The sequence below is a fragment of the Pleurodeles waltl genome, chromosome 11, assembly GCF_031143425.1.
Source record: "Pleurodeles waltl isolate 20211129_DDA chromosome 11, aPleWal1.hap1.20221129, whole genome shotgun sequence".
Classification (NCBI taxonomy): domain Eukaryota; kingdom Metazoa; phylum Chordata; class Amphibia; order Caudata; family Salamandridae; genus Pleurodeles; species Pleurodeles waltl.
This window is the reverse complement of record NC_090450.1, coordinates 707,766,616-707,910,794: the sequence shown is the minus strand read 5'-3', so window position 1 is coordinate 707,910,794 and position 144,179 is coordinate 707,766,616. Positions and strand designations below refer to the sequence as shown.

The following is a 144,179-nucleotide window of genomic DNA, read 5'->3' as shown; positions in this document are numbered from 1 at the left end:
GAGCGGCAAGCTTCGGCACTTATGCAGGGAGTGGGACCCTGTGCACTTCTTCCTCCCAGCTGTGCAATATCAGCCAGGAGGAGAAATGCATAGTGCGCATGTCTGTTTGGCTCACCCGACACGGTCGGTGTTCTAGCTGTCAGATTATTCCCATCTGTCTGAGCACCCCCTGACGTCAAAGGGAGGCACAGACATACCGCTGCTGCCCGTATATTTGCGCCTCGGCATCTGTCTGTGCCTCCCCGAACGCAATGTTACACAATGCGTGTTGAGGCACAGCAATACTGTTTCAAGAAATATGTTTAACCCCTTCGCTGCCAGGCCTTTTCCCCCTTCTGTGCCAAGACTTTTTGTGGGCTATTTGGGGTAGTTCACGCTTAGACCCCCATAACTTTTTGTTCACGTAAGGTATCCACACCAAACTTGCATCCTTTTTTTCCAACATCCAGGGGATTCTAAAGGTAACCAGCATTTGTCGATTACCCTGGTGAAGCCAAAGAAATTAGCCAAAATACAGCTAAAATTTGTTTTTGGGGGGGAAAAATGGGAAAAAAGTGCTGCAGAAGAAAGCGTCTGTTTTTTTCAATGCGAACGGTATTAGCAAAGGGTTTGCAGTGCTTAAATCACCATTTTCCCAGCTTTTAGGAACAGGCAGACTAGAATCATAAAACCAAACTTTTCAGCACAGTTTTGGCATTTTACTGGGACATACCCATTTTTAATAGTTTTGTTTTTTCAGCCTCCTTCCAGGTAGTGACAGAAATGGGTGTGAAAGCAATGGTGGATCCTGGACAGCTAAACATTTCTGAAAAGTAGGCAAAGTTCTGAATTCAGCAAAGAGTAATTTGTGTAGATCTTTCAAGGTTTTGCTACAGAAAGTAACACTTGAATATTGAAATTGATTTGAAAAAAACAGCCAGTTCTGCCTCCGTTTTCTTCTGTGACTTTTTCCAGCTGTGGCGGATTTCTGAAAATCATTACGTCTGCTGGACTCCTCTGGTTGTGGGGATATATAAGGCTTGTAGTTTCATCAAGAACCCAAGGTACCTAGAGTCAATAAATGAACTCCACCTTCAAATGGGTTTTCATTGGTTACCGGGTATATAGTAATTCATTTGGTAAAATATAAAGAGTGAAAAATGAGTATCAAGGAAACCTATGTATTTCCGAAATAAGCGCCAAGACATGGAGTTTAGAAGCAGTGGTTATTTGCACATCTCGAATTGGGGGGTACCCATACCAGTATGTGAATTTCTTCTTACATTTGGAAGGTTCAAATGTAGAGAAGGACAATTGGCAATAACACATGTTCTGCTATTCTGTGTTCCCTCAACTCCAATACAAATGGTACCTCACTTGTGTGGGTATGCCTAGTGGCCGCGACAGGAAATGCTCCAAAATGCAACATGGACACATCACATTTTTAGACTGAAAACTGGTGCGTTTTTTGCTGTCTAGCTGGGGATCTGGGGCTTTTGCTCAGCCAGCACTTAGAGAAACCTAGCAAACCTGTACATTTTTGATGACTAGCTACCCAGGGGAATCCAGGATGGGGTCACTTTTGGGGGTTTCACCAGGTTCTGTCACCCACAATCCTTTGCAAATCTCAAAGATTGACTAAAAACACATTTTCCTCACATTTCAGCAATACAAAGTTATGGAATCTTAGGAGAGCCACAAACTTCCTTCCATCCAACATTCTTCCAAGTCGCCTGCTAAAAATGGTGCCTCACTTGTGTCTGTAGGCCTCGTGCCTGCAACAGGAAGCACCACAAAACACAATGTGGACACATCAAAATGATCTATTGCAAAACGACCTGTTTTTTGCAAGGGTGACATCTCGTTTTTGGTCCCAGGCTCTGCGGTCATCTAGGGAAACCTACCAAGCCCAAACATTTTTAAAAAGTAGACTCCTGGGGCAGTTCAGTGAGGTATGTCTTGGGGGCTCCCTAAACTTTTTCTTATCCATAATCCCCTGCAAACCTCAAATTTAGTTTAAAAAAATCATTGTCCTCACATTTTTCGACCAGCATTCCTTTTGGTATCCTGATAATAATGATACCTCTCTTGTACAGGTTCCCAAAGCAGAGTGAGCCTAAAAACATATGAAAAAAGCCACTGGAAATCGCTTTGGCAGCATCTCAATAGATAATTTTTTGTCCATCATGCTGCATTGGCACCCCAGTTTTGAACCTGCCATATACAAAGCCCTGCTCCTCATGGTAACAGCTGAGCCTGAACTGCCAGGCCAAATCCTCCCTGGACCGGAAACAAGCATTTTGGGACCATGTTTCAGGGTATCACAACTTATCAGCCAGACTAGCTTGAATTTAGTGGCACGGTGAGCATGGATCCCACGTCTGGGCATAAACTTCCTTCGTAGGGTGATACTGCACCACTCCACTTTATACTATCTTTCTCTACAACACTCTACATCACTTCACGCTACAACACTCTACCCCACTCTAAGCCCTTCCACTCTATGCCATCCTCTCTCCATGACATGCTACTCCCCTCCAAGGCACTCCACTGTAAGACTTTCCCCGATATGGCTCGCCACTCCACTCCACACCCCTCAACTCTATTCCACCCCACTTCAATCTGCCCCATTCTACTCCAATTTAACCCAACCCAATCTGCCCCACTTCACTTCACTACAGTATATTCCACTCGACTCCAACTTTCCATTTCAATCTACCATACTCTAAATCACACAATCTACTCTACTTCAGTGTACCCCGACTCTACGTTAATCAACCCCATCTCTAATACAGTCCAATCTACCCCAATGTACTCCACTCTAATTTAGCCAACTCCATTCTAATCCCCTTTACCCTCACATTCAAACCCAATCTACCTCACTCCAATCCATCCCACTAAAATTCTACTGCACTCCACTGCAATCTAACCCATTCCCCCCAAATCTACCACACTCCAGTCTAGTGCAGTATACTCCACTACAATCTAATTCACTTTGATTGACTCCACTCCACTATACCCCACTCTCCTCCGCTGCAGCCTATACCATTCCACTCCAATCTAACCCACTTCAAACTACTCCACTCTAATCCACACAATCTACCACACTCCAAGTACCCCACTCCCGTTCAATGTGCATCCCACTGTAATATACCGCAATCCACCCCGCTACACTCTTCCCCAGTTCACCCCATTCCAGTCTACCTCAGGCCACTCTATTCCAATCTACCCTGATCTACCTCACCCATATATACTGTAAAGAACCCAAATTTACTTCTTTGAGATCTGCAATGGCTGGGTGCTGCTTCACTTGCATCTATCATTAGTCATACAGCTGAGCTGTTGTCTGTACCTATCAATGCTCCTGCTGTACGAGATTTAATTCACATTGCTTGCTAGTATATTTCGTTATTGTGTTGTTAACCCTTTCGGCTATGTTTTTCTTGCAGTTACTGTAGGAGGCTGGCATGGTGTGTGATGGACACCAATGGTGTTGGCACCTTATATAAGGTCCAGGCAATAGTTATTGGTAAGTGTTTGAGTGAGTAGGAATCCAGGGCTCTATAGCGGTAGCTGTAGTTAGCAGCCAGGACTTATCTAGGACGAGTGTGAAGCACTTGCAATACCACAATAGTCACACAGTAACTTATCACACCTGAAAGGAACCACACAGTGTTGCAAAAATTAAGGTACTTTATTATAGGAACACTGAACTAGCTTACTATAGTCAACCCCCCCCCCTCAGAAAATAAGTACACACAAAATATACACAGGTAAGTGCTAGGAATTAGCATAAAAACATTAGAAATAGCAAGAAATAGTCAAGGCCCTACGGGGGGGCCTAACCTTATACTAAACTAGTTGAATGCGAGTATGGGCCTCCCATCAGAGGATATGGAGTAGTTAGCCAAGGGCTGGGAGAGTATGGAACCCCAAGAGATGAGTATCTAGAAGACCCTCAGCGACCAGGAGAGCAGAGGTAAGTTACCTGGTCACTCCATAGGCTAACATGGGGACTTGGAACAGGAGCAATGCAGAACAGGACCAGGTCAGTAGAACCCAACAGTGGATTCTGGATGAAGAGGACCTGTAAAAGAAGCAGACAGAGTCCAGTCAATGCAGGTGTGTCCAGGTGGGGCAGGAGGCAAAGCCCACCCTTCTGTGGGTCAAGATCCGGGTCGGCAGTGGTGGATAAAGTCCAGCTGCGGAGTCCAGGAGTTGCAGAGGAGTCCCTGAAGTCATCTAGAAGCTGTCTCTCGACAGTCACTGGATTGCAGATGGGTCAGTGGTCAGGAGGACCACAAGCAAGCACAAGCAAATGCAAATTGGAACTGAAGAAGATTTTCAGAGCTGAAGACTCGACCCTTGGAGGGGAGTCTGCGCTGACCCTAAGAAGACAGAAGGGCAAGCAGAAGTAGTTAGAGTCCCTACCAGCAACCTACTGGCAGTAGGTACAGTAAGTCATAGTGAGGCCCAGGCAGCACACCCGAAGAGGAATCCCACATCGCTGGAGCAGCGGGAGAGGAGAATGTCCCTGCAGAGATAGAGTGCCAGGGGCTAGGGCTACTAGGAGCCTGAAGATCCCTTGGAGCAGGAGTCAACAGGCATTGGGTGTTGCAAAAGTCGTGGTGCACAGGAAGTCTGTTATACACATAGAGAGAGATAGGGAAGGATCAAGACCCCATAATACCTCCGTGAGACAAGGGGGACTGAGCGGACAGACCGGTCAGGCCTGTTTAGCTGGTCATCAGATCACAACTGTAGTGATCTAATTTAGGCATGAGGTATGGTAGTGGTAGCTGTGTTCTGGTGGGGGTTCTCCTTATGGAATTGGTGGTCTCACACACATTATGGTGTCATGCTTTATCATTTGACTACCCATCCCCACCTGGGTAGGATAGCACCAGCTGAACAGGCCTGACCGGTCTTTCCACTCAGTTCACCATACTCTGTGTTGTTGACACAGGTATTCTGTCCTGGAGGAAGAGGCAAGTGCTCACCGCCTCCCAAGTTGGATAGAGAGCAGAGAGGACCCAGAGGACCCCTCTAAACCACCATCTTTGTTGGAGAATCTTCGCAGGTCCAGAGGACAGCAGATCTCAGCAGCCAGACGTCATTGCTTGAGTTGCCTGCAGTTACCGGGGAGTGACTCCTTCACTCCAAGAGAGATTCCGTCTTGCTTCTTAGGTGGAGCTGAAGTCTTGCTGACCCCAGAGGATGCACAGCCATGGAAATGTTTCAACGTTTTGACCAGAGCCACGTAAACAATGTTTCAAGCAGAGGTTGTCTCAGTTCCTGTGGAGTCAAGCAGTGGTTCCGGTGGCCAGGAGCAGAAGAGGGCATTGCACAGGAGTCCTGCTGGAGCCTTGCATGCCAAATCTGGGGACCCACCTGCAAGGGAGTCCCAAAATAGCTCACAGAGGGGCTTGGTCACTTTGCAAGGTGCCAACCTATCAGAGGTGGGTCACTGATGCCATCTGCCTAACTTGACCACTCACATGCTCCCAGGGGCCTCTGCCTATCTCAGTTTCAAGATGGCAGAATCAAGAGGCCACCTGGAGGAGCTCTGGGCACCACCCCTGGGCTGGTGATGGAGAGGGGAGTGGTCACTCCCCTTTCCTTTGTGCAGTTTTGTGCCAGAGCATGGACTTGGGGTCCCTGGACTGGTGCAAACTGGATTATTCAAGGAGGCCACCAAATGTTTCCTTCAAAGAAAGCCGGGGCGTGGGGAGGGTACCCCTCCCCAGCCTTGTAACAACTATTTCCAAGGTACCCCTCTACCACAGGAAATCATTTGGTCTACCCTCCTCTGCTTGAGCTGGTCAAGCAGCATGAGGGAAGAATCCTGAGTGAGGGTCTGCAGCAGCATAGGCTGCTCGCACACCCTGGAAGACTGGTAGGAGCAATGCTGGGGGTCCTCTAAGGAGACCCCAGAGTGCATGGAATCATGCCACTAATTCTGGTATCAGTATTAGGGTGTGATTCTGGCATGTTTGATAACAAACATGCCTAGGTACAGAGTTACCATTATGTAGCTGAACCATAGCCAGTACAAGCTAAAATGGCTTCCCCGCACTTACGAAGTCCAGGGAATGGGAACTGGTGTTTATGGGGCACCTCTGTTCTTGCAGGGGTTTCCAACCACACAGGGACCTGCACCCTGCCCTGAGGGCTGGGAGGGCATCCCATAGGGGTGACTTACAAAGACCTAGTGTAGTGACAAACAGTGAAAAGGTGCATGTACCTTTTCATGCAGGCTGCAAATTTGTTCTGCGGCCACTACTGCATTAACTCAATAGTGTCCTATTACAATTCCAACATGTAGTCCTTGTTCTTACATGGTGTACTCCTCAATGTCTATGGCCAGAATATTGCTATTCCTGATTTTCTCATAATTGCATTCTTATGTATATCTGCATGTTCCAGTATGGCTACACTTCACTACAAGCCACACAATGCCACTCCACTACACATAATATGACACTACTCAACACCTCACTTTCCATCACATAATATGTGGCGATCTGAGTCCCGTTCTACACCTTATGATAACTGTCATCCTAACTCGCAATTTGCGATTCTCTAAATGGGGTCGTAATTTCAAGGAATTGCAATTTTAGCGATTCCTTAAAATTGCACTGCGAATGCCTTTCATACATTGAGAAAGGGAATTTTGCATTCGCAAATGGCAGAATTTTGCGATTCGCACCATTTGCAAATGCAAAATCCTTTGATACATCTGGCCCATAATCTTGATATTTGCTGGGCAGCACCTTGTTCCTAGGCGATGCTCTTCGTTTTATCTCTTTTGTTTTATGCTTCACCATTGTAGTATCATCCCTTCCCGTATCCAACAGTTCCACTTCACGCGCAATGGACAACTTGTCCTCATTCCACCAATTACCATCACTTAACTTGACTGCATTTTTGCAAATTTTTACAACCCTTCTGGGGATTGAAAACGTAGACTTGCCTTTCTGAACAATACATGCACTCTTTACCTTCACATAATCCCCCACCTTAACACAAATTGTTTTCCTCGGTTCCCCCTTATACTTATTCTGAGATGACTCTCTTCTTTCATTTACCTTCTCAATCAAGCTTTCATTAATTGCAAACTCACCCATCCATTGTCTTGTTAACTTGGTTGCAGGAACCCTACCCCTCAATAACACAAAAGGGGACACCCCTGTATCAGCATTTGGGGTGGTACGCACTGCCTCTAACAATTTTCTCAGCTCTACCTTGCAATTCAGACTACTGGCCTTAGCTAACTGCACATTCTCCTTAATCACCCTATTAAATCGTTTGACAAGGCCATTACTTCTAGGATGATACAGCGATGTTTTAACATGCTTAATACCCTTGTATGCCAGAAAACTGGTAAACTGAGCTGATGTGAACTGACATCCATTATCCATGAGTATCTCAGCAGGGATACATTCTCTGTCAAAAACAGATTGTAAGAACTCAATGACCTTTTGAGAATTAAGCACCTTAACAAACTTAAGCTCGGGCCAACGGCTGTAAAAATAAATCAATACTACTCCATATTCAACCACACTGCTAGACAGGACAATGGAACCAATTATGTCAAGAGCAATTTTACTCCATGGTTTACTGGGCACCTCTATTTCCTCAACAGGAGTAGGTAAAGTGGTAAAGTGACCTGAGACTTGTCACTTATTGCACACATTAAACAATTCCTCACCAAGTGTTCTACACCTTTAACCAAACCGGCCACCAAAAATTCACACAAATTCTTCTCTCCATAGCTGGCATTCCTATGTGACCTTCATGACTCAATGTTAGGATCCTGTTCCTCATGCCTTCCGGCACAACCAGAACATCAGCTCACATTAGAATATGGTTCACGGCTGACAATTCCTCAAAGACTTGTTTGTAAGCCTCACAATGACTAGATCTATGTGCAGACCACCCTTGAAAAATGCCCTCCATAACTTTTTTTATTTGTTCATCCTTTTCACATGCTTCCATCCACTGAACTTCTGTTACAGCACCATCCAGATGGCAGTCTATGAAGCACACCAACACATCATCCTCTTCCATTCCTTCACCATCATACTTATTTCTATTTGGAAGACGAGGAAGAATATCAGCAAGCACGTTTCTAGCTCCAGGCACATTTTCCACATGGTAATCATACATCAGTAATCTGTACTGCCATTTTGCAATTCTGGGATTAGCACGGTGCGCAACGGTGGTGGAAAACAACTGCACTAAAGGTTTATAATCCATTCTGATCGTAAAATGCACTCCCTACAGATAAAATTTGAAATGCATAATTCCCCACCAACATGCAAGAGCTTCTCTCTCTCTATAGTTGAATAAGTAGCTTCAGCACCCCAATTACTTCATACTTTCCAAGCTTCCGTTGCAACAATACAGCCCCCAGACCTAGTTGGCTGGCATCAGTCATAATTATAATTTCATCCTTAGTATCAAACGCTTTTAAAGGAATGGCATGTGCAATGTCTTTTTTTATAACTGTAAACTCTTGCTCACATTTTGAGCACCATTCAAATTTGACATTTTTTCTCAAAAGAATTCTTATGTTATGCGTTTTTCCTGCACAATTGGGAATAAATCTGGCGTAAAACTCAATCAATCCCATAAAAGATCTAACTTGATCCTGATTGCATGGGAATTGGAAATCCTCAATAGCTTTAATCAAACTCGCTTTTGGTTCTACCCCTCGTTCCGATATCTTATAGCCTAAGTAATCAATGCATGTTGTGTTGAATTTACACTTGTTTGCCTTGAGAGTGATTCCTTTGTCACTTAAAGTAGACAACACTTGGTTCAACCTTTCATCATGCTGCTTTTGATCCTTCCCAAAAATCAAAATACCATCCTGGAATGCAGTGACCCCCTCCATATCCTTGAATAATTATCCACAACCCTTTGGAACATGGCAGAAGCTGACGCCAAACCCAATGGCATGCGGTTAAATTGGAACAACCCTTCAGACGTAATAATAGCCGGCAAGTGTCTTAACTCAGGATGTAAATTGATTTGATGATACGCAGAAGCCATGTCCAACAAACTAAACCTACTAGCATTGCCAAGAGAGGACAACATCTCGGCAATATTGGGTAAGGGGTGGCGATCTACCCAAATTTGTGCGTTAAGATCTCGCAGGTCCACACACATACGTATCAATCCATTGGCCTTGCGAGCAATCACAATTGGAGCAACCCACTCAGAGGCTTCTATTTTTTCAATGACATCCTGTTCACACAACCTGTCAAGCTCCTTTCTCAACTCCGCCCTTAACGCCAAAAGTACTCTTCGAACTTTATGCACCTTAGGAACAGCATTATATGCCACCTTAATCCTGTGAGAGAAACCTTTGAACATTCCAATCTCCTCCTTGAAAACTCCAAGGAAAACATCTAGTCATGCATGTTTCTTGACAGATAATACCTGTTTATAGTTCTTGCTTAATATTACTTGATCAGGATTATTGAGATCCAGTAAAATTCCTAAACTCATTTGATCATCCCATCCCAATAAACATGCATCATCCCTCGCAACATACACCATTCCCTTTGATGTGCTTCCTTGAAAACTGAATTCAACTTCACATTCACCCAACAACTCTACAGGTTTCCCTCCATAACCCACTGGTTTGATGTGAGATTCCCTAAGTTCAATGTAGCCAAAACATTCTTTCCATTTCCTTTCGCTCAAGAGAGTATAAGGTCAACCTGAATCAGCCACCACAATTACTTCACAGCCGTTAATTAACATTTTGCAGAAAGACCTTTTAGACCTATTGGAAAACACCCCACAATTATTTTCTTCATTTATTTGAGATACATTGGTGATGGTTAGTATTTCATCCTCCTCACTGGTAGTAGACTCCACCCCACTAACATTATCATTAAGCACCTTGATAACTTTGCCCCTTGTACTAGATGCCAATTTACCCTTGGCTCTGCACACCGTAGCAAAATGACCCTTTTTGAGACACTTGGAACATTTTTTTTCTATTGCCAGACAAACACTTGCATTCCGAAATGGAAAGGGCTACTGCATCTATAACGCTTAGACTTCTTAAAATTCTCCTTTTTACCAGATGACTCAGGTCTAACTTTTATGTGATTTTTGTTAGGCTTCTGTTTAACTAACGATACACTCTGATGTGAGTCTTTGTCACCAGATGTGTTGATTTGTTCCATGTACGTTGTTGTATTTTCTATTCTAGTAGCAATTTCCACAGCCTTCTCTAAAGTTAAGTTCGGTGTTGACAAAGGAGTCTCTTGTACCTTCTTACTATTTGTTTTTTCGACAAGTTGACCCCGTATCATTTCATCATAGCATGCTTTATAATCGCATGAAACAGCTAACATTCTTAAGGCACCCACAAAACTTGCAACAGGTTCACTAGAAATTTGCACTCTTTTGTAAAACTTGTGTCTTTCCATAATGACATTCTTACATGTTTTAAATCTAACATCAAGAGACTTAATAGCAGAAGCATATTCATCAATTCCTCCATCTCCCTCTCCTTCTGCCAATGGTACCAATACTTGAGGAATGTGTTTTAAAATTTTACGACCTTCAGGTCCTAGACAGTGTCGTAGAATGGCTATTTATTTCTTATCAGTAAAGGAATCACCATCCAGTGCATTCATATAAGCTTTGAATCATTCTTTCTACAGTTCCCAGTCTGATTCTGAGGAAGCAGGATCCGGAGTAAAAATAGGAGGTGGTAAAGTGGAGTTGTGCATGACAAAATTAATGCTATAAAATTAGCTACACAAAAATTGTAAGGTGTGCATGTCATCGTAGACTGAAGACAAAATTGTCCCACAAAATAATACACTAGAAAATACTTAAAAGCTAGTGACACACTTGTATGTTAAGGTGTGCGTGTCACCGCTTACTGTTAGAAGAAAGACGTTCATAGAAGTTATTAAGGGCTGAAAAACACTGTAACACGCTGAAAAACACTGAATACGAGATGGCAGCGTGCTGTGTAATGAATAATAAACACTTGCTCAATTTGTTAACATAACGTAGTCTCCAAGACAAAGTTTCAGTCCTTCGTATAAGTCAATAAGGGCTGAAAAACGCTGTAACACATTGTAATACGCCGGATACGTGCAGACAGTGTGCAAGCAGTAGTGTATTCCCCAATTTATAAACACTACGTAGTCTCCAAGACAACAGACGTGTTAGAAGCGTATCACGTAATGAGGAACGCCCACCGCTGCTACATGTTGTGAAGCGCGCTTCTCCCCAATTGGTTGCTCGCAACTGCACGCGCTTCAGAAATTGGCTCCCCTGCGCGCTTCAGGACTTGGCTCCTCGCAGCAAAGAAAACCAAATTAGCCACTCTCTGCAAAATACCGACTGCTGCCAAACGGGTGAGGACCTCCACTCCACCAGGCAGGAATCGCCGGAAGCAGAAGATAGTATGCCGAGGAATGAAGACAGTTGCGAAACTACTCCCAGACAACCGGAGATCTCACCACAGTGCACGCATGGGTGATGGTATTTTCCTGAAGAGTCCTTTGTCGCCAATACAAGGTATTGGTGTGAAAGCGGTAAGTTTATTAGATTGTAACAGGACAATACATATCTCTGCTTCTTCCTCTTCCGGCTTCCTCCAACCGTCTCCGCACAGCCCCCGCATTCTGTTGAGTCTCATTCCCAAGGTTCTGGGATAAGCACGAGACTCAAGAGACTGACGATCTCACATAAGAAACAGAACCCAACACAGTACCCTTGCGAGCCATCGGGCGGCGTCGGTTGACTCTGTGTCTTACGTTGGCATCATGGTCACTGTGATGACATTGCGGTCATATATAGGCACCACCCTGGAGCACTGATATCAGTTTCTTTTCACAGTTTTCTACGCCACTGGGAAATCTTTGGTACATTTGAGGTAGAACACCAATGTTCTTTTTGGATCTAGATAGCGGAGTTTCTCCTCTTCCTGAGAAGGATGTTGGGGTGCGAAAAAGTAGACAAAGTGATGGATTGGCCTACATAAAAAGGCGAAACAACCACAGGAAGGAAGAAGGCCCTGGTAAAAAGGGACAGTGATCTGCCGTTGACCTAATCCCGATTCGTAAGCCACCACTGCAGATCTTGCGTAGTTCCCTCCGAGATCTGGACTATGTCGAAGAGGTTCCCCTGATGCTGCGACCACTGGAACGTCTGGTCCCACTGCAGAGCCCGCTTATACAATCTGGCATGTGCCACCTAGCAGGAGGCCATGAGGCCCAGCAGCCTCACAGTAATTCTCACCAAATTCCAGGATAGAGGCTGAACCATCAGTATCATAGCCTGAATATCCTGGACTCACTTTTAAGGAGTTCAAGCCCGAAACAGTACTGTGTCCAGAACAGCTCTGATGAAGGGGAGCATCTCAGAGAGGGTCAGGTGTGACTTAGTCACGTTTATAGTGAACCCCAGCAAATTGAGAAGGTTCGTCATGGTCTGAGAGTGGTAGAGGAGAGTCTGGGTTGTGCGCTGACCTTCAAGAGCCATTCGTCGAGGTAGGGGAAGACTGAAACCCTTAACCTGTGCAGATGAGGTGCGACCACCGCCAACACTTTCATGAACACTGGAGGGTTGCTGGTAAGGCCAAAGGGGAGCATGGTAAATTGAAAGGGTTTGTGACCTACAACAAATCGTAAGTAACATTTGTGGGCAGGCAGGATGGGTATGTGGAAGTAGCTGTCCTGCAAGTCCAATGCTACCATCCAGTCTCTTGGGTCCTGGGCAGACAGGACGTGAGCCAGGTAGAGCATTTTGAACTTCTACTTCCTGAGGAAGAGATTGAGGGCCTGTAGGTCTAGGATAGGGCCACGGCCCTTGCCCTTCTTGGTCACCAGAAAGTAGCGGGAACAACAACTACAACCCACTTCTAGTGCATGGCCCCTCTCTTTGGCTCCCTTGGCTAAGAGAGCAGAGACTTCCTCGCACAGAAGTGCTAAACGATCCTCCATTAAGTGGTCATAAGACTGTGGCAGGGGTGGAGGGGGAGCCTCAAAGGGGAGGGAGTAGCCTCTTCGGGCTATTGCAAAACTCACCTGTCTGTCCTGATGGATACCCTGTGGGGCAAGTGATGGTGGATCCTGCCTCCAACTGGTCTGGGATGTTGTTACTGACTAGGAGGGTTTGGAGGCTGCAGCGGGGGTGGTGGTGGATGGGCAGACCTTTGGCTCCCTGACCCACGAGCCCGTGGGATTCCACATCCGCGTAGAGGCTCTGCAGCACGCATGGCCCGATGGCTGGCAAGGAAACGATGCGGGAGAGAGCCCCTTCCGTGAGCACGAAAGGGGTTAAAAGTGGACTGTGGTGGGTGAGGGGCTCCTGTGAGGCCAAGGGACTGAGCCGCATCCCGGGACTCCTTCAAACTCTCGAGCTCCGAGTCCACTTTGTCCCCAAAGAGACAGGTGCCATCAAAGGACATGTCCATGAGAGACTGTCGGACATCCCCCAAAAAGCCAGACATCCTCAACCAGGCATGGCGTGGTAAGGCCACCTTTGATGCACCCGATCTGCCCAGAGAGCTAGTAGTGTCCAGCCCACAATGGATCGTGAACTTGTCCACATTCCTCCCATCAGCAACAGCTTCGGAGATGATGACCCGGGCCTCCTCCGAAACCTGCGCCAGCATTTGTGTGACCGTATCCCATAAGGAATAGGTGTAGCGCCCAAGAGGCAAGAGTGTTCACAGACCGCAATGCCAGACTGGAGGAAGAAAACATCTTCTTCCCAAGCTGATCCAGTCTTTGATTCCTGATCCAGAGGGGCAAAAGGGAATGCTCCAGATGAAGAGGAAGCCTGGATGACAAGGCTCTCAGGTGTAGGATGTTGAGACAGGAATTTAGGGTCACTCGACGCAGGCCAGTGGTGGCTGGCAATTGTCCCATTTACAGGAGCCCCTGTACAGGGTCTGAACCAAGTACCAAGCAGGACATCTGGCAGGGCTTCATTGAAAGGTAAAAGGGGTTCTGAGGTGGAAGCCCCAGGCTGAAGCACCTCAGACAGGAGGTTAGTTCTGACCACCACAGAAGGAAGCTCGAGGCCGATGACCTCAGCCTTCCTACTAACCACCATGGAATATGACCCTCCCTCCTCCATACCCACAGTAAGGGAAGAAAGCATGCCAGTGTCTGGAGAAGTATCCAGACAACTAGCCTCGCCCAATTCCTATGGCCATTCCAAATCAGGATTGTCTAGCTAGTATTCTAGAGGGTCCAGGGACCCCTGTAAACCTTCCCCATACCTGTATCCATAGTAAAGAGGGTCAGGATCCAACCTGGGGTGAGTATCCCATCGAAGAAGGATCCAGTATTGAGCGCTGCCGTTCCGGCTCTGGGTCATCGGGGATAAGGATTGGGTCAATGTCGATTGCGAGCCCATCTGATGTTGAGAACGTCAATGTCTTTACTGGCACCGGGGACGGTCGTGTTGGCATGGCCGGGGTCGGCACAGATCCGATAATGGATGCAGAGAGGCCCTCAGTGGCTGGGGCTGAACCCGCCAGCACAGAACCGGAGGGACCCTCTTCTGACCCCACAGGGGGCTTGGTTTGCCCACAAATTAGGCGCATGGCCTCATAAAACTTACTCAGCTGGGCAGGGGTGGTTCCGGCTCCAAGAAATCTGGGACTGCGCAGAGTGAACCCAGAAGTAGGCTCCACGGTCGGAGGCCTAGAGCGTCGACACTCTTCATGTGTCACATAGGCAGAGCGACGGGGCAAAGTCAAAGAACGTTTGGCCTTCTTTGACTTCTTCTTGTGACCCTAGTGTCCTGAGGCTTTAGAGTGGGATGACGAAGAGTGGTGGTGACTCCGTGAGCGGTCTTGTGAGATTCTTCTCAAACGAGACCGGGAGCGATGTGGAGCCGAGCTCCGGGCTGCCATGAGCTTCAGGGACCACTCCCTCAAAATCCTTTGGGTTCATGGCCCGGCACTCAGAGCACAACTTCAGGTCGTGGTCTCACTCCAGGTACCACAAGCACACAAGGTGCAGATCTATCACCGGCATCATCTGGTGACAAGAGTCACATGGTTTAAACCCAGTCTTCCCTGACATCCTTGACGCACCAAAAGAGTCAAAAATATCAAAATGGTCCAAGTTTGTCAAAAAATGACTAAGAGTAGCTCTCTCCGGATTTGCGCGTAGGCTGGCGTGGAAAGGAAAGAACTGATGTCAGCGTGCTGGGGTGGCGACTATAAGCAACTGCGACATCATCATTGCGACCACGACGCCAATGATGGACGTGGAGTCGGCTGACACCATCTGACGGCACGCAAGAGTACTGCTCAAAGACAAATCTCCAGATTCAGTCTGACGCCTGTGGGAAATTCTAAGGTAAGGAATCTGCAACTAGAAGTCTCTATCAAATGTGTATATATATATATATATATATATATATATATAAAATATATATATATAAAATACATTTATACTTAGTGTAAGATACATAGCAATTAAAACTTTTATTGTAAGCATTTTCATTCTTTTTAAAAAATAGACGGACAGTTATTCTACATAAGAAAGGTAAAGAAGACACAAGTTGTCATTGGTGCAGATTCGGCTAGACAAATTGTTGAAGAATTCCACTCTTCACTAATTGGAGGTCACTCTGGGATGAATAAAACCAGAAAGAGCATAAGCATAAGTTTCTGCTGGTCGAAAAAGGGGGGGGGGGGCAGAAAGCACTAGGCACCAGGGATTATTATGTGCATGTTTTTTGCTGGGCAGCGCCCCTTTGGGGGGCACATTATTTTTGTTCTTTTCTGCCCCCTCTTGGGGCGGCAGATCGGCCTATTTTCATTAGGCCCATCTGACTCTATGCCAGTAAGAATACTTGAGTGAGGAAATGACAGTAGTATGCTTCTCCACATCAGTGCCTACTAAACTCTCAATCAAAAGGTTAGAGATTTCAGAAAGTGAGCATTCTGTTTTAGATTCATAAGAGGGTGAATAAGATAAACAATCATAAAGGAAGTGAATGTTTGAATTAGCAGAACTGTGGAGCAGAAGAGGACCAGTCCAAAGCAAGAGCAAACTTGAGGCAGAATGGCAATATTGACAGAGAGGTAGTTTGTACAATTTTGGAAGATGATCCTGAGAGAGCAGCAAATCTAATTAAAAATAAGGAGTATTCCACAGAATCAATCAAACTCTGACTTCATAACATAGTCTATTGTCCACGTTTATGCCCCCTCTTTCTTCGTGAGATCAATGTTCACTCCTGTTTGGAACAGTCATTCCCTAGCAGAGAAAAAAACACCTCATAACTCGTCCATCCGGAACCAATGTGACGTTCAACTAGAGGTCAAGCAAATTAGTTAAACAGCAATGTCACATGATTTTCTCAAATACAATCTTCAAACGCCTGATAATGGCAAAATAATAATACTTACGCCACAGGGAATTCCCAATTCTATCCTCCATCACCTTTGTCGCCAGGAGGGCAGAAGCCTCTTGCTGCGGGTGGTGATAATTCTTGCCTCTGTTTCCTCAGTAGAATTGAAACTTCCCGTTACTACAGCTAGGAAATATAATATATTCTGTCAGGACCGGAGGTGAAGATTATGGTAGCCGCATATTCCTAACCTTAGCATTGATAGCAAAGCAATACCATCTCTGGTGACGTGTCTGCAGACCAATTTCAAAGGAGTAAGTCCTGCAGGACCAAATGTGCAAATTGGCCATCCCTATGGACCTCGCCTACCTGGAAGTAGTGTGTGGTAAACGTGTGCAGGGTAGTCCAGGTTCCTGCATGACAGAGATCCAGCAAGAGAATTTTGCATGCAAATGCAGGGGTCGCAACTTTAGATCTATTGGAATGAGCTCACAAATCCTCACAGGCCTACAAAAATACAAAAATTTTACTAGGTCTGCAGGTCTAGTAAATTGACTAATCAAATTGACCTACTTGTAATGTATTACCCTCACACTGGTGTTAAATTGTGTGATCCCAGGCAAATATGTTATGGACCCTCCATTTTCTTCATTAGCACATATGAGAGCACCTTCAACAATGCAAGTTCAGCATTTCTGCTATACAAAAAAGGTTTTTTGATGTTATAGACAAAACATTTGCTCCATGCATATTCAAAATCTAGACCACATAAGGCCACAAATGACCCCTGACTTGCCTTTTAGTTCACCAACAACATTGTCTTCAGGGTGGGGGCAGAAATATTTTTAAATCATTTTCGCAAATTCACTTAAAAAAAATATTACTAAAGCATAACACGGTAGTGCACTCTCATTTACAAACAGCACGTTTCCCATTGACATGGCTACAAACTTTCCCACTAACATCCATTTTTAATGATAAAATCATATAGCTCATAACCAATATTTGGAAGTTGAGTGTCAGTAAAAATATATAGCATTTGTACATCACCTAGCACAGTGTTTGGACTTCATTTTGTCCTCAAAAAATATTTAGATTTGATTTTTACATTATTACATTGAAAGAAATGGAGCCATTCATATGTGCATAGTTGTTTCATATGATTAACTTGTACATTAACAAAGTGTTTTCACAAGGAAGTAGGAGAATGTCAGTCTAAAGGAACCACCAGTGTCACATCCACCGCCAAGCATTTGTTTGGCGCCCTCTCAGAGTCATACATAACAATTTCCATTCGTCAATGCAGGTTTCTCATGTACACAATTGGCAAATGACCTGAGAGGAGCACTCTACGAATACGTGTCCATTTTATATAGAGAATAAATAACTTTCCTGGCCATACAGCTGATGGCCTCTTTTGTAGTGTGTCAACACCCCCCAAACCCACCATGTACTTATGCAAAGCGCATGAAACCTTCGCATATGTGAATGTATTTTTAGCAGCATCAATGATTTTGGGAAAGTTTTCAAAATGTGAATTATTGTTATTATTGCTGTACCACCAAGATACATAAACACGAAGATTATTAATTGTCTGCTTAAAGTCTAATTCTGAAATAGTAGCAAAATGTAAAACAAAGTTAATAAAACAGCACATCTTGTAAAAACAATTTTTCTAAAAAGTCTTCAGATGATTGGTGGTAAAATTTCAACATGCGAAGTATGCATTGAATGTCATGTCATTTAGGTAAGCTTTTCTATATACAATGTGTCTAATTAAGGAAATCTATATACCATAAAGTTTCCAGAGGTCATCTTTGTCGATGGCTCATTGCACACTCCGCAGAAGTCGTTGACTGATTCTTAAAGAGACTGAAATAAAATAGGAATGCCATTTCAATGGGAAAAACAAGTAATGTGAATATATTGTGCAACATCAGATACAAGTACCTAATTTAACAACACTAGATTATTCTGAAACATACCAATAAAAAAAACTTTACTGCAATGAACTAATGGATAAGATGACTAAGATGACATTAAGTGCATTGGAAGACACCCATTTGAGGCAACAGCTATTTCAGAGAATGTAGTTCTAGTTATAACTTTTAAAATGCAGGCATATAAATAGAAAAATATGTATGCTGCTAAATTTTCAAAAACAATGATGCAAGTATCTTCAACCTTTTTCTTTCAAATGATCTTCTTGTTATCATTCCCTATAGACACTGTGCTGAACCAGTGTAGTCTTGCTGCTCACCTACTAATGTTGCATGATGGTATGACAGAGTAAGAACTAGTCAAGAAGCTGTCAAGTGTCAAGCCTTCATAAATGTAATAGAAAACAATTCTCTAAAAATGTGAGAAATGTCATTGCATAATTCACTAATTATGCTGTGTACACCAACCAATCGATTTGAAAGCTTCTGTTGAGACAAAGGAATGGCATATCTAAAAAGAAACATGACATGAAAAACATCAACCAGAGAACTCTAGCAGATCTAGTGCAATCCTCATCTTACACGTCTTCATATCTTCAAATTTATTTTTCAGGTCTGTCACAGGTTTCTAACTGAGGTATGATTCTGCATACTAAATACAGGTGTGATTAACATTCACTTAAGTTGTCATAGAAAGACGTTTATGTTTTATACACTCACTAACTGTAACTGTTAAGTCTATTAAGAGAAAGTTTTCTGGGAATTTACCATGACACAACAATTAATGTCACTAGTGAATTCTGTCTCCACCCTTCTGTTCTTAGTATTTGAAAAATCTTTTATACTGTTCTAAAGAATTAAGAGGAAATATCATTTTTTAATTTTTCTAAAGTTTTCCCAGAGAAGATCAACCGCTCACAACTATGAAATATGGTACGTTTTAAAATTTCTAAAAGGCTTCATACCAGCATGCAAAAACACCATGGTTGTAGCTGTCAAGTTGATTTGGGTTAGTTTGTATCACTAATTCCCATTGCTGGTAATGTTGATGCTTGACAGCCTGTAAGAAATCCCTTTTAAAAAGATATGAATGCATATCTGAAGCATTAGATTTTGCCCATCTGAGGTTAAGAAAGAGCAACTATAATGGAATTGTTTAACAAATAATCCAATGAGAAAAAGATTAACATTAATGTGCTCTAAGTTTTACATTACTTTAAAAACTATGAGTATAAAAGAGCAAATGAAGGCCCTCATTATTAGTGTGGGGGTCTTAAAACCGCCACACTTGTGGTGGTGGTCTTGCCGCCGCGTACCCAGCGCTAAAGACTGCCACATTATGAGTCTGGCGGGTTGGCCAAAGCCAAACTGCCACATCGCCGCCAGTCCCACCAGTCTGGTCGGACCTCTGCGGCGGGCGGTGAGCTCCTCCAGGCCGGCGGCAGGGCTAAGACCGCCATCCGTACTAGGAGGCAGCAAACCACCAGTCTTTTTGCGGCAGTCGCCCTGCCATGAAAACCTTGGTGACAGGAATCCCTATTCCTATTGCTGGCGGATGCACCCCCACACATCCACACACTTGCAAACACCCCCCACCAGTCCACACACTTGCAAACACCCACCACCCGACCGCAGGCATACATTCAAACACCCCCACTGGCTCTCACACTTATATACACGCACCCCGCTCCCTCTCACACTGACATACACGCACCCCTACATACATGCAACCCCACTAGCTCTCCCACTGACATACCCACACCCCCCACTCGCTCTCACACTGACATACATGCACCCCTCTCTTTCTCACACTGACATACACGCACCCCCACTCGCTCTCACACTAACATACAAGTACCCCCACTCATCAACACACTCACTGACATACACCCCACTCACTTGCACGCACCCATACAAACAACCCTACTTGCATGCATCCCAATACACACACTTACTCACTCGCACCCCAACACACCCGCTTCCATTCAGAAGCACCCACCTTCCATGCACACAAAGATACACTCATGCACACCCATATCGCAACACATACACGCACACACCACAAACATGCACACAACACACCTGTCTGGGTGAGGTGGTCATCCGAGAGGGGATGGGTGTTGGTGTTTCCACCACCAGCACCGCACCACCATGCATGACCGACCGTGCCATATTACGTCTCGTAATATGGCAGTCAGAGTCCCTTTGGCGTGGAGGTGCTGGTAGTGGAAATGCCTCTCACCCGCCTTCGGCCAGCCTGGCAGTGTCATGTTTGAGGCTGTAATCTGGCGTTCTTCGGTCTCCGACCCATAATACGGCGCTCGCGGTTTATTGACGGCCACCAGTACGGTGGTCTTCCAAAAAGAATGCCAATGTCATAATGAGGGGCTAAATGTTAATTTAAAAAAAGTACCTCCAATTGATCATGTAGCTAGTGTAGGTTTGCAGATTTGCAGCCAGTGAATCAAAAACTAGAATTTTCTTTGAAGAAGGTTTTAGTATCTGTAAAAAATAGATAACAATGGAAAGACAAGCAAGACAGTGAACACAAGTAAATCACTTGTGTTTACATTTATGTAATTAAATTATACATATATATATAGATATATACATATATACACACCAAAATGATATAATGTAGAAAAGATAATTGGTAAATACCTGTGAGATATAAATGATATAAATGATATTTGCATGGGTATGAGATTATAGATCTCAGGACTAGCACACAGGTACAGAGCTCTGGACCAGTACAGGCACAGGGGTTTAGATCTCATGACTAAACAAGCATTTGCATTGCAATAGGTCTCGCATTTGGCGTTGTAATGCATAGACTTTTCTTGCCACATAAATTGGTCAACACTGCCTCATAATTTGGCCCTGCCACATAATTCCAGTGGCCCTGCGTATAAGTAAAGCACTTCCATTTACCTTTTTCCTCTATCTGCAGCAAAAAATGAAAATGTTGCCATTTAACATCGCAATTTAAATCTGCCATGCTAGCTCCCATAGAATACCACTTTCAATGCCCCACCATCAGAGTTGCTGGCTGACTAACAATACCCCCCCCTAAAAAAAAGACACAAGACAGCCACTGAGGATTACAGAGAGTGCAGGTGCATTGATGGACCTGGAAACTGTCAAGAGAATTAATTGGCTACAGTGGTCAGATATTGACTGGGGGAGCTTAACCCGACGAACAAGCTTCACACCACACTCCTAAGCACTGTAAATTGAAGGTGTTGTTATTATTCAATCTTAATAGTATTCAATTTGTCTACTTTCGCAAGGATGAAGTAAAACTCGAGACATGGAATTCGCAGCATGTTTCAGCAGTGAGCGTTTAACTCATAGAGCCAGCCTACAGCCTAACATATGCACCACTTTGAGAATGTTTTGTAATGCGCAACTTGGCTGTTTTGGGGTCCTCACAAAAACCTAGACTAAATGAACCACTCACTAATAGACCTAGCAAATGTATGGGCCTAGGCAAAATGTGTTCTGACTTGCAATGTCTTTGCTTTTTTAAGTGGAAGACGATCTTGCCACTCCAAACTTAAACAGGACAAAACAAAAACCACTACGGGTCAGAACACAAGGACAATTTGTTTCTAGTCTTAGGTTTTTAATTACCACAAAAATGCATTCTGGGTCTTGTAGTTGTGAGTTACTTGTTCAGTTGTATGCATTGAAAGATCACACGTGAGAACAAGGATATGTAAAAATGAAAATCTAGGACTGGAACATGTGGTTCTCATGACATGGTTCATATAGTAACTCAAGTCTCAAAGAACAAAAGAAAAAGAGTACTAAGAGTGATAATGTCATGTACGCCCGAGCTAGTCGGAATCAATATTATAGTTCACAGAAAACAAAATCATCCAGAAGTGCATAAATGGTACCCTGGACCCTAATGGCAGCAGTGAAAATGCCTCCGGCCCAACACACAAAGGCCCTCATTACAACCCTGGCGGTAAATCCTGCTTACCGCTGTGCAGAAGACCGCCAACACACTGCTGCAGCGGCAGAATTCCGCTACAGCTATTACGACCCACAGCACGGAATCCCCCATAATCCAGACACCCACACAAGTCCGCCACACCAAAGGTCAGTGATAAACTGGTGATAACAAAACCTCCAACGTCACGCCAACAGGAATACACCCACACTATCATGACCCACGAATCCACGCGGCGGTCTTTCAACCGAGGTATTCCATTGGCGGTACACACCGCCGCGCTCAAAATACACACACATTTACAAAACACAACCACATTGGACAATTCGAAATACACACGCCTGATACACATACACATACCACACCCACACACCTAATCCAATATAAAGCACACACCCACATCACCCACAAACCCTTACAACCAAAATTCTGAAAGAAGGCCAGAGAGAGAGATTACCTAACACAAAACCAGCATCCACAAACACACAACATCATCACTCACACAACATCCACGCACCTCAAACAACACACAACAACACATCCCCTCACACATCACAACACACACCACCTCACACATCATCCACACCACATCATGGCACCTCAACGACAACCCAGGTTCTCTGAGGAGGAGCTCAGGGTCATGGTGGAGGAAATCGTCCAGGTAGAGCCACAGCTATTTGGATCACAGGTGCAGCACACCTCCATTGCTAGGAAGATGGAGCTATGGCGCAGAATCATCGACAGGGTCAATGCAGTGGGACAGCATCCAAGAACTAGGGATGACATCCGGAAGAGGTGGAACGACCTACGGGGAAGGTGCGTTTCGTGGTCTCCAGACACCAGATTGCTGTACAGAGGACTGGCGGTGGACCCCCACCTCCTCTCCCACAACTAACAACATGGGAGGAGCAAGTCTTGGCAATACTGCATCCTGAGGGCCTTGCAGGAGTAGGAGGAGGACTGGAATCTGGTAAGTCAAAGCTTTACTACCTTATCCCCCCACTTCACTTGCATGCCATCACATACTCCCACCCTTACCCTCACACCCATCACCCCAACAACCCACAGATACCCCACCAACACAACCCACACATCCCAAAATCAAACCCTGTATGTCACACCAATGCATGGACACCCATCACCCAAGCATGTCCACTACAGATACCCACACAGACCCCAAACCAATTATCACACAAGGACCTAGACAAGAATGCAGGCACTGGAGTACAGGGTCACTCACCCATGGCACACTATGGCACACACAGATGCAATAATCATGTTTTTTCACCCCTGCAGGACCCCTACACAACGTCATCGGACAGGTGGTACCAGACATATCCAGTCGCCCCACAGAACAGACCCACAGTGATGACAGCAGATCTGCACAACTGGATCAAGATGACCAGCCCGGCCCATCAGGGACCTCGGAACAGTTGGTTCCCCTGACACTGGCACAAGCCACCACAGAGCCTCCCCCCTCAGGAAACACCAGCACAGCACCCACCCAGCGGGCCCATCCCTCTGTCCCCAGAACACGTCAATCAGCAGTGTGTCCACCACTACGGGGAACCCAGGCAAACCCACCAACCCAAGACAATCAGGGACCCGGGGGCAGTGGCAGTGGGCACATGGTTCAGGGGACAGAGGCACAGGATTACAGGGGAACTGGGAGGACTGCTGTGCGACTGGGGGAGGACAGGCCCAGGGAACCCACTCTCCACGAGGCCCTCTCCAACATCATGGGAGCGTACCATCATTCCCAGGAGACGATGGCAACGGTACTGGCCAAGTTTCTGGAGACCCAGCAGCTGCAGGAGGAATACTATCTGGGGATCAGGGAGGAACTGAAGTCCATTAACACCACCCTGGTCACCATTGCAGGGGTGCTGCAAGACCTTGTCAACACCAGGAGGGACACTGTGGCACAATAAGGGGCCCCTGACACTAGCCTGGATGATGAACAGCCCTCCACCTTTGCCGGTGGTAGTGGACAGGAGGCACCGCCACAGGAACACGACACCAGCACCCCAGCCCCTGCAGATGGAGAGCCACCCAGCAAACATCCCTGAGATCCAGGAACAAGACAGAGAACATTGCCAAGACCCCTGCCAAGAAATGAGACCCCCCTGAATGTCACCATTCTGTCCCACTTTGTCACTCTGTCCATCCATCAACTGCCCTTGCTCCACTTCCTATGCCCCTTTGGACAATGCACCTGTGAAACAAATAGACTGGGCTCTGCCATGGACATTCCTCCACCATCACCCCTGCCCATTTTACAACCCCCTCCACCTGTTCGCAAAGAAATAAACACACTTCAATCACAAAACAATCTGGAGTCAGTCTGTGCTTTCACAAATGTGTAATTGCAATAACTATGGAATATAGCAATGTCAATTCAATTGTTCACATACCGATGAAACACGGCTGTAGGGCTGGAGGAAATATAGCAGAGGGCACAAAGTGGGAGCCACATCTGTTAAATGGAAAGGCAAAGTGACAAGTCAGGGTCCATACACTGAGTGAAAATGACAGACTTATGCTAGCTCCAACAATAGTATGAGATGTGTGAGGCAGTTACATCTTCTTACCTGTGTCTCATTGAAAGTATTGCTGGATAATGTTGTTTCTGTTGTCGATATCCTCTTCTTCTGCCTCCTCTTCTTCACTGTTCACAAGCTCCACAGCTGCCACAAGACGACCAGCTGGACCATCCTCCTGCAGAAAAGGCACCTGCTGTCGCAAAGCCAGGTTGTGCAGCATATAGCAGGCCACGATGATCTAGCACACCTTCTTTGGTGAGTAGTAGAGAGAACCACCTGTCATATGGAGGCACCAGAACCTGGCCTTCAGGAGGCCGAAGGTCCGTTCAATCACCCTCCTATTTCGCCCATGTGCCTCATTGTAGCGTTCCTCTGCCCTTGTCCTGAGAGTTCTCACTGGGGTCAGTAGCCATGACAGGTTGGGGTAACCAGAGTCACCTGCAAATGTCGAGGGACAACTGTTAGACACACACTAACCCGTAAGGACAACCCCAGACCCAGACAACTATTCACACTGTATAAGGTCCTTGTCCTCACCTATTAGCCACACACAGTGCCTCTGGAGTTGCCCCATCACATAAGGGATGCTGCTATTCCTCAGAAGGTAAGTGTCATGCACTGAGCCAGGAAATTTGGCATTGACATGGGAGATGTACTGGTCGGCCAAACACACCATCTGCACATTCATCGAATGGTAGCTCTTCCGGTTTCTGTATACCTGTTCACTCCTGCGGGGGAGGGGGTACCAAGGCCACATGTGTTCCATCAATGGTACCTATGATGTTGGGGATATGTCCCAGGGCATAGAAGTCACCTTTCACTGTGGGCAAATCCTCCACCTGCGGGAACACGATGTAGCTGCGCATGTGTTTCAGCAGGGCAGACAACACTCTGGACAACACGTTAGAGAACATTGGCTGGGACATCCCTGATGCAATGGCCACTGTTGTTTGAAAGGAACCACTTGCCAGGAAATGGAGTACTGACAGGACCTGCACCAGAGGGGGTATCCCTGTGGTATGGTGGATAGCTGACATCAGGTCTGGCTCCAACTGGGCACACAGTTCATGGATTGTTGCACGATCAAGTCTGTAGGTGACTATTACGTGTCTCTCTTCCATTGTCGACAGGTCCACCAGCGGTCTGTATACCGGAGGATGCTGCCATCTCATCACCTGCCCCAGCGGACATGCCCTATGGATGAGAAGAGCGAGCAGAGAGTCAGCCAACACTGAGGTATCACAAAATGTAATTTGCACACATTTATTAATCCGCATTCTGCCTGTTACCGTGTGTATGCAAGGCCTACATTGGTGGGACACAGTTAAAATTAATGCCATGTGGCCCCCTGAAATGGTGGCTGCCTGACCTGTAAGGTGGGACAAGGGGATATGAGGTAACTGCGCTGGCATTGTACACTGTCGCAGTGGGCGGTCGAAGACTGTGGCGCAATCCTGCATTGGTTAACATTGGACCTATGGGTCCCTGGAGCCAACGTGACTGCCATTTTTCTCTGTTCACTCACTTGATAACTGACCTTCAACAGGAGAGGACCTACACGGCAAGTGCTGCTGTGACCTCAGTCTGGAAGCGACGATGGCTCATGTGTCTGGGGAAAGGGACCCTGCCTTCACTTCGGAGGAGTTGGAGAAACTAGTGGATGGGGTACTCCCCCAGTACACACAACTGTACGGTCCTCCAGACAAACAGGTGAGTAAACTGTGAGAATGCTGCATGGGCAATGCCTGTTTGGAGTGGCGTGAATGGAAGAAAAATGGGGGGGGACTGAGGCCTGCATGTGCAGACGGTGAGAGGATGACGGTCCGGACAGGTAAAGATTTTCCTTTTCCCCTGTACTATTCCTCTAGGTCAGCGCCCACCAGAAGAAGGATATTTGGCGTGCCATCGCCAAGGACGTCCAGACCCTGGGGGTCCACCACAGATGGAGCACCCACTGCCGGAAAAGATGGGAGGACCTTCGCCGCTGGAGCAAGAAGACGGCGGAGGCCCAGCTGTGGATGGCCTCCCAACGTGGGAGGGGTGCCCCTCGCACTATGACTCCCCTGATGTTCCGGATCCTGGCGGTGCCGTATCCGGAGTTCGATGGGAGGTTGAGGGCATCACAGCAGCCACAAGGGGGTGAGTACACTATCATTCTGCTGACTTTGCGTGCATTACAAGGTGTCTGGGAGGGGGAGGTGGGAAGTGGGTTCCCCTAGGCCAGGGCTAGTTTTGTAGGCAAGGTCCCTTCTGGAATGGCTCTGTGGCACCCCAACCCCACTAGTGGTTAGTGCCATCTACACATAGTCAGGCTCCTGTGACTACCAGGTGTGCAGCAATCGGGCTTAGGCCTTGTACCCCTAGGAACTATAAGTGCATGGCGTAGTGCAGAGGGCTGCTGTGTCTGTTGTATCCGCCAACGGTAGTGGTGTTGCATGTACTGAACATGTCTTTCTTCTGTCTCCCCCCCTTTTTGTGGTCTCCCTGTTCTTGTGTGCAATAGCATCATCAGGCGGAGGAGCAGTGGCATCGGAGCAGGAGGGAGCTGCATCCCACTTGGCCCTGGGGGGCAAAACTAAGGAGTCTGAAGCCACCAGTGGGATTGAGGGTGAGAGGAGCTCCACGGCGGGCACAGGAGCAGACAGCAGTGACAGCGAATCCTCCTCTGATGGGAGCTCCCTTGCGGTGGTGGGGCCCTCTGTACCCCGCATCAACAGGTACAGCCGCCACCACCCCAACCAGCACCGCTCTCCCAGCAGCCCATCAGCATGTGTCCCGTGCCCACTCACCCAGGAGGGTGGGCATCTCCTTCGCCCCAGGCACCACAGGCCCTGCCCCAGTCAGCCCTGCTGCCCTCAGTGAGGAGGCTATTGGCCTCCTGAGATCCCTCACTGTTGGGCAGTCTGCCATTCTGAATGCCATCCAGAGTGTTGAGAGGCATTTGCAACAAACAAATGCATACCTGGAGGGCATTCATTCTGGGCAGGCAGCCCAACAGAGAGCATTTCAGGCTCTGGCCTCAGCACTGATGGCAGCCATTGTCCCTGTGTCCAGCCTCCCCCCTCCAACTTCCTCCACCCAGACCCAGTCCCCTGTACCTCAGCCTATCCCAAGCACACCATCAGACCAGCATGCACACACCTCAACACACAAGGGTGGCTCAGGCAAACATAAGCACCACACATCCCACAGGCACTCACACAAGCATCATACCCATGCACACATACCAACATCCACTGCCTCCACTGTGTCCCCCTCCTCCACGTCTTCCTCCTCCCTCCCTGTCTCGTCTCCACTCACACCGACATGCACTACATCATCAGCCACCACCTCCTTCACCAGCATGCCCATCACCACACACCGCTCACGTGCACTCACCACCCCCACTACCATTCACACATCCCCAGTGTCCTCTCCCAGTGTGTCTGTGAGCCCTCCTCCCAAAGTACACAAACGCAGGCACACACCCACCCAACAGCCATCCACCTCACAACAGCCTCCAGCCCATGCACCTTCACCCAAATTCAGCAGACGTACACCTCCTACAACCACTACCTCTAACTCTACCTCCACTCCCAAACCCCCTCCATCTACCCATCCCAGTGTGTCTAAAAAACTTCCCCCCCCCCCGTCCTTCTCCTAGGGCCAGGCTTTCCAGGTCCCAGCCCAGCACATCAGCCACCACATCCCCAGGCACAGTGGTGCCAGCAACTGCGGGGTCATGGAGTGCGCCAACCATCAGAGCTGCCAGTGTGCCACAGAGCGAGGGCAACGACATTCCACCACCTGCCAAGGTGATAAAGGTGCCCACACCCCAGAGGGAGAAGCTGAAAACACCTGCCACCAAGGGGTCAAGGAAAACAAAAGGGGATAGTGGCAAGACAGCTGCGCCACCATCAAAGGTGGGGAAGGGCCAGAAACTGAAGGGCAGGTCAAGAGAGGCATGGTGGCACCGACAGATGGACCAGTGTCACACCTTCTGTCCACGTCGACGCCAACCTGTACGGCGGAGAAGACCGCCACCTGCACCGCCACAGAGCCTGCCGCCAGCACCACTGCCACAGAGCCCGCCGCCAGCACCACTGCCACAGAGCCCACTGCCAGCACCACCACCAGCACCGCTGGCACAGAGCCCGCCGCCAGCACTGCTGCCACAGAGCCCGCCGCCAGCACCGCCGCCACAGAGCCTGCTGCCAGCACCGCTGCCACAGAGCCCACAGCCAGCACTGCTGCCACAGAGCCCGCAGCCAACACCGCCACCACAGAGCCCGCCGCAAGCACCGCTGCCACAGAGCCCGCTGCAAGCACCACTGCGACTGTCACCTCCGCAAGCCCCGCCACGACTGACACCGCCGCAAGCACCGCCACGACTGACACCGCCGCAAGCACCGCCAGCGCCCCGCAACATCCTGAGCCAGTGGAACCACCGCAGACATGGCTACCATCCCCAGTGGTCAGTCGTCCGAGGCTGGTGGTGAGTTCCAGGACCCTGGGCAGCTTCCATGAAGCATCACTGTCATCACAGTTGTCACCTGCATATGGAATGCGAAGCCGCAGCAGTGTGGGGTATGTCTCTGCCTCCATGGCGTATCAACCTACTTGTACCTCGGCAATCTCTTGGCACACACACCCAAGCGAGTGTATTGTTGCAGCCACAATGCACGTGGAGCACTCCGGGCACAAAGCTCCCTCCAGAACCAGTGGAGAATGACATCCACTACCTCAGTTCTTGGCAGGATGAAGCACTCTGGGCACAAAGCCCCCTCCAGAACCAGTGGAGTATCACATCCACTACCTCAGTCCTTGGCAGGATGAAGCACTCTGGGCACAAAGTTCCCTCCAGAACCAGTGGAGAATGACATCCACTACCTCAGTCCTTGGCAGGATGAAGCACTCTGGGCACAAAGCCCCCTTCAGAACCAGTGGAGTATCACATCCACTACCTCAGTCCTTGGCAGGATGAAGCACTCTGGGAACAAAGCCCCCTCCAGAACCAGTGGAGAAAGGCATCCACTACCTCAGTCCTTGGCAGGATGAAGCACTCTGGGCACAAAGCCCCTTCCAGAACCAGTGGAGAAAGGCATCCACTACCTCAGTCCTTGGCAGGATGAAGCACTCTGGGCACAAAGCCCCCTCCAGAACCAGTGGAGACTGTTATCCACTTGCACTCCCCAGGATAAAGCAGTGGGCAAACCACCCACTGGAGAGACTTGAGAGACTGTGGCTTTGCACTCCTCCGGATAAAGCAGTGGGCAAACCTCCTACTGGAGAGACTTGAGAGACTGGGGCTTTGCACTCCCCAGGATACATCAATGGGCATGGAGCCCCCTCGTGGAGCAGTGGCGGTGTGCGTTCATCTGGCTGAGGTGCCACCCCTCCCCCTGAGGTGCCTGTTTATTTTCGATCTGATGCTCCAGCAGTGTTCTCTCCGTTTCCAGTCAGGTATCTAGTGAGGGCCTTGCCCATGCATTTTGGGCCCAGTGGTCCACGGACAATGATTGGTGCACTATCTGGACTTGTGTAGTTGGTGTACATAATTGTATATACTGGATTTTGACTGATGGATTTTTTTTATTACAATTGTTACAATCATTTCCTTTTGTCCTTGTGTTATTCAAGGGGGGGTGGAGGGGTGTATGTGTAATGTTGCAGCATGTGTTTGTGTGTATGGTGTTGTGGGTGGGGGTGGGGGCATTCCGTGTTGCATGTGTGTGTCACTCTCTTTTCCCTCCACCCTCCCCTGTGTTGTAGGTGCAGTACTCATCGTTGTCGTCGCCGCCGTCGTTGGAGTTCCTGATAGAGGAGCAGGAAGACCATAGCCGGCAGAATCTGCAGTTCGGGCTCCATGGCATCCTGGTTCCTCGTGGGGTGTGGAGAGGTGAGTATTTTCCCTTCTGTGTACTGTTTCCGCCGTGTTTTTATTCGCGTTGGTTCCGCCCCGGAAAAGGTGGCAGATAGCCGTGTTGTGATAGGGTGGGCGGTACATTGTGTTCCGCCTGTCTGTTGGCGGTGTCCGCCGCGCTGTTTGTTTGTACAGCCGTGACGGTCGGAGTGTTAAAGTGGCTGTCTATGTTGGCGGTTTCCGCCACGGTCGTAATCCAATTTTTTTCAGCCGGCCTGTTGGCGGTATTACCGCCGCTTTAACACCGACCGCCAGGGTTGTAATGAGGGCCAAAGTCTCATGTTGACTTTTAGGAGACAACCATAGATGAGATGGTGGGGACCCTTACACCTTTTGGGCCCTGTGCCTTGCACTTGCAGCGCTATTGATAGCTACACCCCTGCAGTGTTTCATGAAAGCATGTGTTATATCTACATTGGTTTAAATGTTGAAATGAAAGAAAATCACTATTGAAGAATAAAATAGGACACAACTCGTTTTTTGAAAAGTGTAACTATATAAAATGTAAAACAGCGTATGCGCCAGACTACATCTCCAATAAAACCAGCTTGCTTTTAAAGAGCAGACCTCTCGAGGGTTAATAGAGTGGAAGCTGCCTCGAACTGATGAAGAAATGCTTGTGTGATTTAAACATCTCGGCATGAATATGCCTCAGGGGAGGGAGCAGTGGCAGCGTCTGGGCTGTGCCGACTGAAATCCTTTGCCAGATTTTTATAAACATTTTTCATCTGAAGTCCTTTTGAAAAGATACTCAGTGTTAAAGGTGCCCTCGGAACCATGTAACACATGTTTAATTTTGTTGTTTCAATTCTTCTAATACGAGAAACTGGCAAAACGATGTTCGCAAATGCTCTGGTCTCACGTAAGCATACATTTCAGTACAGTTTTAGTTCCAAATTGCAATACCTCACAGCACATTATTTGCAGCATGTTTTGTTACATTCAAGTAGCTCTGAGGTGTATAGCACAGAATTGTAAGCAATTCTTTAGTCTCCAGTCACACTGCTGTGTAAACAGTGTAACCTTTAAAACTACAAACGGTCTCAGTCGTGGTAATCAGGTGACCACAGTAAACTGCATTATCCTTGCTGGTGGCGGCGACGTGACCAGATCAACCTGCCTGTGGCTCACGGCCAGGCCACCAGATGGGCACAGAGGAGGAATTCCTGCAATGACGTAAGATCCATCCACATTGTAAACAAGCATCTGTGGAGGGCATGGGCGGGGACTCGGCATTGGCTTTCCCCATTTATTTGTGGTACATTTTTAAAAAATCATTAAAGTTGTGTGTATTTGACCAATAATTATGCTGATAGCATCGGAATTTTAACTAAAGTGGCTATGAAGCTTGCACACATTGCAGTTTTCCAATGGCCGGCAAGGACTGGTCGGAGGCTGGGGAAACACACGAGGCTGGGGGGTGCATGGTGAGATAAAGCAGCGACAGGGCAGGTGGGGGATCGAGATAAAGCTTTTAAAAGCAGGAAGACAGAATGGTGCAAGCTAGCTTGAGCAGGGTGGGATGGAGGAGCAATAGAAAGGAAATGCACACACTTAGAAAATGTTCAAGAGCTGGGGCATCTAGACAGAGGGCGTCACTGTATGCTGTTCCCGAGCCTCATTTAAAGCACTGACAAGCCTTATCATGTGGTCTGCAGAGGGCTTGGCGAGATCTCAGAATCGGCTCCCTCCGTGTATTTATTGTAAATTAAAAAAAAAAAAAAAAACTGTGTGCATTTGATCAAGCACTATGCCGATAGCAGAGGGCATGGGTGGGGACTCAGCATCGGCTCTCCCATACATTTACTGTTAATAAAACAAGCATTTGGAATGCAATAGTCTCATGTTTGCTCGAGTTAGAGCTCTTAGCGTTGTAAATTACCGACTGGACTTTTCTTGCCACACAGACTGAAAATAACAAGAGAAAGAGAGTGAGGGCGAGCTGGCCCTGGAAAAGCCTCTCTCTGCTGTTGGTTTATGTTTACAGAGGGAGCTGGTGGGGAGGAGGGGCTGAAAACACAGTGTAAGACAAACAGGCAAATACTACAAAAAAAAGTCCCTTACAGAAGAGATAAACAGGACAGTAAGTAATCCTACAGTACTTTGTGCTGCTCCCAAAGAGAAAAAGGCAGGACAAAGAGGCAGAGCTGACCACTAGCAAGCAAGGATTTTTAAAGGGCACTGGAACCAGCAAATTAAATCACTTGAACCCACAGTATAAGTATACTTAAATGTATACAACACATTGAATGCTAACGCTGACCTAGAAAGGGGTACAGAGCTGGTACTGTGTAACAACATGTATCAGTCCATGTGCTTCATTCTTCCATTATCAACTTTTACTTGTCGGAAATGTAAGTAATGATTATGTCAATCTCTTTATAGAGGTCTAATGATGTACTACTGTTCAACACATTGGGGCATAACATACAGTCCTTATTTTACACACTTATTATGCACACAGAGGCATTCCAAATCATAATCTAAACTGCTTACCATAAGAATCCAATGAACTCCAGTGTTGAGGGAAAAAAAATTATATATATATATATAGATATATTACCACACCAGCTTGACACTTCTGTCAACGACGCGGCACTCCCAGGATTTTTCCAAAATCTTCATTTAATCCATAAATATACCAGACAAACAAACACCAACGCGTTTCGACCTTCACGGTCTTGATCACGGTATATATATATGCATTTATCTATCCATAGGTATGTACCTATAGATATCACACTTTAGTTCCAATTCTCTCCGCCATTATCTGAATCCACTAAGCTATTTATTCTTTTCTCTGACCAAGATGCTTGCTCAATTGCTCCCCTTTCAATCATAGAATGGTTTCACTCAACCACATTACTATTCTATCACTGCCCCAAGACTTCCCTGCTGACCTCTCTGACACCTACGCCAGCTGTGCAAACAAATCTCTCCAAGCCACGTTGTTAAGTTTAGTTTGGTCTCACACTTTAAGTTCAGCCCGTCATCAACCCAGCCCCCTTTTGCCTACAGTGCACCTGTTGTCTGTTCACTTGTTTCTGCCCACACTGCATTATGTATAATTTTACTCTGTGGTCTTCAAGTTTATGTATATGCAGCATTTCTATTCTGTATCTGCTTTCCCACTATTGGACTGAGTCCCCTTTTGGGGTTTTGCTGTGACAGCACTGTCAAACAAATGTAACTGCCTGACTTAAATGTCTCAGGGTAGAAGAAGCTTGCTGGTAAGACGTAACACTGGGATGTGCGTTTGCCTTCTGCCTTGGCCTGCCAATAAACCTTGGTACCTCAACAAACATTTCATCTGTTCCGGAGCCTTGCTTGGTGCTTGTGTTTTCTTTGTGTTAATCTGAGGAGGGTTAGAAAAGTAGTTTCCCTAATAGCCAGTGTTGGTCGGACAAAAAAACAGTTTCCATTTTCTCAAACAAAACCTGTACATGATGTAATGTGGGCATGAGTACCTTCACCTGTGAGCCAAAAGTCTGCAGCAACACAGTTTCAAGAATACAAAGGATTGATTGGGGTAGGTATAGTGTCAGAGGACCACTTTGTTTTCGGTACCCGAGAGAAAGGAAATTCCTGGGATTGCACGATGTGAATTTTTGCATAAACTGGGAATTTATTTTCTATTTTTTCGCTTTTTAAACTGTTAGTTTCGTCATTCAACAGCAAATGTGACTTCTACATTACCAACTAATTACAACATGAAAGTGTGCATTTTCATATTTGATAATCATGTAGGTACCCGAAAAACTGATGATCTGTAGTAGCCCAGGAAAATTGCAGAACAGACCATTGCAGAAATCGCTATGCACTAAAAGGGGTAAACCAAGGAAGAAAATTACACATTTTGAAACAAAAGCATTTTGCTTTATAAACTTTATAGTAAATATACGTACATTGGATATTGACATGCTTAACTTTCTAAGATATGCATCTATTATCTGTAAGAAAATAAATAAAAAAACAATAACATTGCACTTTGCAATCTATGTGTCAAGAATTCCCTTTTACGGGTCCATTTATCGTTAGCTAAAAAAAATAATCAGTTATCTAAAAATTGTTTTCAAATCAATTATGAATCATTACACAAAACATACACCATTCAAAGTCATAGAAAGTTATTTCAATACAACACAAGGACACTGAACTTCTGGATGTTAAAATAAAAAAAAATGGTAGACAGCATAAAACATCATTGTTTTTTAAGTTACATTGCTATTTTCTCTTCATTATTAAAGAGCCTGACTCAATGGTAGGTTGTGTGATTATTTCTACTCAGCTAGAGGAGGAGTAATTGTAAAGATTGCTATACAAAGTAACCAACCTCATTAATAATCCATTGTACTGTCTTCAGGGAATGGAAAGAGGAGTCATATAATTTTATCTTACAGCTGATTGCTTTTAAAGGCCAATAGCTGGTTTGTTCCATATCTCCAACAATGTTTGAAGTTGATTTATTGCATCATTGTTCGTATCTGTCGAGATATTTGTGATAAGCAGATTTGTCCATGATTTCAGAAGATTCTCCATAGCCATAACAATTCAGGGACACATTACAAGTTTGGTGGAGGCAATTACTCCATCACAAATGGGACATATATCGCACCTGCAGTATTACAAGTTCCACTGCATTCCATGAAAGTTGTACCATGGCAGACGGTATAGCAATCATGCTTGTGATGGAGTAACCTCCTCCGCCAAACTCGAAATGAGGCACGTAGTCACAAAGATTCATTGCTAGCACAATATACATTTAGAAAAAAAGTAAATAAATCTTCAGGCTGCACAGATAGAGAATCAGAGGCCACAGTTACATACACCCCCTGTATGGGGGCAAGCTAGATACTAAGGCATTCTCAGAAACAGACACGGTCCTTATAATTTGACAGACAGTACTCAAAGAAATTAATTAGGAATCAGTACTCATGCCCGTGGCTCCACTGTGGAAAGGCACACAGCTTCGAACAATGAATTACAAATCAGATGCTGTACAAGAGCCAAAAAAGAAAGTTGATTGGAAAATGTAAGAAATGGTCGATATAGAGTGTCAGACATGCCATGATTATGGCAGTTTTACCCCATACTTTTTGCCTTTACTGATATTTTGCTACTGTATATTTTTGTTGCCCTTAGAATCTGAGCAATATACCATTGGTAAGCATTGATAAAGTGCATGTGCTTATCCCCTTCACACTAGTAGTATTCCGGCCAATACCTGAAATATCATTCGAAGGTGTTTCTGCAGGAACATATGCATCAGAATCCTCCATGTCCATGGATTCTGTAAACATTTTACAAAACGTTACACATGTACGTCAGCCGATACCAAATACTATTTTTGAAACTTTTGTCAGCATTATAGGTCAAAAGATACATACACCATTTATTCAAAAAAGCTTTAGACAACATGGTTTTGAGCGACTCATTTTCTAACACTCTGTTCTTCAAAAGTTCTTGTGCATATAAAGCAATACAATTTTTAAATCTCAGTTTCACATCATTTTTCTCTGCTTCATACCTGTCTATCACCAAGTATGGTGCCTTTAGACTAGGTTGATGCTATGGAATACTAGACCACATCTGTATGATACTGAAACAATAAGCATGCCATTTGATGGATTTCTGCTGCTGCTACTCTTGTAAGGTCTCAACATGTCAACACTGTATTTTCTACATTAAGGCACATTGTTGGCATTCACAAGCTTAACTAGCTTTCCATGGAATTCAGAGACAAAGTATGGTCCTGAAAGTGTGTGTTTCAACACTCCGCCTTTTCTTGTCCTTCTTGTGCAGTTTTTCAGGAGCACGACCTGTCCTCCTGTAAAGGTGCAAAGCTTATATTTCCTTGCAACTCTCTTTCTGTACTTTTCTTTCTGCTTCTTCTGCGCTATCTCTATATTCCTGTTTGTCTGGCTCTGCATCTCAGCTCTTTTAGTTTTCATATCTTCAAGTATACTTACAAACTCTGTTTCAGTAGGTAGAATAAACTCACGGTGTGAAGGAAATATGTAAGGTGATCTTTAGTTCTTGTAATTACTAATACGCAAGATATTTGATATATTTTTACAACAAATATTGGTGTACGGTTAACAAAAACAACATGCAGTAAAAAACAAGTTTGCCCTCTATTTACCTCACTCTTATAGTGCTGATAACTAGATCCTTTTGAACACAGTAACAGAGTGACCTTCCTTCATATTGTTGTCCAAACAACAACTGTGCCTAAAAGTAATTCAATTGATATTCACACTAAAAAAATGCAGATTTAACGATGCATGGTGTTTGTGACTCAGAACAGTAAAAATACTTGTAGCAGAACATCCAATATAAGGTGCATGCACTTGTTCTTACCAGATCCACTGCAACCTCGCAAGGAAATCTTGCTACAAGGTGGTACAATAGTTGAAATAGCGAGACTTTGGTAGTGCTATCTGGCTTAGATTAATGCAAACAAAACATGATCCAAAAAAAGGACCCAGTTGGTCTGATGTTCATTGACGTATTTTGAAAGTATGCTGTAAATACAAAATGTGTAATTTTAGATAACAAATTAAAATACTTTTTTTAAATTAAATTCTGAAGGTTTTCAATCTAAACCTCAGAAAAAAACGTTTTTGCTTAGCTGTTATAATATTACGAAATCATGTGCTTCAAAAAATGAATACATTTAATTTGGACCAACAATAACAATAGAGTAATAGCTATTGAAAAAATGATTTATATAAGCTTTTTAGAGTATTAGCTTTAACTTCACCTCACCTCTTTATTTGGCATTTGTTTGCTCATCCAAGCTATTAGTCTGAGGATGATATGCTACTATAACAGACCGTTCAATTTGTAATCATTTTGATAACTGCGATTTCACCTGTGAAATAGAAATATTTTTCACAATTAGTAAACTTGGATAGCACATTATGAATTGTCAAAATAAGGGCGCTTAATCAAATTAAATAGTACACAGATGTTAAACATCTCTCAAGTCATCATCCTATTAACATGAGCAGAGTCATTTTCACTTTTAATTCATTGCAATTTGTTATATCCAATGTTGAAACACCAGTGGGCACCTACACAATTACATGCCGGTGCCTGTTGGCTCATCCGCTCATGTCAACTTGTTCTCATAAATGTTGACTGAGTTCCTGGTCTGTAATTAAGAAACTAGGAAACCCGAAAGAAAATGAGGTTGTGGATATACCATCCACTGTATCAAGGAGTGCAGAGCGAACTAAACACATCACTAGCAATAAATACCCCCAAAGTGGAGATTGCTCCGATTTCCAACTATAAAATGCCAGCAAAATTATGTATCTCTGCCAACTCTAAATCCTAATTTTATGTGCCTTATAAGATGATGATTTTCAAGATTTACAAACAGCTGTTTCCATACAAGGGTCTCCAATACTTTACATACTGTATAAAAGCAATATTTTGAAACAAATACAATTTTCAACTCTTTATTTATTATAATTGCCTGCACTGTTTTCTTTTAACAAACCTAAATCAGACATATCAATATCATGTATTTTGATTCCTTAACAAAGACATTCTTTAAAATGCAATTGCCTATATATAGTTTAAACTTTGCCACATTAACACAAAGGAAAACATTTATTTATCACCAAATGTTATGGCTTCAAAAAGTGCATATTCAAAATTTGAATCTTATATTGTGTACTCACTTCATTGACAAACTCACGCCCTTGATTGGAAATAACTCTTTTTGGACTTCCATGGCACAAGTACATGGTGAGAAGTTTAGAAGCAACCTCTACTGCACTCTTCGTTTTTAGGGGAAATGCCTCCACCCATTTCTAAAAATTGTAGTCGGTTGTAGTTAGAATATATTTGTTGCCTGTAGGAGTGGTGGAAGAGGTCCAATTAAATCCACTCCTATGAGCTCCCAGACATCTTGGACCTATTTTAAAAAACACAAATGTTGGTTAGGAACATTTCTGGAAAATATTGTAAAACATTTCAGATACTAATGTTTCTCTATGTTGTAAGTATATACAACTACATTTTGATTATACAGCTACCCAACTAAAATATAATTTAGGAAAACATAAGACAGAATACTTACTTTATTTGGTTGTAACTCAGAAGGAATCTGGAGTGCTGGTTGTTATTTTTGGCAACTATCATACTCCTTTATCTAAAAATAAAAATGAACGTTTCTTAAAGAAAGTGTAACTTGGTACTACACAGACACTAAATTACATCAACATGTTACTTCTCATCTAGGACTACTCCATATGTTCAGCAAATATGCGTTCCTCCATTACAGGTGTCTGGATAACTGCCTGGATAAACATTGCATTTTTTCCAAAGCCTAAAATTCCCAAACTGCACCACTTGGAACTCCATCTTTGAAAACCTGCACACAACAGGAGTATTAATAAGTGTCTTTAAAGTAATTTGAGTAGATATAAAGGGTAGGGGAATGCAGTACATTGTGTGTGCATGTACAAATTTTACGCTTGAAGGTAAAGGAAAGCTCAACAGAACCATTGTAGAGGGAATAGTCAGTGATTTCAAGTCTTACACTTTGCATATAACAAAAGTTTGTTAAACACATGTTTTATTACACAAAAAAGTGAAAGCAAAAATGTTTAATTACTAGGTATTTTAAAAGCTTTACATTGTATAACTCACCCATTGTTCAATATTAACAGTCATGATCGGCCAGTAGAAGTTTGTACTCTTTTTGTTTTTTTTAACCCAGAGTGACCTATGATAAATGAAGAATGAAATCCATTAAAGATAAGTCTAGCCAAATCAGCACCAATGACAACTTGGGTCTTCTTTCCCTTTTCCATGTAGAACAGCTTGCCGTCTAGTTTTATAATATATATATATATGAATATATATATATATATATATATATATATATGTATATATAAATATAAAATCATAGTTTTCTGAAGTGACTTTTTTCTAAGGTTGTTTTCTGGAGTGCATTTTCTCTAAGGTTGGTGATAGTCTTTAGTAAATGATTCATACTTGGTGTATCCCACTTATATGTAGAAAGGTTCCTAATCTGATACCTGGAAGCTGTATTAGTTAATTTGTATAATTTGAAAATCAATTTAATTGAATGTGATGAACGACTTGTTCTTTCCTGTAAATTGCAGAATACTGATGTTGTGACCTCAAGCTTTAGGTGAAATCCTGACTTTCACACCAGGCTGAATGGTGTGATCCTTGGCAAACACACTTAGGTCACCTTACAAAGTTACAGGTATTTAAACTATAAATGGGGAAATAAGCCATATCTGTAACGTTATTCCCCTCCATTGACAAATAGCAATGATTTCAATGGATTTCAAACTGTAATAGAGCGTGTTTGTTAGAAATTGGGTTTCTGGTTGGCAGAGGTATGCATGCACACTGGCCAAACAGGAACCATAATCCTGGTCAGTATAAATCAGAATCACACCATAAATTAACCTGTGCTCACTCTCTAGTAGGTTGGCATAGTATAGTCAAGCTTAACTTACGAGGTAATATATAAAGTATTTGTGCAATACTTCAAACTGTAAGCAATCAAAACACCACACAAAGAGACACCTCACCTGGCTAGAAAAATAGAGCTTAAATTAATGAACAAAACAAGACCAAAATGACACAAAATAATAAGTAGAAGTCGAGTTATGAATTTTTAAAGATTAAAATGCAATATAGAGCTTAAAAGCATAAAGTGCCAACTGGGGTTAACGGGTCATGCTAGACTGTGTTAAATCCAAAAGTTCAAGCTGAACACGATGGAGCATGGGTTGGATACAGTCCTATTTAAGTCCATCTGAAGTTTTACCTTCTCAAGAATTGGGCCAAGAGTCCCGTTCGCGAAGAAGAACTTCACCGAAAGCAAGGAGAGTGTCACTGGCAGTGGTCCTCGGGCAGAAACAGTCAGCCAGATGTCGCTGACAGGTCGCGAGCGGTGATGCATGCTATGTGAGGAGACGAACTTGTGGTGGCTCATTCTAATTCTTTGGGTGAGCAGCGCAGTTCCGGTGCAAGCAGGCTCGTTCCCAATTGGGAAAAGCCTAAAATGTTGATTTCTGGAGCCAAAAAAAACTTCAAGGGCCCAGCACTTGAGAGACAACTCTTGGGAGTTAGGAGCTGGTTGAAGACAGGTCCAGGAGCTGTAGTGGGTAAGTTGGAAGTCTTTTGTGTTTCTGAGACTTCAGAAAACAAGAGACAAGCCGACAAGCCCTTGGAGTCACTTTTGTTCTGGGATGCAGAGATGCAGGTCCAGTCCTTCTCACTCCCAGACAAGACAGCAGCAGGTAAGCTCAGCAAAGCAGGAGTTCAGCTGAATAGCAACTCAGCAGAGTACCAGTCCTTGTGGCAGCACGGCAGTCCTTCTTCCTGGCAGAGTATCCGCAGGTCCAGAAGTGTACTGAGTTGTTGGTGTCAGAGGTCACGTACTTACACCCAGTTATGCCTTTGAAGTGAGGGAGGCTTCAAAGAAAGGTCTTTGAAGTGGACAGAGGTCCACCCTTCCTGTCCCGGCTCCAAAATCACTACAGGGGGATATGCAGCCCTTTGTGTGGGGCAGGATACTGCTCATTCAGGTATACGTGTCAGCCCCTCCCTCCTATCCTGACCAGGATGGCCCATCAGTCACACCAAAGCTTCCCTTTGTGTGTGGTTGTCTAGAGGGAATGCACCAGCCCAGCTATCACCCCACCCCAGACATGTATTGTAGACAGGCAGAAGGTACCAAATGGCTACAGCAAAAAAAAGAAAAACTTTCTAAAAGTGGTAGTTCCAGAACTGCAATTTAAAATCTGACTTCACCATAAGTTGTGATTTTAAATTGTGAGCCCAGAGACACCAAACTTGAAAGGTCTATCTCTTCATAATTGGGAATTACACTTAAAAGATATATTAAGGTAATCCCAATGTTATCCTTTAGGAGAGAAAGGTTTTGCATGAGTGAAAAACAAATTTGGGGAGTTTTTCACTACCATGGCATGTAACCTTAAAAGTACATGTCCTGTCTTTTAAATACACTTTACCCTGCCCTGTGGGTCATACAGGGTGTACCCTAGGGGTGATGTACATGTATAAAAAGGCTAGGTTTATGTCTAGCAAGATGTTTATCTTGCCAACTTGGCAGCTTAAAACTGCGCATACAGACAATGTCATGCCTGCAACATGGTTAAGGCGATCCTTAAGTGGGTGGCACAATCAGTGATACAGGCCCACTGAAAGCATTTAATTTACAGGCCCTGGGCACATGTAGTGCACTTTGCTAGGGGCTTCCAAGTGCCATAAATATGCCTATTTGGCATGAGGCAATGCTACCATGTTAAGAGGAGAGAGTGCATGCACTTTAGCACTGGTTAGCAGTGGTAAAGTGCTCAGTTGTAAAGCCAACAGAAATAAGGTAAGAAAAAGATGAGGAGGAGGAAGGAAGCATTTTGTCTTAGGTGGCAATGCCCCAGGCCCAGTATATCGTAGATGGATGTGTTGCACAAGTTAGCTCTAAGCAAACTTGTTTGTTGAGCTCCCTATCATCAACAAGGTTTGTGAGTGTGTTTGACTAAAGAAAATATTCTGTTTTTAAGTGCCATGTTTTTTAAATCGCAAAACGTGGAGGTAAGCTTTTGGATATGGGGTGCTTCGGAGACGAGCGAGCTGTCCACATTACACCAGACCACATTGGTGCATTGCGTCAGGGTCGTAAGGAAGACCCCTGCAGTCCCCTGCAGCACAGAGCGGCCCCCAACACTTCAGCGGCCCCAGTCAGCCCAAGCAGTGGCTTAACGAAACTTGAGGGGAACTCCTTGCAGAGTACCTGGAAGGGACCCCCTCCCCCTGGGCCCAGTCAGGGGCCTGCTGCCCGTTCACTGTGTTGAGGGGGCCCCCTGGAGCTTGGGGCCCTCTCACCGTGGGGGTTTGTGAGAGCCTTTGTTACACCACTGAGCCCAAGACCAATGAATATCTGTGAGATACGGGAGACTTAGCAGCCCCTCGCCACACTCTTCAGCGGGGCTGCGGTGAGGGGGCACAATTTTGCGTCACCACTGTTGGAGTGTGACCTTTAAAATGAATACTAACATGAAAAGCTTGCAATATAATGTATAATGAAGCCGCATAGAAAATGTGTTAAAGTAGAAATAATGTACGCGTTTGAAATATGCCCACGGGGAGTGGCCACCAAGGTATACGATGACTAATGAAACTGACTAATAATGAATTAACAATGTACTAATGTATGACTTTGTATTAAGAGTTATGTATTATGTATTAGGGTTATGCTAAATTAATCACTAGGCCTTAGTTAGCAAGAGTCTGGGCCTAGATGCCTGGTCTCATATTAATTGTGTTTTTTCTAATGTGCAACGTGCTGCTTTCCTGAAGGACACGAAGCAGTACTTTTCCAGAAGCTAGAGATATGTGTGTAGCTGTAGTAAATTCTTTCTCATGGGACCCGACTTGCTCAAGAAGACATTCTTGCCGAATGCAACAGTGTAATTCGCAACAGGTGCAAGGTCACCTGGACTAGGAGAAGACAATGGAACTACTGACTGGAGCGACAAGTGTAACTTTTCTTATCTGACATTCCACCCGTTGAAGACGTCAATCACAGGAGCCTATCAACTACATGAGAACTGTCTTAGGTGACAATTCTAGTAAGGTGTGTGGAGAATTATTGGACAGAGATAACGATGCACCAAACATTGCCCAATGGGAAATTAGAGGCTTGTTCGACAGTTTTGATTTAAGAACGTGACCCAAAGAGAAATCAGCCATTCTTCCTCGCAATTATAGCCATGCTTTGCCATTCTTCATCATCCCTTGCCCTTCTGAGAGACTTTGGGGGTCATTATGACCCTGGCGGAAGGCGGAGAAGCGGCGGTAAGACCGCCAACAGGCTGGCGGTCTTTTTTTTTGTATTATGACCGTGGCAGTTACCGCCATGGTCATCCGCCGGTTCTCCGTTCCGCCCGCCAGGTGGCCGTTACTATACCGCCGGCGGTATTTTGACCCGGCTTACCGCCGTGGATTTCCTGCGGTTGGAACCGCCATGAAATCCATGGCGGTAAGCTCTATCAGTGCCAGGGAATTCCTTCCCTGGCACTGATAGGGTCCTCCCCCACCCCCACCCCGACTCCCTTCCCTACACCCCCACCACCCCCACCACCCCCCAAAGGTGGCAGGGCCCCCCTCCCCACCCCGACCCCCAACATCACAGAACTCACACACACACGATATGCACACAGGCACCACCAACAAACACACGCACACACACTGACATACATGCCTACTTCCACACACAGAGTCAGACATGCACACCCACATACAAACATACACGCACACATCCATACAGACATACCCACAGACATACACGCACTCATTCCCAAAACACGCAACACCCCTGCAAGAATACACGCACTCACACACCCCCTCTACATACACAGACGCACAACCCCATGCACCCACACAACACACAACACCCCCCACCCCCTCCCCTAACGGACGATCGACTTACCTGTTCCGTCGATCCTCCGGGAGGGGACGGGAGCCATGGGGGCTGCTCCGCCGACACCACACCGCCAACAGAACACCGCCACGGCGAATCACAGGACGTGATTCGGTGGGCGGTGTTCTGTTGGCGTGGCGGTGAAGGTGGAGCAACCTCCACTTCCCTGCCGCCCTCCAGTATGGCTGTTGGCGGCTCTCCGACGGAAAAAGGACGGAGAGCAGCCAACAGTCATAATACGCCGAGCGGCAAACCGCCACTATTGGCGGTCTTTCGCACGGCGGTCCCTCGGCGGTCTTGTAAAAAGACCACTGAGGTTGTAATGACCACCTTTGTCTTTAGCTGTCCTATACCTTAAACCATCCTCACCTTATTACTTGTGCGATATGCACCTCTCCTCCTTATGAGGGAAGAGCCTTTCCTGCTATGCCCTACAGAGACTTGCATGTCTGTCATTGCTGATGGCGAATCGACTGATGTCCTGAGGACGAAGACTGGCGCTGTTTGCTGACTCATTCGGATGGGTAACTATCTGATGAAATTGTAATTGTCTGTTTGCCTTTTCTTTCTAGGTACCAACTGCTCTTTTGATAGAGGCCATAGTTAGATGTTTTCCAAATTCATGTTGCCAGATTGTTTTGCATGAAGCCCAACATGCTGATGCTAATTGGAGGTTAGTTAAGGAAATTCACTAATATCGGATGCAAATAGACAAATGACTGAATTCTTGCCTTGTTGAATAATGTACTAATGATACTCTGATAAAGTGACTCATGTTAACGTCGTACTTTGTTCTAATGTTCATGAGCTATGCTTTGATAAAGTTTTGCTCGAGTTGCCAAATTATAGTGGTTTTGATGTGCTTGCTATTGTTGAGATGAATAAACATTATATTAGATTGTAACTAATAGGGAATAAATATCCTAACTCTTACTAGATTTGTTGTGGTTATTCATGACTGAAAGGTCATGGTGCGTCCGTTGTATTGATCTATATTAAATGATATTGATTAGCTTGATTGATTAGTATTGTGCATATTGATAGCATTATTGATTTATTGATTGTGATGCCAAAAGATATCTCGTCCTGGGAAGTCCCCAAACGTGGTCAAAAGGTTCATTGGCCTAGATGTGTCTCCTTGTAAGTTTACTTATCAAGGCTCAGACGCGTTTTCACCACTCCGATATCCTGGGATCCCAAAAATGCGGTGACTCACTGGCTCTGAACCGTCTCTGTCGAGCCATCAGCCGTGAATCACACCGAGTTTGGGACAGAGAGCACGGCCGGGTTTTACAAGCTGAAGACGGCTTTCACAACGGATATTACTCGCACATCTCTTATTTGCAGCAAGTTTCCGTAGGTACATTTCGCCCAGTTTTTACTGATGAAACGTGTCCGGAAAAAGTACTGGATGTGGAGGTTTACCTGATAAACTTGTAAATCCAGTTTGAATGCAAGCTCCTCTTTGCGACGTAATTGGGGCCACGATGTTTTGCAAAAAGTGGAACGGTAATTCTTCAGGAGGACCAGTGTAGGGAGACGAAGTAGCTCTAGATACATATGTACCTGGCAGACAAACAAACGTTTGGCTATTTCTAATGGATGGGCACAAGTGGTTTCAAAACACATAATTCACAGGATAAAAGTTCCATAGACGTACTGCCGTGATTGCTGACATTATTTTCAGGGGTACTGGACACAAAATCTTGCAGTAAAAGCCGTTAAAGTATAGTTTTACTAGTAAGCACAGCTGGGCAGGGTGTTTCCTCTCTATTTTGTACATTTAGAGCCTGCATGAAATGGTGCATTCTGGATGATGTAGTCTAAGTGTATGTTTATTAGCATCAGTGGAAAGGTTCTCTAGCCAAACCCCCAAGGCCAGCAAGTGTCAAACCACGAGCCGTCACCACACTATGGCGGTGATTCTAACCGCGGCGGGAGGCGGTCGCCGCCCGCCATGCGGTTACCGCCAAATGACCGCACCGCGGTCACAAGACCGCGGCGGCCATTCTGGCTTTCCCGCTGTGCTGGCGGGCGACCGCCAAAAGGCCGCCCGCCAGCACAGCGGGAAAGACCCAGCAACGATGAAGCCGGCTCCGAATGGAGCCGGCGGAGTTGCTGGAGTGCGACGGGTGCAGTAGCACCCGTCGCGAATTTCAGTGTCTGCTAGGCAGACACTGAAATTCTTGGTGGGGCCCTCTTATGGGGGCCCCTGCAGTGCCCATGCCATTGGCATGGGCACTGCAGGGGCCCCCAGGGGCCCCGCGACACCCCATACCGCCATCCTGTTCCTGGCAGGAGACCCGCCAGGAACAGGATGGCGGTATGGGGTGTCAGATTCTCCATGGCGGCGCAGCTTGCTGCGCTGCCATGGAGGATCCATTTGGGCAGCGGAAAACCGGCGGGAGACCGCCAGTTTTCCGCTTCTGACCGCGGCCGAACCGCCGCGGTCAGAATGCCCTGCGGGGCACCGCCAGCCTGTTGGCGGTGCTCCCGCCGACCATGACCGCCGGGGTCAGAATGACCCCCTATATACCATTCAGACTCTGTTAAATTACACATAAGCAACATACTAACACCAAGACCCCAGTCCCTGCACAGTCCTTTCTAGAAAATAATTTTCGACACTGTCGACTAGTTTTGAGCGAAATACTAACTCCTGAGGCATTTATCTTCGACAGAGAACTGGAAGATTCACAGAGAATGGACTGGAAGGCTGCGGGGGTGCTTTTGTATGTGTTACCAGTGGCACTCGCTTGCAGACTGGCGGACATACCGCTTCTGTGTGGCTGTTTTTGGAGTTTAAGAGCCTGAAAGTTACAATTGGAAATATTTTTCCCCAGAATACAGGAGTGTGTGATGTCACTTTGGAGTAGCAAGGGGGCTCCAGAATGGTTAGCTCCTGGGTCAGGGGCAGATGATACCAGGCAGAGAAGCAGCGTAACTCCACGGAGCGCTTGGTTGGACATAATACCTTGGAGTAGCGATTGTGATAACATGAGTATTACAAGGGACAAGGTACACAGGAACTGATGTAATGAAAGTGTTCCCGGTCACGTTATAATGGCAATCGGTCTGCTTATTGTACATGACCACAAATCTCCTCTGAGATGTGCAATATCCTGATTACGTACCAACGTGCTTTTTTATTTCACATACAGGATTTGTCCTAAAAGAATAACTCATAAATACCTGCAGTGAGGAAAAAAGAGCATTTGCCTCCTTGCATACATGGCTCATTTGTGCAGTCAATTCTGGGGGTCACCTGCCTTGTGTACCACTGCTGAACACGGTAAAATGCAGACAGGATAGCCCGCTGGGTAACGTATCTACACCTGAAATCTGAGTGCCAACAGTACGTGAAAGGTTTGACCTTCTTTAGCCGTTCATCCTCCCGAGACCTATGAAATGAGCTTTGAGTACTGAAGGGGGAAATGGATATGGAAGCGATATGTAGAATTGTAGATGTCTGCAGCCTACAAGGGGTATGTCTAGGTCTGACTCGAAAGCATGACTTTTGAAATGCCTTTTGTGACCAACACAAATATTTTCAGTATACTACTGAGAAAGGGACTTAGGCTCCGCCCCATGTGGGTTCCCCAGAATACAGGATCTGATAGGCCCAAAGTTGTGTCTTTGTACTGAAAGGAGTGCTTCCATTGCACTTGTTGGCTTTTGGAACAGCTTCTACTCAATACAGCACGACTACATTAGTCATGGCAGCAAACCAGTGATCATGGCTATTATCTGTTTATTACAAATGTTATGATAAATGTAGGCATGACATATTTGGTGTGAAGAACATATGTTAACATTAAACCATTTAATGATGGATTATTATTATTCTTTATGAAAGTTTGCAGAGAAGGTTCTTGTTACATGGGATCTCACAGATTAGTGTAATAGGCAAGGGTTTAGTGTCGGTTCTCCCTGTGACAAACTGTGGTTGTGGAAGATTTTCATTTGTTCGAATCCACTTTAGGTTCTCTTCCTAGAGATAGCATTTTGTTGAACCAGCTAGAATTTTGTAGACTTTTGTAATTTTATGACTTTGTTCCTGGTGGGTGGCTTAATGGAAAATGTACACTCAAAATAGTAGCCCTGAGATGGGTATGGTGTCATGGTCAGGTTTGATCTGAGTATTTTAAAAAGTTATAACAGAGACAATTGGCTTGGCTTATTTATTATGAAAATAGTTTGCTGAAGCTAGCCGACCATTGATATTGATTTCTTATCACATTTTGTTACAGGTTATGTACAAGTATTGTGTTGAATGTAATATCACCAGCTGCATAGTTGGCATGGATTCTGGTGGCAGCCGCCCACTCTGACAAATCCTTAGGGGTTTTCACTGTAATGATTACTGTAATATCCTATTGAGCGGGGTTGTATATTATTTTACAAATTGTACTTTTTCTACATATTTGTAACTTTATGACTGTATGCATAATCTTTACCAGTTTATGTGCACGTGAATAGGCTTGAGTTGCTTACGGTGTCAATCCAGTTACAAGGCTATAAACTTTATTGGCTGTTTGGGGGCAGTTATGCCAGATTTCACAGGTCTGGTCTGTTAATTTGAAAATACTATAACAAAGCCAGTAGACCCCACTTACCTATTGTGTAATACGTTTTATGGCAATCAGATTTTATGGATGGATTTTTATCACACTATGTTAAAGCCTGTAGGCATGTACTGTGTTACATGGAATCTGATAAATTACCATAGCAGACAAGGGTTTTGCTGTTGGTTTGTTTTTGACAACTTTAATTTTGTACATACTTGTAATTGTAGGTTATGGTAAAAGGTGAGTGATATATGTTATAGGTCTGATTGTTTATTATGAAAACGTACAATTAACACAGTCAGCCTGACATATTGATTGTTAAAAGCATATGTTAAAGTCAATGGGCATAAAGACCACAGATAGGTATATGGGTACATGGAATCTCACAGATTACCACAGTAGGCAGGAGTTTTGATATTGGTATAGCAGATTTGCATTGTAAAAATCCTTATAAGAAGCTCCTTGGAAAGAGTGTTTAGCTTTGTCAAATGTAACTTTGTATACATTTGTAATTTTATGAACGTGTGTCTGATGGTTGCATTGAGGGAAAGCTTACACTCAATACAGTAGGCCTGAGTTTTTTATGGTGAAAAGCCAATGATAACTGTGATAGGCCTGACTGGGTCACTAGGAAAAAGGTGTTTCAGATGCCATAGGTCTGATCTGTTAATTCTGAAAAGTTATGACAAAGACAATAGGGCTACTTTATTTATTATATAACACATGATAAAGCAAGTAGGCCTCTAATAGTGGATTGTTATCACACTATGTTTCAGGCTGTAGCCAGCAATTTTTCTACTTGTATTCTCACAGATTACTGTCGTAGGTAAGGTTTGCCGCTGGTCACTAATTCTGACAAATCCTGGAATTAGAAGGTTTTAACTGAGAAGGTTCTTGTTAGGTCACATAGAGTGGGGTTGTTTATTGTTTTGTTTTAATATTGTACATATTTGTAATGTTATAACTGTATGCATGGTGGTTGCCACCTTATGTCCACTTCTGTAGATCTGTATTGGTTATTGTGCCAAGCCCTTGGTAAAGGTCAAAGGCTTGATCAATTCACTGGCAAAAGTTGTCAGCATATTTATGGTGCAAACTGGTCATAATAAATATTGATGACAAACACAGTAGGCCTGACTTAAGTGTTGTGGAAAGCATCTGTTAAAGGCAGTTGCCTTTTACCGGGGGATTGTTTTAACACTGGGATGTATTTTGTTACATTATACCTCACAGTTTACCATGGTAGGTGTTAGTGACCCACCCTGTGAAACCACTAGGCTTTATTAGCAAGGATTTATATTGTTTTTTTCCAATATCATTCTGTACAAATATTTTGTACATATTTGCAATTTAATGTGGTACATTGGATGATTGCATTGTGAGAAAGCACATGCCCACCACAGTAGTTCTGAACTGGTTATGGTGACAAGCCAATGGTAAAGGTTATAGGCCTGATTTGTTTATAATAAAACTTTACAATAAAGGCAGTAGGACTGACACATTCATTGTCAAAAGCAATATTAATGCACATAGGCATTTAACTGTAGATTGTTATTACTCTGTATTAACACCTACAGATAGGTATTTTGTTACATAGAATCTTATAAATTAGTGTAGTAAGCAAGAGTTTTGTTTTTCCTTACCACCCTGACAAAGTAATTGTATAGAAGATTTGCACCTTGAGAGTCCTTGTAGACCCTGTTAGGAGAGATAGGGACATATTTATGTAAAGTGGCGCTGTAAGTAGTGCAGCATCACTTTTCTTGCGCCCCTTAGCACCCCCTAACGCCACCATGTGTGTGCCGTATTTACAATACCTCACTTAAAAATGCTCCTAGAGGAATTGTTTAGATATAGTATGTGTAAATATAATCCAGTCTTCAATTAATTAATAAGACAACTCTGTACTGTTAAAATCCAATATATTACTCTACAGGATTCAGAAAGTTCAAAAAAATGTACAACAAATCCAACAAATGTCCATCTCATAAACAACAACACTGTATATAACCCCCCTAGATCACAAGATTGAATCCCAACAGAAGACCCAGGAAGGGGTTATAACCCTCCCCATGACACTGTCCTGCATAATAATTGCCTGGTTTTCAGTCCCAGTTCAAGCAATATCATGGACTTTCAATGCAGCTTGTCAAATGAGAAGGTAATGTAAAGATTTCAGCCTGTGGTGGCAGTCAGAGATTCGTGAGACCATCATCAGGACTCAGGGGGTCATTCTGACCCTGGCGGTCGGGGTTAAAGCGGCGGCCAACCCGCCAACAGGCTGGCGGTCAAAAAAATGGAATTCTGACCCTGGCGGGAACCAACACAGACTGCCACTTTAACACTCCGCCCGCCACGGCGGGACAAACAAACAGCGCGGCGGTCACTGCCAACAGGCAGGCGGCAGACAATGTACCGCCCACACTATCACGACTCACCAATCCGCCACCTTTTCCGGGGCGGGAGCCCCGCCGATAAAAACACGGCGGAAACAGACATTTCCAAAGGAAAACGCTCACCTCGACACACTCCACGCGGAATCGGGACAGCATGGAACCGGAACTCCACATCCTCCCAGCCATTGCCTTCCTGCTCTTCTTCCAGGATCACGAACCTCGCCACAGACGACAACGGTGAGTACTGCACCTACGACACAGGGGAGGGGGGAGGAGGAAAGGTTACGGGCACACACATACGCCACACACCCACCCCCACCCTCCCCCCCACCGATATACCTACACACCAATGCAGATTAAAAAGTCAGAGTGACACCCCCAAACTCCCACAAAAAAAAAGCAAAGACAAAAGGCAATGATTGTAAAATTAGAACCATATTATTGCAACAATAAAACATAGCGATCTTAGCAATATATAAAGAATCATAACACATCTAGAACCATATCCATACAAGTAGCAAAAGTCCGGCACAGTTATGCAAAGTTCAAATGTCCGTGGGCCAATGTTCAGCAACACATGGGCAAAGCCCACACACGAGATCGAGTCCATTGGAGAGAACACTGCTGGGGCATCACAAAAATTAAAAACAGGCACCTCAGGGGGAAGGGATGGGGGGGCACCTCAGCCACATGAGTCCACGACGCCAGATCCACGAAGGGCCTCCATGCCCACTGTGCCATCCTGGGGAGTGCAAAGCCACAGTCTCTCAAGTCTCTACAGTGGGTGGGTTGCTCACTGTACCATCCTGGGGAGTGCAAAGCCACAGTCTCTCAAGTCTCTACAGTGGGTGGGTTGCCCACTGTGCCATCCTGGGGAGTGCAAAGCCACAGTCTCTCAAGTCTCTACAGTGGGTGGGTTGCCCACTGTGCCATCCTGGGGAGTGCAAAGCCACAGTCTCTCAAGTCTCTACAGTGGGTGGGTTGCCCACTGTGCCATCCTGGGGAGTGCAAAGCCACAGTCTCACAAGTCTCTACAGTGGGTGGGTTGCCCACTGTGCCATCCTGGGGAGTGCAAAGCCACAGTCTCTCAAGTCTCTACAGTGGGTGGGTTGCCCACTGTGCCATCCTGGGGAGTGCAAAGCCACAGTCTCTCAAGTCTCTACAGTGGGTGGGTTGCCCACTGTGCCATCCTGGGGAGTGCAAAGCCACAGTCTCACAAGTCTCTACAGTGGGCGGGTTTCCCACTGTGCCATCCTGGGGAGTGCAAAGCCACAGTCTCTCAAGTCTCTACAGTGGGCGGGTTGCCCACTGTGCCATCCTGGGGAGTGCAAAGCCACAGTCTCTCAAGTCTCTACAGTGGGTGGGTTGCCCACTGTACCATCCTGGGGAGTGCAAAGCCACAGTCCATCAGGTGGATAACAGAGTCCACTGGTCATGGAGGAGGCATGGCGGGTAGAGTGCCTCGTGAAGCCCTGCCCGACACAGAACCAGGACTGGCAATGGGCCAGCGGTGCTTGACAGGAAGGGCCCAGCGGAGCGGTCCTTGACAGGAAGGGCCCAGCGGAGCGGTGCTTGACAGGAAGGGCCCAGCGGAGCGGTGCTTGACAGGAAGGGCCCAGCGGAGCGGTGCTTGACAGGAAGGGCCCAGCGGAGCGGTGCTTGAGACGGCGGTACCCGGCGGTGCCCAGCGGAGCGGTGCTTGACAGGAAGGGCCCAGCGGAGCGGTGCTTGACAGGAGGGCCCTGTTCAGCGGTGCTCCTCACGGCGGGGCCCTGTTCAGCGGTGCTTCTCACGGCGGGGCCCTGTTCATCGGTGCTTCTCACGGCGGCCCCTGTTCAGCGGTGCTCCTTACGGCGGGGCCCTGTTCAGCGGTGCTCCTCACAGCGGGGCCCTGTTCAGCGGTGCTTCTCACGGCGGGGCCCTGTTCAGCGGTGCTTCTCACGGCGGTCCCTGTTCAGCGGTGCCTGTCTTGTGTTTCGAGTGACCCACAGCTGGCCAATACCTGCCGCTCAGTCAGCATCGGACCTTTCCGTTGCGAGGCCCTCCTGTGATGGAGTCCTGGGTCTCTTCCGATACCCCCGGAATGGGGCTGGTGGGGCCCTCATGGCCAGGTCGGCTGCTCCCTGCCTTTTTTGTTTTGCTGCCCTTGGCCTCCTTGGCAGACTCACCGTGGCCCTTGGCTCCCCTACCCGATGTGGCAGGTGACGGTGCAAGGCTACCCTCCTTGGGGGCAGGCGTATCAGGCCTGTCGCGCCTGGCCTTCAGTTTTTTGGTCCTCTTCCCAGGGGGGGGGCTGGCTGTGCCTTTGCTGCTGGACGATGTCCCAGCCCAAGGAAAGGGCGGACTCCAAAAACCAGACACAACGTTCTTGGGAGTTGCTGGGCTGGTGGTGGCTGAGGTGTTTGTGGAACTCTTACGGGATGGAGGGGGTGGGTCAGGTGAGGAAAAGAGGTCCACTTTAGAGAGGAAAAGTTTTTTAGGAGCCATGGGAAGGGTAGCTGGAGTGGGTATGGGAGTGGAGGAAGAGGATGTGGTTGTAGGAGAGTCAAGTGTGCTGTCTTTGGGTGCAGGTGCTTGGGCTGGAGGCTGACGTGAGGTGGATGGCTGTTGGGTGGGTGCCTGCCTGCGTTTGTGTGGTTTGGAAGCGGGGGTGACAGACACACTGGGAGAGGACACAGGGGACGTGTACATGGCAGTGGGGGTGGTGACTGCACGTGTGCGGACTGTACTGGAGGGTGTGCTGGTGATGGGTGTAATGGCTGATGGTGGTGTGCTTGCAGGTGTGAGTGGAGACGTCACAGGGAGGGAGGAGGGAGACGAGGAGGTGGGGGACACAGAGGAGGTAGTGACTGTTGGCATGTCTGCATCTGTATGTTGCTTGGGTGAATGCTTGTGTGTTCTGTGGTGCTTATGTCTGGATGAGCTTCCCTTGGGTGTTGAGGTGTGTGCAGGCTGGTCTGTAGGTGTGGATGGGATAGGCAGAGGAACAGGGGAGTGGGTCTGGGTGGAGGGAGTTAGAAGAGGGAGGCTGGAGACAGGGACAATTGCTGCCGTCAGTGCTGAGGCCAGAGCGTTGAACGATCGCTGCTGGGCAGCCTGACCCGAATGAAGGCTCTCCAGGTATGCATTGCTTTGATGCACCTCCCTCTCCACACCCTGGATGGCATTCAAAAGGGTAGACTGCCCAACAATAATGGTCCTCAGGAGGTCAATGACCTCCTCACTGAGGGCAGCAGGGGTGACTGGGGCAGGGCCTGAGGTGCCTGGGGCGAAGGAGATGGCTGGCTTCCTGGCCGTGCGGGCACGGGCCGAAGGCCGAGGGGCTGCTGGGAGGGCGGTGCTGGTGCGCTGGGTGGCGGCTGTACCTGTAGTATCGGTGGGCACGGATGTTGCCGCCACCGCAAGGGAGCTCCCATCCGAGGACGTGTCGGCGTCACTGACGTCTGCATGGGTCCCTGTGGTGGAGCCCCCCTCGCCCTCCGTCTCACTGGTCATGTCGGAGTCAGTTGCATGGCCCTCAGGGGCCATGTGAGATGCAGCTCCCTCTTGCGCCGATGCCACTTCTCCTCCGCCTGATGATGCTAATGCACACAATCACAGAAAAACAAAGAAAATGGGGGGGGTGGAAAACATAAAGACAAGTTGAATGCATGCATTGGGGACACCGTTGGCGGAGAGGACAGACACAGAAGCCCCCTGCACTACGCTGCGCACTTGGGGTACACAACTCATTCCATGGGACATGCCCTACAAGCCTATGGGCGACAACTGCCCACACAGAATACACAGGTCCATGAATCGCGTTACTAGGCACCCTTCTGAGGTGGGGGGCGGGGGCACAGGACCATTCCTCACGGAGGGGCCTATCCTACTGAAATCGCCCTGGCCTAGGGATTCCCACAGCCCTCCTCCCCCACCCAGGCACCTCCACTGCGCGCGAAATAGCGGAATGTGCTGGTACTCACCCCCTTGTGTCTGCTGTGATGTCCTCAAACGCCCATCTAAATCGGGGTAGGCCACCGCCAGAATCCGGGGCATCAGGGGGGTCAAGGTACGACTGGCACCCCTCCTAGGTTGGGAGGCCATCCCCAGCAGAGCCCCGGCGGTCTTCCTGCTCCTGCGGCGGATGTCCTCCCACCTGTTGCGGCAGTGGGTGCCCCGTCTGTTGTGGACCCCCAGGGCCCGGACGTCCTTGGCGATGGCACGCCAAATGTCGATCTTCTGATGGGCGCTGACTTATGTGACATGTACAGAGGGGGAAGAGAAACATCATCACTTTTCTGCATGCTCGATGTGAGTGGCCCCCCCTCCCCAATCTAGACCTGTGGCACATGCTCTCATCTGTCGTGCCATGCATTCGTCAGTCGCTGCCCTCCCCTCCATCGTACATCCTCACCACTCATCACAGGCATACCCACTATGCATTGCCCCCCGTGTACTCACCTGTTGGTCTGGAGGACCGTAGAGTAGCGCATACTGGGGGAGGACCCCGTCCACGAGCTTCTCCAACTCTTCGGAACTGAAGGCGGGGGCCCTTTCCCCAGTCGCAGCAGCCATTGTCACTTCCAGACCGAGGTCACAGCAGCACTTGCAGTATGGGTCCTCTCCTGTGGATGCTCAGGTCTCGTGTGATTAAGCATACAGAAAATGGCGGTTACGGCCGCGGCGGTGCGTACCGCGGCGGTGCCTACCGCGACCGCCGGCGCTCATCGCCATTGGCTCCTGAAACCTGGTGTGCCACGCCAGGTCAATGACCTTACTTCACATTGTCACACTTCACAGGTCAGGCAACCGCCATTTCAAGGGCCCACATGGCTTAATTCCTACTGCGTCACACATGGCTAGGCCTTGCACCGACATTCATACTAGCCATTCAATCCCGAGAGATTTGTGTTATGTGCATGCTGTGGGCACTTACCTGTGGGTTGATCGACTCTGTGCTCCATGTTGTCCTTCCTAGGCACCGTCCGCTGGGACTTGCGAGGAGACGGAGGAATCCGCTGGTGGACCTGTCGACAATGGAAGAAAGACACGTCATACTCACCTACAGACTCAACCGTGCCACTATACAGGAACTGTGTGCCCAGCTGGAGTCAGACCTGATGTCACCCATCCGCCAACCCACAGGGATTCCGCCTCTAGTACAGGTGCTGTCAGTACTGCATTTGTTTGCCAGTGGATTATTTCAAACTACAGTGGCCATTTCATCTGGGATGACTCAGCCTATGTTTTCAAAGGTGTTGTCCGGAGTGTTGTCTGCCCTGATGAAATACATGCGGAGCTACATCATTTTCCCTGAGGTGGGTGACTTGACTACAGTGAAGGGTGATTTCTATGCCCTTGGACACATTCCCAATATCATTGGTGCCATTGATGGTACCCATGTTGCTTTGGTTCCCCCAAAAGACAATGAACAGGTGTACAGGAACCGAAAAAATTATCATTCGATGAATGTCCAGGTGGTCTGTTTGGCTGACCAGTGAATCTCCCATTTAAATGCCAAGTTCCCTGGGTCAGTGCATGACGCGTACATCATGCGAAATAGCAGCATCCCTTATGTGATGGAACAGCTACAGAGACACCGTGTGTGGCTAATTGGTGACTCTGGTTACCCAAACCTGTCTTGGCTATTGACCCCAGTGAGGAATCCCAGGACCAGGGCAGAGGAACGGTACAATGAGGCCCATGGGCGGACTAGGAGGGTGATTGAGCGGACCTTCGGGCTCCTGAAGGCCAGGTTTAGGTGCCTGCATATGACAGGTGGATCCCTAATGTACTCACCAAAGAAGGTGTGTCATATCATTGTGGCCTGCTGCATGCTTCACAACCTGGCTTTGCGACGCCAGGTGCCTTTCCTGCAGGAGGATGGTCCAGATGGTGTTGGTGTGGCCGCTGTGGAGCCTGCGGAGAGTGAAGAGGAGGAAGACGAAGAGGACGACACAGACAACAGGGACAGAGTGATACTGCAGTATTTCCAGTAACACACAGGTAAGAATCTACTCCTGCATTGTATTATATCTGTAACTGTACTGGCTCTCTACTGTCTGACCTTTCACCCCAATGTATGGTAACTTAGTTGTGTATTTCACTTCCTATTTCAGTGATCTGATCCCCACGGAGTGCCCTCTGGTTTTTTTCCCAATGGACTACCACTGTGTGACACTGGTATGTTGTCATCACAATGTAAATAGAAATGTTTTGTTGGTTATATCGCATACATTTGGTTTAAATAAATAGATAGCAGAATCCAGTTGGTTTTTGTGCAATAATTGTGTTTATTGAATTTTTAAAATAGGTGTATAGTTAAAAAAGGGTGATGGGTGATGGTGGAGGCATGTCCATGGCAGAGTCCAGACTGTCGTTCCTACAGGTCCATTGTCCATATGCCTGTGGAAGGTGGAGCAGGGGCAGTTCAAGGTTGGACAGGGTGAACAAGTGGGACAGTGGGATGACATCCGGGGGTATCCGTGCATGGCGGGGGTCTTGACATCCTACTCTGTCTTCTTCCTAGATCTCAGGCCTTTCTTGTTGGGTGGTTCTTGTTCTGCAGGGGGTGGGGTCCGGGTGGGCCGTTGCTGTTGTGTCGGGGCATCCTGACCTCTAGCGCCGGCGGAGGTGGTGGGCTGTTCTTCCTCCATGCTAGTGGCAGGGGCCCTTTGGGGGGCCACATGGTCCCGCAAAGTGGTGACAATCTGGTTGAGTGCCACCACCATTGTACCCATTGCGGAACTGATGCTGCGCAGTTCTTCCCGGAACCCCATATTCTGTTGCTCATGCAGAAGCAGGATCTCCTGCAACCTGGCCAGGACCGTCGCCATCGTCTCTTGGGAGTGGTGATACGCTCCCATGATGGTGGTGAGGGCCTCTTTGACAGTGGGTTCCCTAGGCCTGTCCTCCCTCTGTCGCACAGCAGCCCTCCCAGTTCCCCTTTGTTCCTGGGCCTCTGTCCCCTGGACGGTGTGCCCACTACCACTGCCCCCAGGTCCCTGTTGTTGGGGTGGTGGGTTACCCTGGGTGCCCTGTACTGGTAGACACACCGCTGCTTGACCTGTCCTGGAGACAGAGGCATGGGCCCACTGGGTAGGTGCTGTGCTGGTGTTTCCAGAGGGGGGTAGGTCTGCTGTGGCCTGTGGCTGACTGAGGGTAACCGACTGTCCAGAGGTCCCCGATGGTCCGGGCTGGTCATCAGGTTCTAGGTCGACAGAGCTGCTGTCATCACTGGGGGCCTGTTCTGGGGGTGGGATGGACAAATCTGGACCCTCCTGGCCGGTGTGTTGGCGTTCGGGCCCTGCAGGGGTAAAAGAGTATGGTTATTGCTTTTGTGTGTGCCATGGCGTGCGATTTGTGGGTGCCCTTGTCCCCCAGTGCTGGCAGTCCCTTGTGGGAGGAGTTGTGAGGGTGGTTTGGGGGGGGGGATGGGTATGTGCAGTGGTCATGCTTAGGTGATGGGTGTCCATGGTTTGTGTTGGCATTCAGGGGTTGGTGTTGGGTTGGGTGGGTTGTGCTGGTGAGACATTAACAGGGAGGATGTGTGCTGGGGGGTTGGGGGTGAGGGTCGGGGTGTGGGTTAGCATGCTGGTGGTTGGGGGGGTGAAGTAGTTGAGATTAGACTTACCAGAGTCCATTCCTCCGCCTACTCCAGCGAGGCCCTCAGGATGCAGGATGTTAAAGACCTCTTGCTCCCATGCTGTGAATTCAGGTGGAGTGGGTGGGGGTCCGCCGCCAGTCTTCTGCACAGCGATGTTGTGTCTTGACACCATCGACCGCACTTTCCCCCGTAGGTCGTTCCAGCGCTTTGGGATGTCTTCCCGATTTCTGGGATGCTGTCCCACAGCGTTGACCCTGTCGACGATTCTTTGCCATAGCTCCGCCTTCCTGGCTATTGTGGTGTGCTGCACCTGTGTGCCGAAGAGCTGGGGCTCTACCCTCATTATTTCCTCCACCATGACCCTGAGTTCTTGGTCCGAGAACCTGGGGTGTCTTTGGGGTGCCATGGGGTGGTGTGGATGAGGTGTGGGGTGGTGTTTGTGGTGATGAGTGTGGTGGTGTGTGGTGTTTTGTGCGTAGCTGTGGTGTGGGTGATGAGGTTGGGTTCCTGTGTGTGTTGTGCTTTGCGTTCCCTGTGCTCTCTCTCTGTGTTTTGCACCTTGTCTCTGATTCGTGGGTCGGAATGGCATGGGCGTGTTTGTGTTGGCGTGACGGTGGAGGTTTGGTCATCTCCAGTTTATCGCTGACCGCTGATGAGGCGGACTTCAGTGGATGTCGGTTTTTGGCGGTTTGGCAGTTGTGGGTCAGAATGACCATGGCGGTATACCGCGGCCGCGGCGGTGTAATGGCGGTCTTCTGACCGGCGGTAAGCGCCTTTTACCGCCGAGGTCAGAATGACCCCCTCAGTGTTGTTAAATAATACCTACACATAAGGAAAATTAATTATAAAACAATATGTGCAATCTATCAAATCATACCATGTGTACCGCCTGTTGAACCCAAGAAAACACCATAAACACAGGTGTGGATACTAGTATAAGCCACCACCTATATGACAAGTAAAGTTAAAAAAATACTTTAAACACATAGCAAACGTGCACCATAAACTCTACTGTGTCAGGCTCCCAAACAGAATAGCTATATTCTGCTACTTACAAAAGGTTGCAAAAATAGACACTCTATCAACACACAAGGGGACTTCAACCTACAAGCCCAAGTGAACAAATCCCCAAAGATTAAAATATTTAAATTGCTTAACTGTCATACAACATTAACTCTAGATAAATGCTGCCTCCATTGCAGTTTATTCATACCTTTTAAATATGGAACCAATAGCATCTGTCTCCATCCGCATCCGCTCAACACATGTGAGTCAGAATCAAACATTGCTGGCCTTCCCGGTGAGTTTAAATAAGGAAGTGAAAGGTCATGTGAACATTCCAGTGACTATGGAGGCCATCTTAAACTTGTAAAAATGCCTAACTAATACGCAGAGTTTATAGACTGTTGTAATTACGGTAAGTATACTGTTGAGGACCTCAGTATGTTAATAAATAAAATATCCATCTGGGCCATCAGCTCAGTCCATGTTAGTAAGATACACACACTGTCTGTCTCCCTATTACAGAGCATTCAGATAGTCACATGTCACATGACCAATGCAATAACTGTGGCGACCATCTTTAAATGTAATAATGGCCAATCGAAATGCTCTCCGATACTATATCTACTTTCACAACCCTGCTGTAGGTAGTCTCAGAGTCTAGCTTATCCATAGAACAGAAATAAAAGATTGACTCAACCAATTATTCTCAGGGCATTTCTAGCCAGAAACCACAGCAACCAATACAACTAAATGTCAGAAATGAAAGTACAGATAAAAGGGACTCACAGTCCTCATACCAACCATAAGAAAGAATGGACACAATAGGAAACCCCTCTCTAGTAGAACTGCTAGATATCGATTCAGTATCTGCAATTGCAGGCACAGAACCATGCAAGGAGGTTAAGATCCATAATCCTCTATGTGGAATACATCACATTAACTGTTTCATTCAAGATAGTCAATCTACGACAATACCAGTATTTGCCATTCCACCTAATGATTCAGACCCTTTTTAACTGTATCTGCAAGCCAAATCCATTGGTTCTCTTTAATGGTCGATAGGCGGTCCACGTTTACACGTCTTTTCGAGGGTTTTCTAACATCAAGTACAAACTAGTGTTTATCGTTGGTGGCACGTCTTATAAGATTGTAATGTTCATCCACAGGAGCATTCACAACATTACACTGTATTCATGATTGATGTTGAATAATCTGTTTTCTGACCTCCTGAGTTGTTTTACCAATGTAAAACAAAGAACATGTGCATTGAATACAACAAATAATATTTTTAGAACCACAATGAGAAAAATGTTTCAGCTGCCAAGTTCTCTCAGTTAGACAACATGTTTTTTACAATTTTAGTGGAAGCACATGCATTGCTGTTCCCACACAGGTAATGTCCAATCCTTGGTGTTACTCAGTGTGCGAAGTTCTGGTTCAATAATGTAGGTCCCTCACTAGACTGTCTCTCAAGTTTTTTCCCCTTTTGAGGGCAAAAAATGTTTTCTCAAGTGGCATATCAAGAGAGGCTAATAGATATAATTTTTTAAAATAATCTTTTTAATCCCATTTGACTCTGAACCAAAAGTTGTAACACAAGTCATACGAGAGTGAACAGCTTTCTCTTTGTCCTGGAGTGAGGCCTGACTGGTTCACTAGAAAAAAGGTATTTCAGATGCCACAGGCCTGATCTGTTAATTATGAAAAAGTTATGACAAAGACAATAGGGCTAATTTATTTATTATATAACACATGTTAAAGCGAGTAGGCCTCTAACAGTGGATTGTTGTCACATTATGTTTCAGGCTGTAGACAGCTATTTTTTTACTTGTATTCTCACAGATTACTGTAGTAGGTAAGGTTTGCCACTGGTCACTAACTCTGACAAATCCTGGACTTAGAAGGTTTGTGTTAGACCATATTGAGTGGGTTTGTTTATTGTTTTGCTGTAATATTGTACATATCTGTAATGTTATAACTGTATGCATGGTGGTTGCCACCTCATGCCCACTTATGTAGACCTGTATTGGTTATTGTGCAAAGCCATTGGTAAAGGCCAAAGGCTTTTTCGATTCACTGGCAAACGTTGTCAGCATAGTTAGGGTGTAAACTGGTCATAATGAAAATGTATGACAAAGGTAGTACGCCTGACTTAGGTATTATGGAAAACATCTGTTAAAGGCAGTTGACTTTTAATAGAGGATTGTTTTTACACTGGGTTAAAGCCTTTAGGGATGTATTTTGTTACATTTAACCTCACAGTTTACCATGGTAAGTGTTTGTGACCCACCCTATGAAACCAGTAGGCTTTTTTAGCAAGGATTTCTATTGTTTTTCCAAATATAATTCTGTACAAATGTTTTGTACATATTTGCAATTTAATATGTTACATTGGATGTTTGCATTGTGAGAAAGCGTATGCCCACCATAGTAGTTCTGAACTGGCTATGGTGGCAAGCCAATGATAAAGGTTATAGGCCTAATTTGTTTATTAGGAAACCTTACAATAAAGGCAGTAGGAGTGACACATTCATTGTCAAAAGCAATATTAATGCCAATTGGCATTTAACTGTAGATTGTTATTACTCTGTAATAAAGAAAACAGATAGGTATTGTGTTACATAGAATCTTATAAATTAGTGTAGTAAGCAAGTATTTTGTTGTTCCTTACCACCCTGACAAAGCAATTGTATAGAAGATTTGCACCGTGAGAATCCTTGTAGCCCCTGTAGGAGAGATAGGTGCATATTTATGAGAAGTGGCGCTGCACTAGTGCAGCGCCACTTTTCTTGCTCCCCTTAGCGCCCCACTAATGCCACCATGTGTGCACCGTATTTACAATAATAAAGTTAGGGGACTAGCGTCGACAGTTTTGACGCTAGTCCGGTGCTTTGCAGGACTAGCATCAAAAAAGTTGACGCTAATCCTGCAAAGCAACCAGAGGCCCATTGAATATAATGGGAGCCTTTCTTTAACGCCTGGAAAGAGAAGGCATTTAAAATGCCAATAAAAATGGCTCAAAGGAATCTCGTAATTTTCTTTACGTCATTTTTACGGTCCCCTTAGCGCATGAACACCCTCCTTGCATACATTATGCATTGCGCCGCTTTGTAAATATGGTGTGGCGTTATTGCCACCATAATGCCACATTAGCATAAAAAAAAGACACTAATGTGGCGCAAGGTGGCGCTAGGGCCTTCATAAATATGGCCCATAATATTTTGGTTTGCAAACTGTAATTTTGCATACTTGTGTAATTTTATGACTGTTGTCTGCTAGTTGCCTTGTAGGTAAGCTCAATAGAGAAGGCCTAAATAGGCTATGATGACAAGCCAATGATAACTGCTATAGGCCTTAAATGTCACTAGAAATGGTATTTCAGATTCCAAAAGACTGATCTGTTTATTATGAAAATCTATAACAAAGGCTGCAGGCCTGATTTATCTACTACATAACACATATTTTAAAGCCAATAGGCCTTTTAGGATTGATTTGTTTTTTAACTGTGTTAAAGTCTACAGTCAAGAATGTTGATACATGAAATCTAAGAGATTACATACATAGGGAAGGCTGTTGGTGTTGGTTACCCCATTGGCAAGCCCTATGGGTAGAAGATTTGCACTGTGATAATGTTTGCTATAATCTCTTTGGAAGGCATGGCAGGCATAACATTCTGACAGGATCTTTAAATAAACAAAATGTCCATAAAGGTATTTGAATGGTCTTTGGGCCAACCCTCTTCTGCCATTGGGATGTGGGAGTGTCATTCACAATCTGCTTCCCTTCATGAGAGTTGCATAAGGTAATGTTTCAGTCCACATTAGTCACTGGCTCTCTTGCCTTGTGAATTTCAGCATTTTCTGACTATATCCATATCCACCTGAAAGTGAGTTCATGTCAATCTCAGGGCTAGTTGAACAGTCTATTAGTTTTCAGTTTTCTTCTTTCATAGATCCCCTTTCATTCCATTTGCTACTCTTCTTTTTATTTATATTTTCCTTAAGAGGATACTATAGCTCTCGAGACTGTGCTAGAAGGCCACTTGCTTGCTGTACATTTAATCTGCAGTGATCTGCATCCCATGTGGCCACCTCTCCTAAACCAGGCAACCATAATGGAATGCAGTTGTCTATTGTGTATCACTGTATAAGCATACCAAAATCGCCAAAAGTTGGTTCTATATGTGGGCAACCATGCTGGAACTTCAAAAGAATGATAGTCGATGTACAATATCACTGCATGACAGACACCCATAGCTACTTTTAGTTGTGTTATTGTAAACATATGCCCATTGTGTTTAAGCAGCAGATTGTTTTTGTTTTCCTACGTGTATGTTTCATTTATCTCATATATTTTGTTGTATGCGTGTTTACAATGGTTATGTCAGGTTGTGAATGCAAGAATGAGTTATTGGTTGGATGAATTAATTCATGGGTGAAAAGATGAGTGACAGCGTGCATGTATGATGGCATATTGTGTGCTTAAACCCATCAATGACACACAAGGCACCATCATTCTTAAGCCAAACCTGTTGGCATTGACCAGACTTATTCTCACTGATGGGCTCTTCTCATGGACATGGCATTGACAGATTAGGTTTAACATGACTAGCTCTTTTTTAGGTCAGAGATTAGGTACATGACATTAGGCTACTAGGACATATCTCATATCTCAGATTGCAAGATAGTGGGGGTCTTTGTAGTTATAACTCTTGTCTTTACCACTCTGTTTCTTGTATTATTCATTATCCTAATCATTGCAGCCCATGCAACTTATAGATTGCAGTTTTGTTAAATAAAACCTATTGAAAACTTTAATACATCTTCTTCATTGCCTGTGTTTGACTGAGACATTATTGTTTATGTGAGAAAGGAGTAATCTCCGTTTAATCACAGCACTCCCTGAGATGTCACACTCGTGAGCTCATGCGTACTGTCATCCTTAAACCAGCAGTCTTGTCTAGAGCAAGAGTCAAACTACGACAGCAGAACTCTTTCTCTGCCACTGTATAGTGTTAAGTAGTTACGACATGGTTAACGTCCCCTACAATAATTTACCTGATTTGTAAAAGGAAGGCCCTTTGCTGTGTTGCATTCCTGAACGAATATTACATCTGGCACTAAACGGTTTTTCAAATTTAAATGTTTCAGCTGTTTGTTAAGATTCAAAGATGTTATGTTTTTTTCAAGTTTATATTTTGTCCATGGACAGCATGAAGGACAGCATGAAGGAGGAGCATGACGGTAAACTGAATCAAATTCTGAACATATTAGAAACAAAGGCCTCATTGTTGAATTTTCCAAATGTTAATAAGGTGACATATCTTGGTCATCAAGTTAGTAAGAGTGGCTTTAAAACTAGGGGCCAGATGTATCAAACATTTTTGTGATTGCAAACCACCCAACGTGCCGTTTGCAATCGCCAAAATGCATTTTGGTATTTAACAAGTCCAATTTGCGACTACATACTGATTCGGTATTACGAAGGGGCGTGTCAAGGACGTCCCTTCCTAATACCGAATCACAAAGGTATGTATGGTTGTTTTGTGACCTTGAATGCGGTAGCAAAACAATCGCAGTTACCACCAATTTCAAATTGGTGGTAACCCATTCGCAAAGAGGAAGGGTTCCCCAAGGGACCCCTTCCCCTTTGTGAAGGCATGCGAAAACATTTTTAAAGAGCAGGCATTTGTCCCAGGGACAACAGCCTACTCTTAAAAAATGAAAAGAAAACATTTCAGTTTTTATTTTTAAATGCATCCTGTTTTTCTTTAAGGAAAACGGGCTCCATTAATAAAAATAAAAAAAAAGATTGCTTTATTGAAAAGCAATCACAGACATGGTGGTCTGCCGAGCCCTGCACGCCACCATCCCTGTGATTGTAGCAATTAACAATGGCTCGCAAATTGCGACCTACCTCATGAATATTAATGAGGTAGGTCCATTAGCGAGCCCTTGCGAATCGCAGTATGAAACTCCTGGAGTTTCATACATTTCAATAGCGATTACTTAGTTGAAATTCGCTAAAATTCGCAATTAGGTAATCGCTATTGTGAAGAATGATACATCTGGCCCTAAATTAGTTGATACTGTAAAACTAACTCCTGCACTTTCAAACAAAGGCGAGATTAGATTGTTTATCGGTTTTACAGAACTTTATGCTAAATATGTCAAGAATTTTCTAAAAAAAAAGCTTATTTCAACAGACAAGTATTTAAAAGGAGGGTATGTTTGTATAGGATGGCAAATGCCAGGAAGCTTTTTTTTTAAAAGAAGAATTATATTGTTAATGCAGCATTTTTGAGGGGCCATACTCTACAACCTGGTAGTATACTCAGCACAGTTGCAGGCAATAAAGGAACTGAAGCTGACTTCAGACCCTTCAGAATTTCTATTGACATAAGAAAAAATTATGAAATGGGCACTGTTATATAAATTGGTGGACCTGTCGACAATGGAAGAAAGACACGTCATACTCACCTACAGACTCAACCGTGCCACTATACAGGAACTGTGTGCCCAGCTGGAGTCAGACCTGATGTCACCCATCCGCCAACCCACAGGGATTCCGCCTCTAGTACAGGTGCTGTCAGTACTGCATTTGTTTGCCAGTGGATCATTTCAAACTACAGTGGCCAGGGGTTGGTGTTGGGTTGGATGGGTTGTGCTGGTGAGACATTAACAGGTAGGATGTGTGCTGGGGGGTTGGGGGTGAGGGTGGGGGTGTGGGTTAGCATGCTGGTGGTTGGGGGGGGGTGAAGTAGTTGAGATTAGACTTACCAGAGTCCATTCCTCCGCCTACTCCAGCGAGGCCCTCAGGATGCAGGATGTTAAAGACCTCTTGCTCCCATGCTGTGAATTCAGGTGGAGTGGGTGGGGGTCCGCCGCCAGTCTTCTGCACAGCGATGTTGTGTCTTGACACCATCGACCGCACTTTCCCCCGTAGGTCGTTCCAGCGCTTTGGGATGTCTTCCCGATTTCTGGGATGCTGTCCCACAGCGTTGACCCTGTCGACGATTCTTTGCCATAGCTCCGCCTTCCTGGCTATTGTGGTGTGCTGCACCTGTGTGCCGAAGAGCTGGGGCTCTACCCTCATTATTTCCTCCACCATGACCCTGAGTTCTTGGTCCGAGAACCTGGGGTGTCTTTGGGGTGCCATGGGGTGGTGTGGATGAGGTGTGGGGTGGTGTTTGTGGTGATGAGTGTGGTGGTGTGTGGTGTTTTGTGCGTAGATGTGGTGTGGGTGATGAGGTTGGGTTCCTGTGTGTGTTGTGCTTTGCGTTCCCTGTGCTCTCTCTCTGTGTTTTGCACCTTGTCTCTGAATTTCGAATTGTGGGGGTTTGTGGGTGATGTGGGTGTGTGTTTTATATAGTGATGGGTGTGTGGGTGTGTTGTTTGTATGTGTATCAGGTGTGTGTATTTCGAATTGTCCAATGTGGCTGTGTTTTGTAAAGGTGTGTGTATTTTGACCGCGGCGGTGTTTACCGCCAATGGAATACCGCGGTTGTAAGACCGCCGCGTGGATTCGTGGGTCGGAATGGCATGGGCGTGTTTGTGTTGGATTGACGGTGGAGGTTTGGTCATCTCCAGTTTATCGCTGACCGCTGATGAGGCGGACTTCAGTGGATGTCGGGTTTTTGGCGGTTTGGCAGTTGTGGGTCAGAATGACCATGGCGGTATACCGCGGCCGCGGCGGTGTAATGGCGGTCTTCTGACCGGCGGTAAGCGCCTTTTACCGCCGAGGTCAGAATGACCCCCTCAGTGTTGTTAAATAATACCTACACATAAGGAAAATTAATTATAAAACAGTATGTGCAATCTATCAAATCATACCATGTGTACCGCCTGTTGAACCCAAGAAAACACCATAAACACAGGTGTGGATACTAGTATAAGCCACCACCTATATGACAAGTAAAGTTAAAAAAATACTTTAAACACATAGCAAACGTGCACCATAAACTCTACTGTGTCAGGCTCCCAAACAGAATAGCTATATTCTGCTACTTACAAAAGGTTGCAAAAATAGACACTCTATCAACACACAAGGGGACTTCAACCTACAAGCCCAAGTGAACAAATCCACAAAGATTAAAATATTTAAATTGCTTAACTGTCATACAACATTAACTCTAGATAAACGCTGCCTCCATTGCAGTTTATTCATACCTTTTAAATATGGAACCAATAGCATCTGTCTCCATCCGCATCCGCTCAACACATGTGAGTCAGAATCAAACATTGCTGGCCTTCCCGGTGAGTTTAAATAAGGAAGTGAAAGGTCATGTGAACATTCCAGTGACTATGGAGGCCATCTTAAACTTGTAAAAATGCCTAACTAATACCCAGAGTTTATAGACTGTTGTAATTACGGTAAGTATACTGTTGAGGACCTCAGTATGTTAATAAATAAAATATCCATCTGGGCCATCAGCTCAGTCCATGTTAGTAAGATACACACACTGTCTGTCTCCCTATTACAGAGCATTCAGATAGTCACATGTCACATGACCAATGCAATAACTGTGGCGACCATCTTTAAATGTAATAATGGCCCATCGAAATGCTCTCCGATACTATATCTACTTTCACAACCCTGCTGTAGGTAGTCTCAGAGTCTAGCTTATCCATAGAACAGAAATAAAAGATTGACTCAACCAATTATTCTCAGGGCATTTCTAGCCAGCAACCACAGCAACCAATACAACTAAATGTCAGAAATGAAAGTACAGATAAAAGGGACTCACAGTCCTCATACCAACCATAAGAAAGAATGGACACAATAGGAAACCCCTCTCTAGTAGAACTGCTAGATATCGATTCAGTATCTGCAATTGCAGGCACAGAACCATGCAAGGAGGTTAAGATCCATAATCCTCTATGTGGAATACATCACATTAACTGTTTCATTCAAGATAGTCAATCTACGACAATACCAGTATTTGCCATTCCACCTAATGATTCAGACCCTTTTTAACTGTATCTGCAAGCCAAATCCATTGGTTCTCTTTAATGGTCGATAGGCGGTCCACGTTTACACGTCTTTTCGAGGGTTTTCTAACATCAAGTACAAACTAGTGTTTATCGTTGGTGGCACGTCTTATAAGATTGTAATGTTCATCCACAGGAGCATTCACAACATTACACTGTATTCGTGATTGATGTTGAATAATCTGTTTTCTGACCTCCTGAGTTGTTTTACCAATGTAAAACAAAGAACATGGGCATTGAATACAACAAATAATATTTTTAGAACCACAATGAGAAAAATGTTTCAGCTGCCAAGTTCTCTCAGTTAGACAACATGTTTTTTACAATTTTAGTGGAAGCACATGCATTGCTGTTCCCACACAGGTAATGTCCAATCCTTGGTGTTACTCAGTGTGCGAAGTTCTGGTTCAATAATGTAGGTCCCTCACTAGACTGTCTCTCAAGTTTTTTCCCCTTTTGAGGGCAAAAAATGTTTTCTCAAGTGGCATATCAAGAGAGGCTAATAGATATCATTTTTTAAAATAATCTTTTTAATCCCATTTGACTCTGAACCAAAAGTTGTAACACAAGTCATACGAGAGTGAACAGCTTTCTCTTTGTCCTGGAGTGAGGCCTGACTGGTTCACTAGAAAAAAGGTATTTCAGATGCCACAGGCCTGATCTGTTAATTATGAAAAAGTTATGACAAAGACAATAGGGCTAATTTATTTATTATATAACACATGTTAAAGCGAGTAGGCCTCTAACAGTGGATTGTTGTCACATTATGTTTCAGGCTGTAGACAGCTATTTTTTTACTTGTATTCTCACAGATTACTGTAGTAGGTAAGGTTTGCCACTGGTCACTAACTCTGACAAATCCTGGACTTAGAAGGTTTGTGTTAGACCATATTGAGTGGGTTTGTTTATTGTTTTGCTGTAATATTGTACATATCTGTAATGTTATAACTGTATGCATGGTGGTTGCCACCTCATGCCCACTTATGTAGACCTGTATTGGTTATTGTGCAAAGCCATTGGTAAAGGCCAAAGGCTTTTTCGATTCACTGGCAAACGTTGTCAGCATAGTTAGGGTGTAAACTGGTCATAATGAAAATGTATGACAAAGGTAGTACGCCTGACTTAGGTATTATGGAAAACATCTGTTAAAGGCAGTTGACTTTTAATAGAGGATTGTTTTTACACTGGGTTAAAGCCTTTAGGGATGTATTTTGTTACATTTAACCTCACAGTTTACCATGGTAAGTGTTTGTGACCCACCCTATGAAACCAGTAGGCTTTATTAGCAAGGATTTCTATTGTTTTTCCAAATATAATTCTGTACAAATGTTTTGTACATATTTGCAATTTAATATGTTACATTGGATGTTTGCATTGTGAGAAAGCGTATGCCCACCATAGTAGTTCTGAACTGGCTATGGTGGCAAGCCAATGATAAAGGTTATAGGCCTAATTTGTTTATTAGGAAACCTTACAATAAAGGCAGTAGGAGTGACACATTCATTGTCAAAAGCAATATTAATGCCAATTGGCATTTAACTGTAGATTGTTATTACTCTGTAATAAAGACTACAGATAGGTATTGTGTTACATAGAATCTTATAAATTAGTGTAGTAAGCAAGTATTTTGTTGTTCCTTACCACCCTGACAAAGCAATTGCATAGAAGATTTGCACCGTGAGAATCCTTGTAGCCCCTGTAGGAGAGATAGGTGCATATTTATGAGAAGTGGCGCTGCACTAGTGCAGCGCCACTTTTCTTGCTCCCCTTAGCGCCCCACTAATGCCACCATGTGTGCACCGTATTTACAATAATAAAGTTAGGGGACTAGCGTCGACAGTTTTGACGCTAGTCCGGTGCTTTGCAGGACTAGCATCAAAAAAGTTGACGCTAATCCTGCAAAGCAACCAGAGGCCCATTGAATATAATGGGAGCCTTTCTTTAACGCCTGGAAAGAGAAGGCATTTAAAATGCCAATAAAAATGGCTCAAAGGAATCTCGTAATTTTCTTTACGTCATTTTTACGGTCCCCTTAGCGCATCAACACCCTCCTTGCATACATTATGCATTGCGCCGCTTTGTAAATATGGTGTGGCGTTATTGCCACCATAATGCCACATTAGCATAAAAAAAGACACTAATGTGGCGCAAGGTGGCGCTAGGGCCTTCATAAATATGGCCCATAATATTTTGGTTTGCAAACTGTAATTTTGCATACTTGTGTAATTTTATGACTGTTGTCTGCTAGTTGCCTTGTAGGTAAGCTCAATAGAGAAGGCCTAAATAGGCTATGATGACAAGCCAATGATAACTGCTATAGGCCTTAAATGTCACTAGAAATGGTATTTCAGATTCCAAAAGACTGATCTGTTTATTATGAAAATCTATAACAAAGGCTGCAGGCCTGATTTATCTACTACATAACACATATTTTAAAGCCAATAGGCCTTTTAGGATTGATTTGTTTTTTAACTGTGTTAAAGTCTACAGTCAAGAATGTTGATACATGAAATCTAAGAGATTACATACATAGGGAAGGCTGTTGGTGTTGGTTACCCCATTGGCAAGCCCTATGGGTAGAAGATTTGCACTGTGATAATGTTTGCTATAATCTCTTTGGAAGGCATGGCAGGCATAACATTCTGACAGGATCTTTAAATAAACAAAATGTCCATAAAGGTATTTGAATGGTCTTTGGGCCAACCCTCTTCTGCCATTGGGATGTGTGAGTGTCATTCACAATCTGCTTCCCTTCATGAGAGTTGCATAAGGTAATGTTTCAGTCCACATTAGTCACTGGCTCTCTTGCCTTGTGAATTTCAGCATTTTCTGACTATATCCATATCCACCTGAAAGTGAGTTCATGTCAATCTCAGGGCTAGTTGAACAGTCTATTAGTTTTCAGTTTTCTTCTTTCATAGATCCCCTTTCATTCCATTTGCTACTATTCTTTGTATTTATATTTTCCTTAAGAGGATACTATAGCTCTCGAGACTGTGCTAGAAGGCCACTTGCTTGCTGTACATTTAATCTGCAGTGATCTGCATCCCATGTGGCCACCTCTCCTAAACCAGGCAACCATAATGGAATGCAGTTGTCTATTGTGTATCACTGTATAAGCATACCAAAATCGCCAAAAGTTGGTTCTATATGTGGGCAACCATGCTGGAACTTCAAAAGAATGATAGTCGATGTACAATACCACTGCATGACAGACACCCATAGCTACTTTTAGTTGTGTTATTGTAAACATATGCCCATTGTGTTTAAGCAGCAGATTGTTTTTGTTTTCCTACGTGTATGTTTCATTTATCTTATATATTTTGTTGTATGCGTGTTTACAATGGTTATGTCAGGTTGTGAATGCAAGAATGAGTTATTGGTTGGATGAATTAATTCATGGGTGAAAAGATGAGTGACAGCGTGCATGTATGATGGCATATTGTGTGCTTAAACCCATCAATGACACACAAGGCACCTTCATTCTTAAGCCAAACCTGTTGGCATTGACCAGACTTATTCTCACTGATGGGCTCTTCTCATGGACATGGCATTGACAGATTAGGTTTAACATGACTAGCTCTTTTTTAGGTCAGAGATTAGGTACATGACATTAGGCTACTAGGACATATCTCATATCTCAGATTGCAAGATAGTGGGGGTCTTTGTAGTTATAACTCTTGTCTTTACCACTCTGTTTCTTGTATTATTCATTATCCTAATCATTGCAGCCCATGCAACTTATAGATTGCAGTTTTGTTAAATAAAACCTATTGAAAACTTTAATACATCTTCTTCATTGCCTGTGTTTGACTGAGACATTATTGTTTATGTGAGAAAGGAGTAATCTCCGTTTAATCACAGCACTCCCTGAGATGTCACACTCGTGAGCTCATGCGTACTGTCATCCTTAAACCAGCAGTCTTGTCTAGAGCAAGAGTCAAACTACGACAGCAGAACTCTTTCTCTGCCACTGTATAGTGTTAAGTAGTTACGACATGGTTAACGTCCCCAACAATAATTTACCTGATTTGTAAAAGGAAGGCCCTTTGCTGTGTTGCATTCCTGAACGAATATTACATCTGGCACTAAACGGTTTTTCAAATTTAAATGTTTCAGCTGTTTGTTAAGATTCAAAGATGTTATGTTTTTTTCAAGTTTATATTTTGTCCATGGACAGCATGAAGGACAGCATGAAGGAGGAGCATGACGGTAAACTGAATCAAATTCTGAACATATTAGAAACAAAGGCCTCATTGTTGAATTTTCCAAATGTTAATAAGGTGACATATCTTGGTCATCAAGTTAGTAAGAGTGGCTTTAAAACTAGGGGCCAGATGTATCAAACATTTTTGTGATTGCAAACCACCCAACGTGCCGTTTGCAATCGCCAAAATGCATTTTGGTATTTAACAAGTCCAATTTGCGACTACATACTGATTCGGTATTACGAAGGGGCGTGTCAAGGACGTCCCTTCCTAATACCGAATCACAAAGGTATGTATGGTTGTTTTGTGACCTTGAATGCGGTAGCAAAACAATCGCAGTTACCACCAATTTCAAATTGGTGGTAACCCATTCGCAAAGAGGAAGGGTTCCCCAAGGGACCCCTTCCCCTTTGTGAATGCATGCGAAAACATTTTTAAAGAGCAGGCATTTGTCCCAGGGACAACAGCCTACTCTTAAAAAATGAAAAGAAAACATTTCAGTTTTTATTTTTAAATGCATCCTGTTTTTCTTTAAGGAAAACGGGCTCCATTAATAAAAATTAAAAAAAAGATTGCTTTATTGAAAAGCAATCACAGACATGGTGGTCTGCCGAGCCCTGCACGCCACCATCCCTGTGATTGTAGCAATTAACAATGGCTCGCAAATTGCGACCTACCTCATGAATATTAATGAGGTAGGTCCATTAGCGAGCCCTTGCGAATCGCAGTATGAAACTCCTGGAGTTTCATACATTTCAATAGCGATTACTTAGTTGAAATTCGCTAAAATTCGCAATTAGGTAATCGCTATTGTGAAGAATGATACATCTGGCCCTAAATTAGTTGATACTGTAAAACTAACTCCTGCACTTTCAAACAAAGGCGAGATTAGATTGTTTATCGGTTTTACAGAACTTTATGCTAAATATGTCAAGAATTTTCTAAAAAAAAAGCTTATTTCAACAGACAAGTATTAAAAAGGAGGGTATGTTTGTATAGGATGGCAAATGCCAGGAAGCTTTTTTTTTAAATGAAGAATTATATTGTTAATGCAGCATTTTTGAGGGGCCATAATCTACAACCTGGTAGTATACTCAGCACAGTTGCAGGCAATAAAGGAACTGAAGCTGACTTCAGACCCTTCAGAATTTCTATTGACATAAGAAAAAATTATGAAATGGGCACTGTTATATAAATTCTATGATTTGTACAAAAGTGCCCTCCGAAATTGGATTTAAAAAAAAAGGATTTCTCACAAAAGCATAAACATTTCTCTGGAGTTCTACACAGTAATTTTTATGAAAAAAACTATACATAAATGTACGCACGTATGTGAGCATGTACGAATAACAAGTGATACTACTATGCAGTGTATACATGATCTGCAACTATCTCTCATATGCAACAAAATCAACAGAGAACCACTTAGAAAAAAGTGATTTTTTTTTTTTTTAAATGAATAAGCAGTTTTACTGGTTTGATGTAATTTATGTTCCTATGAATGGATTTGTATCTTAAAGTGTATTGCAATTCTTTTAGTTAAAACATAAAGTTATTTTAAATATTTACTAAAGGGGTTTCATTAAAAATGACAGGCTGATATTTGAGGACAGTATTGGTGTACGTTTAGGCTTTAACCAGCAAGTAGCTGGTGGCAGATTTAGGCCCTCATTATGACATTGGCGGTAAGCGCCAACTTACCACAGCAGCAGCGGATATCCGTTCACCATATTATGACACCCACACACCAATCCGACAGATTACTGCTACACACACAAATCCGCCAGGCCAAAGGCCAGTGATAAAGTGGCGGTATCAAAACCCACACCGTTAAGCCAACAAAACAACACCCACCACATTATGACCCACGAATCACCACAGTGGACATTCAATAGCGGTAAAACATTGGTGGTACATACCGCCGCGCTCACAATGGACACCCACATACAAAACAACATTACATTGGCCAATTCAAACAACACACACCTGACACCCATACACACACCCACACCACTATAAAATACACACTCACATTACCCAACACCTTACGACTACAAAGCATTGCCACCAGACAGACACCAAGACCACTGACACAACTAGAGCCACACAGCACTCACACCTATACACCACTCATGCACTCCACATCACACACCACAACACATTACCCAACACACCCTCACCAACACACCTCACATAACACCCATGGCACCACAAAGACGCCGCCGTTTCACAAAGGAGGAGCTAAGGGTCATGATGGAGGAAATTGTCAGGGTAGAACCACAGCTCTTTGGAGCACAGGTGGAGCAGATATCTATATCTAGGAAGATGGAGCTATGGCAAAGAATCGTGGACAGGATCAACACCGTGGGACAGCACCCCAGAACTAGGGATGACACCAGGAAGAGGTGGAACGACCTACGGGGGAAGGTACTTTCCATAGCAGCAAGACACCAGCTCGCTATCCAGAGGACTGGCGGTGGACCCCACCTCCTCCCCCACAACTCACAGCATGGGAGGGGCAAGTCTTGGCAATACTGCTTCCTGAGGGCCTGGCCGGAGTTGGAGGAGGACTGGACTCAGGTAAGCCAACTCTCTACTATTATCATCCCCCTGCCTGCATGCCATCACATACCCTCAGCCTCACTCCCATCACTCCACTACTTCCCACACACCCCACCATTACATCTCACTCCGAATGCCAAGCCCTGCATGCTGTACCAATACATGGACACCCCTCACAGCCCTGCATGGACACTCATCACTAAAGCATGCACACCATAGAGAACTAACAATCCCACCATTAACTTACAAACACAAGTGAAAGCTGGCAGGGCAAATCCAACCATAGAGAGGAAGCCACGGATGTACAATATGTCAGACACATAAACCATAACACATCATTTACATTCCCACAGATAACCCAGCCAATGTCATCGGAGAGGATGTGCCAGCACTATCCAGTCCCCCAAATAAAGAGGCCCAAAGTGATGACAGCAACTCTGGACTTCAGAATCTGGATGACCTACCAGGCCAATCAGGGACCACAGGACAGCCGGTCACCCAGATCCAGTCACACACCAGCACCGAGCCTCCCCCGTCTGGAAACACCACCACAGCACCCACCCAACGTATCCACACCTCAATCAGCAGTGTGTCTACCTCTACAGGGACCCCAGGCCACACCTCGCACACAAGACAATCAGGGACCTGGGGTCAGTGGACACAAGGTTCAGGGGACAGAGGCACAGGCCAACAGGGAAACTGGGAGGACTGCTGTGTGCCAGGGGGAGGACAGGCCCAGGGAACTGACTCTCCAGGAGGCACTCTCCGAGATCCTGGGAGCCTATCAACATTCCCAGGACACGATGGTCCAGATCCTGGACAACATGCAGGAGAACAGACGGCTGCAGGAGGGACAGTACCAGGGGATCATGGAAGACTTGCAGGCCATCAACAACACCCTGATCTCAATTGCAGGGGTGCTGGCAGACATGGCCAACATTATGAGAGAGGCAGTCTCACACCAGCGGGCCCCTGCCACTAGCCAGACATCTGAACAGCCTTCCGCTGCCACTAGTGGCCAGAAGGCCCCACCACAGGACTCACAGGCCACCAGCACCCCTCCCCCTGCAGAAGGTGAACCACTCCACAAACGTTCCTTGCAATCCAGACAGAAGCCAGAGATACTTGCCAAGACCCCTGCCAGGAAATGAGACTCTCCTGATTGTCACCCTTATGTCCCACTCTGTGACCCTGTCCACCTTGAACTGCCATTGCTCCCCTTCCTATGTCCCCTTGGACAATGCAACTGTGCTACGAACAGACAGGAACAATACCCTGGACTTTCCTCCATCATCACCCTATCCCATTGCACTTTCCCCCTATATGTTAGCACTTCAATAAATACCCTTTGAAAAAAAAAAGGAGTATGTCATGTATATCAAATATGTATTTTTTTAAACAGGTACAAACATTGCAAATGATCTGTACATAGAATGTGCATAGATTAATGACCTGTAGCTGGCTGTAGTGATCACAACAGGACTATTTGTCAAATCACCAACATCTGCTAAATGAATAGCCAGAGGGAACAGTAAGTGGGCATAGAAGTGGGAAATATCAGCATGTCATTGCCTCACAGATTACAACCAAAGTCAATGAAGGTAAAGTTACATTGTCCTACCTGTGTGCCATTGGAAGTATTGTCAAATAAGTGGTGTTCTGTTTTCCTCATCCTCTTCCTCTGCCTCCCCATCCTCACTGTCCACAGGGTCTACTGCTGCCACACGGGCATCTCTAATCTCCTCCTCCTGCAGAAAAGGGACATGGCGTCTTAGGGCCAGGTTGTGCAACATGCACCATTATCTGGCAGACCTTCTTGGGTGAGTAGCACAGGGATCCACCTTTTAGATGGAGGCACCGGAACCTGGCCTTCAGGAGGCCAAAGGTCCTTTCAATTATCCTTCTGGTTCGCCCATGTGTCTCATTATAATGTTCTTCTGCCCTTGTCCTGGCATTCCTCACAGGGGTCAGCAGCCATGATAGGTTTGGGTAACCAGAGTCACCTGCAAATATTGAGTGACAACATTTAGCCACACACTATGCTATATGGCCAACACCATACCCATACACCATCATCTACTGGGTGGGAACCAGGGCTCACCTATTAGCCACACCCTATGCCTCTGTAGTTGGGCCATCACATTTGGGATGCTGCTTTTCCTCAGGACAAAGGCATCATGCACCGACCCAGGATATACTTAGCATTGACGTGGGAGATGTACTGGTCTGCTAAGCACACCATCTGAACATTCATGGAGTGGAAACTCTTATGATTCCTCAACACCTGTTCATTCTGCCGGGGTGGGACAAATGCAATCTGTGTTCCATCAGTAGCCCCAATTATATTGGGGATATGTCCCATTGCATAAAACTCAGCCTTCACTGTGGCCAAATCCTCTACCTGGGGGAAAACAATATAGCTGCACGTGTGTTTAATCAGGGCAGACAACACTCTTGTCAGCACATTTGAGAACATTGGTTGTGACATTCCTGCTGCCAAGCCCATGGTCACTTGGAAAGAACCAGTTGCCAGGAAATGGAGTACAGATAGCACTTGCGCAAGAGGGGTGATCCCAGTGGGGTGACAGATAGCAGATATCAGGTCAGGCTCCAATTGGGCACACAGCTCTGTGATTGTGGCCCTGTCAAGTCTATAGGTGATTATAATGTGCCTGTCCTCCAGTGTTGCCAAGTCCACCAAGGGTCTGTACACAGGGTTATGTCTCCATCTCCTATTAATCCACGGCGGTAGGTATCTAAGGGACACAAGAGTGAGGAGGTTGTCACAAACTGAACATTGGAGCCACAACAGTAGTTTGCAATCTGTTACCTTGTAATGTGTCAGTGTGATTTGTCCAGTATGTGCCTATTTCTCCTGTGACGCAGCATGAATCCATAGGGCTGCCCCTCCCCTGAAATGGCGTCCGCCTGTCCTGTGTGGAGGGACAGGTGGAAGTGAGTTAATTCCGCTGACGTTGTGCGCCGTAGCGGGAGGCGGTCGGGAACCGCCGTGCAACTCCTCATTGGTTAATATTGGCCTCTATGGGGTACAGTGGCCAATGGTGATCTACGCTGGCGGTGACGGTATGCACAGCTGCGGACGTGACCGCCATTTTCTATCTGATTCCTCACTTGCTACCTGACCTTCCACAGGAGAGGATATACACTGCATGTGCTGCTGTGACCTGTGTCTGGAACCTACCATGGCCCGTGTGACTGGGTTAAGGGCCCCAGCCTTCACTTTGGAAGAGTTGGAGAGACTGGTGGATGGGGTCCTACCTCAGTACGGACTGCTGTATGGGCCTCCAGACCAACTCATGAGTACACTGTGGGCTCGATGCAGGTGGCATGGATGCATGGAGTGGTGTGTGTGAAGGCCTCGTGTAAGGGGGGTGGGTGGATGTCCTCTTTGCGGCATACACCTTGTGTGCTGGTCTATGTGTGTGCCAATAGTTTTGGGAACGGGTATTGTTGGCCATATGTGTAACTGGCTGGACTGTTTGTCTAATGGTGTTTTCCTGTGTGTATTGCCTCTGCAGGTCAGCGCCCATCAAAAAAAGGGTATATGACATGCCATCGCCAAGGAGGTGCAGACCCTGGGGGTCTATGGGAGGACCTGAGACGCTGGGCACGGAAGACGGCAGAGGCCCAGCTGTGGATGGCTTTCCAACGAGGAAGGGGTGCCCGTCGAACACTGACCCCCCTGATGGCCCGCATACTGGCGGTGGCCTATCCTGAGCAGGATGGGTGCTTGAGGGCATCACAGCAGCCACAAGGGGGTGAGCACAGTGCCCATCATTAGAACTTACGCCTGGTGGGGTGGTATCCAGGTGGTGGATGTGTGTCAGTGGGTGCCCCTAGGGCAGGCCTGACATAGCAGCGTAGGTCCTCTTGTGGCTAGGGTTCTGAAGGGATAATACTGCCTACCTAGCATGTAAGCATTCACTACTGGTCAGGGCTGCATGGGTCCCAGGTGTGCTGCAGTTGGCGGTGTGCCCCTCCTCATGCCTTTGTGGCTAGCAATATCAGTGGTGGTGCAAAGCATAGTGCGTAGGCCTGTTCCCTGTGTGTGAAGGTGCAGTGTACGCATACGGTGGTGTTGGTGCAGCCATTAACCCAGTCTATCCTTTGTCTCTCTCTCCTCCTTTCTTGTTTTGTCATCCTGTCCTTATGTGCATTAGCATCATCTGCTGGAGGAGCAGAGGCGACGGAGGGAGCTGCATCCCACAGGACCCAGGAGGCAGAGTTCACAGACGCTGAGGGCGCCAGTGGGACGGAGAGTGAGGGGAGCACCACGGCAGAGACTTGAAGTGACACTTCAGGCACAGATACCTCCTCCGGTAATCATAGACTCCAAGATGAGTCGATCAAGTTTCACTATATATATTTCAGTAATAGACTATGGACATCAATCTTCTGTATAGCATGCCCAGTTTGTACCTTTTCAATATATTTCAATCATACCAGGGGTTACAAACCTTTTAAATGTATTTTCCTCTGTTAGAAGAGACATCGAAGGAACTAGTTGTATGGTTACGGCTTATTCGCCTCTATTCTATTAGTATTTTTTGGACACTTTATTTTTTCTGGACATTTCATCTTTTCCTCTGATACTATATCTATTGGTCTAGATATCGCAACTATTTTGATACTTTTCTTATTTAATTAGTTCAGCGATATAGGATATCTGCTGTGCCTGTCTCTTCACAATCTATATGAGATGAAATTATATTAATAGGTGAGCTTCCATAGTATTATTGGCTAAGGTCTGTGGTCTATTATTTTTTTCACATGGGAGCACATTTGGTTTTCATTGTTTTTTTATTTAATGTGTTTATTCGTTTTTATTTCAGTGTATGCACAGTAGGGTGACGCATGTTTGTTTAATAGGACACATGTTTTTGGCATTATAATATAAAGGACAGAGGATAAGGTTTCTACATGTTTGCCACCGGGTGTGTGATGCAATTGCACAAACGATATTGGAGATTGGGCATTCTTATTTATTCTTATTCATTCTTATTGATTGTTTCTTCATTCATTCCTTTAGAGTTGGACTTTATGGATGAGACCTCTCTCTCTCTGTCTGTACATTTTAATGAGAGTTGGATATGGCATTGGTGCCCTGAGGAAGGTGTGTGACCTGGTGACCACTTTACACCGAAACGTATGTCGGCACATTCTTGCACTGGGAGGAGCTGAAACTTTATAGGCAAGATGTCCACAACTTACAAAGTACAGGACTATGTTGAAAGAAAACAACAAATAGACATCATCAAAGATTAGTTGGAACTGGTGACTAATTCCAGCTATTGGATTTCATTCCTGGTTATATTCAATTCATTGTACACTTTAAGGATATGATGGACTTCTGAGCCCTCTGGGATGCTATATTTGGAAGACATTAGCATTGATTGAGTAATATTTGTATTTTTGAGTGATGTATGTGTTAAGTATACTTGGGTATAACTGAGATGAGGTGTGAGATCTCTCCATGTTATCTTTATAGCATTTATATATAATTGTCTTTATCAATAAATATATTCTTTATTTTTTTTTAATATCGTTTTTTGTATATGGTTTAGTTGGCATGTATAGGATCTTGCTTTTTGCTCATCTCTGTTTAATTCCCTAGGATTCTGGTCAGAACCCTTTTAGGAGGTGGGTTATTTTCTCATTGATGAGCTCCCTGGTGGTGGTGGACACTTCTGTGACCACCCCAGCTACAGGTACAGCCGCCACCCCCGTACCAGCACCACCCTCCCAGCAGCCCCTCAGCGAGTTGCCAGTGCCCGTTCACCCAGGAGGGTGGGCATCTCCTTCGCCCCAGGCACCTCAGGCCCTGCCCCAGTGAGCCCTGCTGCCCTGAGTGAGGAGGCTATTGACCTCCTGAGATCCATCTCTGTAGGGCAGTTAAGCATTGTGAATGCCATCCAGGGGCTGGCAGCCCAGATGCAACATTCTAATGCATTCCTGGAGGGCATTCACAGTGGATTGGCGGCCCAACAGAGATCGATTCAGGCTCTGGCCTCCTCTCTGATGGCAGCCATTCTCCCTGTTTCTACGTCCCCCCTCCAACTTCCACCTCCCAGTCCCATTCTCCTCAACCCCAACCCATCCCAGCCACTCATACAGATGAGCATGCACACAAGACAACACCCAAGAGTGTCACAGGCAAACACAAGCACCACACTTCATCCGACAGGCACTCAAACAAACACCATTCATTTGCAGACACTACAACATCCACTATTTCCACTATGTCCACAGCAGCAGGCAAGAAGGGAAAGGAGCCTGCACCTGCCACACGAAAGGGCAAGGAGCCTGCACCTGCCACACGAAAGGGCAAGGAGCCTGCACCTGCTACACGAAAGGGCAAGGAGCCTGCACCAGCAGCTGCCACGGAGCCCCCACCACCAACCATGGTTGTGCATCCATCAGAGGGTGCAGGGGATGTGCAAGAGCCTCCCACCACCACCATCACCACCACAGTGCATCCATCCGAGGGTGCAGGAGATGTGCAGGAGCCTCCCACCACCATCTGCACCACCACAGTGCCTCCATCCAAGGGTGCAGGGGATGTGCAGGAGCCTCCCACCACCATTAGCACCACCACAGTGCATCCATCCAAGAGTACACACTTCATCCCACAGGCACTCACACAAACAACATTCATTTGCAGACAGTACAACATCCACTGTTTCCACTGTCTCCCCCTCCTCCCCCTCCACCACCTCCCTCCAAGCCGTGTCCACACTCACACCTGCATGCACTACATCACCATCCACTACCATCACCATCACCACACCAAGCAGAACACACACCTCACTGCCAGACACCTCCACAACATCAATGCACACGTCCCATGTATCCTCTCCCAATGTGTCTGTCCCCCCCTCCTAAAGTACACAAACCCAAACACTCAGACACCCAACAGCCATCCACCTCACAACTGCATATAGCCCATACACCTGCACCCAAATCCAGCAGACAGACACCTCCAACAACCACTCCCTCATCCTCCACTCCCATTCCTTCTCCCCCTTCCCGCCCCAATGCCCCTAAGAATCTTTTCCTATCCACCACTGACCTCTTCCCTACCCCCTCCCACCCCTGTCCTGCACGTATGGCCAGGGTAGGAAGAACCCAGCCAAGCACCTCAGCCGAACAGTCCACAGGCCCACTTCCATCTTCACCTACTCAAGGTGGAAAGGGATCCAGGCCACATTTACTGAAGAAGAAGGAGCTGGCACCAGCCTGTCTAAAGGGTAAGGAGCCTGCAGCAGCAGGCAAGAAGGGAAAGGAGCCTGCCCCTGCAACATGAAAGGGCAAAGAGCCTGCACCTGCCACACGGAAGGGCAAGGAGCCTGCACCTGCCACACAAAAGGTCAAGGAGCCTGCACCAGCAGACAAGAAGTGCCAGGAGCCTGCACCAGCAGCTGTCACAGAGCCCCCACCACCAACCATGGTTGTGCATCCATCAGAGGGTGCAGGGGATGTGCAGGGGCCTCTCGCCACCACCAGCACCACCACAGTGCATCCATCCAAGGGTGCAGGGGATGTGCAGGAGCCTCCCACCAACACCAGCACCACCACAGTGCAGCCGTCACCGCCGAGGGATGCTATGTAATCCTGCCTCCATGGGCTACTGTGCGTCCTGTCCCCTCCAGAACCAGTGGGCAAGTCACCCACTCGAGAGACTGTGGCCTTGCACTCCCCAGGACAAAGCAATGGGCAAGTTGGCCTCTCCAGAACCAGTGGGCAAGTCACCCACTTGAGAGACTGTGGCCTTGCACTCCCCAGGACCAAGCACAGGGCATGTTGCCCCCTCCAGAACCAGTGGGCAAGTCACCCACCTGAGAGATTGTGGCCTTGCACTCCCCAGGACCAAACACAGGGCATGTTGCCCCCTCGAGAACCAGTGGTCTTGTTTCCGCTCCCAGCTGAGGTGCCCCTCTTCCCCCTGAGGAGCCTGCCTATTTGACAACTGATGCCCCTGCAGTGTTCTCTCCGTGTTAATGCAGGCGACAAGTGGGGCCTTGGACTTTGGCCTGTGGTCATGTGGCCCACGCGAACTGAGGACTGGGCAGTGTCCCTTGTTCTGTACGTTTGTAAATATCTGTTAAATTGGCTAACTTATTATTTTTTAACTGTGTTGATATTGTTACACTCACTTTGGTAAATTTGTTTTTTCCTTGCATTATTCTGCTGATTTAGGAGGATAAATTGTTTTCTTGTGCACCTGATTGTGTGTATGGTGTGTGTGTGTCTGGGGTGTGTGTGGTGCGTGTGTGTGTCACTGTCATTTTTCCTCCCTCCCTCCCTTGTGTGCTAGGTGGCTGTATTCGCCGTTGTCGTCTTTGCCGGCGTTGGTGTTCGTGGTGGAGCAGAACGTAGAATATCATTGGAAATACATGCAGTTCTGGTTACATGGTGGAGTGATTCTTCCCTGTGTCTCCAATAGTGAGTCCTTTCACTTCTGTGCAGTGTTTCCGCCAGGCTTTTCGCCCCAGAAAAGGTGGCGGATTGTGTTGTTGTAATGTGGTGGGCGGAACATTGACTTCCGCCTGGCTGTAGGCGGCTACCGCTGTGGTGCCTGTTGTTTCTGCCCTGGCGGTCGGTGTGGTACATTGGCTGTCTTTCGGAGATCTTTCCGCCATGGTCATAATTTGGTGGAAATTACCACTGGCCTGTTGGCAGTATTACTGCCACTTTATCACTGACCGCCAGGGTCGTAATGTGGGCCTTAATCTATTTATTTAAAATTAAATTAATGCATGGTTTGATTGCAAATTGAGCTATTTTACAGATAATAGCAGATTTTGTTTAAGAAAAGATTTCCGAAATTATTTACCAGGCACCTGAGTGAGAAATTAGGCTGAACTAGGGCAATTTATTTCTGAGGTTAGGGCATCTTTTCATTGTTAAGGGACTTTCAAGCTTTTATTTTGATTGTTTTATGATGTGCACGGAGGCAATTAGAGCATGTTATGACTCTGTTCTGCTATGTGAGACCTGAGTCTGTAAAGGAGGGAGAACCATGTCTGCTGCCTGAGCTTATAATATTAGCTGTATAAAATAAGTGCTGTCTTGACCTGCTGAGTCCGTCAAACTCGAGACAGATTTTTGTCTAGGGTTTTAGATTGTGAGATCTTTGTGATTTTCGTTTTCCTACCTTTTATTTGACTTTATAAGTTTATCCCTAGTCGTAATATATCACTGAAAATCTATTCTGCCTGGAAGGGGCAGAATGAAAAAAACAAAGAAGTTGATGGCAGGGAAGAATGGAGATAATGTATACATGTTTAAAAATACAATTAGCCACGTAAAATTGCTTTCTCTTACCATTTGAACAGCCTGCAAAAACCTAGGGCATTTTAGGTAATTTCTCTGAAGAAATGTGATGCAAAAGGCGATGCAAGCTAATTTTTCTGAAATCAAGATTCTGATAACTACCTCTACTCTCCAGTGGGGCAGGTAGATGTTGCATAGAAGACCCTAAGGTATTGGAGTTTTTCATAAACACCACTTCAGATCTGCCACTAAAACATTTGGATTTTTAGCCATTTTCTTTGTAACATGGTGTAAAATTAGTCCTCAAAATCAGCGGTTTATGATGGGGGATTTCATGGAGCTAAGCCAACTTTAGGTCGCTGTTCTGAAGTCCATCTTCTATGTTTGTATTCAGGATAACATCAATTTTCTTGGAATCTTATATAGAACAAATGTATGTTCTTTAAAGGGGCGGTGCCATTTTGTGTTGGACATAGGCATCCTGTGCCTTTAGGAAGTAGAGCCACATTAGAGGGTTTTTCTTTAACACTAGTGTGCCATCACACCACAGCAATATGGCTTTCCACTGGTAGATGTAGCAACAGTGTAGAACTGAATCTTGAATCATGTATTTTTAATTACAGGCACGCCATGGTTACAGTCCATAAGTCTATACATGATATTTACTGGCCAAAGGACTCGTATGATAATGAGAGTGCTTAGGAGTGTGATTTAAAATCTCTCCTCCAACAGATCTTTTTTTAAGTTGACTGAGGCATTGAGGAAACCAACAATATTAAACAATTTAGATTTCTGTGGATCCCATTTGGCCACTCAATAAGAACCAAGAACCAATATTTGAAGAATAATAGTTGATTTCCAGTCAATATCCAATACATATGCAAGTCATGAAAATGTTAAAAATATACAGAATTGCAGCAGGTAAGCTGAAATATCGCAATCAGTTCAGTCTCATCAAATTAAGATACAAAGCAGTGGCAAACACAGCAATACAGGAACTGAGAATTAAAAATAAAACTATGGATTTGAACAATTTATTTTTCATCAAGGGATAAATGCAATCATGTTACATTTATTCATGAATAAGATGCATTAGGTCTATCCTGAGATACCTAGCTTGTTTGGTTAAGATTATGAAGCTCAGCTTTCAGGATCTGATTGCACTATTCTCATACTTTACCATGAAAATGTCTTTATGTATGCTGTGTATTAATATTGTAATGCTTTATTTGCACTTTTATGGTCGTCTGACTGAAATAAAGTTTTTTGATGATGATGTTGATGAAAAATAGGTGTTCCCTGAAGAAAATGCTGCTCTCTCTCCTAAACATAAATGATTCTAACATCATCTAGTCAAAGTTCTAAATCAGGAATATGGATGGTTGGAATTAAATCTTAAAGAAAGTCAGAAGTGTGGGAAGGTGTCAGCATAGTGAAGGCTTCAGTAGACGTCCTCCAACAAAGAAATACATGTTTAGCATGAAACTTCACACTTGGGAGAATAAAAAAAAAAGAGAAGTCTGTACCCCTTGAAGTCTAAGGGAATCTGCCTTAACGTCCTGCAACATAAGCATTAATTAAAACAAGCAGGACCCTCAAGATCAATGTTATCTCTTTCCTTCCCTCCAATAACCAATCAGCATTCTTCCGTCAGGTGCAATTTGCAACACCACCTGAATTTCCCATCCCACAGAACTTGGACAGTTGCCGCAACCTTGAACAGCCCCCATTCCTGGAATGCGATGAATAGGAGACTTCACCTGCTCATTTAATCTTCATGTCTCCTACTAAGATTTCTCTTCTCATTCCTTACTATCAGCAAACGAATGTGTATAATAGGATTCCTTTTGTCTGGCCTTGAAACCCACCTGCAATAAAAGAATACACTATCCAAGCAAAATACTTTAGAATAAAGGTCTTTAGTCAGTCTAACTTTAACCAACATTAAATGTACATTTCGAATACATGATTATAGATGTATGGACATATACTTATCAAAATAAATGCTGAACATGGATAAGGAATACAAGATACAACTTAAAGTCTAAATATAAAACGTGAGTAATTAATATGTGTAATCATTTTAAATGAACATTAGTGTACCCATTTATAAAGCTTCAGCCTTTCAGTAGTTACATTTCATTGATACATTTAAATATCCATCCACATAAATAATATTAAGGCACACAGTAAATATAATGTAAAATGTAAAAGCATAAATTATGCAAAGATGACTTGTAAAGGATAGACTGCAAATTGTGCTGCTCCAATAGGAACAATAAGTGTCGTGGAAATGCTGGGATGGGTCAGAACCTTAACATATGAACTCCTGTGATCTGCCTGCAACATGAAGGTCATATGACTGAATTGTGGCAGGGTAGATTCCAACTTTTATCCTTCTCAGATCAATAAAAAAGTACCACCTAGTTGGGAAATGCACACACTAATTACAGCAAATATGGGATTTTGCTGAATTCAATAAATCTTTGATGCCTGTAACCTGTGGACCATATGTGTAACACAGCTTTATTGAAGCAAGTGTCAATAACATCCTACAAAACACACACGGCCAATCTGCTCCAACCACAACTTCAGTTTCTGCCACATTCAAGCTCAACACATTCCACTTTCCACTTAAAGCAGCTCTATCTGAACTCTAAGAGTGGGTCGTGGGCAGCTTGGTAACCTTTTGGAAGAGGGCAAAGGTTTCCCCACTCCCTACATTTGGGTAGTGTGCCAACGTTTCCCTCAAACATTCTATGTCATCTTCCAATGGTCACCTACCTCTCCATGATATTATGGGTCACCAACAGTTGGCTCATCCTTCCGGAGTCTTCGTGACCTTGCATATTCTTCCGTATTGTGCAGTTAGTCCACAAATGTTCATCCTTAATCCTTATGGCACACCCCATGTAAATGCACCAATGCCCCTTCAAGTATGTACAGGCTCTGGATCAGCACCTTCAGATTCTATTGTGCCTAGGATATCCTTGTTTATTAGCTCCAAGGCATAGAAATCGCCATTAGCAAAGAGAGACCGAAATGTCTTGTCATATTTTTACAGGTGTAAGAAAAAGCAGCTGTAAAACACAGATTGCAATATTTGCAGACTGGTAGAACAGTGGCATTGGTAGAGAAGAAATCAAGGATTCTGCTAGGTCCACGTAAATTTTTTGCTGCGTCAGCATAACCTTGCATAGTTTCCAGTATTTCATGTTACGTTTGTTAGGTGAAATTCCCGAATTTGAGCCATTTCACCACATTGCATGATTTTCAATCCGTTCAGGGAAAATCCTATTCCAGAATCATGGGAACAATATGAGAGGACAGAATGCAAGCAGCTGCTGTTCACACCATGTGCAATTTAGCTCTATTTTGTAGCTCAAGATGTGTCTTCACATGCAAAATGGACATGAGGCCACATTTTGCAGTTAGAAATTGTGCTAATTGCTGGGTTTGCGATTCCTGTAAATTTGCGTCATTTTCTACAAAATTCAGGTAATTACGCAAACTCATAGAATTTGCCCTGGCTTCGACAGAGCACTGCTCACAAACAATAGCTGTAATGGAGGCACTTGGTGTGAGTGTACCAATTACAAACCAAAGCTGGAGGATGTGAGATTGCAGCATTTTCGAGTGTTTACGATTACTATATGAAGAGAGAGTCACATAAGTGCAGTGTTTAAAAAACACTGACTTAGAGGTTTTAGTCGAATGTAGACACTTCCCCCTTACATTTCAACATCATCCAATAAACATCGTTTTTTAATTGGAAACTTCTACCTTGTCAACAGTTTGTCTGGAGAAAGCCCCCCCCTGCTGTAGCATAGGGGTTTTCTTTACATCTATTTGCACACAACTTAAATTAAAATATTATGATAAGGAAATTATATGATTTTCCTGAGACCTTTCAGTAAAGGGGTGTGGAGATAGGCATGTTAGTATGAGGTATAAGTGAAAACATGTAAATAATTCCCCCTTTGTCGTTGCTTGCCCTGTTTATCCTTCATACAGTACCTCTCTCACTTTACTACACCTTCTCTATGACTTCTGTCAAAGCACTTATTTTATTTATTTTGGGGCAATCCTTCCATGTCCAGTGCTCTACTGCTTTGTAGATAGGTTTGTGCAATATAAGTACCTCCACCCCATATCCACATAACACACAATATATCGGAAAACAAATAATTTTGAAAGAATCAAGTAGCAATAATATATTTCAGAAAGTGTAGTTTACATTAGAAACAAAAATTGGCAAGAAATAAAAAAAACAGAAATACCTATAATTAAAAAAGTAAAACCATAAACTCAAACATGAAGAAATTATGAAGGGAACAAAATATTTTAATGGAAACCAAAAATTGAGCCTTATCCCAAAAAATCAAAGAATGCCATGGCACCCTTACTCCGGATTGCTCACTCCCTGTCAAAGGGGACCTGTAGCCTTTGTCAGGCTGTAGTTCGTATGCTAGAGCAGCGGAGGGATGTACTCTGCTGCCCTGCCGGACTATAGCGCAATGTATTTAGTGATCTCTACCTGTCTAGAAGATATCTTTGTGACTACAGACCAGCCACCATATAGCGGCTCCTGTGAAGGCACTGAAAATATGTTATACATGGCCATGTTTAGTGAGCCTGCACCACACAGCTCTATTTTTTGAAAGTGGATGTTTGTTTTTGAAAAACAAAACAAAATATGTCCCTCAAATGTTGGGAGTTTTCTCCTAGTATTTGGGGGTTAGGGGCAGTTTTTTCAATTCCTGTTCGAGACCACCAGGCTTTTTCTGGAGGTCCCAAACAGGAAAATATGTACGTCAGAACGGTTGTATTAAACAGGGTGGACATTCAGAGGTACTTTGACTAATCGCCCAATGTGAGTCGAGCAGTCAGTCTAAAGTTTTGACCAGCGGAGCTTCTGCCAGTTGTAATAAGACAGTTCACCCAACTCGACATAGGACAGGAGAACAAGGGATTTGGCTCCAAACTCTAGATATCCCCTAACTCTTATCTCAATGTAAATTTCTCCATTCCCGCTAAAACCACTTAATTTCTACCCTAAATTCAATCTCTTATATCTGTAGGTCAAAAAAGTGCTTTCAAGAAACCAGCATAAGATTGCATTTTATGTCCACATGTGTCCAACTAAGTGGGAAAATTGTGGAAAATGCATATGAAACTTTGGAAAAACAAGTGTTTTACTTGTTTTCAACATAAAACAATAACAACTTCCATGTTTAAGAAATGGTGATACCTTTTGAGAGACTTTTTATATTATTGCCATTTTTATTTCAATATGGAGAAACCACCTGTGCAGGCATTTTTTAATGTCACCATTACAGCACAATTTGAAAGATTTAAAATATTTATACAGGGGCGCGCCTCCATTAGGGTGGAAGAGCGTCGTTCCCCGCCAGCAGCAGAAGCTGCAAATCTTTCACTATGAAGGGATAATAAACTATGTTTGTTATCCCTTCATGCTGGAAGGGGTAGGGCCACGCGTGTGACAAGCACCGAGGGGGGTGCACTGTGCACTCCCCTCAAAGCGCATGTGTGTTTGGGATTGGGCCTGTAGACGCTGGGTCTGTTGAGAAGGCGGTGCATCCAAAGGCATTGTCAAGGTAAATTAATGAGGTGTAGGCTTTAGAGGCAGGTTACACATTTCTGAGCAAAGATAAGGAGCAGCAGCAGTGACAGGTATTTGCCTCACAACTTCTCAGCATGGTCATATCAGGGTCCCTGAATGACCCAGCACTCCCACACATACTGTCACAAGGAGCTCCAGCCACCTTCTCCATTATATTGAAAATCTCTAACGTGTCCTATCCAGTGGAATAGTGTCATCTACGTGGAAACGTGCAGTGGTCAAATCCTTCCTAAAAAACAATCTCAACCTGACATGTCAAGGGAACTGTAGGCCAATATCCCTGCTCCTAGTCATAGGCAAGGTGCTAGAGAAACATGTCAACCAAACACTGTGTACATTCCTTAAAGAAAATCGTCTACTGCACACTTCCCAGATGGGATTCTGTACACAACACAGTACGGGAGATGCCCTCCCCTCAGTAACAGCGGAATTAGAAATGCTGTTGGACCACAGAGAAGCAGCTCCAGGACCTAAGTGTAGCATTGGACATGTTTGACCATGAGACACTTTCATACAGAACAGGTGAAGCCGGAATAAAGAACTCCTCTCCTAACTGGCTCATCTCTCTTTTGAAGAACAAATCTTTCCAAGTTTGTGAGAATTCATGCTACTTTGGCATCCTCCATTGAAGTGTGAGGTCCTGCAGGGTTCTGTCTTCAGCCCCACACTTTTTAACCTTGTACATGCGCCCATTGGCAGATATTGTTCAGGAGTTTGGGCTGTCAATAGTATCATATACCAAAGACACACAATTGGTCGTCTCCGTCAACCCCTGGGAAAAGCTCACAGTTCCATCACCTGTCTCCTTGCTTGGAAAAAGTATCCAAGTGGACGGCTAACTGCTGCTTAAAACTGAATGTGAAAAACCTGAGCTAATGAGTCTTGGGAACAGACCTGACCCTAACCAACTATAGACTGGCTAGAATGTTTGGGCAATCCACTAATCCCCTAATTCCCTATCAAAAGCCTTGTGATGTGACTAGACAAGTCCCTTTCTATGGATACGCAGTCCAAAAACATGTGTTGCCTTGTTTGGCACCCTCAGGTCACTCCATAAAGTCCTAGACATTATCCAGAGTGTTTCAAGAAGAACTGTGGTTCAATCCCTTGTTCCCAACCTGTTGAACTACGGAAATTCTCTGTACATAGGCTCCCCCAAATATGTCATAAAAGTCTCCAGGTTGTCTAAAATTTGGCATCTAGGATCCTATACACGGTCCCAAAATTTGCCTCAGCACACAGTGCCCTAACTTCTCTGCACTTGCTCTCATTAAGGCAAGGATAACATTTAAGATACTCTTTGTGGCAAAAAGAGGTTTACCGCCAAAGGACCCACTATGATAAGGGCACTCTTGACTCCCTACTCCTCCAGTAGGCCTTTAGGATCCTCTACGGGTCGCTTTTGAAGGTACCTAGGCCCTTTTCATATTTCATCCCCAATCTCTGGAACAGGCTCCTCACAGAATTAAGATGCCTAAACAACAAATCACAGTTCAGCAAAAGGCTAAAAGAATGCCTATATCCACATTAATAACCCCCTGCATATCTCTACTTGTCCCAAAGCAAAACTATGTCTTAACCAGTGCTTGGAACCCTATGGGTAGCCATGTGCTTTAGAAATACATATAGCAATGTATGAACAACCTGTTGCTAATATTATGCACACTGTTATTTCCCCCCGACTTTGATGCTATTATTTCTTACTTTTCAGCTTGCGGGTCCTTTATCCTTTCGGTTGCTGGCTGCTGCTGGGGTGACTTGGGGGTGGGCAGTGGTTCTCTAGTTATCAAACTCCATTTTTTGACCATAAACCTTCAATCCTTGCTTCCTGTGGTAAGGAGTCCTGTCTTCATCTTCATTCCTGAATTCCTTTTCTGGTGCTCTGGTATCATTAGAGGTACCCCAGTACCCTAGAGATGGTCCTACCATCCAGTTCCCTTGGAGCATCAGTGTATCATACTGATGGCAACCGCTGAGATATCATGTTGACAACAAGAAAGAAAAGTATTATTAAACATCTCACAACAGTCCACAATGCTTTGGTGTAGAGGACAACTGCAGTTGTGTTTCTGTCATCCATTAACCTCCATTCCTTACTGTGTGAGACCCTGAGTAAGGTTCTTTTAACACCCCACATTCTCTTGGGCCTTTCCTGAGGGGAATACTGGTGAAATGACATCTGAAACCGAGCCTACTCTGCCTTTTCTGACGTGACAACGTCTATCTGATCCCTAGTATATCCAAGGTTCTTAGGGACTACCAAATTGGTGTAGAAAATAAGGTAATATTTTACTGCATGTTTTTTTTAATTGTTTGTCAATATCTTCCTGCCTTTTACTGTTAGTGTACCTTGAAGTGCGTATCATATGTCTGATCTATATATTGTTAGTCCAATGTTTGAGAACATGCAAAACGATGTGGTATTGTGTGTGTGTATGCGTGAGGATTTCCACAGATGTGTTCAATGTATATTATTTGAAATAGAAGCTAAATAGTTTCCTTTTGCTACATCAGATTTCCCCTTGTGCATGTCTTGTGTATGTCTTGTTTGTTCTTTGTCGATTGTTTGTGAAAAGAAGAGAGAAACTTGGACTGTCTGTTATATGGAATTTGTGTAAGCGTGTTATTTCCTTTAAGGGCTCCCAAACAAAAAGAATACTGCGAAGTTATGTGCAAATTAAAAATGTCATGTGTTCTAGAGTTGTGTCTATGGATGTATTTTTATTGATGGGGACGTGAGTGTCATGTGTATTTTGTGTTTTTCTGTGTGTCTTTGAGCCTTTTTTGATAAGTGTCACAAACACGAACAATGGTGCAAAGTTAATAGACGGCAGTATAAAATACATGTATTCCAATGTTCTGTTATGTGTGTGATCATTTTTCTATTGAAGACAGGTTGTGTGTTATATCTATTTTAGGTTTGTGCCTCTCTGTGTGTGTATTTTCTATAAAGTATTTGAAAACTCAAATAAAGGTTCACAATTGTTATGTAGAAATTTGCATTGCAATTGTGCCACTGTCCTGCTGTGTATCATTGGATGTGTACTGGTGTAGTGCTGTGTGTTGTTCTTCATTTGCACTTGCGGGTCTTTTCCATTAAGGTTTTGTGAAAGTTATGTGCAAAATTCAATGTAGTCCACTGACATGTTCTGTGTGTTTGAGAGGATCTGCATTGATGGTTGCCAGAACCCCTTTCAGAGGACCACAGAGCAAGCACGACCTACTAGGTCCTACCCTGGGGGCTGTGGCCTTTTACTCCTGATGTACTACCGGTGCAGGACTTGACTCTTGGTGATAGTGCGGGTCGAGCAGTCCAAGGATCTTTGGGGCTGAAAGCTGTGTACACAGATTCACAGCACAAAATACACTCACCAACCACAATAAATGAATGTTGGAGGGGGTGAGGGGGGAAAGCTGTGTACACTAAGTGAAATACGGCACGCAACAAATAATACACAAAGTCTTCATGATGTCGGCACTCAGCGATGTCTCAGTCCGACTCCATTATCTAAGGACAGTGTTTTCTCTCCTTTCACTTAAGCCGATCATTCAGGTTAAGCCCCACTAGTCTTAGAAGTTCCACAATGATTTTTCAAAATGTCAAAGTGTCTCTGCACAGTAGCGCTTTTAGTCAGAACAGGTTCCCCCAGGGGCTCGATGGCCCAACATCAGTTTTACCCACTCTTGCTTGGAGCTGCAGTTCATCATGCCCAGCAGTGAGCTGAACTCTGGATGCTGTGCTGAGGCAGCAGGCGTCTACGACGCTCTTCCAATCATCCAGTAAGTCTTACTTAGTCCAGTGACCAGTATCGGTTTCTCCTGGGTTCAGGTGGTAGAACTGGTGCTCTCCTCCTGTGTGTCACATCCTTCATGTTGCAGGTGGGGCCCACCAGCACTTGTTTTTAGGGACCTGTACTTATTTTTTCTCATCAGGCTTTCACGCATAACAAGAGAGAGAAAAACACAAAAGGGAGAAAGAATTAGGAGGGAGAAAGATGAAAAAACAGTGATCAATAAAGAAATCAGGGAAGAAAAAGAACCTACAAGTGTGAAATAAAGGGGCAGGGAGTGTCTATTGTTGGATAAAAGAGGAATAAGATGGAATCAAAACAACGCAGCCTTGGTATTTGGCACCCTCAACATTCAATAACCCCAATCACTTTTATCTGAGCAAAAGTTTAGGCCCCAGTACTTACTCTTTTACAAAATATTTATTGCTGATATGGCATCAGTTAAACTCTGTTCTGTGTATTTAGAACATGTCAATGTGTTGCCTTTGGTAATACAGTTATTATTTTTGATAGCAAAGCAATATCTAACAGCCTCTGAAATTGACCTTATTTTTGCATCATTAAAAAAACTTTAAAAGTAAAATGTTAGGGATAAGAATTTCGGACAAATTCATTATAAGTGCATCAGGGTTTCCTCTTTATAACCACAATGTCGACAAGCACTCTTCCCTTAAAACAACCGATTCCAGGACCACTCAAATTCATAGGTACGTGTATAGAGCAGTCGAAATCCTAAGTATTTCCTTTTTGTCGTACCTTGCAAACTAGACCTAATATACTCCTGCTGCATTGACAGATGGGATTCAAGTACCAGATATACATGTTTCTGTTTCTTTAATGAGCTGAGAACTTTCTCCCTCTGGGCTTTGAATAAGGTCTTCTCTAGAATACTTTTATGTATCGCTCAGTTTCGTTTAACCAGAGTCTCAAAGACATGTAAACTATGTGCTTTAATTACCTTGTTTAGTGACAAAGGGGGTCATTTTGACCTCAGCGGTCTTTTTGAAAGACCGCCGAGAGACCGCCGTGCTGAAGACCGCCAGTGGTGGCGGTTTTCCGCTTGGCGTATTATGACTGTTGGCAACTCTCCGTCCTTTTTCGGACGGAGAGCCGCCAACAGCCATACTGGCGGGCGGCGGGGAAGTGGAGGTTGCTCCACCTCCACCGCCACGTCAACAGAACACCACCCATGGAATCACGTCCTGTGATTCGGCGTGGCGGTGTTCTGTTGACGGTGTGGTGTCGGCGGAGCAGCCCCCATGGATCCCGTCCCCTCCCGGAGGATCGACGGACCAGGTAAGTCGATTGTCCATTAGGGGAGGGGGGTGGGGAGGTGTTGTGTGTTGTGTGCGTGCATGGGGGTGTGTGTCTGTAGAGGGGGTGTGTGAGTGCGTGTATGCTTGCGGGGGTGTTGTGTGTTTGGGAATGAGTGCGTGTATGTCTGTGTCTATGTCTGTATGGATGTGTGCGTGTATGTTTGAATGTGGGTGTGCGTGTCTGACTGTGTGTGTGGATGTTGGCATGTATGTCGGTGTGTGTGCGTGTATGTGTGTTGGTGGTGCCTGCGTGCGTGTCGTGTGTGAGTGAGTGATGTCTGATGTTGGGGGTCTGGGTGGGGAGGGGGTCCTGCCACCTTTGGGTGGTGGCAGGGGTGGTGGGGGGTGTAAGGGAGGGAGTCGGGTGGGGGTGGGGGGTCGAGGAGACCCCTATCAGTGCCAGGGAAGGAATTCCCTGGCACTGATAGTGCTTACCGCCATGGATTTCATGGCGGTTCCAAACCGCATGAAATCCATGGCGGTCAGCCGGGTCGAAATACCACCGGCGGCATAGTGACGGCCGCCGGGCTGGAGACCCAGGTCTCCAGCCCAGCGGTCATCTCAGCCCTGGCGGGCGGAACGGAGAACCGGCGGATGACCATTGCGGTAACTGCCATGGTCATAATTAAAAAAAAAAGACTGCCAGCCTGTTGGTGGTCTTACCGCCGCTTCTCCGCCTTCCGCCAGGGTCATAATGACCCCCAAAATGTTTAGTTCTATACCCTCATTTGATGTTTTTTTTACATTCCAAGTAGATTAAATATTTCAAGGTTGCAGAGTCTGTCCCAGCATAATCACTAAGGCGATTCATTATGGCCCCATTGTGGAGTGATAATAAAGATTTTAGGCTCAACTTCATCCTAATAATATAATGAGAGGTAGCTGTTCGAAGACGTAAAAGTTGTTAGATGCTCTGCATGTAGATTTTGTCGAGATCAGTTACAGTCTTACCATTTAGTCCAGGTGAAGCTTAAAGTAATAATGGAATGCTTTTAAAGATAGGCGTTCGCTCTACCTCCGAATAGTTTAGTAAATCTCATTATTGATTTAGTAATAATAGTGGATTTTCCCTTTCTAATAGAGAGATGGTTAGTCCAGGGTAGCATAATATCATTTGATACATCAAAGTAGTCATAATGGTTGACAGTTTCAATTAATACCCAAGATGTTTTCTTACTTTTCTTTCGGAACACCATGATCTTAGTTTTTAATTTGTTAACTGTTAATCTGTTAGCAAGGTTGAAATCACTTATTCGGCATAATAGTTGTTGTAAGCCTTTCAGCATTTGCAAAAGCATCACGAAATCCCCAGCATATGCCAAATGTGTGATCCCTTGCATTCCCAGTAGTGGTGACTTTCAATATTCTGGGTTAAAGAACTCTGACAAATCGCCTATGTGCAGAGAAAATAGAGCTTGATTGTAGCCTTGTTTAAGTCTCTGAGTGCTCTAAAAGCAGATGTTCAGATCCTGGTAACTTTCCAGTCCACAGCTGGTACCCACTGCTCAAAGCATTTTTGGGTGGCTGTGGCGAAGTAAGGAGTTTTCCGGGAGTTATTTGCACAAACAGCTTTTTACCTGTTGCCCTCATGTTGTATGCGCCACCTCTGAACGTCTGCTGGGTGTGAACCAACAGCAGTCTACCAGTGTAGTGAACGGGAAGTTATGAGGTGTGTCTTGTTTTGGGTGATGTGTGCAGGTAGTCCACTGGCCCTTCACTGGTACATACCATTTTATGCATGTGTCGGTAGGTCTTAGGCAGGACATTCATCACTGCTTGGGTGTGCACTCTAGAAAGATCTCTTCAGTCACTTCTCTATGTATGCTGGGAAATGTTTGCTTCACATTCAGAAGGAAAGCTTAGGTCACCATGTCTGCTACATCATAACTCGCTTTGCAATAAAGAGAAGACGCTTTCCTTGCTGCTGCTTGCTTCACAGTGTAGAAAGGCCTCTTTGTTCACTCCCTGCTGTCACAAAATGTTTTCTCAATCTGCAATGATCTTTTAGTTTTTCGTATATGCTACGTCCCAGATCCCTTGCTGTAATGGGATAAGCTCTCACTGAGAGGCACGGTTGCCACTTGGCCGGTTCTGAACCGGCACGACGTGCATTTTAGTGTCCTGTCCGTACAAAAAGTAGAAAAATCAACTAAAGCCCATATTTTCCTCATCATCAGTATATTCTTTGAACATAAATTTTAGACGAAAATACTTTAAAATGTGTTCCACGGCTGCCCTACTGACCTCTGGCAGGTAACCAAACTAAACTAAGATAGAAAGGCCACGATAAGAATGAATAAAGGCAACATTAAAATGTGAACAGATGGCTGATATTTTTCTCTGGGAAAGGGGGCAATACTGCTCCGAGGAGTAAGATAGTGCAGTAGGTGCAGTGACACCGCTGTCGAGTGTTGTAAAGGACCAGTAAACTTCCAGTTAGTAGCTGTTCTGTGCAACTAAACCATGGAATCTATTTTAATCGCTTCCATTGTGGCCCATGGAACCATTGTTGCAATATGTCCTTCGCAGATAAGAAAAAACGTGAAAATTGTAACACAGCTTTCCAAGGATTCGTGCAGAGGCACGGAGGCCAAAGGCAGGGCTGCCACGTGCACTGCGTGTTTTTTCTGTCGCCTTTGGAAGAGGAACGGTTAGGAAGGGGCCAATGTACGGGAGCTGCTAGGGCAGCATTACATGACAGCTCCGTCCGGGGCGCTCCCCGGAAAGGCTGCGGGGAAGTCCCTGAAGAAATTGTTCAAGGCTCACTTCGCAGGCGAATTTACAGTGGAAGAATGGGTTTCAAAAGCTGACCAGCATGATACAGGCCCTTACCCTCAGGACCCTGCTGGAAGCTTCCTGTTCTCATGTGCTGGTATGGGCCCACGCACAGTACATAGAGATGTTCAAGCGCTCAGCACCTGCAGCTTGTCAGGATGATCCTGCGCCTCTGTGACTTCGCCAGTACACATGTACACGCGGACAGGTAGAAAAAAAAGTTTTTGTAAAAAAAGAAGAAGCGACGACAAAAAGGTTGGTAACAGGTTTTGCATTTTATAGTCTCAAATGTGAATGATGTGTGTCGAAGCCTCAGGGTCCTGTCAGGACTCCGGCGTTTCTATGGCGAGGGGGCGTTATTAGATCCAGGTGGGTGCCGTAGTTTGTAGCCCAGCAATAAAGACTCGGACAGCAGTATAATTTGTGTCTTCGGGTCTACGCCTGTGGCTCTTCTTACGTATCTGCCCTCTGACCACGCCTGGTAGCCTCCAGAATGTATTAAAGGCGACCCACTTGGTTATGGGGTCAATCCATTGCCGGCCATTTGTAAAGGGGGAGCAGCATTACATCTCCTGCTCGTGGGAAAAAAAAGTATCTTTGAGTCTGGCGCTCCAGTTGCGCCACTGGAGGGACACGCATTCCTCCTCATATTAAACAAACAAAACAGAAAACACAAATAACCTACCTAGATACCTGGGATGCCAGCGTGGGCTGACCCACAGCATATAACTCAAACATTTTACATTCAAGGTCCATAGCTGACAAAGTGAAAGCAGCAAAAAACATTCTAGCTTCTTCAAACCTGAATATTGGATTTTACCTGGCACTGGGAACATAAAGTAATCACACCAGGTGATCTTTCAGCCTTGTGAACAGCAAAAGGATACCCTGCAGTTCATACCTGGTGTGGGTGGTGCAATTTGCATTTCGCTTGGACTGTCTAATCTCAGGGTTTCCAGTACGATCCACCATAAACGTAACAGGGCTAGATCACAGGTCAGCAGACCTTGGCAAAACTGGAGTGGAGCTTCCCACCTCTGGCAATGAGTCTTGTTCATCTCCCTGAAGATCATCACCATTCATATCCTCGGAATGCTTGGAGCTGTAGTAGAATCTCTTGAACATCGATATGTTCCTTGTGACTTCTTCTGTCCCGCAATGGCAATGATCTTGGTACCTTGACGATGTAATAAGGTTCAGGGGCGGCATACGAATAGCAATCTGTACTTAGTTCCTGGGGAACAATCTTTTATGACTACCAAGTCACCAGCTTTAAGGGTGGATACCTTGGCACACCAGTGGGGACTGCCTTTGTCACTGAACTTCTTCCTTTTCTTGTATACCAGCTGGTCATCAGCAGAATCAGGAACCAGAGATGGTGATGAGGAATTGAATCCACAACTACTCAGACCATAAATAGGTGCCCAGGTGGTCGCCCAGTAGAACAGTGTGGAGTTTGGCAGTAGTCACACAAGAAGAAATACATGGCCAACTCAGGAGCTTGCTTACTTACAGAGGCAATCCTGATTACTTTATTTAGAGTCTTCATAATCCTCTCTACCTCCCCATTAGCTCGGGGGCAGTGGGGAGTGACCTTTTTGTGAGAGATGCCAAGCAATTTCAGATACAAAGCCGTCTCTTGGCCTTGAAAAATGGGTCCATTGTCCGTCCTTAATTCCTTGATCAATCCATGGATGGTCATGATTTTTTTCGATTTTGGGGATTACCTCATTGGCACTTAAAGAATAGGGTATCTGTACTTCAGGGTATTTTAAATAATTGTCTATCATGACCATGGTGTGTCTTCCATCAGGGAGGCTCCCGAATCAAGACTGGCACACACCCACGACTGTCACTGCCCCTTCTGCATCTCCACCGGAGTAGGTGGTCTGGATTCACCTGAAGCTTGTTCTGTGACAAAATCTATTAAAGACACATACCCCCTTAAGCCAGTAAAGGGACGGGGTAAATATAAAACCAAACACAAAAAAACACTATGGCCCTCATTCCAATCCTGGCGGTCATGGACCGCCAGGGTGGAGGGACACGGAAGCACCGCCAACAGGCTGGCGGTGCTTCCAGGGCCATTTCCCGCCGGATTTCCCCTGGCCCGGAGAATCCTCCATGGCAGCGCTGCTTGCAGCGCCGCCAGGGGGATTCCGACCCCCTTCCCGCCAGCCTGTTTCTGGCGGTTTACACCGCCAGAAACAGGATGGCGGGAACGGGTGTCATGGGGCCCCTGGGGGTCTCTGTACTGCCCATGCCACTGGCATGGGCAGTGCAGGAGCCCCCTAACAGGGCCCCATAAAGATTTTCACTGTCTGCTTTGCAGACAGTGAAAATCGCGAAGGGTGCAACTGCACCCGTCGCACCCCTGCAACTCCGCCGGCTCCATTCAGAGCCGGCTTAATTGTTGCAGGGTCTTTCCCACTGGGCCGGCGGGCGCCCTTTTGGCGGTCGCCCGCCGGCCCAGCGGGAAAGTCGAAATGACCCCCGCGGCCTTTTGACCGCGGAGCGGTCTTTCGACGGGGTTACTTTGGCGGGCGGCGTCAGAATGACCCCCTATGTATTGGATACGATAGAGGAGTGCTAGCAAGATACATTTTCAGGTAACATATTGAATCTTCCATAAAGGGAGAAACTCCGGTTCTGTTTGGACTACCGGGGACTCAATGCGGCCAGTAAGACTGACACACACCCCATCCCCGGAGCTAATGAGCTCATTGATCGGTTGGGAGCTGCCACCTACCTCAGCACGTTTGACTTAACATCTGGGTATTGGCAGATTGCCTTGACTGAGGAGGCCAAGGAGAGGTCTGCATTTTCAACCCCAGATGGGCAATTTCAATTTAAAGTGATGCCATTTGGGATGAAGAATGCCCCTGCCACCTTTCAGAGGTTGGCCAACCAGGTGTTGGCTGGGCTGGATGAGTTCAGTGCCGCCTACCTGGATGACATTGCTGTTTTTAGTTCCACGTGGGAGGAACATCTGCAACACCTCTGCAGAGTGTTGTAGGCCCCAAGCAAGTGCCAAATAGGGCAGGTTTCTGTGGTGTACTTGGGACACCAGGTAGGGAGTGGCCAGGTGGCACCCCTACAGCCACAAATTGACACCATTCTGGCTTGGGAGCCTCCCAAATCCCAGACTGAGGTGAGAGCCTTTTTAGGCCTCACTGGCTACTATAGGAGGTTTGTTAATGGGTATGGTGCCATTGTTACCCCCTTGACTGAGTTGACTTTTAAGAAGCAACCAAAGAAGGTGATCTGGACAGAGGCTTGCCAGACCGCTTTTGATGCCCTGAAGGCTGCCATGTGCACAGCACCTGTGCTGAAGACACCTGACTACTCCAAGAAGTTTGTTGTGCAAACAGACGCCTCAGAGCATGGTATTGGAGCAGTACTCCCACAGCTTAATGAAGAGGGCCTAGATCAACCTGTAGCCTTCATTAGCAGGAGGTTGCTTCCCAGGGAATATAGGTGGAGTGCCATAGAACGTGAAGCTTTTTCTGTGGTCTGGGTGCTGAAGAAGCTAAGGCCCTACTTGTTTGGGACTAACTTCCGGGTTCAGACCGACCTCAGGCCCCTCAGATTGTAATGCAGATGAGGGGTGAGAATCCAAAACTATTGAGGTGGTACATTTCCCTACAGGGGATGGACTTTACATTGGAACACCGCCCTGGCACAGAACACGCCAATGCTGAGGGTCTGTCCAGATTCTTCCGCCTTAGTGATGAGAACTCCCATGAGATTGGGTAGTTGCACCCCACTCTCAGCAGGGGGGGACACATGTTAGACTTGGCAACCTTGGCGTGGTCTCCTCTAACTTTTTGCCTCTGTTTCCTGTGTTGTTGATGTGTGCCGGACTCTGTTTTTGCTGTTTTTGTTACTCTGGGCACTTTACCACTCCTATCCAGTGCTAAAGTGCTCCTATACAAAATGTGTATGTAATTGGTTTATCCATGACTGGCATATTTGATTTACTAGTAAGTCCCTAGTACAGTGCACTAGAGGTGCTCAGGACCTGTAAATCAAATGCCACTAATGGGCCTGCAGCACTGGTTTTGCCAACCACAATGGTAGCTCTGTAAACATGCCTCAGACATGCCACTGCAGTGTCTGTGTGTGCAGTTTCTAACTGCCAAGTCGACTTGGCAAGTGTACCCACTTGCCAGGCCTAAACCTTCCCTTTTCTTACATGTAAGACACCCCTAAGGTAGGCCCTAGGTAGCCCCATGGGCAGGGTGCAGTGTATGTTTAAGGTAGGACACATACTAATGTGTTTTATATGTCCTAACAGTGAAATACTGTCAAATTCGGTTTTCACTGTTGCAAGGCCTATCCCTCTCATAGGTTAACACGGGGACTGCCTTTAAATATGATTAAAGTGTAGATTCCCTTTGGGAGCGGATAGACATATGGAGTTTGGGGTCTCTGAGCTCACAATTGAAAAATTCACCTTTTAGTAAAGTTGATTTTAAGATCGTGTGTTTGAAAATACCACTTTTAGAAAGTGAGCATTTTCTTGCTTAAACCATTCTGTGACTGCCTGTGCGTGGATTCCCTGTTTGGGCCAGTTTGACAGTTGGGCTGTTTGCACCCCTCTCTAGACAGTGACACAAAGGGAGCTGGGGTGTAGCCTGCACCTCGTGAAGAGTGATCTGTGCTAGGAGGTAGGGGAGGAGTGGTCTCACACACCTGAAAGGGCTGTGCCTGACCTCACACAATGCAGTCTCCAACCCCCTGGTGTGTGTCTGGGGCCTTGCCTGGGCAAGGTAGGATTTCACAAACAAGAGAGACTTTTCTTTGAAGTAAGCCTGCTTCAAGGGGCAACATGGGTATAAGAAGGGCACCCAAAACCACAGACTTTAGATCCCTTCTGGATTTCAAGAGGAACCTCTGCCTGGAGAAGAGCTAAAGAGCTGAGGAGAAGTACTGCACTGCCTGTGACTGTGCTTTGTGGAGCTATCCTACAGTTGCTGCTTCTGCCTGCTGAAAGGGGACAAAGACTGGACTTTGTTGTGCATTCCTGCTTGTGAAGACATCTCCAAGGGCTTGTCCTGAGCTTGCCTTCTGTTGTTGTTGAAGTCTGTGGGCCATCAAAGACTCCCCCTGGTAGCACCTGGACTCTCTGCTGAGACTCCTGCCCTGCCATGTGGTGCTCTATTAAGTTCCTGGGGCCTTGACAGGTGACGCTGGCCGACCAAGCTTGAAAATCCATGCACAGACTGCTGTGCGGGGAAATTTCCGACACAACCTCAGAGAGCGGCTGAAGAAACAATGCGCCACCGGCTCCGTGGCTGAAATCGATGCAGCGCTTACAGCGCGGCTGGGAGATCAACGCATGCGGCTGGAGAAATGATGCGCGACATTGCTGAAGGAGGCTGGTAACATCGCAACCCAGACAGCGCGGTTTTACTATCACTGTGCGGGGGGATTTGCGATGCAAACCTTGCTGGGTGCAGAAAAACGACGCAACACCTGCCCAGACTCGAGTGCTGCCCGGATCGACGCATTGCTCTCCTGCGGAGAGGAAACACAAAGCACGCCAGCCCGACCAGGGAAGGGAAAACAACGCACGATCTCACTTGCGCTTACTTTTTTTGATGCACACTCGCCCGTGCGTGTTATTTTGATGCTACCCAGGTACTTTTTAATGCTAACAGTGTTTTATCTGTTTACAAAAGGATTTAAGACTCTTTTTGCTTTTTAATTAATAACTTGACTTGTGTATGGTGGATTTTTACCGTTTTAGTCTTGTTTTGTTTAGATAAATATCTTCTATTTTTCTAAACCTGCGTTGTGTCATTTTGTAGTGTTTTCATTAAGTTACTGTGTGTGTTGGTACAAATACTTTACACCTAGCACTCTGAAGTTAAGCCTGCCTGCTCGTACCAAGCTACCAAGGGGGTGGGAGGGGTTTAGCTGAGGGTGATTCTCCTTTACCCTGACTAGAGTGAGGATCCCTGCTTGGACAGGGGGTAACCTGACTGCCAACCAAAGACCCCATTTCTAACACACACCATTGGGTGCAGTGCCACTTTTCTTAAATATGCCCTTTGGGCTACTTATTTTTTTTTACAAAGAGTTTCCCATTTGGAAATGCAAAACCAGTAATGGTGGTCTCCTGTTCTTCGCAGGCCACCACGCTTGTGTTTGTAGCCAATCACATGTTGTCGTAAATACCGATTTGCCTACTTAATATTCATAAGGGAGCTTGTTCTGTGACCCCAACGACTGGAGATTTTATGACACAACTTAATAGTACATAGGTTGCTTTGCAAAATTATAGAGAAACTACAAATAGTGTGTACACAACATGCACCTACTATTTGTGACCTCTTTATGAGTACATTGGTCCCTATGTGCAAAGCTTTTGCTCCTTCAGATTTTTAATGCTACTTAGCATTTTTCACAACAGCATCGCCTCTTCTTTACATTGAAAACCGAGCCTTTCCTCTTTGGCGGAGAGTCACCTTTTCTTGGCTGATACATCTTTGTAGGAAGCCAAGGAGTCTTTAGTAGACTTAGTTTTCTTTACCACCAGATGTCACCCCCTTTCTGTCCAGGCCAATAGGTATTTTTATTTACAAAAGGCACTAACAGTTTTTACAGCAGCTGCATGTGGCTGATGTTTGCAACCTTTTGTAATAGGCATGTCTGACAGTTAGTGCTAGCATCACAAACTGACTGGCATTCATAGGAAGCGAATGTGTTTCAAAGTTTACAAAATATATACTACAGGGAAAGACAATATACTAAAGGCACAGCATCTGGCATCGTCCACTGCGATTAGCCATGTTAGGCGACTTGTGATTGGTAAATAAGGCAGCTTTGCTTTAACATCTATCAATATTCTTGCAGCACCAGCACTTAGGCCTGATAAATCAGTGACCTTCCTATCTGTCCCTTTCGGAAAACCTGATCACTAATCTTCAACAGAATTCCTGTCCAGTGCCCAAACATCTCCTTCCAGCACATAGCAACTCTTGCAGTTCCCCCTCACTTCTCTACATGCAGCACACGCTGTGCACCTAAACAAGCACAGCAAAGCTAAGGACTAATGGTTTTGCTGCTTTCTCAGAGAAACCCTTTTGCCTGCTCAATTGCATCCAGTACGTAATAACAAGCATAGAAAAAGACGTAATAAAATGCATAGACAAAACCACGTGGTCAGGCCCTGTCAGGGCATGATGTTTGTGGTGCCATTGTTTTAATTATTTTTTGCACGAATGGGCAAGATACATAAAAAAATGAACAGTTAAAAAAAAATTTAAGCAATAGTAGGTGCTCTGATAAGAGTAAAAAGACATTTAAAGATGTAGCGCACCAGCCCTGGCACTGAAGCACACTTTTTCAGGCAGATGTGCACATCATATCAGAAAATGCCTTTACTCACAGGGTTGTTCCATGTTGCATGCTGTTGTGGAATGAGGAAAAATTTGAATGGCACTGAAACAGACTAATGGCTGGAGCGGTCTGACACAAAGACACAGGAATGGCATCAATGTTATATGTACCTGTGCATTTTATTGTCAATTACTTTGTTTGCAAGAGGCAAGCAGGCAGCTAAAGGTGTTCTTCGAGTGAGAAAAAACATCAAATAAGAAGGAAGCAAATGAGATTGTCAAGAAAGCCAACCAATATTACGCAAAGGTTGATCCAAAGTCCTTTTTAAGTATTGGTATTTTACACAAGAGGTTTTCAACAACAGAACGCTAAAAGCAATCTGTAAGTAAGAACTTAATAGGGGGTAAAGTTCAGGAAAAAAAAAACTGTGATCATGGAGACCACTGATTGATCGTGGAGAACGAGTCTTAAATACTATCTCATCAAAGGGTGGTATTTAAACCTAAACACTATAAAAAATGGATGTCTTAGAAAAAAGGCACTTGAAGGTAAGATTTTCCCCTCCAGATATATTTCAAGGCGGTGTTGAAGACATAATTGTGCTACCAAATGTTTTGAATCCTCAGGCAGATCACTGTGTGCCCATGGCAGAGATGCAAGATCAAATGTTTATTGAGCCCGAGCAAAAACCCACTTATTGCTTTAGATACTTCTTCACCGATAATTTGAATCAGTAGTTGAAATACTTATGTGTTACGGCAGCGGTTCTTAATCTGTGGTCCGTGAGCCCTGAGGGTCCACAATAGGTGCTCAGGGTGTTAGTAACTGTTTAAAAGATGAAGTATTTTACCAAATGAACAAACTATATATACATAAAGAAACAAAGTGAAAGATTGAAAGATTCAGAATGCTCTGTAAATGTGAAGTAACTTGAAAGTGAAGGTTAAACATGAAATTGGTATTCCTAGCTTGATTCGTAGGAGCAGTGAAAGTACATGAAACAGATTCTAGTATGGGTGATTGGTGACCTCATATAAAACCCTGGAAACAAAACAAACAAACCAACCAACAAAAAGCTTGTATGTATTTAGAGTAAAAATGGGAAAGAAAAATGTTAGAGAACCAAATATTGAAAAAGCTCAAAGCTTCCCATTAAAATTAAACTCGCAGTTTTTGTGTGTTTTTTGGTTTCTGAACCAAATAAAATATGTTGTGTTTCTGTATTTGTTTTATTTATGCTTGCTTCTCAATGTTCATGTATTGTTTTGAGGTTCAAATCTTAGACATTGCTTAGGCATGGGTCCCACGTTTCAATTAGCTATTTATAGGGGGTGCACAGAAGTGAAAATGTTATGAACAGCTGGGTTAAGGGATGGGTAAACTAGTAATAACTTACATACCAAAACCACCAATTTACTATTTGTTGATCTTTTACTGCATCTCAACTACAGATGCCAAAGAAGGGTACTCATATTGTTAAGGCTCTACACTCATTACCAGTTCTACCTGTAATACAGTCTAAAATAGCACATGGGTCATATTCATCAAAGACAAGTGTGGCATTTTTTAGCAAACTTGCGGTGTCATGCTGCTAAAAACCAACACAGTAAAATATTCGATTTCTGATCAAAGGGTGCTTCCCCCCTTTTTTTTAGGTTGAGCATAGCAGCGCACAAGCGCTGCTTTTCCAACGTGCTGGTATGTATCTGGGCTTTTAACCACGCCCACCGCACACCCATCACTATGACTCATTCATGGGCTTGCCTTTCAAAAATCCTTTGTTTTCGTTGGTAAATGCTTCCCGTTTGTCCCGCCTTCGAGCGGTTTTGTTAACGCCTTGGCCTTCTGCCCTGTTACATGGTTAATTGCACTTTTGCCAATATGTGTGACTGCAAGCAAACTTCTTTTTCCTTTTGTGTATCTCCTATGCACTCATGGCAGCCGCCAGCTCGTTTATGTGATACTGTATTACATCATGTCTTTGGTGTGTGTTGTACTTATTTCTCTTTTATGCCCTTTCATCCTTTCACAATAGTCCTGATTTAAAGGGCATAGACTGATCAGCCTCTGTTTTTGGGATATTTAATTCTGAGCAGCTCATGTTTTTGTTCTTCACTATGGGGGTACTATGGCACTGCTTAGAAACAGCGCACAAACCAAAATCCTCCCTGGCTAACAGAAGCGAAGAGGCTGAGCTGGTTCCTGGTTTCAATTGCTTTCAGAAACAACTCCAAAGGGGAAAAGAGCTTTAACAAAAACAATCCCCACCTGTCCTTACAGTGAAGTTTATGCTGCTTGCCAGCAGCCCCTTAATATCGCCTTTCATGTGAGCTTGTTACATTAGTTGCCAGTTCTGATCTGCCTAATTCATGTTCCTCACAGCAGGCACATTAACCTTCTCCGCTACCTTATACTTAGTCCAAGCTTCCAATAGAGAAAAGTACGTTCTCTCTCCAGAAATAACATTAATCACCAGAGTTATTTTAACATTTGAAGACTGAATGCAGTCTGTGATCTGCCTACAACATGTTCTTTGCAGCAGACACATTTACCCTCTGCACTGCCTTATATAATTCAAAGCTTTATCTCTTGCTTACAGTGCTGCATTTAGTATAAACAAAAGAGACACTTGGGAAATTCATAACAAAACCAAAATGAAAGCGCAACAAAAACAACGGAAAATTTGCTTCTTTGCAATTTCGAATTAGCCTGCTTTAGTATTCAGTACTCATAAAACTATATGCAGCAGTTATTAGTGTAAAGTGTAAAGTGGCAGCTGAACCTAGAACAAACTTACTTTTCATGTATGCTAACAAGGCAATTGTGGGTCTCGTAAGCTACAAACATAAAGCTTATGGCTTTGCTATCAAGGAAAAATAAATCAGCCTTCTGTGTCGAGTACGAGCTGGATCTAAAGAAGGCATACTTATTATGTTCGCATTGCGTAATTTGAGCTGGTGTGTTATGATGCAGGACACAAACAATTTTTGTTAAAGAGCCATCAGTTATTTTTCTGCCTCACTGATTTACTGTGTGGAAAATAAAGAATAATTTATTAGAAATGCAAACTCTAACATGTGAAAATGTCCTTCCGCTCCAAACTATAAACAGGCTGCCAGGCTTGAAGTTTAAACAGCAAGATGTTATCATGTTGTAGAAAACATTTTTGAACACAAGTGCATGAATCACTCTTTATGCGTAAACACTGTGAAATATAGCAAATTAACGTAAAAAAGACTACTTGGGAGACAAAAGCACAGAGCAGAAACATTAGCATGTGTGCGTGAAAAGGCAGCATTATCCAGATGAAGGAGTGTAAATGACTGGCTGGCTGACTTGCTCTTTAGACAGCAGCGATGATATTAGATGCTATAATTCTTCGTGGAGTGAATCACACCTAAACAGTGTAAATTGCAGCCAAACACCATATGGGACACACCAGTAAAACAACCCATAAACATAAATATTAAAAGACACAATTGTATTAATATGCAGGCATTAGCTTTTTTAAAATATTTATTTTCCGTGTGGCCAATGTGTTCTGTGGCTCGACTGTAGTTTTTAAGTGGAAATCGTGTATTTTTAAGTGCGTATTTGCCTTCAGTAAACACAATGTTAGCGTGCTTTAATTAAACTTTGCCCAATTAAACGCTGCTAAATAGCAACATTTTCATTTTTTGTTGCAGATATAGGAAGAAGGTACGTGGAAGTGCATTAGTTTTATGCAGGGCCACTGGAATTATATGGCAGGAAAAGACAAAATTATGAGGCAGGGTTGACCAATTTATGCGGTAAGAAAAGTCCAGTTATGAATTTACAAGGCCAATAGCTCCAACTCAAGAAAATGCGAGACCTATTGCATTGCAAATGCTTGTTCTTTTTGTGTGCCTTTAGAATGGTATTTATGAAAACTAAAGTACTTTGTGAAAGTATAATATTAATGTCTGCTGTACCCACTGCCACTATTTGGTTGTATGTTGGTTTTAAATAATCTCCTCCTTCCCCTCTCTATCCACCCCTTTTGCTCCTGAGCCTTGAAACTCGATACAAATGGAATCCCAGTTCCAATACAGTACCAGAAGTCATCTTCGAAAATAGTAGATTTTCCATATACTTTACCAAAGGCAGATCTGCACCCCAGAGACAATGATCTCGCTATGGTAACATATAGCAAAATGGAAAAAAGTTTATTTACCTTGAAAAAAATAGTTAAAATATTTTTATGTGAAATATTAATGTACATTAATTTTATATATTTAACTGTAGAACAAAATAATAAAACAAATTACAGCATAATGTTAATTTAAATTTCACATTTAAATATGTTGTGTATATAACTTTAAGTGAAAATTATTTTTTGAAGTTCAAACTTGAAAAAATCAATGAAAGTAATATGTATATGTTTATTAGTTATTAATAATTATCAAAAGTGATGCATAGAATTGATATTATTATTTTTTAATTCATTTTCACGTTCATTCTTAAATTTAAACATATTTTAAAATAGAATGGGATATGTTTCATTTTTAGCTATTTAGTGACATTAAATTACATTTATTTATATTTTTACATGGTGTAAATAATTTAACTTAATATAACATTATTTCCTATGGGGTTTCATTTTAAGTTCCTACCTCTGTGGGAGAGCGGGTGGCCATGTGGTGGTGCTGGACTTACTCCAGCTGTGAGCTAGACTACATTTACTACTGTTGGTATAACCCATATACGAATGGGCGCACTCTTTTATGGGAGAGTGCATGTCCCTCACAAAATCCCTCTGTGATCCTCCGTAAACCCTCCTTACTCCCCCTAATGGCCTTCCCTGTTAGTTATAAGTATGCACCTTTTCTAGCCTCTCCCTCGATCCCTCTCACATTTACTACTAAGGAGTAAACGTACATGTGTGAGGATCTCCCCATAGAAAAGATAGGATAGGTAAAGATTCACACTCGGGTTTATAAATTGCATTTTGTAGTAAATATTACCACTGTAGTACTATTTTTTGTACTACAAAATGCAATTTGTGAATCCGGCCATAAGTCTCCCATCAACACCTCACTAAATAAGCCTTGGGCTGCTCACCTTTGCCATCTTGACGATCAAGTGCTAAAGGCATACTCCAGGGCTCAGTTGTGGGTCCAACAGCAAGGTTACGCCCCAGGAAACCAGTGGTAAATACTCTGATTGATACAATTTGAATCCAGTAGCCCCTGACTGTGCTAGGGCTCCTGAAAATGTTCCCACAGATGGTAAGCCTCCATAGTGTAAAACAAGCTGTTCTTCACAAGAAGGCCTCATACTCTTCTTGTCAGTAAATAATTGTATTCTCTCGCCTTGTTGTCGCCTGCAGGCATGCATTGGGGCATTAACCATTTACATGCCTGAGCCACATATATTACCCAGGCGAACACCTATCCTGCAGCAGTGACTCTTGTCGCACAAAGCATGTCAGGATCCAGACCTGAAGTTTTCACTTCCTATCGTGTAGTTCACGAAGGTCCATTGGCACAAAGCGATCTCTGTCAAAGCCACTGATCCAACAAATACCCACAACCCAGACAAAGGTTTATTTTGTTGATATTTCATGGCCTTTTTGACCAGTTTATGCGGTCACAAGCCTCTGAAGATGGAAATTGTCAATTTGGGGCACTTTAAAGTCATGCATTTTAAGCAATGGGAAACATGCCTAAAGTGCACCATGATCCTTTCCAGCTCTCTGAAACCCTGCAAGCCTTGAGCAGCTATTGAATTTAGAGTGAGTGAATTAATGCTGGCACTGAAAGAACGCTTCCCTTCCTAAACTTAAAGGCAGTGTTTGGGCGGGGAAAATGTCACAGAAACCTATGAACCCGGTGCTTGTTCTCTCTATTTTAGTAAGCCTCACTTGGACATATTTTGTAAACTTTCCTTGTTTGTACAGGAGGAATCAACTTTGAACCTAATAGTATTGCTAAAACTAGAGGTCACCAAAGGAGTCTGTTCTGTATTTGATGTCATGCCCTAAGTCGCCAAGGTTATACCCAGACAGGGGTTCTTTGCTCACTGTGCTACTGGAACTAAGCTACACTCAATTGAAGAGCCCCAATCAGGATGAAACCACTCCTGGGGTGCTTTCATTCTCACTTAGGGAGACCTGACTGGCAGTTCAGGCTGTCCTGTGCCTGTTGTAGCAGGGTCAATGCTGATTTGCATACGGCTAGGTCCAAACTGTGGTCACGTCCTGAGCTAAAACCAAGGCACAAGTCCTAAAAACAAAGTGAGGGGACTAGCCAAGTTAAGCAGTATGTGAGTGACATCATGGAATGAGACATCACAGCGTGTGACATCACGGTGTGTAAAATTTCACATGGCATCACTGGAAGTGATCACTACCCATGACCTTTTATGAAGTGACATCACAAGAAGTGACATCAGATCTTAATACCTAACTCATATGTTTAGAGGGTCTATCATGAGTACATTTTAGCAAGTTTTAATATTTAACTAACTAGATTTTGCATCGGGTGTGCCAAAGAAATGGCGCAACCCCAATGCAACTTGCACCCACTATTTGGGACCTCTCTATTAGTACATTGGTCCCTATGTGTTAAGGTTTTGCTCCTTGAGATTTTTAATGCTGATTGGTATTTTGTCTCAAAAGCATTGCTTCTTCTGCGCTTGTAACCTCACTGTCTTATGTAACACATCATTTACATTGATTACACACTCATATGATTTATTGTCAATGTGTAATATCTACATGTAATATAAAGCGCCCTGACATCCTGCTTTGGGATAAGTAGCTCTATAGAAAAAAAAAAAAAAATACAGTAGTGGTATTTAAATTGGTATCTGACATTTCTGCAGTTTATGCATATGTCTTAAACCCCTGCATGTGGAACAGTCCCAGTTAATGATACACTTACTTCTTTTAGTAGGTTATAATTATCAGCTGTGGTTTATTAAGCATTGATTTACAGCGTGTGCCCCATACATGTACTTTATTTTTTATTGGGGGCCATAAATCACTCATGACAAGCCTATCATAAATTACTTCTGACATTTCTGTGATGTACGCTAAATTTGTACAAACCATAAATCAGTTAAATGCATCATTACACGCTATAGCATTTCATAAATCTACATGCCATAAGTCATTCCAACAGTCGGTGAGGAAATGGAGTCTTTGAGTTGATGTTATCCCATTGTGTCGGGGACACTTCTTTCAATCCTTGTAGGCTTAACCCTGTAACTTTGCCCGTTCGTTGCATCCCACCCTCTGGCAGACCTGGGCTGCCAGGACCACGTTTCGTGTAACCCCTTCTCTGACTGCCTTACCCTGCCATAAGGCATTCCAAGGAAAGTAGCCTGGTCTGCCACCCTGCTTTGTCAGGTGTGGCCTACCCATCATACGTTTGCTCATCTCCTTTACCGCTGTCTCACCTTCACTGCAATATTTGCTGGCTTTCATGCTCTTTATAGGTATTGGTGGGTGGGTTTATTCTGATGTGCTTCCCAGCCGCCCCAATAAATGTTTGGGCTCCTGCTGTGACGGCTTTCTTTAAGCCACCAAAACCCTCTCAGGTGAAGAATTCAAACATAGCTTTGAACTCCTATTGTCCAATAGGGGTTTGCACCCTTTCTTGTTTTTGGTGCCCTTTCCACTGCTTGCCACCCCCCTCGCATGGGGGTGTGGGGGGCTACTTCTGGCTTCATTGTGAGCCCTGTCCCGGGAATGCCCTTTGTCCGGGCCTTGTCGGGGTTCCCGCACTGGCCCCTATAGCCCCCTCCGGTTGCGAGCCTTCACTCTAAACCCCTGCATGCAGACACCTCCTACTTAATGATACAAATACCTCTTTTGGAAGTATCATTTGCAGTTTATTAAGCATTGATTTACAGAATGTGCCCCGTCCATGTACTTTATTGGAGGGCCATAAATCACTCACAACAGGCCTATCATAAATCACTTCTGCCATTTTGATGACGTATGCTAAATTTGTACAAACCATAAATCAGCTTAATACATCAACAAATATAATATCCTGTCAGTCATAAATCTACATGCCAAAAATCATTCTTACGGTTTGTGAGGAAATATACTTTTTGAACTGGTGTTATCACTTTGTGTGACAGGAGGGTACTCCTTTTAATCCATATAGGTTTATCTCACTACCTTTGTCTGTTTGTCGCATCCTGCCCTATGGTAGACCAGGGCTGGGAACACCATTTTTCGTGTACCCCCTCTTCTGACTGTCTTAGCCTGCTGTAAGGCATCTCAAGGTAAGCAGCCTGGCCTGCCTCCCTGCCATGTTTGATGTGGCCTACCCATCATCCTTGTGCTCATCTCTTTACTGCTCATGCCCCAGGGCATTTTCCCCCAATATTTCAGTCCCTTCTTCTGCAGAATGCTAGTCTTAAGGCTGCCCGCAGATTGGCCAAGAACACCTCTGTCCCCTTTGGGGAAAGGTGTACCCCATCACTGTGAAAGTATTCTGGTCTCTGCAGATTGATGAGGCCGTTTCTAATGCTCTGGCATCCGTTTGCAATAAATATTTTTTTTCACTGCCACGTTCAGCTTCTTTTTTGAATTATCCAAGGCCCCTGTAGTTCAAGCATGCCTCTATTCCTGCCTTGGTATGGTCTCTGACCAGCCCAGTGCAGTGCTGCCAAACAATCGTGATGCCTCTGTTAAAGTTAAACCGCTGCTGATGGGAGCCAGGCACTCCATTTTGCCCAGATGTGTCAGGTTGTTTCCTCCAAAGTGTATTATCAACATATCTGGCTGGTCGCCCGAGCAGCATGCACCTCCTTGAGGGTAGCCCTAAGTTGCTCCCATCATGTTCCTGGCAGCCTGAACCACTCAATGTCTGTCTGGCATGGGTATCCACCCCTTCTTGCCCTGCCTTGTCTTGACCAGAGTTGGCTTCTGTGGATGAAAGAGTGTCTGACCACCCATACTGTTTTACGCCCCGTATCGGTTTTAGGGCAAGCAGAGAAATGTCAGGCCTGCACACCTCCTCCTTGCTCTCTGCTTGTGATTTGCCCTTGTGTGGAGGTCGGGCCTGTAGTATGAGGGGAAGAGTGTTCTACCCTACCCTATTTGTGGTTGGGGTGCTACACCCTTATGTAGCTTTAATGGGCTTTGGCATGCCATCAACCCATGCCCGAGACTCCAAAACAGGCAGTCGAAGTTGCTTCCCAAATGCGGAACAAATATGTGCCAAAACATGCCGCTTGCACCTCTGCCCTAGTCAGCGCCTTCTTCACCACCTAGAACGTCAGGCATTTCCCATTGCTGTGCCTGAACAGAGCCCCTTCTCCCCTGAGCCTCAGCGCCAAGTATCTCCTGAGACAGCATGAAGGGCATAGTGTGCCTTCAGAGAGGCATACCAGTTATACCTTGAACCCCTTCACCAACTAGTCTGTTTTGACCTCCTCAGCTGTCCTTCCAATTGCCTAATGCTTAGCTGTATGTCCTGACTCTGCAGGCAAGCCTTGCCTTCCTCTTCTCTTGATGGGGCACTAATTTGCTTATCATGCATGCCCCAAAAATGCCAAAGAGAAAGTTGCATTGAACAATGCATTGAACAATGTAGCTTCAAACTTGTCTGTGTATCCAGCATCCCCACCAGCTGTGCCAGTGTGTGGAATTCAGCCAGGAGCCCTGCATCCTGTGTAAGGCCTTCCAGCCTCCACCACTCTTTTATGACTGACTTATGTAATGTGAGATGGTGGGGTCCCTGCCAGTTGCGAGCTTGATGAAGTGTGCCCCAATTGTTAGGTATGCTTGTGCCCATGATTTTGACTTCTTCTGGTCGAATGCCTACTGTATGAACTTTTCAGTCACCATGACTGCTGCCTTCTGATTGTCAAAGGGCGCTAGCCCTGTTACCTTCTTTACTGGTCAGCATATGTTGCATAACGCTTTTGCTGTCTTCAGGACTAATGGGTGCTCTATTAAGTGGGACAGGTCACATCCACCTTTCCCCAGCGGCTGACTGGGAATGGGGTTAGCTACTGCCCTGCCTCTGGTGCTAGCCTGATGAATTTGTCCATCTGGAAATGAGAGAGTTCATCCGGTTTAGTGTTATTCACCCCTTGAACATGCCTCACCTTTATGTCTAGGTTGCTCAATAGCTGTATTCAAACCAAGCACCAGAGCACCTCTAGTGCCTGCGGGCACCTGGATGCTCCATTGTTAACGGCATGTACCACGGCCTGGTTGTCTGACCAAAGGGTCAGCTTCATGTCCCCTTAGCTGCACCATACAGTTAGTGCCACCACTATGGGAAACAGTTCCAGGGGTGTAATGTTCCTAGTGAGGTCTGGGCTAGCCTGCTCTTGAGACCATCTCTTTGCGCACCTTTTGTTCTTGAGGACAGCCCCGAAAAATAGACTGCTGGATGCATCTGTGCACAGCTTTATCTGCCTGTCTGACATTCAACCTTCTCTCCAAATGAGGATCCCACTGAACTCTTCCAGGAACGTCAGCCATACTCTGAGATCCTGCTTCACCCCTGCCCCTAGGCTGGTGCGGTGGTATTTTTTCAGCAACTCCCATGTCAAATGTGTGAGCCTTTTCACAAACACCATCCTTGCTGTGACAACTTGTGCTGCAAAGTTTAGTTTCCCAATAAGCTTACTGGAGCTCCCCATGCTTGGCCTTCCCCTTCCCCACTAGTGTCTTGATGTCTCATATCCTGCATGTTAGACCTGCCATCCTTAGGGTGGTCTTACCCCAGACTTTTTGCCTTTACCTCCTGTTTTGTTGCTGTATCTTTTTGCTGTCCTTAGTAGTCTGAGAACTTTACCACTGCTAACCAGTAATAAAGTGCATGTGCTTCTCAACTAAAACACGGTAATATTGGTATATCCACAGTTGGCATATTTATGTAATCTATAAGTCCATTGTAGAGTGGTATATCATATACCCTGGGCCTGTAAATTAAATGCTACCAGTAGGCCTGTAGCACTGATTGTGCCACCCACTTAAGTAGCCCTGTAAACATGTCTCAGGCCTGCCGCTTAAGGGCATGTGTGTGCAGTCTAACTGCCACCCTGACTTGACACTTAAAACCTCTTGCCAAGCCCGGGAATACCCTGTTCTTATATATGTCACCTCTAAGGTAGGCCCTGGAAATCCCATAGGGTAGGGTGCCATGTAAGCAAAAGGCAGGACATATAGGGGCTCATTGTGAGCCCGGCGGGCGGTGGGCACCGCCCAACGGGCGGAAACCACCGAAAGACCGCACCGCGGTCAATAGACCGCGGGGTTCATTTTGACTTTCCCGCTGGGCCGGTGGGCGATCGCCAGAAGATCGCCCGCCGGCCCAGCGGGAAAGCCCCTGCAACGAGGAAGCCGGCTCCGAATGGAGCTGGCGGAGTTGCAGGGGTGCGACGGGTGCAGTAGCACCCGTCGCGATTTTCACTGTCTGCATAGCAGACAGTGAAAATCTTTGTGGGGCCCTGTTAGGGGGCCTCTGCACTGCCCATGCCGTCGGCATGGGCAGTGCAGGGGCCCCCAGGGGCCCCACGACACCTGTTCCCGCCATCCTGTTCCTGGTGGGTTTTACCGCCAGGAACAGGATGGCGGGAAGGGGGTCGGAATCCCCATGGCGGCGCTGCAAGCAGCACCGCCATGGAGGATTCTCTGGCCCAGGGGAAATCCGGCGGGAAACCGCCGGATCCCCTTTTCTGACCGCGGCTTTACCGCCGCGGTCAGAATGGGCACTGAAGCACCGCCAGCCTGTTGGCGGTGCTTCCGTTGCCTGTGGCCCTGGCGGTCCTAGGCCATAGTTTTAAGATCTTATGTGCTGGTAAATAAAACTCCCCAAAGTCATTTTTTAATTACTGTGAGGCCTGCCCCTCTCATCGGCCAGCACTGGGAATTCCTTATCATACATTCCTGATCTGAGAGGAGTAACTGCATCATGTTTATCACCATTGGAACAGTGATAATAAATCCTCTTCACTGGTAAAGCCAGATTGATTGTTACTGTTTTAGAAGTGGCACTTTTAGAAAGTAGGCAGTTATCTGCCCTCGCTACCTTGTGTTCCCACAGCCTATCTCCAATACACATCTGCCATGGGCTCGGTGAGAGCTACACTTGTGCAATCCCTTCAGACACCCAAAACACAGGATATTCATCTGCATCTGCATCCATCTGCATATTGATGGGTCCTCAAAGGGTAGTGTCTAGAGTCCACACAAAGGGGCTGATTAACTCCCACTGTTAGCCTGGAGCCGAGGCTGGCCTGAAAGGGAGACCTGTGCACTTCACAAGAACTCTTTGTAGTCACACCCCACATCAAAGGCACTTTCTAGTATAAGTACTGGGTCCCTGACCCCCTAAAAACAGTACACCACTAGACTCAAGAATACGCTGCTGGAGTAAAGACTGCTGTGTACCATTATTGATTGCTCTTGGGAACTGCTGCCATGCTTTGCCGTGCCGCCCAGCTGCCTGTTGATCTCTGCCCGGTAGCCCAAGACTCATCCGCAAAACCCAGAGTGACTCAGAGCGGGCTCTGCTTTCCTTTGACACTCCCCTTCAATTTGAACCTGAGTGGCTTTTGACAAGCTCCACTGCTTCATCTTTGACCTGCCTGGAGCGGCCCTGCTTTCCTCTGCAAGTCACCTCCGGTTTCAACCAGAGTGGCTTTTGTCAAACTTTGCCACTTGCATCTGTGACTAGCCCGGAGTAGCCCTGCTTTCGCTTGCCACCCACCTTCAACATCAACCTGAGCGGCTTTTGTCAAACTGGGCCACTCGCTACTTTCAAACTCAACCAGAGCAACTTTTGTCAAACTTTGCTGCTCACTAATTTCAAATTCAACCACAGTGGCTTTGTCAACCTTTGTCGCTTACACCTGAAAACCATCTGGAGCGGCCCTGCTTTCCTTTGCTGCCCGCTGCTCTCAGTCAAACTGAGTGGCGCTGTCCAGCCTAGCTGCACACCACTCCCCAAAAGGAGTGCAAGCAGGACAGAACCATAGTTCATCTGGACATCATACACCCATGCCGAGGAGTCTCCGGCACCACTCTTTTGATCTATTACATATGCTCATTACACTTGCTATTTTTGAGTCTGCAAACCTATACTTTACTATTTGTGAATTGGATTTGTATTGTGCTGAACTTAAAATTAACCAGATCAACTAGCTTTATTTTTCTACAGCCGTGCAAAGTCTTTTTCTGCGGTGTGTCTCCTGCGATTATTGTGTCTGTGTTGCACAAGTAAAGTACTTTACACATTGCCTTCTAAGTTAGGCCTGCCTGCTCTGCGCCAAGCTATGAGAGGGTGAGTACAAGCTAATTTATGTTGTGTTATTGACTCGCCCTGACTTAGATTGTGGTCCCTACTTAGACAGGGTGCATACCTCTACCAACTAGAGACCCAATTTCTAACACTGCACCTTATCCTCAAGCATGTGGGATGTGCCTGTTGTTCAATCCAGCTCAATTGCCAAGAACACTAGCTTTGTCTTTGGGCCCACTGTCTTGTTTGCTGCCAGGGGGATTCCTAACTTGGCTGCTAGTTGCTGGAAGGCTCCCATTAACTGCTCACACTCTGATCCCCCTGACCTCCCCACAAACAGGAAATTGTCCAAATAGTGTAGTTTCCCTCCTTTTGGGTGACTCTTAGGTAGGGTCTACTCTAGGAAGGCTCGAAGTAGCCACATGGCATGGAACTCCCCACAGGTAACACTTTGTCAAAATACGTGTCCCATCAAATTCTACCCCATGAGATGATAGCTTTCTGGGTGTACCGGGAGCAATCTGAACACTCTATAGTGTCTTCAACTGAAGAATACCCCACCGCTCAGTCCTCGGGGTTAATCCCATCATTCACTGAGCCCCTCCTCAGGGAACAAGAGTTGGTGGATTAGAGTGAACTTCCCTGGCTCTTTATTGGGCACTACACCAAGTGGTGAAATTACCTGGTCCAGGGGTGCCTTTGGTCTGTAAGGGACCTTCTACTCGCCCTAGCTCCCGCTCCTTCTTGATTTTCTTTCTGACTACCTCTGGGTGCTCCAGTGCTGAATGAAGGTTCTTTGCCTCTCTAGAATCAGTAGACCCTTTGAATGGGATTCTAAAGCCTTGTTCAAAACCTTTGCTCAGTGTCCAGGTGTGCAGGCCTGACATTTCTCTGCTTGCTCAGTGTCCTCATGTCCTCCTTGTTGTCATACTCACTGGATAGTTTTCTGAACCTGTGGGCATTTATGGCTAATTCAACATCCCCCACCACTTTAATGCCTTGTGTCTATCTGGGCTACTTTGTTTTATCTTTCTCCCTCTTGTGGCTGGATCCCCTGTCCTTTTTGCAGTCCATTGCTGGGTCCCCCCCAACAAATAGAACACATGTGCCTGAACTTGCATGCAGGTCCTAATGGGCAGTCGACCTTATCATATTTAAACCATACTGACGATGCACTTTTCCCACTTGGTGTTCCTTTCCAGTGTGTGTAATGTGTTTGCCTGTAGAAGGGCTTGTGTTTCTCCTGTTTCCCTTTGGAATAACTCCTCGAAATGGCTGCTCGCCCTTCCCAGACCAGTCGTGGCCTCCCTGCCTATCATCATTTAATGGCTATAACCAGTTATGTCCTCCTCATACCATTCCATACCCAGATGAGCCTGCAATTTTATCCCGAACCCTTTGTCACAATCCAGCCATGTATCACCTGTAAACTGCCTTTGTGCCTTGTGTATCTTTAATTCATACAACCATACATTTTTTGCACAGTGAGGGAACTTCTCCACTATGATACAAGCCATAATTCTGTATGTGACTAGCTAGTTCTCAAAATTCCTCTCCTTCCTCACTCTCATCCTTTCCCTCTTATCCTCTTCCTTCTTATCACATGTGGTAAGGTCTGACCCTTCCATTTGTATCTCCAGTAGTGAACATATGTCAATGAATTATTTGCGCCATATGGGCTCTTTTACTGCCAGGAGTTGTAGGCTGGCCAAGCCCATGGCTCTGGCACACATGTAAGGCTGCCCTAGTGTACCTGTTATATATGACTCTGGTGCTAGCCCCACCATGGTTGGGTTTCCTGGCCTCTGCCCTTTTTCCCCTGGTGCTACGCCCCATTCCTGTGTGAGCAGTGACATCCCGTTGGCCGCTACCTGTCGCCCTAACTCCTTCTCTACGGGTGGCCCACCCCCTCCTTGTGCCTTTGAGGGAGGTGTTGATGCGCAGCTGCCTTGAGCCCTATCTGCCATGTCCACCTCACTTTGTTAGCAAAGGTGCAAATGATTTCAGACCCTCCTGCATGATCACACTGATTTGATCATCATTAAACGCCTTGGCCGACCTTGCTGGTGCCCTGGCCGCCATTGGCGGCTCCCTTGTCTCATTGTTTTCCCCTTTTTAACTGCTTCTGCTCACCTTGCATTGTTGCTTCCTGGGCTTCTCCCTTTCGTCTGCATCTTCCCTGGGCATATCGCTGTCCCCGTCTTCTCTGGATGGGACGGATGCAGGCCGCCTCCCTGCTTCTTCACTTTTCAGCTGCCTTTAGAGCCACTCTTTGGCTGCCACTTCCCTTGCTACTTTCAGTATCTCATTCAGGTCACATTGCTGTTTGCTGCTTATCTGCTCTTCCATGTTAATGCTTTGGCTGAGCTTGGCCTTCTTATTTACTTGTGCAGCTGGGTCGCATCACACTCGCGAACTGTGCCTAGCTGAGCTCAACCTGTTTGTCTTACAGTTTCAAAGAGAGGGAGCACACTGCCTGCACTCCAGCAACAAAGTATAACCCCAAAGCATCGATTCGTAGCCCCTTCAAAAAGTAAAAAAGAGTCTTTCACCTCCGTAGGTGCAGCAAGTGCTGCAGATCCCTGTACACATGTTTCTGGGTTTGGCCCGTCACCAGCAGGGAGCAGTGTGGACTAGGGGCTTGCTTGGAATGTCTTCTCAGGTTTAAGTACCACTCATGGCGCACAGGTGCCTCCCAAGGCTCGTCAGCCATGGCTCAAGGGAGCTGTCAAAAGACATTTGGCGGCATTTCAAGCAAGCCCTTATAGCATGCTGCTCCCTGCTGATGACAACTTCTCCACTTCCTGCACACCTCCAGTTGACTGCTGGTTGACGGGCTCCCGCGCCAACCATGAAGACTGCTTCCCATCCGTTGGTTCTGATCAGGTTTGTCTTCTTGCCAGGTCCCTCATCTGCCTTCTTCATTCCGATATGCTGTCCTGGCCGTCACAGCTTCCTTTAAGCCCCCAAAAACAGATCAGAATTCAAACATAGCTTCAGCCTTCTACTGGCCGATTGGTGTTTGTGCCTTTTCTTTTTGTTTTGCCTTGTCTGCCCTCTTGCCCAGAGGGCGGAGATACCACTTCCTGCTTCACGTCACTCCCTTTCCAGGCACACCCTTGTCCAGGTTTTGACAGGGTTTCCACTCAGGCCCCTGTAGCCCCCTGTAGGTGCCGGCCTTCACCCCACAAAGTCAAAAGCATGTCTCTTAAGTACCAGTGAAGTGATAACAAACTGCGTTCCTTTGTTTCTCCTCAGTTGCATTTGCATCTAGGTGTAACACACAAATTAGCTCCCAGCCAGGATACTGGAACAAAAGGAAGGCTGATGACCCCCTAAATTATACCTTTGTTTTGGGTCCAGCTGGAATTTAAAATAAACTCCTCGCATCTGTTCATTGCTGCTGAAAGGAAAGCATACAACATGCATGTGCTGATGAAATAGTCCTGATGCCTGAAAATTCCACCGGGACAAGCTCAGCATGTCAGTGGGGCTCAATTTCTTAGCAGAGTGGATGGTGGTCACACTATGAAAAGAGTGGCTATACCTCTGGACTTGTGCCTTGCAAAAGATGATGGGTTGGAATGCTTCCCGAGTGATTGTCAGTGGTTAGATACATTGCAAGCATTCCCCTCATTGTGTGTGTGTTTGAGAGTTAAAAACACACAGGATGAAGTCTGGCCCGCTTTGAAGCCAGAGTTACAGATCTTGGCCAAAACTGCCCTCATCTGAGGTGTAACCATTGTTCTTTCTGGGGCACTCAGTAGTTCAAGGGTCAATCACAGGAGCGGGCAGAATCCTTGTTGAGGTGAAAGGACACTTCAGAGAGCAGCTGTGCCCCCTCCCGTTCGGGGATGAGGCACTTTCCACTTCCTTTTTTCTTGAAACTGCCGCTGTATGTGGAGTCACTGGGCAGCGCCTTTCGTGCGTAAGCACTTCCTTGCACTCCAGCCGCAGGGGCAGGAGGAAATTCCCAGGTTTACAATATAAAAAGGAGGGGCAAGAGGCAGGGCTCAGAATCAAGCACAGGGGCACGCAGGCTCACTGCAGAGGAGGAAGGTAAAGGGGAGACCGGATAGACTGACGGTAAAGCACCCTTCCATCGGGGGAAGGTCGTGAAACACAGGCCCTTCTAAAAGACGCTAGCGTGAGAGAAAGGGCCCCTCGAACGCCGCAGAATCCACTCCTTGGTGCTCAGTCAGCAGCAGAAGTCCACGCAGTAAGTATTTGCATGACTTAGATATGTGTGTTTTTCCATAAGGACCAGTGACTGCCAGTGGCGTAACAAAACTTCAGTGTCCCCCCTCCCCCCTGCAAAGTACATGGAGGGCCCCCACCGGACTTATTCAGGAGCTTTCAGGCCAGGGTACTGTGCAGAGGAGCCAGCCCCCCCCCCCCCCCCCTTCCCGGATCCGCCGCACCGCACCGCGGGGGCCTTTTATTATGTCACTGGCGACTGCGTAATTAATAGTCCATTTCACTCATTGCCTCCTTTTTCTGCGAATGATGGCATTTTGCGTGTATACATCTGCCTCTGCCTAAAGAGTAGCCCACTTCGGTGCGGGTGTTTTCAATCCTGCTATCACTTCATATGGTGTTCTTATTTTTGTTATATCACTTTTATTAATATCTTCCAAATGTAGGCACATCACAGGTATATTTTTGTTTACCTTTTCCTTACTTTTAAACTCTTGATGCTTTTTATATGCTTGGAAAATAATAATGCTAAAATACATGTTTGTCAACTTTAAATCTACTGAAATTTCCAGTGCTAGTTATAATATTGAACCCATGTGAAGGTTCAGTAATTACCGGTCCGGCAAGAATGCTATTATTTAAATAATATTATTATTGTTCTGCACGATAGAGCAGACCGTTCCAATAAAGTGGTGGTCTTTTTCTTTTTAAGCCCAGCAGCAGGTGTTGCTTCTGTTTCCAAAGCATGCCGGTGACTGTCTTTTTACTATGTCTACGGGCTATCCTTGTAGAAGCTGACTTTTACAATATCTATTGCAGCAGATGGAAGCCTTTATAATGTTATGAAGGTGTAGAGGGGGCTGTGTGCATGTTAAAAGGACTGCTGATGTCAACAATAGATGTATTATCAGTGGATCAACATGCCTTTATTGTTTCGTGTTGTTTACCTGCAGGAACCGCCACAATGTCGCTGGTACCAGAGATGGGCGCAGAGCTGATGGAGAGCTACAGGTACTAAAATGTCCTTAGCTTCTTGTGACTGACTATGGCGTGAACGTGTACCAGGCCTCCTTCCCCTGTTGGGACAGACACCCTTAGGAAAGAGCTTCCAGGCCATTTAAAATTCCTGGGGCAGGAACATGCCTTGACATAGGAAATGTTGATGATATACTCAAATGTTGAAGATAAACTCATAAACCCAATATCTGTGCACTTAAAAGAAGGTTAAGCAGGGTGGGGCCTTACAGCAGCTGCTGCAGAGATGTGTTTCTAATCTGCAGGCCCCAGGCTCCCATAGCAGTAAGATGAGTAAGGGCTTATCCAAACCCCGTAAAACAGGCCAGTGGGTCAATGTACATGCAGCAGAGTTCCGCCTGTGGCCTGGAGGTCTCAAGCTCTGATCCCAGTAGCACGTGCAGTTATCGTACCTTCAACAGAGCGTTGTCTGTCACCTCTTGGTCACCACTTGAGTCTTCTAGGGTGGCTGTCTTTGACTTCTTCCGCAGCTACAGAATTGTCCACCACTGATTTATTTGGGTTATAATGACATTTATTAAGGCTAAACAAAAAAATACGCAAAGTACTAATATACTTCTCATTTTGCTGTATTTACAGTGAATCGAATGACAGTTTCTACGAAGCAGACGGTATCTGTGACATGATGGTAAGTGTTTCGTCAGTGCCTCAAAATGTTGTGTGCGTAGTGCCATTTTTAAATACTTATGCAGGATTACAAACCATCACATTACCTAAGGTGTCAGCGTGGGTGAATTTTACATGCATCATCCTCTCCACCCACGGGATGCCTCTTGGCACCTCAACATCCTGGAGTACCTGTCGCGCTCTACTAATCCATTCATTCACGACTTGCAGGCAAAAAAGCCTGCTTTATTTCACATATTCAAAATCTGTAACCAATTTTAGAATCTGAAATTTTTTATGAAGGATTGGGAAACTGTTTAAAGTTATTACGCAGGAGGGTGAAGGGAGAGGGATGAAGGCTTTAACATGCGCGATCATAAACCCTGCCGCGCCCTTCGAATCGGGAGCGTGCACGCTCCCCTAGTTTCGAGGTTGGCTCCTGGTTTGAGAGATGATTCCTGCCCTAGGATAGGCAGTGGTGCAGTCTCGGACTTCTGGGGTCCCATTTGGGCGCGAGACGGTACTACTTGTGTTTTGGGATGGCGCACTACCCAAAACGGGGGTGTGCACGTTATTTGGAGGTGTAGAGGGCAGTCCTTGTGGTGGGGCGCAATTCCCAATCAGAGTTGGATGTACACTCCCAATAGCTTAGGAGTCCTACTTGAGTGCCTTATTTTTTTGCCACACTTCTTTCCACTGCTGCATTTGTGAAGAATGCGGTTTTAGTGATACGAATTGGTTCTCGCACAAATATTTCCCAGTGATAGGGTTCTCCTAATGTAAAATGAAGTAAAACAGCACACTGTCTTATTCACAGCCTTGTACTCCTACCCGAAAGCTTCACCTCTAAGTGGGCTATAGGCCATACATTACCATAGGTTTTGTTACAATGCCACACGCAGTCTGTGCCACCAAAGGTCCGTGTATCACCCACACCCTCTTATCAGGCTGTCACAGTTCCCAAACAGCTAAGACTAACTCACCAGACTGTGTCAGGACCCCCTTCAGTCGCCTGCCCTCACTTGGGCTCAGCAACAGGAGGGGAACTGGTGTCCTAGGTATCATTGGTTCATGAATGACAACGTTTCAGTAACAAATGTAACCAGTTTGCATAAATGCTTTCCGATCTGGCGCACTGCATCGATGCCACGGCTGTGCACTGCCCTGTTTCTCAGTCAGTAGTGTCTCACTCTGCACTCCTGCCCACAGGCCTCCAAGGTAGATGCCAGCTTGGGCTCCTGCCCAAGGGACTGCACCAGCTGCAGGTCTTCCATCAAGGTGAAGGTGACCACCCTGAATGAGCCCTCCACCTTCCGCAGAGCAGTGGTGGTTGTGGTGGCGGTGGAGAAGATGAAGCGAGGGGTGTTCAACGCCAGTGAAGGGTGTCACTTCGGGGACAGCGATCTCCTGGAGATCTTTGGCAGAATCCTGGTGGAAGGTAAGATGTCACCTGTAAAGAGTGGATTTTACATCAAGATTAGAAAAAAGCAATTTGTAATTAGATTACTAGATGAGATTTAATGCATCAGGTATTTTTTTTTAGCCTTAAAATGAGTGAGCTCACTCTTAAGTGCCAGGCCAGAGACTGTCAGAAATGTTCCAAACACACGAGCTTGATTCATTGCAAGAATTTATGGTTGCAGATTGTAAAATAACACTTATTATGGTGCCAAAAGGCAAGCCAAAGACTCGTGTGACTCTAGTAATACGTTGATACTTAGCAAGCAGTTGTTTTCTCAATGCAGGACCATTGGATCTGAAACATTTAGATTGGGTAAAGTTCAACCTCATAAATAAAACCTTTATTGGGGTGACGTCTGTCAAGGGTTAAGGAACATGTGAAGAGGAATTCCAGAAAAGGGGTAGGGGCCTTTACTGTGCCATGAGGGCTCACCTACGTGTTGTAAGACGGACTCTTTCAGCTTCAAGTCAGGGGCTCACCTCAGAAGATGCAGGGCTCCTTTTTCCCCACAAACTGCTCTTTAATGCTGTAAGTACAAAGAGGACCAGGCTCAGAAGGATTCTTCTCAGCTGCTGTCCACTCCTTTTCCAGGGACCTCATACTCACCACTTGTCTCTTTCCCATCTCTTTTCAGATGAAATTTCCATCCAGACGTTCGAGGAAACTTTTAGGGAGGAATCCCTGTACCGGCATTTCTCCAGCACTGTACAGCGTATTACTGACACTGACAACAAGCGTCTTGCCCTGAATGAGTTCTCTGGCCAAGCCCAGCTAGTGGCCCTGCACCTGCAGGGGCCTAATGCCGAGCGTCAAGGTGAGGATCCGTGCTTTGATCCATAAAACCACTGAGTGCGCCTGAGACTGGCACTAATCACTGAAATTGCGGCCCTTTCTCAAAATGCTATTAAGATAACTCTAGAAATGAAAACATGGGGCACTAGATTCTTGAAACCAGGGGCATATTTAATAAAATTGGCACTCCACACAGTGCAGCACCACTTTTCTTGTACCTGTTAGTGCCCACCTAACGTCACCCTGTGTGCGCCGTATTTAAAGTATGGCACACCATGGCGGTAGTTGGGGGACTGGCGTCAGAAGTTTTGATGCTACTCCAACGCTTTGCAGGATTAGTGGCAAATTCTGAGCCTTATCCTGCAAAGCACCCAGAGGCCCATTGTAACCAATGGAAGCTTCTTTTAACGTCTGCTCTGAGCAGGCATTTAAAGTGCCAAAAAAATGGAGCAAGGAAATCTCTTGCTTTTTTTTTTTTCTTCCTTGACCCCCCCACCCCTGTTTGGGTGGGGAGGGGGAACGCCCCCTTTGCATACATTATGCGTGGCACAGGCATATTGTAGCACAAAGGGTTACAAAATGGCGCAATGCATGCATTGTGCCGCTTTGTAAATATGGTGTGGCATTTTTGGGCTTCTAACGCCACCTTAGCGTTTAAAAAAAAAAATTATGCTAATGCGCCATTTGAATGGCACTAGGGGCTCTTAAATATGCGTCACTTAGTATACGTACTATATTCTGTGTGATCTCGGGCATATCACTGCCATTGTTGCCTTCTTTTGTTACATGAGAGTCATGGGTAGTTCATAGGTAGCGGTGCTGTAATAACCAGGTGCCTTTTGAAGTTTACAAAGTGGCCTTGCTATTAACCAGTATCTCCTCTTTCTTCTCTGCAGTAAAGCTGAACATGTCTTTCTACTCTTCACCTTCACCTTCTGGCGAGAAGCGGCCTGTCACCTTGGGCATCGTGGGGAAACAGCTCCACCTGTCATGCGTGATGGTTGGGACGACGCCTGAGCTACGTTTGGAGGTGAGCAGTGAGGGGAAGGTGCTCAACAAACCCCTGTCTGTGTGCAATTAGTGCTGCAAGAAGCTGGCGATACTCCTGCACAGCTGTGACATGTTCTTACCCTTACTTCAAGCCCCCCGTTCCGTGCACTCCTGCACTTTGTGTCCCCCAGGGCCTCCCTGTAGGTCAATGCTCAGAATTCAGCTTCCTCTGTGGTCATGTATTCATTCTAATATCCAGATTTCAAGGGCTTCAGTCTGTGACTTTAGATGTCACAATGATCTGTTATGGTCAGAGAAGATGTGAGCTATACAACAGGTCTGTAGTTGGTTTAGTAAGAGTATTGTTCATGTTTCGCAAGAACAAAAGATTGCCTTCCCGGGGCTCTACCAGCATTCTAAGCTGAATCTTCCAGAGCCCTCATGATCCCCCCCCCACTGTTTCAAGGGACACACTTACATATCCCTGGTCTCCCTGCACTAAGAGGTCCTCCACACTTTAGGTCCTGCCTGTTCCCCTCTGCAGCTGGAGTTACACATTTCAGGCATCCTATCTGCACTTGGTTGTTTTATATCTTTATGCCTAAGGTGCGCATTCCCCTAACTTCCACATTTTTGATGCCTGTAAGCCTTCTCTAAATCCCGAGTTGGAGAACTATGATGTGGCCACTTTCCTCTGCTACACATGGTTGCCAGGATTTCATCTGCATCCATCCCTTACGCATCCGTGAGTGCTAACTTCAGATACTTGACCTTCTCCTAACCTTGTGGACCACTTTGAAGGACCCAAAAACCTTCTGCACTTTAAGGTCTTACCTTTGACATCCACGAGTGAGGGGCCTGCTCCTTCTGTCCATCGAGACCTATTTGTCAGGTGCTCCAGGATCCCCTCCTCACCCTGACTTCCACACTGATTGGGTCCACTTCCCCTGTACTGCGAGTTCCACACTTCAGGTGTCCTATAATTTCCACTGCATTCTCAGGAAGACACTTAATCTGTGTTTTCTCATGCCCCTCTTCTTGAGGCACACGCCTCGTGCCACATGGCCTTCTGCACCTCAATGTCTGGGCTCCACATACCACAGGCCCAGTTACCCATACATGTACCCCTAACAACTGTTCTAAGGTTATCAAAGAATGCTCTTCTCTCCTTCAGGCCAATCTAATAAGATGTCCTTTTTCTTCCCACAGGAAGTGAGTGGGATCTTGACCTCCATCAAGACCGACCTCCTGCGCTTCGTATTCTTCAAGGTGGATGCATCAAACAGTAGCTCTTTCGAGTCAGCCTCGTGCCCCGGGTGGTTCATTAGCACCTCTCAGGACCCAAACCAACCGGTATTAGTGAGCGAGAAGACAAACCCTATCACCATCCAGAACTTCAAGCTTTCTGAAGATTAAGAAGCTATTCTTCGAACACCGACACCAGCACCATATGTACTATGTACAGAGCAAGTGATGGTGACATGGACAGTTCCTATAGCAGTAAGCTACTTTAGTTGGACAACGACACGCTGATGTATGTACCAAGTACATGTCAGGTTCCTGGAGCTCGAAAGGTTCCCAAATCTGTATGTCACACAAGACTCCAGGGATTGTCTTTGCAGTATTTTCTATGAATTTTCAAACCCAGATGGGACAGTGTATCAATGTCGTGATTTTTTTTTTTTTTTTTTGTCTCAGATCCGAGAAATGCTTAGTTATGCATGGGTGTAGATTCCATTGGTGCAGTAAGTGCCCTGGCATCTGGACCCAGAGGCCTGAGGGGCCCAAAGAACACTGATTATTGCTGTAATTTATACTTCAAGTGGCAGCCAGAGGCCCATTTCCTTCCAGTAGGGTCAATGACACACAGACTCCCCTACTGTATCCATGCCCAGCAGAGACATGGAGCGCGCTGATTCCAAAGGAATTTAAAAAATAATAATCTTTCCTTACTGTCAAAGACCGAATCATCATATATTTGAAATGTTAAACAGAAGTAATGTACACGTTTATTTATAGAGGCACGCACTGTGACCTCATCTGTGTATTTGTAACAAACTGATTTTATTATTTATTTATTGTTAATATTATTATATTTATAGTTATTTAAAACGAATAAATACATTTTTTTCTATACATGCGCTTGGTTATGTGGTAATAGGTGCTACTGTGGGAACATTGGAATGGCACATGCTCGAGTACTGATGTCTGCTTCCCCTTCTTCTGAGGGGTTCTTAAAGAGTGAACAGTTCGAGGCCCAGTGTTTGACGTCGCTGGTCCATGAGCTCATTTTAACCTGTGGAGGTCTTGAAGAAAGGACTGACATTAGCCTTCTATCCTTCACTGCGAATTGCGTCATTTTGCTCATGCAAATGAGCACATCCCGTTGGAAAATAGTCCACTTCAGTGAAAAGGCTGGTGGGACAATATCTGCTTTCGTTTTTGCTTAACTTTAAATGTACTTTTGAGTGAGGCATTTTCTTCATCTTTTTTTCTGCAAACTTATGCATACCAACCTTAGCCAGTCGTAGTTTTATTACTTTTAAACTTCTAATGCCTATTGTATGTTTTCCAGTGCTTGTCTTCTTTCTTAGCTGTTACATGTTTTTGACAAACTAGGACCCTTCAAGCTGCTGGCTGAGTTATGATTAGTTCCAGGTCATGTGTATACTTCATAAACACAAAAAGTAACATGCTAACCTGAGATGGTTGCAAACAGATTTTAATTCCTTTATAAAAACATAAACATACAATTATACAAGATATGTGCTTTTAGGTCACAGCCTACCAGACAGTGCAGCTATCTGGTTTGCTAAAGACATCTTAGGGACTTTCAGGAAGGTGACCTACGAACGCATTCAGCTCGTTTGATTTCCACTGGCTTTGTGGTTTGTAACTCACATTTTTCTCGCTTTCCGTTTGCTTTAGGCTCTCCAGGTTAAGTTCACTGTCCTGTTAAGTGAACCATGTTTTCTGTATCCTTGACAGGCCTTTAAATCTTGTGCTTGTCACATTTGCTGTGCATTTAAAGTCCGTGGTCAAATGTTAGGTGAAGTCTTCCAAGAGTGTGTGTTTACTTTTCTTTCTCTGACTTCAAAATGAGAGGATTTTTGTGATTAATCTTGCGGATACTGGGGGTATGAAAGAGTTTCTCCCCCCCCCGCGCATGACATTTAAATAAACTGCAAGTATTTCAGATAATATTAGAATTATGAATGCACAAATGAAGCACATTTTTGTTACTTCTGAAGTGTGCTGGAAACAAATAATGTAATATCAAAACGTATTACTAAACTAGGTGATGCAATTTCCACACATTTTTGTTTGTGCACTGTATAGTTTTATTAGTAAAACTGTATGTCTGTGCAAATGCAATTTAAAACGTAGTGCCTGTAATGGTACTGTGCTACCACACCATTGGCCACTCTGCAATACAACACTGCACTCTATTCTGGACCACTCAACACAATTGCACTCTGCTCCACTCTATTCCACTACACTCTATGCCACTTCATGCTATGCTTCTCTACTCTACCCGGTAGCACTCTACTATATGCCTATGTACTCTTCGCCACGCTACTCTACACCACTGCACTCTTCGCCACTGACCTCTACACCACTCCATTTTAGGCCACACCAGTCTACTCTTCACAACTCCACTCTATGCCATTGTACTCTACGCCACTCTGCAACATTACACTCTACTGCAATCTATGCCAATACACTCTACGCCAATACTCTGTAACACTCAACGATGTGCCCCTGCACTCTATGCCAGTCTACTGCACGCTACTCTAATCTACTCTGCACCATTACACTCTATGCCACTTTACACAACTGCACTCTACCCTGCACCACTCCACGACACTTCAGGGACTCTGAAACAATCTACTCTGCCCCACTCCACTCTGCTACCACACTCTATGCCACTCTAGTCTTAACCACTGCATTCTATGCCAATGCACTCTACACAACTGCACTCTGTCACCCTACTGTGCATACCTGTACTCTACCCCACTGCTCTGTGCCACCCTACGCCACTCTACACCACTGCACTCTGTCACTGCATGTTGCAGAGTGCAACGTGCACTCTGCCACTGAACTCTATGCCACTCTACTGCGCCACAGCACTGTATGGCACTATGCGCTACACCACTCTATGCTACTTCACTCTGTGTCACTGCACTCTATGCCACTGAATTATGCTATTCACTCTATGCCACTACTCTATTCTGCGCCACCGGCGTCTGCATCATTCAATTCCATGCCACTCTCCTGTGCACCATTCTATCCCACTCTACTCTACACCACTGCACGCTTCCCCATTCTACTCTACCCAACACCACCCCACTCTGCACCACTCTAATTTACGCCAATGAATTCTACAACGCTGCATTGTATGCTGCTGAATTCAAAACCACTGCATTCTACACCACTATACTCTGCAACACTCTACGCATGTACAGCCTACTCTCTGCCACTCCAGTGTATGCCACTCTACGCGACCACACTATGCCATTCCAATACACAACATGCTGTAAACCACTCCACAGCACTCTTTGCCACTCCACAGCACTCTCCTCTATGCCACTAACTTTTAGCCCTGCTCAGCAGCCACGCTGGTGAACACCATGGCTAAAACACATTGGCAAAGCCAAAAGCGTTTGCATAGGTGAAACTTACTGGCTTTGCCAGTGCTTGTTGTTAGCGGGTGAACGTGTTTTGCTGCTGCTTGTGTAGTCCGTTATGTCACAGAAAGGCTCCTTAGAATTTCGAGGGGGGCAGGAAAGATGGAGAGGAGGGGCCAGCTAAAAATTAAAAATTGAAAGCGCAGAATAAAACAAGCATTTGCAATGCAGTAGGTCTCGCATTTGCTTGAGTTAGAGCTATTGGCATTGTACATTCATAACTGGACATTTCTTGCCACATAAATTGGGCAACCCAGTCTCATAATTTCGTCTTTTCCTGCCATATAATTCTAGTGGCCCTGTATATAACTAAAGCACTTCCATTTACCTTCATCCTCTATCTGCAACAAAAAATGAAAATGTTGCCACTTTGCATCCCAATTTAAATCTGTCATGCCAATTCCCATAGAATACCGTTTTCACCACCCCACCATCAAAGTTTCTGGCTGGTCAACACAATTGCCCCCCCTCCCCCCAAAAAAAGACAAATCAGTCATGGAGGAGTAACAAGAGAAATATATTTTCCGTGGCCAGAAGACTAATCGCAAAACTAATGAATGCCTACAACTGAGGTTTGCAAATAATGTCTATAAGTCAGCATCATCGGTGCAGTGACAGCATTTTTCACTAGGCATAGCGCCAGTCAGTACCCGGGAAGAGAGATCAAAAGTAGTCAGTAAACTCCAGATAGTTCGTGGTTACCTGGCGGAAACTTCCTCCTATAACGACCTTTTAATTTGAGAAGGCGCATGGCGACATCCAATATGATTAGCAGCATTGAAAGCTTTCCGAGATGAAACGGGTGCAGCCCGCGCTTTTGTGCTCCAGGGGTAAACACAAGAAAATGACACCTCAAAGATTCCCTTAAAGAAAGCAGCCAAGCTTTCTCTGTGCAGCATCTTTGGGTCTGGCCCCTGTAGCGTCGGTACAGGGATAACCCAAAGCTGCCAGTAGTGCCCCAGTCCGCATTTCTCGCTTCCTAGTTTGTGTCCACTTCCGGTGCACAGCAGTTTTGTTACTCAACGCTACCTACTCCTGTCTATTGTCCTGTTTGTTTCCACTCGTTTTCAAGATTTTTTTCCCCCGTATTAACTTGCCTCCTAAATGTCATTTATAATTTAAAAAAATGTGCTTCCTTGTATTTATTTTCCATATACTTTGTTTAGAGAAAACTCTCGGTCTTGTGTGCCAGGTAAAACGAAGAGGAAAGCATTTAGTTTCATGAAGTATGGATAGAAGCGAGTTAATACGATAATAGTAGAATGGGAACAAACAACTGAATAAATATGGACTGGTACCTTAAAGCAAACCAGGCTGTTTATTACAACGGCTCTCGGACCAGTGAAGTCCACACGAAACCATATAAACAAGGTCAAAGTTACAGGGAGAGATAATAACGGTTCTCATCCTAAAGTCTGCATGCGTCAATTGCTTGTAAGTGAACCGCAGCGCACTGGCATGCCTATTTTAGGTGCTTTATCGCTTAAATCTTTAAAGAGTGCCTGTTGCTTGCTAGAACCGCCCATGAGCGGCAGACCTCTGGGTTTAGATAGAAGACCCTACACTGGTGGATAACATTCACTGATCTGTTCCAGACGCATGTCTGTGTAAGAACAGCTCTGTATGGTTTGCTTGTTCCTTTGTGAACCATGCTTATGACGCAAACCACTGTAGGGGCAAGGCTGTCCCTCTGCCTGGCTGAGCTCTAGACAGCTGACACCGGACCCAGCCCGACGCCAAATTCGACTAAGGACAAGTTCCTGCGCTTGGGACACTGGCTGCGAGTAACTGCGAGATACCCATCTCCGAGCATCCAACACGATTACGTTTGGATATTAGGTTGTTACCAGCCAACGACTCCCTCCAAAATATCTGTTTGTCGTCTAGCTGTCGGCTTTGGCTTCGGCAATTTACTTAAATGTCACCCAAGTACTCATAATAAAGATATAAAAGAACCTAATTGCTAGCATCCTCCAAAACAAAATGACACCATTTTTTTTTCTTCAAAGTGATAAAAGGCTAAGTGGGTCTCGCATTTGCTCGAGTTAGAGCTATTACCGTTGCAAACTCCTAACTGGACTTTTCTTGCCACACAAATGAAAAGAAAAAAAAAAAACGCAGCGCGATCGCGCTCGATTTACATAGCGCGATCGCGCTGCGTTTTTTCTTCATTTGCGGGGCAAGAAAAGTCCGGTTAGGAGTTTACAAAGCTAATAGCTCTAACTGGAGCAAATGCGAGACCAGTTGCATTGAAAATGCTTGTGCTGTAACCAAACCCCGCCATCAGCAAAGAATCTCCATGACCCTGCAGGAATAAAGCCTCCACGCCTCCTGGTGAGCAAGAGCTGAACAATGATGACAGTAAAAAAAAGCAGCGAGGGGCAGAAGGTGGGGGTGTCATGGCAAAGGGAGATTAATTGAACTGGAAGATGCGCTGTGCACAAAGGGTGAAGTCGAAACTGAACACGAGCAGCTGAGATCAGTGCCAGGTTCCGAATGAGCAGGAAACAATAAAAAAAAAAAATGACAAGCATTTGGAATGCAATGCTCTCATGTTTGCTCGAGTTGGAGCTCCTAGCGTTGTAAATTACTGAGTGGACTTTTCTTGCCACACAGACTGAAAATAAAGATAGCGAGGGTGAGCTGGCCCTGAAAAAGCCCCCCTCTGCGGTTGGTTTATGTTTACAGAGGGAGCTGGTGGGGAGGAGGGACTGAACAACTACCAACACTGTTGAGGTGAAACAGGCAAATGCCAAAAAAAAGTCCCTTACAGAAGAGATAAACAGGACATAGCGCAATTACACAGTACTTTGTGCTGCTCCCAAAGTGAAAAAAGGAAGGACAAAGAGGCAGAACTGACCACTAGCAAGCAAGGATTTTTGGAGGACACTGCAACTAATAAATTCAAACGCTGGAACTCACTCTATTGTATACTTTAGTATACAGCAGGCCGAACGCTAACGCTCGACTTTATAAAAAAATGAGGAAAGAGCGTTCACAAAAGAATGATGTTGCCCCATTATTCGTGTTTCTCACAGGATGAAATAACCGGATTTCCTGACTTTAGACGTCTAGTCTGCCAGCCAGGCCAGGCGCCTTGTGAGGGAATGGTAGAGAAAAGGAAGTAGAACTATGGGTTTCAAGAGCACAGGAAATCATTGCAGACCATTAGAGAATAGCACTTCCCCATTTCCCATGGCGCGGGAGTTTAGTGCTCGCTTGTGATTGCTTCACTTGCAGGTACATATTGGAAATGTGGCAGACCTAACTCAGGCTTCCGCTTTTCTGAGATTGTTAAATTAATTAACATTCTATGCCAAGATAAACCATACAAAATACACAGAGCCAGTGGAATTATGTGATTCTGCGGACACAGCTTTTTTCTCATAATTATAGAATTGCAGCACTTACCCCATGATCCATTAACTGCTAAAAAATCTGCAGCTTTTAACCAAAAAATGGCTTTGGCTTCTAGCTCAAACTGATAAAAAAATTACTAATGTGTTGAGAGAGATGTTCACCTGTAGTGGGAAGCCCTTTGCAAAGACTAACTGGGCATCTATTTCAGTTGCTTATTTCTCTATTTGGTTGTTAAACTGTTTCTCATAAGGTGAAATATTTTCCCGGACAATGTTACCATGTGTAAAAATTGAAAAATAAATAAATAATTCTAGAAAAAAGTGCTGCTTTATTCTGCATAATTTGCCTCTTCTTGCAGCATAATTTTGTTAACCGTGGCGCATAATTTGATTCTCCCCTGCCACATAATTCCAGTAGTCTGTCTGTCATTGTCCAGTTTCCTTGAGGCAAGCCTCAAAAGATTCTTAACTATAGATGGTTTCACAACCACCTGCCTTCATCAGCCAGCCCAAATGATGCCAACTCATGTAGCCAGAGCTACCCTCCCAAGTCCTTCTCCGCTGCACCTCACAAGGGGTGCAGGCTGCCAATGTCACTACCCAGTAGATAGTTTCACATTCTCGCGATCCATAGCCCCTACTCCATTGTCTCCAACGTCCTAGGAGTATATAGTGGGCATTCGGCATGAAAAAAAAACGTGACAGTTGAAGTCATAAAGGCCTGAAGTTTAGACCCAGCTCACAACCAGCCTCTGTTGCACGTTTGGCCTCTAGACCTGGCATATATACCTCTCCGAGCCCCAAGAGCATCGCTTCGCTCTCTGCACTGGTTGTGCGCAAAATGGAGTAGCGAAGATGCTTATGAGAATCTGCAGACACGTTTGGTGGAAAGACTCTAAAAGGGGGAGCGATACTGATGTTGTCAGATCAATCATTATCAGATCAACTATTACAAAACTGAAGTCCAAATATACTAAACCACCATGCGTTCACAACCATGCATCTACAAAATCCCAGGATTTTTAAAAACAAAATACTTTTTTCTTTCAATGTACTAGATCTATTTTGCGAATTGGAACTGCATTTTTAAAACACAAAGTGAGTTTAGTGCCCCATATGGAATCACATTTAAGAAGGGGCTTGAAATGGGTGTTTCTTTCTAACTGTGTTTAGGCACGCAGTGTATCATTCGCCCCTCTGCTTAGTTACTGATGCCTCAATGGAGATGGTAACTGATCTGGAAAGGGAGAGGGCTTCCCATTTGGGAATCCTGTCAGCAGCTTTGGAGAGGTGTAGGCATTGGTCCTTGAGCCCACTGCCTGCTCCCTCTGATGTTTGCAGCCAAACACAGGCTTGACGAATTTCAACCTGCCTAATCGTTTTTTTAGTAGGCAGGTCATTCTGCACGCCTACGAATGGAGATTTTGGGATGTGACCTAATAGTACATTGGTTGCATTGCAAAATTAAAGACCGGTTGTAAAAAGTAGATTCACAATTTACGACCCCTTTTTTGCAACTGGATTTAGAGTACTTCTGTCTGTATGATCCTCCAGACGTGATTGTACCCACTTTTGGCATAGCTGGAACTCTTTCTTAATGCCACTGCCGCATTTTACAGGTCTCCGTTAACATAGCTTAAAATAACATGACAAATGGACAATAAGCTAATACTGAGCAGTACTTCATGTCCTAATAAATGACAGATTAATCGTCCCAGCTAGGTTTTAGCTTTTCTGTGGTCCTAGCTTTCTGCAGTGATTCTTGATTATTAACATGAGTATCTAAACATATGTGTCAGTGACTAAACCTCATCTACTCATCTACTTATTCAGGATATGTGACCGTAAATAAAGCTGATAACAAACATTAACGTATTTAATATCTTATCAAGGAAAAATAATTTTTGACCCCTGTAGTCTTCTGTGATATCTACAAGGCTTGCATTCTTGAGGCCACCTAATTCTCCACAACTCTAAAATACAAAGAGAAGAGAACACAAGACAATATTCCCATCCATACTACACGATTCCTTATGTTTTAATGATTATGTATGAGGCAGAACTCATGCTCTCAATGCTCCAATACACGCATAATACCATCATTTGGATATATATTGTCTTCTTATAATCACTCTCCACCTAAATGGTAATTGAAAAATAGAAACCAAATGTCTACATATTGAGGATCGGTGATTGTGCCAGTAAATTGGCGTAATCATGTGGGAGCACAGGCAGCTGGCACCACTGTCAAATTACGGGGTCACCCTGCATATCTCTCAGGCCCTCCATAGATCATAGTCATACGCCAAAATGTGCTCTCACCTTAATACAGGTGTGTAGGAGGCATCGTAAAGTATGTGGGCCATGAGATACTCATTAACTAGTAGACCTTGCCAACTGGTGTTTTTGCATCACGGGGTCACCATAATTTGCTTTTGTACATCTAATCTCTTTTTCTAAACTGAACAATGATCAGAAGAAAGGTAACATTTATGGCAACATGTTTATTTTTTCAATGATTTAGGTCATTACAAGAAAGAAAGACTCTCTATTCCCGTTTCTACACATGCTAAGCTACAACATTTTTCCAATTACGCTAAATTGATTCTAATATCTTTTTACCTCAAGTTACAAGCTGCGTATTGGTGTGATTAACTTTGCACTACAGAGTCTGCTTTTTCATAATATCTGCAGCCATACTATCTCTTTCACATGAAGGAGCAAGACAACAGTGATTTACATTTTTTCTGGGAAGGGTGATGGTGTGAATATATATTATAATGAATAAAATACCCTCTGCTGTATTTCAAAAGGATGTAGCAAGACCTTATAAAAGATCTTATAAAGGAAACTGGCCTTTGGCCTGTTCCTCTACATGTCATAGAACTTCTCAGTGACTTGCAATATCCTTATAATTGCAATGATTTAGATATTTTGTGCCATATATGACATTACCTAATGCATCCTAATAGTAAGAAGACATTCAATAGATCTAGATGGGCTGCTCGGGTGTATACAGCACTGCACCCTGCCAATCCAGGAGTAAGGAGCACCTACAACTAGGTCAACATAGTTTAGAACTGACCAGTGGGGCATCATACTAACTCAGCACTTAGAAAACACAAACCCCTCCAGCGTGCACTTTCATTAGGGGATCCAAACACAGCTCTGCCAATGCACCTCAATCCTGTCACAGGAAATACCTTGCTTTTCCAAGGCAGAGACCCACAGAGCTCTAACCTGGCTCTCTAGTGGAGGTTTTGGCACTTGCCCCACAGGTGAACTGTGAGCTGAAATGCAGCCCGTCCATCAGTGAAGCCTTCCATTGATAAGACAATCATTGCCCTCTACCTACAGCACTCAGTTTGTAGAGAAGGGATCAACAAGGTGGACCAACTTTTTGTAAACACATTAGTGCTACAACGTGGCTTCTGGTCACACCCCACGCAAAACATGTAGATAAATAAAGGTAATCTGACTTGGAAATGTTTTCATACCAGCTGCATAATGCACTGATAAAGTGTACATAGTGACTCAGTGCGACCTTCTCTGCTGTAGCTTAAACCTCCTACCTCGTCAACAAGTCTAATTTAAAAAATCTCGAAAAACATTGCACTGAATAGCACCCTTCCCTATACAAGCTCGGTAAAAAAATAGCTTTTAAGGGCAGTCATAAGAAGAAGCTAGCAAAATATTACCATGTTTCCGTGTCTGGAGGCTAAGCATCCGTATTATTTGCAGCGTGAAATCATGCTTCTTTCTGTAAAAAATTGCTGCATCTCCCACTCGGCTGATTTAAAGTATTGTTGCACTTGGTGTCATGTGTTCTAACGCAAAAAAAGGTAATGGACCCCATTACCCACAATTTGATACCATAAGACACCCATAATTGGGGTGAACCAGATGCTGCATACTTGTAGGCCCTGGTGCAACTGTGCCTACTGCACTATAGCTCATAGATACACCCCTGTTGGGTGAAGGATTTCCCTAGTCCTGAAAGCATGAAGACACTGCTGCAAGCTTCATGGTGCTTTCCTGTGTGACCAGTAGATCTTGGTGAGCCACTGAATGCTCAAGCCAGGCACCAGGCTCTGGTTCAACTAGATGTCATCTTGGACTCTCCATCCAAAAACCAGATCAGCCTTCGTGTAGCTTCTCCTGCCCACCCTCTTCACTTCATCACCAGACTCCCTCCCTCACATGCCACTCCTGCAGAAAAAGAGGTGCTGTGCAGTGTTTTCTGTGCTAATGTTGTACATCGGCTGATAGTCAAGATGCTTCAGAGGGCAATGAAGGTGCTCAGGTGGGGATATTAGGCCAATGATTATTCTGTGAGTACATCCACAACACTCTGTAGGGTCTTGATGGTCATCCCTTCTAAAATACCACCCTCATCATAAAAAGTAATAACACATGCAAAAACCCCGCAGGGTGTGGGCTCTGTGTGAAAGTCTTCCAGCAGTTGAGGTGTGCACTTCAATTGTATCCTGTGAACTCCGTGGGCTTTTTAATTGCCTTCAATGAAAGTGTTTCCTGAAACCTCCTGAAACTTGAGTGGGGATATCACCATTTAAACAAAGTAACAGAGCACTTTCATGGTTCAACTTGATGTTTAAGATACAAAAACATCCATTTACGTATCCTATTGTAGCTTATTAAAGAACTAAAGACAAAGCACTAACCTTTGATGAAAAATGGGAGAGAGAAAGAGATAAAGAAGTGATGGGTTGGCATTGCCAGTGGTTAGACAAATAGCAAGCATTCCTCCAAACTCCTTCTGTGTATTTGATGAAACACCCTAAGTGAACAGTGGTATGCCCACACAAGGGTCCTCCGCTTAATCTACCAGTGGAACCAAGTTGCATCCAACTGAAAAGGCCCAAATAGGCTGACACCAGTCTTGGGTTGCTTGTGCTCCTATTCAGAGGAGACCTGGCTTAGCAGTTCGGGCTGGAGTGTTCCAATTAAGAGCAGGACCAAGGCTGATTTGCATACGGTTGTGTTTAATCTGAGGTGGCATGGTGGGCTAGAGGTTGCTGTTGGTTGTACAAATTGCAAGCGTTCCTTCCTTCACCATTTGTGTGTTTGGAGAGAATGCGACACTCACATGAGGGAGGGAATAAACAATGTGAAACCAGAAAAACTGGGATCAATCCTGGATTTCTAGTTAAATTAAACTGTGCTATCCTAAGGACTTACTTTATTTCACTGTAGCTTCTTTTTCCTTATTGTCACATTTGATAGCACATTGAAATACATATTTTCATTATCTGTACTGTATAAAAACCTCTCTTGTATATAGTTATTAAACAATAGTGTTGCTTCTTCTCTAATTGAAACCTGAAACGACATACACACTAGAACCGGATTGCTGCTTGGTCAATAACATCATCAGGATGGTGAGGAAAGATAGTGAATCTTTAAGTTCATGTTGAGAACCAATCATTAAATACCATTTAATGAGTTATACAACGTAGTGTACTAAAATGAAACACTCCTACATGTTAAAGAAATACACTTTTTATGAATTATGAAGCGTCGTTCCTATTCTTATATTTTACATGATGCGCAATTTACTGACCGGATATGCTGGGTGCTCGGTTTGTATTACGGTTCCTAAAGGCAAGAAAGACCATTGCCTTGGTTCTGGCTCATCTCCCTCCATTAATTTACTGACTTGCTCACCTCTGTATTGGCCAACCCAGCCGTTCTGTACCCTCAATAAACTAGCCTTGGCAAAGCTAATAGGTCGCACCTACAAGAACTATTGGCTTTACCAACGTCTTTTGGCCATGCTGTGCAGCAGCTTAGTTGCTGTGTACCATGACTGAAAGAAAAAACACTACGACGCTGCCAGTGCTGGTGGCATCTTATCGCTTTTTAAAAAAAACAAACTTTCAGAGACGTATTGGCTTTGCCAATCCCTGTTTCTCTTCATTTGAAGTTCAAGCCCCTTTCACTGCCTGAATCGTGGCTGTAAATAACTCCTTGTTGTTTTGAGTAATTTTACCCCAGAATGTTGTTCTTTTGTGGTGAGTGTACTGGATCCCTTTGAATTCCTTTTCTGAGAGCCAGTGCACATGTACACTTACGTATCACATTTATTTTAGCCTGACCAAGGCATCAACCCTTTCTTTCTGTTGCATTTTAACAACTTATTGCTTTTTCTATAGTTTGCAAGTCAACACTTAATACAACAGCTTTGGCTTTCAGCACACTACATACCATTCTTTGTGTTTACCACAGATAGAGCCACATGTACAAAATTTAGGAACTGCAACTTCCTGATTGCAATCACAACCAGGAAATTACAATTTGCTATGTATTAAAAGGTTGAAGTTTTCAGTAGCAATTCTGTTGCTCAAATGTAGATTTACCTCAAATAAATGAAAGACAAGAGGCGTCTGCTCATCTCTCTTTGTTGTGCAGATGTGAATCCGTAGGGGTGGGGCTGCCTTCCTTCTGATGTAGCCAAGGCCCAGAGGGCCAATCTCTCCTGGCGGACTTGCCAAAATGTTGTTCGAATGTTGATTTACCTCAAATATATGAAAGAGAAGCTGCGTCTGTTCACCTCTATTTGTTGTGCAGATGTGAATCCGTGCAGGTGGGGTCCCCTTTCTTCAGCTGAAGTCTAGGCTCAAAGGACCAATCTCTCCTGGCTGGCTCGCTAAAATGTGGCTGGAGTGCAGATTTACCTTAAATAAATGAAAGACAAGACAGTCTGGCAAAGCAGGAACAGTATGTTTAATTAAATTCAGCGGTCATGAGAGCACAGTACACAGTTGGGGTCTAATGACTGTCTCTCAAAGTTACTAAGTTTTGAGCATCTTTTTATACATTATCTTGATGTGCAATAAAATAATTTAATACATTATTTGAAAAAAAGGAATCCAGGCCTAGTCGCGAGGCCATAAATGTGGTGTGTATAAATGTCAATGCACTAACTCACTCACTCACTAAAGTTTACTCTAAAATGTCCTACACGCTACATTCTACACTCGTAACTCTCTACTGATGAATGGTCGTTGCTCATTTGCTATACTTGTACTTTGTGTGATGTTTGGATTTTTCACAATCCGAATGACTTCCGTGATATAATATTGATGGCAGCACAGCCACCCTGAAAAGTGTTCCAACATTAGTTGAATGGTACACAACGCTCTTGATCTCGGGCAGAGAGATACACCCAGTTACTGAGGTAGAGTATGCCCCCAATCGCCAGGATGCCCTGTGCAGCAGAGAACTTACACAGATAGCGGGGGTGCCCATTTTCTGTCAAAGTACCAAAACTGCCTGAATCTTGGTAGCTACCTCAGGAACTTGCTCAGGGATGCCTGCCAACTCCAGTTTCCTTTGACATTCATTGAAGGGATGTCTTGGCGCATTTCATAGTGCTGCACTTCCCATTCAGCCACATATATTAGTGGCCTCTTAAGGTATTTTAAAATCATGTGGTCTCCCCCTGTGGATGCCGTGGCACTCGCTGGTTCAAGTGATTGAGGGAGAAAGGCAGTAGTATAAATCAGCAATTTTATAAGATTTATAAATTCTGTTGTTATACTAAGCCACAATATAGTGGGTCAGGCTGATGGCTCCAGCAGAATCCTGTTCCTTTCTGGTGAAAGGGGAGGAAGAGAAGGTGGGAGCAAGGTAGGAAAAAATGCAGGATCGGGCAAGCAACAAACAATGCGGGGGCAAGCAATAGACAATGCTGGACTTGGGGGCTAGCAACCAACAGTGCAGGATATGGGGACAAGCAACAAATAATGAAGGACTGGTCCAAGTAACAAACAATGTGGGCTGAAGGGAAGCATAAAACACCACATGGGGCCAAGATCACATGAGTAAAAGAGAGTGAGGGAAAAGGACATAGGTGAGATAGTCTGCAAACACATGCTCCCTAATGAAGTGCTTCATGAAAAAGAAATAAAATTTCTCTCGAAACACATGCAGTGGAAGGACACAATTAGTTGGACCTTGCTCCTGGGGAGGGGCAAACACACAAAGAGAAAGTGAATCCGGCTCGTGCTGTCCACAGAGAAGTAAGGAAATGAGAGTGACGATGAAGCCATTGTAAGCTAACAAAATGCCTTGCAAGCAACAGCTGCCTTAGGCAAGACCCAAAAATATCAAACACACA

General features: G+C 45.1%; 1 protein-coding gene and 1 long non-coding RNA gene across 2 annotated transcripts; one reads left to right on the top strand and one right to left on the bottom strand.

Moving 5' to 3' along the window:
* Positions 1 to 38,402: 38,402 nt before the first annotated feature.
* LOC138266023 (uncharacterized) lies at positions 38,403 to 121,152 on the bottom strand. Its single transcript, XR_011199448.1, has 3 exons — positions 121,044 to 121,152; positions 38,777 to 38,848; positions 38,403 to 38,611 (listed from the first exon to the last, which is right to left on the bottom strand). It is a non-coding gene; the product is annotated as an uncharacterized lncRNA (long non-coding RNA).
* Positions 121,153 to 122,914: 1,762 nt separating this feature from the next.
* LOC138266022 (interleukin-1 beta-like) lies at positions 122,915 to 130,128 on the top strand. The gene is made up of 7 exons (XM_069214330.1): positions 122,915 to 123,129; positions 124,061 to 124,118; positions 124,722 to 124,770; positions 125,958 to 126,186; positions 126,845 to 127,024; positions 127,899 to 128,032; positions 129,202 to 130,128. Exons 2-7 carry the CDS (start codon positions 124,072 to 124,074, stop codon positions 129,406 to 129,408), a joined length of 846 nt encoding a protein of 281 aa, XP_069070431.1. The 5' UTR covers positions 122,915 to 123,129; positions 124,061 to 124,071; the 3' UTR covers positions 129,409 to 130,128.
* The last annotated feature ends 14,051 nt before the right edge of the window (positions 130,129 to 144,179 follow it).

Excerpts from the sequence above, each read along its gene's own strand:
- LOC138266022 (XM_069214330.1), top strand. The coding sequence starts at position 124,072 with ATGTCGCTGGTACCAGAGATGGGCGCAGAGCTGATGGAGAGCTACAG. Across the intron at positions 124,771-125,957 it reads ACGGTATCTGTGACATGATG|GCCTCCAAGGTAGATGCCAG; the intron begins GTAAGTGTTTCG and ends TCCTGCCCACAG. Across the intron at positions 126,187-126,844 it reads TGGCAGAATCCTGGTGGAAG|ATGAAATTTCCATCCAGACG; the intron begins GTAAGATGTCAC and ends ATCTCTTTTCAG.